This window comes from Eleutherodactylus coqui, chromosome 3, assembly GCF_035609145.1.
Source record: "Eleutherodactylus coqui strain aEleCoq1 chromosome 3, aEleCoq1.hap1, whole genome shotgun sequence".
NCBI lineage: Eukaryota > Metazoa > Chordata > Amphibia > Anura > Eleutherodactylidae > Eleutherodactylus > Eleutherodactylus coqui.
Genome location: NC_089839.1, coordinates 42,781,093 through 42,925,271, shown reverse-complemented (window position 1 = coordinate 42,925,271; position 144,179 = coordinate 42,781,093). Strand labels below are relative to the sequence as shown.

Here is a 144,179-nt window from a genome sequence, read left to right as displayed (position 1 = left end):
ATGGTGGACTGGCACTCGTCCAATGCGTAGAATCACTGCCGTAGCAGCAGCTGAAAGATGGCAGAGAAAGTCTTTTATAATCATAGATATGGCACCAGAAGTTGTAGTGATTAGTGATATTTATGGGGTTGCTGCGATGGAGCGACTTGAAGCTTTGTAGAATAGTGGGAAGACCATATACCAAAGAGGCTTAAATGGGGTGCCTCACCACATACACCCCAGCCTAAGGCCACAGTAACATCTTCAGGTATATCTAAGTAAGGATTTGAACACATCTACGTTGGAAGGCTGCATATTTCATCAAAAATACTGACAAAATAGCACTGCATACCGCTCTGCTTTGCCTGGTAGATTGACAAAAACTAGAAAGACCCAAGTAAAGTCAATGGGGTCCGTCAGGTGCTGTTGATGTACATCATGTGATGGATCCAACAATTCGGTCACTTTTGTTGTACTGCTTCTGACAAAGCAGAAGAATGGAATTGATTTGTACAGATATGAACAAAGCTTAAAAATGCTATGAAAAACTAAGTGTCCTTGTTTCAACTACGGGGAGGTAAGCATGTCCAATGTCATGGGGCCTCTCCAGGTTTACATCAATACTAGCTGTTAGAAGTAAGGGACAGTTCTTCAGAAGAAACCAATTCACTAACCTTCCTCTCTTCAGAAATAGTTTTAACAGGGACAGCACTTAACCGCTTCCTGACGGTATTATATAAATTTATGCGTCATGCGGTTGCAAAGAGTGTATTGAGCAAGTTCAAGAGCGGAGTCCACTCCATACCAGCTGCTTTCAATGGAAGTTGAAGGGGCTATTGTTGAAGTGACTGAGCATTCGTCAATAGGTGTTTAATCTGCATAGCCAGGTTTAGAGTATGATTCTTATGATGCCCCTTGAAGGAAGTACATGCCCCTTGAAGGGGGTTGTCCACTTCTGAACTACTGATGACCGATTCTCAATAGTTCATCAGTGGGAATAGTGCCTGCAGTGCTAACTCGGGCTGCTGCCAAATGCATGGAACTGTCTGCTTCCAGCTCTGTACACACTGCCAGCGGCCACGTGAATAACTGATCATACTAATCAACTATTGATGACTTCCTGAGGATAGATCTGTAAGGTGGTAGCATTACCATGCGCCTCCTTACACATAGCAGCAGCACTGCCATTGTGACAGGCAGCTGATGGCTGCTGCATTTAGCCCCACCCCTTCCGGTCTGATACCTGGACAGGAAGGGCAGCAGGGAGTAAGGAGAAGGCCCTCTATAGGGACATTGAATAGTATAGGGCTGAGGCCCTGCCCATTGACATTAGGATGCTGCTTAGCAGAGCTTACAGTGGGCCGTAGCCAGCAATATGTGGTGTTCAAGCTGTACCCTTGCTGGGGAAGCAGCAAGGGTAAGACAAGCACCAAACAACGATAGGGTCCAATATGAAGTACTATAATGAAGATGAGTAGTGAGCGAAATACGAAGTGACTTTTCTCACCGAGGTGAACCCCTGTTATGGCAATGTATATGGTGGTGAGGGACGCCGAGTGATGAAAGGTGTATTTTGGGTCGCAGTAGATAAATGGGTTACTTTCACTTTAAGACAATTAATGCTGACAATTAAAGTATGGTGCACTCCTATGGATAAAACGTCATCAGAGACAACCCCTTTCCAAATGTGTTTTCTCTCGAAATCCCTATCAATCAGCTTACGAGGGGTGCTGATAAGTATTGCGCCTTACCAGAAATAATTGAGCTAGGAAGCTGAAACTGCCACACTATTCTACATATTACCCGGGTGAATATAGTGGATGGGGCTTCAGTTGAAAGCCTAAGGAGGTCATTTTTGCAATCCAGGCACCTGCAGTGTGTGACAGGGCATTGTCATGAGAGAGCTTTCCTCAATGGTTTTCCTTAATATTTTGCCTCAGGTTTGTCAATAACGAACAGTAATATGTTGCATTGATGGTTGACCCCTTTGGGAGGTAGTCCACGAACAGAATGTAGTATTATATGGTGGTCATTCAGGTGATTGGCTGTCCATGCAATGCAAAGACGGTTCGAGTCCTCCAGCAGCTCTCTTTTTTTGACTCCTTGAGGTTTTGCAGAATGTCTAGTGAGAAAAAAAAGAATAAAACTAAAGATTTATTAAAGCCCTATATCAAACAAATGACATTGACAGGCACACTTGAAGAAGCTGTTTTTGTTTTGTCTTTTTTTCAATTGAATGGCAAACCTGAAAAATCACCTAAAACTGCTCCTTGTTTACAGCAGGAATCTTTTCAGCAGTGATCTTGTATAAAAAATCACGAAAGATGGAAAAATGAAGGTGTCTTTGGAAAATTATAACTTTTTTTGACATTCAATAAAAAACTTGTCCAAAAGGAACATTTCAAAACGATTCTCTCTAAAGATGAGCGAGTAGTGCCTTAGCCGAGTATCTCCCCGCTCGTCTCTAAAGATTCGGCGGGGGGGCGGGGAGCGGCGGGGGAGAGCGGGGAGGAACGTAGGGAAGATCTCTCTCTCCCTCTTCCCCCCTCCCGCTCCCCACCACAACTAACCTGTCACTCGCGCCGGCCCCCGAATCTTTAGAGACGAGCGGGGAGATACTCGGCTAAGGCACTACTCGCTTCAATTCTCTCCCATAACATTTCTGATCAAAAAAATGGAAAAATACCATTTATCACCTGTTTTTCTTGGTGTTTTGAAAAATGCCTACTCAAAACTATCATTTAGGTACATAATATTCTCTCAATTTAAAAAAACTTTAATCATGCATATTCCTCAGTGGTTGAGTTCTATGTGCAATTTAACGAGCACTGATCGAAACGCATGTCGATCGTCGCTCATTTCATCTTCCTTAGGGCTCTTTCACACGGGCGTATATCGGCCTTCTTTTCATAGCCGTCTGATATACACCACCCATCTGATGCATTGGTTTCCAATGCATGTGTTCAGATGGGCAATTTTCCGCTGCGTAAAAGCGCCAGGACAGCCAAGATAGAACATACGATGCATATTCCGGTCAGCCACTTTTACGTCGGCCAGAAAAGATAGTTCTGGAACTATCTTTTCCGTCCGGAATAGGGCTGCTGCCATAGGCTCCTATGGGAGCCTATGACCCCTGCCAGAGAAGGGAGGTAGGAGGGAGTTTAGCAGAATGACTGCTAAACTCCCTCCCTCTCTCCACTCCTTGCCAGTTGTCTGCAATGGGAGGGAGCGGGACGGGGCGGGAGTTAGTGTACTAAAGTCCTGCCCCCTCCCCCTTGCTGGCAGCTCCCATAGGCTGGAGCGGAGAGATGGGAGAGACTAGCTCTGCTATGCTCCCACCCCCTCCCCTTGTCGAAAGCAAAACTCCCATCCCCCCAGCCGACTTTATATGCGCCGCAGCCTCGGACGTCTGAATGGACGTTTAAATGGGAGTTGCCTCTCGCTCACGCGATTTTCGCCCGTGCTGTGGCCGCGACATGGCCAGCCGAAAATCTTCACGCCCGTGTGAAGGAGCCCTTACCACCAGTCGAAAATCAGCTTACGGGGACGAATGATTGTAGTTACGATCATTCGTCCTCATAGGCTGGTTTTACATGTCCCTGTTCTCCCGAGGAGATGTATAACAGACCCATGTAAGCGGACCATAAGGGGCTTTTAACACCGAGCCATTCACTCCAGTAGAGGAGTGCTAGTTAACATAATCAGCATTTTATTACCAGGCCTTTACACAGGCTAATCCAAACTCTATGGGCATAAATATTCATAATTCTGATTATGATCATTTGTGTAATTGTCTGTACCCATAGAGCTGTCATTGGTTGGCTGCACATCACCCTGTTTACACACTTCAATGCTTGCATATATGAACCGAACAGCCAACGAATTAGTGTTTGCTCATTTATTCGCTAATCGTCTGTACTTTTGCATGGCCCCATGATTGAGCAATCTAAGTGGTCCTTAAAACTGGCCATAAACATAAGATGGCTAGCAACCCGATTCCACCATAAACATGCATATTTGACTTAACAGTAGGGAGCGAGGTGTTAGCCACTGCCTTAGATGCAACATGCACAATCCTCACTTTTCCCCATGGGAGAGAGTCAGGAGGGTCCTTTACATATTAGGTCATTGTCCAATTCCTGTGATATTCGTAGGATTGGCCAACTTTTCTCCCTTGTGTATGGGACCTTAAACATTAGATAAAAATCAGACAGATGACTAATCAATTGGAAAAATATCTAAGGAAACAAGTAACTCATAATAAAGTCATTCCTGTACAAATCCTGTTCCACAAACTCTACTCAAAAAGTTTCAAGATCAACTTGTTTTTATCTATCTGTGTAGCTGACTGCAGAGGAGGTCAGGAATTTAGAAGCCCTGCATTGCCTAACAGAACATATAGAAAGGGGTTGACTAAAGGCAATAACCCATATCATTGCTAGCCAAGTTATGTAATGTTGTTTCTGGCCTCTGGATCAAAGCTTGTCCCCATGACAGCACCTCTACTCTTGGCAGGTCAATGTTAGTATGGGGACACTGGGCTTCATAGCAACTAATCAGATGTATTCCTCTATCCTCTCACTGGTGCCACCTATGCCATAAATATTCCACCTGGACTGATTGCTCTGAGGCTAGTTTCACACGAGGGTTTTTCTTGCAGCGATTTTGCTGCGATGACACGCCGGCTGAAAATCGCGACCATCTGAAGCATTAGATTGCATTGCATTTGTTCAAATGGGCGATTTACTAGTGCGTAAAATCGTCTGGCTGGCAAAGTTAGTGCAAATGATAGGACTTGTCCTATTTTTTGCGGGAATATGCCGGCCGTTCCCATAGACTCCTATTGGAGCCTATGAGAGTCGTCAGGAAGGGGGAGGGAGTTTAGCAGTGGCACTGCTAAGCTCCCGCCCCGTCCTGCCATGCCTCCTCCCCTTGCCGGCAGCCGGCAAAGAGTGGAGAGAGGAAGTGAGGTTAGCACACTAGCTCTGCTAAGTTCCCGCCCCCTCCCTTTGCCCGCAAGGGGCAGAGAGGGCGAGGGAAGGGAGTGTAGCAGAGCTGAGCTCTCTCCCCCCCAGCCGACGGTATTCGGGCTGCGGCATGTATACGCTGCACCCGACCATCTAAATGGGTGAGAATACAAGAGATGCAACTGCGACTTGTTCACAGTTTTCGATCACGATGCAGGCAGCTTAAGATCGCAGCACCCGTGTAAAAGAGCCCTGGGACCCATTGTCTGTCTGAGGTTTTAACATGTAGTTTACCTGCCACTGGACCCTCTAGGCCGAATGCACACGGCCAGAACGGATTCCGCATTCGGGATGCCGCAACGGAATCTGACTCGGTACCCAGCCGGTGAGCCCTGCACACCTGTCCGGATTCTTGTATTCTGTGCTGCAGATGTGACGCCAGGCGATGACGTGGATCCTGCGGCCTTTCCGCAATGATGATTGTGGAAGGTCCGCGGGTTGGATGGCTTCCATTGACTTCAATTGAAGACGCCTGTGCGGAATCTGTCTCAAAATAGAGCATGCTGCATTTTGTCCTCCCACAAGCAGAAAATCGCAATTGATTTTCCGCTCGTGAGCATAAAAACCTGCTTATACATTGCATGCTTTTGGCAGGTATTTGCTTCCACATCCGGATGCGGACGCCCGCTCCGGATTCCGCAATACAAATCAGGCTGCGTGCAGGCGGCGTAAAATAGATCACCGCAGCCTAGAGTTTTTCAAAAACAGAACAGATGGTTTGGTATGAACATTTGGTTATACCAGAAAATATCACAGGGCTGCTATAAGTGTAGGATGAAGTTGAATCCCATGTGGACTGGATTAGTTCTGTTATAATTGAAGCTTTTATAATGAACTTAAGCTGTAATTGGAGTCCATAAACCTTTTATTATCAGAAAACAGGTTATAAATCTTATTTGCGGCCCGTAAGAAGTCTCAGTAGTTCCCGAGAATGAGCAACTCAGTATTCGGCAGGTGATGATACATTAGATGTCATGTCCGCACAAGGCGGCATCATTTCACCTACTATTCATAAGGGTGTGTCCACACTAACCTGCTCTTGACAATTAGCAACTGGAGTTAAGGTAATTAGCATAGTTTGTAAGACAGTGCAAAACAGAAGCCTTACTAGAATCCAGGCGTAAAGCCAACAAATGTTGCTCTTCTGTGCATGTGAGGGCGCATATCTGCTTAAATGCCAATGTGCCAGCTTAGCAATACTAAGGCTTTGTGTCAACACTTGTAGTCAAACCAGCTGGTGAGTGGATGAAAATGCCCTTTAATGCCCTGAGTCCTTTAATTGTATCCTGCATTGATGAGATACAACTTTAATGCAGGGGTGGCTAAAAGTTTTGATTCTGTTCTAAGACTCAGGTGTCCCAAATCTAATATATATGTGTATATATATATATATATATATATATATATATATATATATATATATATATATATATATATATATATATATCTTTTTTTAATGCCTTAGCGTGTCCTGAGTCAGTTTGCAACCAAAATACTGCAGCCATGTGGTTGGATGACCTTATGATGCACTGAGGCATTTATATTTTTGGGCCAATAGAGGGCGACTTGAGACTTAATTGTTTATACTGTAGAGGACCCTGTGGCCCGCACTCATTCACTGATGTGCGGAGGTTGAGGAAGAACGATGCTACACTTACCTGCATGTTTTGCTCAGCTGCTTCTGCTTCACCAACCTGTGGCCAACATATATATAGATTGCAGTAGTCTTGGGACAAGAACTCTGCCCTTAAGTCAATGCATTTTCTATTAGAGTCACCGTCCTGGGACGGGCCATCTACTAGTATATTACATAAGTCTATTTCATTACTCCATAGTGATCCTGAAATACTTCTGTAATCTTTATTGGAGGCAAGACGGGATGTGTAGTAAAAAGTTGAACTTATCTCTTTCTGCCTATGGGGCATTAAAGTGTTAAATCCTTTAAATTATTGAAGGGACATTCCACTTTGTATAAGTGACAACTACTTGTGTAGATATGTCTAACATCAGATACTTGGCACACCGTTTAATAATACTCTTTATTTATATAGCAACAACATATTGCAGAGCACTTTACAAATTATAGGGTACATGTACAGACAGAATCAGACTAGATTTTACATACAGTAGTAAACGAATAAACAATTCGAACAATGGGGGTGAGGGCCCTTCTCACAAGAGCTTATAATCTGTAAGGACATAAGAATGACACAAGAGATAAAAGTTCTTGTTCTCGTATAGTCCAATCATGTTTAGAATAAATAGAGTACATAAAACTGCATGAGCCAGTATCTGTGTATATACATTGACCCCTATAGTGGCTTTAGTAGTAATAGTGCCCCTGTTAGTTGCCCCAGAAGTAATAATGACCCAACCCACAGTGGTAATAGTGGTCCCAGTAGTAAAAATGCCCCAGTAGTGGCCCCAGTGATAATAGTGCCCCTGTTAGTGGCCTCAGTAGTAGTAGTAGCCCCCATAGTGGTCCCAGTCATAATACTGACCCCATAGTGGCCCCAGTAGTAATGGTAATCCGCACATTGGCCCCAATAGTAATAGTGTCCCCCTTAGTGGACCGCTGGCTGGGCAGTAACTTGACATTATCAAGTATTACAGCAGCAATGTTACCGGCCAGGCACTACAGATGAAATTAATTAAATGCTCTGAGGTCCTGCAGACTGCCGCCTGAGGCAAAAAGCTAAGGTTGCCTCATAGAAGGGGCACCAGTGGTGCTATGCTTCTTTAAAAATATGTATTTAGGATATTCTTAAAACTGTGGATATTGGTAATTAACCTGGTAGTCTGGAGTAGCACATTCCAGAGAACTGGTGTAGCTTGGGGGAAGTCTTTGCAACGGGAGTGGGAGGTTTGGATTATGGAGGATCTTAGTCTAAGATCATTAGTAAATGGCAGGGTGGTAGACAGAGATGAGGCAGGAGATATAAAGCGAAGCAGCAGTGGGGAGAGCTTCATGGAAGTTTACATTGTATTCTATAGTGACAGGTAACCAGCGCAGTGACTAAAGTGGGGTTTGTCCTGAGACAGAAGGAGGGGAGTAATATTACCTTCTGCTCCCCCTTTGTGGTGTTATGCTGTGGATTCACTGGTTATTGGACCGCTCCTCAGTCTTCCAAGATGTCTTTTGACTACCAATCCACAGTATGCATCAGGTAGTCCCGTAGACTACTGATGTACTACATCCAAACTCTGATTGGCCAGTACAACTAATGTGAGCAGTGCTAACAAATCCAAAAGCAGTGTGAACTGTCTCAGACTACTGATGCACTACATGCAAACTCTGATTGGCCAGTACCGCTAATGTGAGCAGTGCTAACCAATCCAAAAGCAGTGTGAACTGTCTCAGACTACTGATGCACATGGTATATCACCAAGAGGAGAGGTGCCACATCTTGGAAGGCTGAAGAGGGGCCTGATAATTATTTTTCCCTGCAGTCCGAGGACAATTTTTCTCCTCCGGACCAGAAAGTCATTTTCATAACTAGTTTTCTCTGTGAATTAAGGCATTTTGCTCAGTATGATTGAACAATGAGGAATTCTTGACAGTTTTCTACCACTGTCTTCACTAAGAAGTCAGGTTGCCCTTTCTTATGTTTCCAGTAGATCACAGTGGTCCACGTCTTTCGTCTAGGATTCACTACAGCAGAAATAAAGGGTAATGATGTGAATTTTGAAGAAAAAGACGATGACAGGTCTAGAAGAAGGGAACAAATAGTGCTATGGGAAGAGCTGATACAGGATAATGGCTGACCGATATGCAATAGCTGAAGCCATACATAAAAATGAATGTTGCACAGAAAGCAATCACGTTCTGAGGAATGAAAGGAAAATAGAACAATTTAGCAGCTGCCGACTTGAAGGATTAATTCCCTTTAACATGTCATAAAATGTTCTGCTGGAATACAGGAACACAATATGTTGTAGACATTGCAATATATTTGTTTTTATCATTTAATAATGCAATTCGGAAGAGGCAGGTGTTAACATATTGATAGGCATTTTTATTATTTTTAAGGCAGTAGTTATTGAGCAAAACCAAAATCACCTAGGCAACCCAGATACAGAAAACAGCTCAAGCTCAATGGCGAAAGCATCTGAAGTCACCTTATATCATGAATTGAATGGGAGGCGGGAGGGCAGACAATCCGACCTTCAGCAAAAAATCCCCAGGAACCTAAAAAAGCATGGTACTTATTACGATATACAAAAAAAGCAAGAACAGGATCCGGCGTGCATAAAATCACGGCTTTATTAAGGCATGTTAAAAGCCCAACAGGAAGGATACACAATGGGGCAACAATTTGTTTTCCCTCCCCCCTTTCGTCCAATAGTTGCAGGCATTAGTTCTTCCAATGGGTAGACAGTCTCTTATGACCTCCTCTCCCCAATATTCCTGGTTACATTTAAGATTCTACAGATCTTTTGAGACAACTAGAGTGTTTTTCCTGACAGCCCAGCTATATGTGGCTAACGGTTGATGTGAATGCTCTATACACGGTTATTCCTCATTATTTGGTTACACTGGCGTTGGAGTGGTTTTTAGAGGTATTGTTACGTCCATTCGGTGCCACGCCTTCGTACGGACGCAAGGTTGTGTCCTATTAAAACCGCAAATACTCACACAGCATTTGCACTCACAAATTGCACCTCCCCAGGCAATGACGGAAGGACCCCTGTCCCTCACTAATCAGGGAAAGTGGGGCACCCATGCCTAAAAGCAGGGTAATCGTCCTGATAAGGTCAGCCCCACTGTCTTCATCTGGGACCTAGCTATCCCTGATCAGGAACCTGGAGAAGTGAACAAAACACACAAGGACACAACAAAACAGTGTTCACACACACTAAACATAGAGCAGGGCTGCACATAAAGCCACCTGCACAGACATACAAAACACGTCAGTGTTCACACCAACACACAATGTTATGCAAAGCACATAGAACAGGACTCCACATAGAGCACATGTCTGGTCACTTGCACAGACATATCACACACGTCAGTATTTACACCAACATACATGGTTGTGCATACAACATTTAGCAGGAAATCCACCCAGAGCTCATATGCATACAGATAGTAAACCATAGCCAGTCTAAGTGTCCTCACGCCAGGGGAAAAGAGAGTCAGCCATTGTGCTGACATAGGGAACAGTGTCAGGCATCACCCATCTGACACACACATAGGACATCAGATGTCTGGAGGTCACACCTGCCCAGGGGAAAAGGACGGGCCGCGGATCAGACGGCGTCCATTGACTTCAATGGACGCCATCCGTGCGGGAACTGCAGCAAAATGGAGCATGCTGTGATTTTTTTTTATCCGTGAGCGGGAACCGCAATTGGTTTCTGCTTGTGGACATGAAGGATTGTTTTACCATAGCTTGCTATGGAGGCTTATTGCTGCAGAATCCGAAGCGGAACGCCTGCTGCAGGTTCCACAGCAAAAATCCGCCCGTGGACATTGGGCCTTATCTAGATTTACAGTTGAGCACTGACTTTGATCATCAACAGGTAAATACACTGACATATGGAAAAAAATCCTGCTGGCGACATGGTATTGCACGCTTCATCGTGTCACCCTTCTCACATTATCAATAGTGTTCCAGTGGGGAAGTTGCTTTTCGTAAAACGTAATTGTTCTATCACTGAGCAGTTAAATAGTCAGAGTGAAAAAACTATTCAACGTTTGAAAGATCGCAAATACCCATCATGGATCTTAAACAGAGCCAAATCCATTGCAAACAATTGGGATCGATCTGATCTCTTACATACGCTTCAATCTGTAAAAATATCTCGGCATCCCGCGGTAGTATTTTCCACCGCATTTAGTTGTGAGTTTCAAGAAATATGGCAGATAGAAAATATCAACCTGTTTTGTATATTGATCCTATTTTTGCTTCTATTCTCCGCCGTGGTCACAGCAATGTAACAAAGAAAGCCCCAACTGTGGGTCAACTATTATCGCCTGATCTGTGTTCTGACCATATTGCTCCATCTGACACCAGGGTCATTTATATGTGGGCGTTCCAAATGGGAGTTATGCATATCTCAAAAACATTTATTTCATGTGTCACTGGCAATTCATTCGATATTAAACAATATGTGACTTGTAACAACCCTTATGTAGTTTATTTGATGATTTGTGTCTCATGTCAACTTCAGTGTGTTGGCTGCAAACCAGCACCCCCCTACCCCCAGCTTTAAACAAGAGATCTGATTTTGCACTGCTAAGGTTGGGTTCACATGGGGCAGAATTGTCGCGGACTTTCCGTGCAAACTTTCCACATGGAAATTCTGCCTGCAAGCCTGAGACTAAGCAGCAAAGTGGATGAGATTTGCAAAAATCTCGTCCACACGCTGCGGACAGTCCGCTGCGGCCAAGCCATGCTGAAACTGACATACCGCGCGAAATTGAAATCTGCAGCATGTCAATTGTATCGCTGTTTCCACTCTCTTCTCTCTATGGGGAGAGATGGCTGCAGCTGAATACAGGTGGGCAAGCCGCTTCAAACCCGCGTCAAACAGCGCTGGTTTTGAAGCTGCCTTTCTGCTACGGAAATCTCACAGAATTTCAGTGCGGTCCCATCGCGGACATTCCGCATGATTTCCACAGGATTTCCGCCTCGTGTGAACCCAGCCTAGGGCTGGGTTCACACGGGGGCCTGATTCCTGGCGGAAATCTCACGGTTTGGCCGCAGGGAAAAACCATGAGATTTCCGCCGGGAGAAGCGCTGCTTCAAAACTTGCGGCACTTAGCCACGGCTTTTGAAGCGTCCTGGCCGCTTGCTCTTCCACTGCGGCCGGTGCTCCCATAGAGGAGAGTGCGGCCGCTGCAGAAGAGGTAAAAAACTGAACATGCTGCGGCCGGAAAATCCGCGCCACAGTGTCGACTTCTGCCGGCTTTGACGCGGCTGGCAGTAGGCGGGGAAGCGGTTTCACGCTATCTTCCGCTGTGCTACAGCGGAAGATAGCGTGACGGACGGCTTCCATTGACTGCAATGGAAGCCGTCCACGCGTACTCTCACGGCAAATAGAGCATGCCGCGGGTGAGGACGGGTGATTTCACGGTGCGGAATTCCGCGGTGGAATACCGCACCATAAGCATTGTGCTATTAGGTTCAATAGGGAAGGAGCCCCTTACTGTCTTCTGCAATTGATTCCAGTCAAGTCAGTGCATCCTGCCGGTGAGCCGCTTCATTTACTCTGCATGATAGAAGAATAAATGACAATGTAATATTATAAGTAGTGATGATAATAGAAGTATATTGCATGTCAATTAACATTTTTCATTCACATCTCAGTAAATAACATTTACATTCTGATGTCACAACCTAACTATTACGGAGATAAGCTGCACTATATAGACTCTGCTTATCTCTACCTGCAGAAGCCTTCTGCCACAGATTGCTTTTGCAGAAAGTTTCTTCTCCTGTACCAATAACCGACTTACTGATATACAGTCTTCGGGCTCTTTTACATTTTTCCATCCTAGCCCCACAAACGTCTCTTGATGCTGAGATTTTTTTCCTGCTTACTTTCTTTATGCTATACTAACATTGCCATGATTTATCAGTACATCATCACATAACCAGCTGGAGCCAGTACCATCTCTGCCTGCTTGGAGGGCCCTGCAATTATCTTCTCTTTTCACCTAAATAAGCTACAGACTATTAGTATATAGACAAGAGGATAAGTTGTACACTCCAACCCTCAAACAAACAAATCCTAAGTGTCCTTATAATTGTTGGCATGACATCTTCCTTTCATACAGGGAGATGTGCTGCAGAGTACGATTATTCTTTTTGGCTGCAGAAAAGATGCAATAAGCTAATGAAGAAGCTCATTTGTCAGCTGGTCAAGTGCAGTTTGACACCGATCAGCAAAACATTTGCGCTAGATTGTTGGCCCCTGTAAAAGGGCCTCTAGCACCAATGGATGGGGATAAATCCATATTTCAAAATACTATTCAGCAGCAGAAATCCACAAGTCAGCCTCTCTTGGACTCTAGTGGATGACATGTGAACGAGACCTTAGGGTGAGGTCAGCTTTTGTGGATATGTTGCAGATATTCAATGCAGATTCCACAAGGAGAATCCTGGGCAATTAACAGTATAGTGTATATGGATGGATTTTCAATATCACATCCACACTGTGACACTTTAGGGGAGGTCAGCTCACAGAGGTTGCCAACTCAGGGTTAAAATGGTTGGCACACGAAGAAATGTACTCTTAGGCTGGGTTCACACGTGGCGGATTTGCCACGGAATTTCCGTGCCGAAATTCACTGCAGCAGATCCGCCTGCGGCCGCTAATCCCGTTGGCCAGCCATGTGGACAAGATTTGTCAAAAATCTCATCCACACGGGCGGCGAATCCGTTGCGGCAAAGCCGGCGCTGCAGCGTGGATTCTCAGGACAAAGCGTGTCCAGTCTTTTGTTTTTTCTGCTGCGGCTGCGCTCTCCTCTATGAGAGAGCCGGCTGCAACAGAAAAGCATTCGGCGAAGCCGCTCCAAAACCCGTGGCTAAGTGCCGCAAGTTTTGAAGCTGCACTTTCCAGGCAGAAATCTCGCGGTTTTTCGCTGCAGCAAAACTGCAAGATTTCCGCCGAGAATACAACCCGTGTGACCCCGGCATAAGACTCATGTCATAAGACTCATGCCAGCTTTATTATGCTTCACGGCAAACACAGCACTTTACAAGACAACATAGAATGAACTCTGGCCGTCTGGCCACTCACTAATACATTTATTGTCCCCCTCTGTCAGGCCTACTACCCAGAACTTTAACCCTTTCCAATCCATTGTCTGACGTCTGAAGACATACTGATTGAAGGCTGTACAGCCTCTCCAGCATGTCCCATACCGCAGTATTGGCTCTAGCCAGCAGATGGCGCCATTGTATAATGTCAGAATGAGAAAGCCCCCTAGGAAAAACCCTGAATCCAAAACTGGATTGCAAAGGGTTAAAAATGATAGTATTGCTCAGGGTGCATCTCTTACCCTGTTGTGCACCACGGCCACTGCTGTATGCTTCCATTTTTGTATCAGAGTTATTATAGAGTATTTTTTTCACATAAAATTCAATGTTGAAAACCACATTAAAAGAACAAATAATGCAGGATGCAGGAAGCTTTAACCCCTTGTATGCTTCACTAATACAAGTCTGCTTGCGATTCTATAATAACGAGGGGTTAGGAAGTCAATATTAGTAGGGACCTGCGCATCCCACTTGATTATATTTTCTACCGGTATTATACTCTTGAAGACCTTTCAGTTAGATTGTATGTAACCTGCATTTTATTTATCTGACTCTTAGGGCTCTTTCACACGTGCGCTTAAACGGGGACGACGTTTTCATGCCTACCCCGTATAAGCGCCTGAATGGTCGTTTGTTTAGCGATCACAGCCAGCGTTTTCTCGTTCACTGGAATAACCGCGAGCGTCGTTTTTGGTTTTAAAAAAATATGTCGCACCCTGGAAATCCCTCGCTCTGCCAAAATCCTCGGGATGCCTTCCAATGTCTATGTAGAAGCACCTGTAAGATTTTCGCAGCATTGGATGCTGCAAAAATGCCTCCCCTCCCTTCTCTTTCCCAGCTCCTATAAGAACCGCCGGTGTATATTGGCCAAAAGATAGTTCCAGAACTATCTTTTGGCTGAGCGTATATGCGCCGGCCGCGTATATGTTCTAATTTTCACGCTGCGGCCGTATTTACGCACCGTGTATTCGCCCGTATGAACAGATGCATTGAAAATCAATGCCTCTCATGGGCGCGTATATACGCCCGGGTGTAAAAAACACGCAATATATGCGCTTGTGTGAAAGAGCCCTTAATAAAATAGGATTGTTAAAAAAACCACACATAATGCATGATAATGAAGCCGCTACATGGTAATTATACATCTATTTAAAATAGTGTAGGATGTAGTGTATACGGTATTAGCAAAAAGAAAAAAAAAAGCACCAAAAGCCATAAAAACCCCAAAATGTCAGGCATTTCTAATCTACATTGACCTTTAGGTTCCTCTACAGAACAAAAACTCTGAATGTGTGGCCTAAAGGATCATGTCAGCAGTCAGAATTTTGACTTAACTGGTACATTACTATCAGCAATGGCCATAAAATATATGACTAAACATAGTAGCAGCCATAGTTCCCATCTAATTATAGCACTGTAGTAATGAAATAGTAGGACTTATCTCCCTCCCTGCATAAGGCTGTTATCACTAAAAACTAGGACACTGACCAGACGCTGAAGAGCAGATGCAGTTCTCTATCAAACCAGCCCAGTAAGGAATCAGCCTGAGCTCTACAAAAACCGTAGGCGCATCCATTTTATTCTAAGCACCACAAAACTTCCGCTAGTTTTACAAACTTTGCATGAAATTACAGACTGTTGACCATTCTGTAATCGTGATTTAAACAGGAGACTGGTTTTGTTAAGGGGGTATTCCCCTATTGTAACGTGACGGCATATAACTGGGATATGCCATCACTCATATGATCAGTGGGGGTCTCACCTTTGGGACCCCTACAATCCTTACAATGATTGCATCGCTGATGTAGTGTTGCTTCGCCTTCACAGTTTTTTCCTCACAGTGGTGCCCAGCCACATTAATGGGGCCCCAGCTGCAGTTCTCTGCACAGACAGGTGGCTGAGAGCTCCGCTGAAATTGAAATCCAGCAATAAACCAGTGCTGTAGACTCTTCGTCCTAAGGATTATTGGGGTCCCGTAGGTTGGTTCCAAGGCCAGCTCCATGTTTACATGGGTTCTTGAGCAACAAAGTCACAGTGGGTCCCCTTAGAAACTTATAGGCCCTGCTCTGCCCATTAGTAATTTATAGGCCCTACTGTGCCCCATTAGTAATTTATAGTCCCCCTAAGTCATTTATAGGCCCCATTGTCTCCTCTGAACCATTATTAGGGCGCCACTGTGCCCTGAGTCATTTATAGGCTCTAGTGTGTTCCCTGAGTAATTAATAAGGATCCGGTGTGTCCTCCGAGTCATTTATAGGTTCACCTGAACCCCCTGAGCAATTTTAAGGCCCTGGTGTGCCCCCTGAGTTATTTATAGGACCCACTGTGCTCTGGAAATAAAATAGTAAGCTCGCCTTCATCACGTTCCCACGATGTCCTCCATCCTCTGCCTTGGCATCTTGTGGCCAGGGTTGTGTAGAAATATGCAGGCGGCTTGATGACATCCTTGTCCTACGTGCCTGACAGAGAAGGTGTTGGGCAGTGGAACAGGAACACTCAGCTTCTTGATGTCATAGTCAATTGTATCCTTGTCTTAAAGATGTGGATGCAACTGATTTCAAAGGAGGAGGAGCGGATCGATGCCATCGCTGAGTGGTTTCCCCTCAGACTCAGGGGGTCCCGGGGTTTGACGTGTCCTGACGTTGGCCCAGGTTGGATCCCCATTGATCATAAACGGATCTTAGTGATATGTAATCACATTATAAGATGAGAATAGCCCAAACAAGTCAGTTGCAGCGATATGTCATCACTTTATAAGAGGGGAACACCCCTTTCATTCTCCACTGTTGGTTTGAGATATGGCACAGAATAGTATTATGGGAAAGGCAGATAACTTTTTTAGTGCTTACAGTATTTTTCTCCGGTAATCCAGATGTGGAGCTCCTCCTTCCTGGCGGATATGGCATGATTGTCTAGTCATGGATGGGCACACTATGGCAATACTAAATTGGCAAAAGCGAGAGCTGCTGCTTCCTCCCTCTGCAATGTTCACATGGGAAGGGGTTGTCCACATGAGACAAACTATTTCTGAACTTTTTAAGTTTTTCAGAAGTTTCCGGCACTGAGGAGAAGTGACCATGTTGTTCCAGGGAGTGCTAAACCAGAAGTGCTGGTAGTGTATGAGTCTGTGCCACCGTTAATGTGGGTGACGCATGAATATCTCCACTAGGTTGTGTGTCACCTGCACACAACATCCTGCATGCCAAGGCCTAGCAATAAATATTTATTATGATGTCTAATTAATTCCCTAGATCAAGAGAACGCATTGTTGTTGCCATTACTAGGTCATGGTAGCACATAGCACAGCAGAACCACGCTAAGGGTACATTCAAAAACCATTAGTGCGGATTTGGACTATGTTTCGGTATAGGCATGTTCATTTGCAAGCAGCAAACAAAGAGGCATTAATTGCACATTGATTAGTCTTAATGAGTTTCAGATGTGTTCTTTCTCCAGAGGAATTACGCACCGTCTCATGCATCTCCCTGATTTGTTCAGCCACCATTGACTTCTTTCGGGACCTTTTATGCGCAAATACGCAAAAAATATAGCATGTTTTGGGGTTTTTTTCGTAACCGAAATGCGTGTGAAAAATACGGAAATGTGAACGAACCCATTGAAATCAATAGGTTCTATTCTCTGCATATTGCTGGCGCAAAATTTGCGCATGCAAATACGCCCATGTGAAGCTGGCCTTAGAGTACATTCCAACGTAACAGCTACCAGCTTGTAGCAAGCTCATTGGCAATCGCGGCTTGGTGGGATCGCAGCCGGTACCTGTTACGTGAGAATGTACCCTTATTGTAATGAAGCCCATCCTACACACATCGCGTATTTTGTCTATTCCGTGCGTATTCTTTACGCAGGGCTAATATCCCACATTGGGCCATTCAGAGCCACATTTTTCATATGAGTGTTCTACGTACATGCATGAAAAAATACAGCATCTCCTAATTTGGTGCATATCGTGAGTGTCGCATACTGCGTATTAGGGCTCCTGCAGATTACCGTATGCGCAAATTGCGCACACTTCAACGCAACGTATTTGTGCCCCGCCTATAGACTTCTATGGTCCCTTTAGTATGCAACATGCACACAAAATAGAGCATGTTGTATTTTTTTGCACACATGCGCAAAAAAAGGAACTGTGAATGAACCCATTGAAATCAATAGGTACTATTCTCTGCGTATTGCGCACGCACATATCTCATTAACCCTTTTAGTTTTGGAAGCGAAAACTACATATAGCAAGCCTTCAGGATGATGTACTGTATATCTTGTAAGTCTGTGTACATGTAAAAATGTATGGTATCATACTCTTCATTTTACATTATTTTATTACTTTTTTGCTTCTGACACTGAAAGCGTTGCTTGGTTTGAATCGTTTTGTATCAGCCTTGCTCACATATTCCCTGGAATGAGAGAAGAGTTTATAAACTGTGTCAAGCGTCTTTATTTCACAAATTAATACATCAGAAAAGTTGGAATGAAATATCTGTAATACAAGTGCTGCCCTCTAGTGGACACAAAGGGTACATCACAGTAGCCAATATTTGTACAGTTTCCGCTGTGATCTGAATGTACTTCGCTCCAACCAGGAAATATGAATGGTAGGAAAACGAAATTGAAACTACAGGAAATAAAGGAACAACCCATTCTATTTTTTGGCGCACACTAATAAACTCCTCCATGTGCGCCATGGATAGCGTGAATAAAACCCTGTCCATACGCAATGTTGTATCATAAATGGAGGCTTGCAAATCTAGGAAATGATTCAATGTAGTTGTGAATACACCATCGTTCACGTAACCCAAGAGGAAAGAATCCAAAGGAGTAACATAAATTGGTCTGCTGCATCCAATGCTGGCTTCACACGGGGAACATTTGTGTTTGCAATATGCAGTGAATAGAACCCATTGATTTTAATGGGTTCGTTCACATACAAAAAGTTTACCTGCGCCTTTTAGTTGCGCCAAAAAACCCCCAAAACGACAGCAGCTCTATTTTCCTGCACATTTGCGCAGCAAACGTCTCCATAGATGTCAATGAGGGTATGCAAATGCACAAAAAATGGGCTTAGAAATGCGTGAAACACTGCGCAGCAAAAAGAACACATCTGGAACTCGTTAGACTAATTAGAAATGGGTCCCCAAATGCTGCATTAACAACGCAGTCACAGTCAACATATTTTGGCGGCAGACAGAGTGCTGCAGTGCTGAACTCTAAAGGCTCTTTTAGACTTTTTGCCATCTTTCGAGCGATAATCGTTGTGCGTGAATGTGCGCCCATCGTGCACTTACCTGTGCACTTTTCGTCCATCGCTGACTTCAAGTCCGCATGAAATCCTCGTCCCTCAGGACGATAAGATAAGACGGACCGCACGCTGAGTTCTCCGCGGGCAGCGCTGATGACAGCTGATAACATTCTTTAACAGCTGCTGTCCAATTTTGGATTCAAGGTTTCCTGGGGAACTTTCTCTTTCTGCTATTATACAATGGCGCCATCTGCTGGTTAGCCGGTACTGCGGTATGTGACATGCTGGAGAGGCCTCTGATAACAGAGCGGCCAGTAATTTACAGTAAGAATACCCTGCCGGACATCTTCTGACATCAGAGCTGTACAGCCTTCAATTAGAATCTCTTTAGACGTCAGACAGTGGATTGGAAAGGGTTAAATATTATCCCCATACAGGGATATTATATCACCATTATACAGGGATTGAATATATTACCCCCATGCAGTGATTAAATATTACGTAAATTCTGCAGCAACTCTGCGATATGTGAACCCTCCCTAGGGGCTCTCGACACGATTGTATGCATTTTTACATTCGGCCAAACGTGCCATTAATTCGCATGAATGAAGAATTGTCGTGATCGAGTTCCAATCTTTAGCTGCGTATTTTCTGCCATTCATACAGGCGGCTGCTGCGTATTGGCAAAAAAATATGCAGTAGTGCGGAGATCCATCGCTCGGCAGAAATCCTCGGAATGAAAGCTAATGCTTAAATAGAGCCAGCTGTGTTCTTATCCCAGCGTTGAACGCAGGGTAACACCCTCCCCCTCCTTTTTTCCCCCCGCTTCCACAGAAGTCTATGGGAGCTTCATGCGTATGTTGGCAAGACCTATCTTTTCACGTGATATATAAAATTGCTTCTTTTCCCCGCAGCGTGTAGAAAAAAAATATATATATATATTTTTTTATTATTGGAGGAGGAATTTGTATATTTTAAGCCCCCCTATTCAGCTACTCCATGGAGTCATGATGCTGTGGCATTACTACACCAACCGCCTTACCATTCAGCCGCTGTCAGCACAGCCAACAAACTTCGTGTTTAAGCCTGCCCCCTCCGTTCAGAGAAGCGCCAGTCTGTCAGCGCTGTAGCACTGTATCACCAGCCCCCTCCACCAGCCAGATCCATGCAATTAGAGGAGTATGGCGCAATGTTCCTCCCCGCATTGCCAGACACCGCAGCGGCGGTGCAGAAAAACAAGCACAGGGACAAAAGTTCTTAGGTCTGAAAGCTGCGCAGACGTAGAAAGCATCTGCAGTGGTATCGTACAAGCGTAAGTGTACTGCTACCCCAGGACTGCATAAGGTTAAACCCCTGCCGAGGGTGGGGGACTGTAATAATGGCACCATAGTTCATAGTCAAGCAAGGCTTTGAAGGCAAGTTAGTGAGTTTATGTGTAATATAGGTATTCATAAAGTGTTCATGCAGATGTGTGATGCATATGATGACGCAGTATATGGAATGGCGCAGGGTGGCACATAAAATAAAATAAATCTTGTTATTTGTATAGCGCCAACTTATTCCGCAGCACTTTCAGGTAATTTATTTATTACCCCCCACCAAGCTGGGTACTCATTTTACCGACCTCTGAAGGATGGATGGTTGAGTCAACCTTCAGCCGGCTATCTGAACCATGCAAAGATTGAACTCGCAACCTTCAGGTCGTGAGTGAGAGCTTAGGACTGCATTTCTGCTACCTTAGAGTGTTTCGGCAGGAGAAATGCAGTGCTAAGCTCTCGCTCATGACCTGAAGGTTGTGGGTTCAATCCCTGTGTGGTTCAGGTAGCCGGCTCAAGGTTGACTCAGCCTTCCATCCTTTCAAAGTCGGTACAATGAGTACCATGTACTATTGATTCCAATGCAGTAAAGTAATGCTACATGGAGTTAAACCTGCATTACTAACGTGACGACCTCTAGAGAAGTAAATGACGCCTATGACGCTGCTCCTACGGGCATTTGAGGCCAGAGCCTACGGCCATAAAGTGTGGTGATTCATGTCATAGTTATGCTGCAGTAAATAGAAGTTGCATAAGACTTTGATAGTGATGTTGGACAAACATGGAGCAACGTGTGTAGAGATGAGCAAGCATGCTCGTCCGAGATTGATGCTCGATCGAGCATTAGCATTTTTGAAAGTACTCGTCACTCGAGCGAGCACCACGCGGTGCTCGGGGAAATTTCAGGAGAGAGAGAAAGAGTTTAAGAGAGAGAGAGAACCATCCCCTATGCTGAGCATGGGGCACCTTGAAAAATGCTCGAGTCTCTCATTGACTTCAATGGGGTTCGTTACTCGAACCAAGCTCTCGAGCATTACAAAAAACTTGGCTCGAGTAACGAGCACCGGAGCATTTTGGTGCTCGCTCATCTCTAGTCGTGTGCCTTACTGCTGCCGAGGAGGACGGAGCTGTTACTGAGATGTATATGTCGGCGGGGGATAAAAAAAGAGGGTTTATTTCAATTAATGAGTTATTGTGAATTATTGCCCATTAATAGCAACCAGCTGAACATTATTGCTCACTTGTCAAGTTACAAAATCTGCAGTGAACCAACAAAATACTTTACCTTCTCCGTGCCCCTATCATCAGTCAATACAGGCCTCTTAATCATCATCAGGCAGAGAAATGGCTCCTGACCGCTACAGCTCTGCTGCTTCTCATCCATTTCAATGCTGCACAACAGTCTGTGAAGGATGAGTTGGATCAGAGCTATTGCTAGTGCCGCTATATTGGTCTTCTGCTTTCAACCCTGCTTTTTGATGGCTAGTACATACCGAGTATGCTCTGAAGAGTGTGCTCCAGTAATGATGAACAGGCTAAGCATGTCTTCTGCACTCTAAGCATGCTAAGAGTGCAATGATGAATATGTCTTAAATAATCATGACTCCGAGAACGAGCTTGATACTTACTTGACTGGCCCATTTTTGCGGTTTCTGCTTCCATTTCTATTCTGAACAACTGTCCGTCCATGATAAACTGGATTAGAGCTTTTGCACTCGGGGCCGCCATACTGGTGCTCCGCTTGCAACCCTGCTTTTGGAGTACAGCACAACTAGCACACTCCAAGTATGCTTTGTGAAGTGTGCTCCAGAAATGTTCCTGGAAAGATGAACAGCCAGTGCAGTTGTTCTACACTCCAAGCATGCTCAGAGTGCAATGATGAAAACACCTCAGAGCAGTTTAAGCAGTGAAAGCTGAGCTCTGATTGGTTGATATGGGCAATGAAGACAAAGTTTTACAATGACTAAGCTTTATTTATATAAAACAGGATTGTATGTTGATTTAAAGGGATATTCAGGAGAAGGGGGAACATTTTTAAAAATTCCCTAAAGTTTCTATTTATTGCCATTATTCCAAACATCCATCTAAATGATCAAACTGAACTTCAGTACATTTTCTTGATGGCCCGCACCACCGCTGCTTTCCCGCCAGCTTCAGATTTCTACATTGTTATTTAAAATGACCGCAAAATCTACATTTGCCACAATGCCCCACTGCCAGTTACTAACAAGTGGGCATTTACATCTGTACAAACTGTGTCGCCATTACAGAATATGAAGGCACTGAGCATGCCTGACCAGTAAAACAGCAGAGGGTACAGGACTAGAGATGAGTGAACGTACTCGTTTAGGGCGATTTCGAAATCGAGCACCGCTATTTTTGAGTAACTGACTACTCGGGCGAAAAGATTCCGGGGGGCGGCGTGGTGGAGCGGGGGGTAGCAGTGGGGAACAGGGGGGAGCTCTCTCTCTCTCTCCCCCCCCCCACTCCTGCTCACCCCCGATGCCCCCCAAATCTTTTCGCCCGAGTAGTCAGTTACTCGAAAAAAGCGGTGCTTGATTGCGAAATCGCCCTAAACGAGTACGTTCGCTCATCTCTATACAGGACATAACAATTGGATACCAATGGAGAACTGAGGAGGATGGAGGAGGGAGGAGGGTGGAAGGAGGAGGGGGAGAAGGGAAGAATGGGGGAGGAAGGAGGGAGGGGGGAAAGTGGATGTATCACTGGTAAAGCAATATCTCTGCAGCTTTGTGAAGTTATAACATTATATTGCAAAATTACGAGTTATCGCCTTATGAAGCATATTACTTTTACTTTGAATCGCCGAAAGTCCAGTTGTGTAGAACTGCAGGAGGTCCGGCCATCAAGGCCGTATTACAGAGGCCAGCATACGCTTGTATTAGACAAGTTTCACACAAGTGCATGCGTATTTGTGCCACATTGGAGGTTGCATTTTTGCGCACATTACTGAGTTTTTACTATACATTTTGCACGTGCGAATTGTGCACATTTGTGTTCGCAAAGAACTCCGCAACCCCAATCCGGTACATTAAAATGCCTAATTAGTTTCATATGTTCTATTTCCAGGCAGAAATACACAGGAAAATAGAACATGCTGCATATTATTTGCGTGACAGAATTGCACATGCAAAATAGGTGCTAGTGAACGAACCCATTGAAATCAATGGGTTCTACTCAGTGCGTATTGCACGCGCAAATATGGTTGCGTGAATCTGGCCTTATGGCCATGTGAAAGGTGCTGGATCCACACGGGCTCCGAGATATTCCTCTATGTAGGAGACCTAATGATTCCCAGACAATGATACACTGTAGATTCTTTGTGCTCAATAAATGCAGATTATTGATTTTTCAGCAAATGACAACCTAACCCAAGTTTTTAGCTTTACCCTCTAAACAGCAGATTTATCTCCCCGCTGTACACGCACATGTACTAGTTATCCTGCCAAGAACAAGAAGATAAAGTCATCTCAGATCATCCTAATAAAACTAAGAATTGGGAGAAAATTAGGAAGAAAATAACATCATAACTAGAGATGAGCGAGCGTACTCGGTTCGGGTGTTTTTAAACTCGTGCACCGCTTTTTCCGAGTAACTCACTACTCGGACGAAAAGATTCGGGGGGCGCCGGGGGGGGGGGGGGGCGGCTTGGTGGAGCGGGGGGTAGCAGTGGGGAACAGGGGGGAGCTCTCTCTCCCCCCCCCCCCCCCCCCACACTCCCCTCTGCAACCCCCCGCTCACCCCCGGCGACCCCCGAATCTTTTCGTCCGAGTAGTGAGTTACTCGGAAAAAGCGGTGCTCGAGTTCAAAAACACCCGAACCGAGTACGCTCGCTCATCTCTAATCATAACCTGAAAACCAAACCTTCACTTGGAGGAAAAGAGGTTTTCTCAGCACAGACCTTGGTAGCGTGTCTATAGAATTTGAATAAAGCCTAGGGGCATGTTCATACACTGAAATTACCATGGAAAAATCCCACAGGAATTCTGCCTCTAAAGTCCATGTCAAAATCTGTGAATTTTTCTGAAGTTTGTGTTGCAGATACTAAAAACGGAATTACATCTAAAATTGCCACAGAAGAACACATCATATAACAGTTACTCAGATCGCAGACTGCAAAGAGACTTCAGAGGCTTCATCACCCCCAAAACAAAACAGAGGACGCCAGAGGTTGTAAGTGAGGATGAACCTCTATAAAAACTGAGTGTGCATACACAAGCAACTGGTGTTTGATAGCAAGCAGGGCTATTAAGGCTCATTTAAACACAATGATTATCGCTCAAAATTTGCTCAAAAGCCTTCTTTTGAGCGATAACTGTTGTGTCTAAATGCCTGTCCATGGTGCACTTTTTATGCACTGTTCGTTCATCATGATTCTTATCAGCGGCGCAGGCTGATATCTCACCTGTCCCTTACTAATCAGGGGAAGTAGGGGCACCCCTGCCTAAAAGCGGGGTAGGCACTCTAATAAGGACGGCCCCACTGTCTTCATCTCAGACCTGGCTATCCCTGATTAGGAACCTGGAGAGACACACCAAACACAGGACACATAACTGTACACACCTATACACAGAACAGGCCTGTTCATACACCACGTGTCTGGCCACCTGCACAGACCAAATGCACATGTGGCTGCTCACACCAACACGCCAGGTATTGCATACCACACAGAACAGGAACCCTACTCAGAACTCACATGCATACAGCTAGTAAACAATAGCTAGTCCAAATGTACTCACACCAGGGGAAAAGAGAGTCAGACACCATGCTGACATAAAGGGAACTGTGTCAGGAACCACCCATCTGACCATACGTGACATCAGATGCCTGGAGGCCGCATCTGTAAAAGAGGAAGGGAGAAGGTGCCTGCATAACATGCAGACAGGGACTACAGGTGTCCAGGCCATGTTCAGGGAAGGTGGGAGAAACGCTACATACTAACATGCATAACACGCAGTGGGGAGTGGGAATAACATAAAATGAGTAAAATGACCAGCAACTTCCGATCAGAGGGACTGTTATTTATGTGCAGCAGACCAGAGGGCATTGTCTGGCTGGAAAAACTCCACACCCAGCCTGCTCAATTATCCCACAGCCAAGAAGGTTTGCTCCTGGAACCTCATAGAATAACAGATCCCAGCCACACAGCCTGACACTCTCCCGTTAAAGTCACATAATATCTTCTATAGAGATGAGCGAGCACCAAAATGCTCAGGTGCTCGTTACTCGGGACGAATTTATCGCGATGCTCGAGGGTTCGTTTCGAGTAACGAACCCCATTGAAGTCAATGGGCGACCGGAGCATTTTTGTATTTCGCCGATGCTCGCTAAGGTTTTCATGTGTGAAAATCTAGGCAATTCAAGAAAGTGATGGGAACGACACAGAAACGGATAGAGCAGGCGAGGGGCTACATGTTGGGCTGCATCTCAAGTTCACAGGTCCCACTATTAAGCCACAATACCGGCAAGAGTGGGCCCCCCCCCCTCTCAACAACTTTTACTTCTGAAAAGCCCTCATTAGCAATGTGTTACCATACAGTGCGGCATGGGGGCATGGGGTCCCGCGGTCGGCGCGCGTCGCTCCGGCGTCGGCTCCAGCAGCCTGGAGCCCTGTGTCGAGGTCATCCCAGCAGCTTGGGTTGGCCAGTGGGCGGCGGCGTGGGCGTGCCCGCCCGTAGGGTGCCGCCCGCACTCCTCTGTGCTTCTTATACAGCAGTGGGTGGAGTTGCCTCCTCCCACTCTCCGCCCCTGGGCGGAACCTTGTGGTTAAAAGACTGGCAGTGAACTGAGCTCATGGCCAGTTATTGGTTCTGCATGCACCTAGCCAGTCTGTCTGCGGTTCTCCTCAGCCAGTCCCTAGTTGTCGGTCAGCTCCCTCTGGTCCCCTATTACTCTGTCTGTTTTTGTTGGTTCTGTTTGCCTCTAATCTAGTCTGGCCCAGTCAGCACTAGTTGCTATCCAGCACCCTGCCAGTTTGCCTGTGAGTTCCTTCTCCAGCCTTGTCAGTTTTGCTGGTCTGATTCATCTGCCTCCTCTGTCGGCACTCTGTTCCCCCCATTAGGTAGTTTCCTGCTTGTCAGCCGCCAGGTCCCTAGCCAGTGCAGGGACCGCCGTCCAGTTGTCCGCCTGGGGTTAGCCAGGGCCGAGGCAAGTAGGCAGGGACAGTGGGGTGCGGGAAGATCAGCGCATCCCACTTGGCGCTCGGGGGGGCAGAGTGCCGTAACACAATGGATACCTTAGCTAAGCACCACACTACCTCCAACAAAGCACAATCACTGCCTGCATGACACTCCGCTGCCACTTCTCCTGGGTTACATGCTGCCCAACCCCCCTCCCCCCTGCACGACACAGTGTCCACAGCGCACACCAAACTGTCCCTGCGCAGCCTTCAGCTGCCCTCATGCCACACCACCCTCATGTCTATTTATAAGTGCGTCTGCCATGAGGAGGAACTGCAGGCACACACTGCAGAGGGTTGGCACGGTTAGGCAGCGACCCTCTTTAAAAGTGGTGGGGCGATAGCCCACAATGCTGTACAGAAGCAATGAGAAATCCAATCCTGTGCCACCGCCATCAGGAGCTGCACACGTGGGCATAGCAATGGGGAACCTATGTGCCACACACTATTCATTCTGTCAAGGTGTCTGTATGCCCCAGTCAGACTGGTAATATGTACCTTAACAGTAACCGCGTTGGTGGTAATGTGGTGGTGACTGCGGACCTAGTAGCACGGTTGTATTTTGTTGGTTTTCGGAATGTGGCCAGGATTAAGTGGGCCGTGGCGGGGGGATGGTGGGGGGGCTCTCTTGTTGTGTCGGTAAAGGTGAAATTCTTGGACTGCCACCAGACGAACCAATGCAAAGGCATTTGCCAAGAATGTTTTCATTGTTGGAGGAGGAGGGATATGTTTTTGAGGCACTACGTGTCCTCTCCACGTGTCCGTGGTTATATGCACCTTAACAGTAACCGCGTTGGTGGGAAATGGCCTCGCCGCCATCATGTCTTTGGGAAGCCTCTGTTTCCACACCCCAGAGACATACCATTAGCAGCGGTATAGGCAGAGCCCAGAATTTGTAACATTTCAGCCGTAGCATTAGGACAGGCCCCACTAACATATCACTAGCAGCATTATAGGGGGAGCACAGTATTAGTTCCATTTCAGTAATAGTAGCACTCAAGACAGGCCCCAGTAACAATTCCGAAGCAGCAGTATAGTGGGAGCGCAGTCTTAGTTCCATTTCAGTAGCTGCAGTATAGCCAAGGCCCAAGTTACATTTATGTAGCTAAAGTGTAGGCCAACCCCACACACCTTTCTGTACCATGAGTGCAGGCGAAGAACATAGAAATTGCTATGATTACACTGTAGGTGAGGGCCCAAAAAAATTGGTGTACCAACAGTACTAATGTACCTCAGTAAAAATTGGCCATGCCCAACCAAGATGGCAGGTGAAACCCATTAATCGCTTTGGTTAATGTGGCTTAAGTGGTAACTAGGCCTGGAGGCAGCCCAGTTTAACGAAAAATTGGTTCAAGTTAAAGTTCCAACACTTTTAAGAGCATTGAAACGTATAAAAATTTTTTAGAAAAATTATATGAGTGAGCCTTGTGGCCCTAAGAAAAATTGCCCGTTCAGCGTGATTACGTGAGGTTTCAGGAGGAGGAGCAGGAGGAGGAGGAGGAATATTAGACACAGATTGATGAAGCAGAAATGTCCCCGTTTTGGATGGTGAGAGAGAACGTAGCTTCCATCCGCGGGTGCAGCCTACGTATTGCTTAGGTATCGCTGCTGTCCGCTGGTGGAGAAGAGAAGTCTGGGGAAATCCAGGCTTTGTTCATCTTGATGAGTGTTAGCCTGTCGGCACTGTCGGTTGACAGGCGGGTACGCTTATCTGTGATGATTCCCCCAGCCGCACTAAACACCCTCTCCGACAAGACGCTAGCCGCAGGACAAGCAAGCACCTCCAGGGCATACAGCGCTAGTTCAGGCCACGTGTCCAGCTTCGACACCCAGTAGTTGTAGGTGGCAGAGGCGTCACGGAGGACGGTCGTGCGATCGGCTGCGTACTCCCTCACCATCCTTTTACAGTGCTCCCGCCAACTCAGCCTTGACTGGGGAGCGGTGACACAGTCTTGCTGGGGAGCCATAAAGCTGTCCAGGCCCTTAAAGACTGTTGCACTGCCTGGGCTGTACATGCTGCTCAATCTCCGCACCTCCCCTGCTACCTGGCCCTCGGAACTGCGCCTTCTGCCACTAGCGCTGTCGGATGGGAATTTTACCATCAGCTTGTCCGCCAGGGTCCTGTGGTATAGCAACACTCTCGAACCCCTTTCCTCTTCGGGAATGAGAGTGGGAAGGTTCTCCTTATAGCGTGGGTCGAGCAGTGTGTACACCCAGTAATCCGTAGTGGCCAGAATGCGTGTAACGCGAGGGTCACGAGAAAGGCATCCTAACATGAAGTCAGCCATGTGTGCCAGGGTACCTGTACGCAACACATGGCTGTCCGCACTAGGAAGATCACTTTCAGGATCCTCCTCCTCCTCCTCCTCAGGCCATACGCGCTGAAATGATGACATGCAAGCAGCATGGGTACCGTCAGCAGTGGGCCAAGCTGTCTCTTCCCCCTCCTCCTCCTCCTCCTCCTCATGCTCCTCCTCCTCCTCCTCCTGAACGCGCTGAGATATAGACAGGAGGGTGCTCTGACTATCCAGTGACATACTGTCTTCCCCCGGATCTGTTTCCGAGCGCAAAGCAGCTGCCTTTATGGTTTGCAGGGAACTTCTCAAGATGCATAGCAGAGGAATGGTGACGCTAATGATTGCAGCATCGCCGCTCACCACCTGGGTAGACTGCTCAAAGTTTCGAAGGACCTGGCAGATGTCTGCCAACCAGGCCCACTCTTCTGAAAAGAATTGAGGAGGCTGACTCCCACTGCGCCGCCCATGTTGGAGTTGGTATTCCACTATAGCTCTACGCTGCTCATAGAGCCTGGCCAACATGTGGAGCGTAGAGTTCCACCGTGTGGGCACGTCGCACAGCAGTCGGTGCACTGGCAGATTAAACCGATGTTGCAGGGTGCGCAGGGTGGCAGCGTCCGTGTGGGACTTGCGGAAATGTGCGCAGAGCCGGCGCACCTTTACGAGCAGGTCTGACAAGCGTGGGTAGCTTTTCAGAAAGCGCTGAACCACCAAATTAAAGACGTGGGCCAGGCATGGCACGTGCGTGAGGCTGCCGAGCTGCAGAGCCGCCACCAGGTTACGGCCGTTGTCACACACGACCATGCCCGGTTGGAGGCTCAGCGGCGCAAGCCAACGGTCGGTCTGCTCTGTCAGACCCTGCAGCAGTTCGTGGGCCGTGTGCCTCCTATCTCCTAAGCTGAGTAGTTTCAGCACGGCCTGCTGACGCTTGCCCACCGCTGTGCTGCCACGCCGCGCGACACCGACTGCTGGCGACGTCCTGCTGCTGCTGACACATCTAGATTGCGAGACAGAGGTTGAGGAGGAGGAGGGTGCTTTAGTGGAGGAAGCATACACCGCCGAACATACCACCACCGAGCTGGGGCCCGCAATTCTGGGGGTGGGTAGGACGTGAGCGGTCCCAGGCTCTGACTCTGTCCCAGCCTCCACTAAATTCACCCAATGTGCCGTCAGGGAGATGTAGTGGCCCTGCCCGCCTGTGCTTGTCCACGTGTCCGTTGTTAAGTGGACCTTGCCACTAACCGCATTGGTGAGGGCGCATACAATGTTGCGGGAGACGTGGTCGTGCAGGGCTGGGACGGCACATCGGGAAAAGTAGTGGCGACTGGGAACTGAGTAGCGCGGGGCCGCCGCCGCCATCATAGCTTTGAAAGCCTCCGTTTCCACAACCTTATACGGCAGCATCTCAAGGCTGATAAATTTGGCTATGTGGACAGTTAACGATTGAGCATGCGGGTGCGTGGCGGCGTACTTGCGCTTGCGCTCCAACACTTGCGCTCCAACACTTGCGCTAGCGACGGCTGGACTGTGCGGTGCGAGACATTGGTGGATGGGGCCGAGGACAGCGGAGGTGAGGGTGTGGGTGCAGGCCAGGAGACGGTAGTGCCTGTGTCCTGAGAGGGAGGTTGGATCTCAGTGGCAGGTTGGGGCACAGGGGGAGAGGCAGCGGTGCAAACCGGAGGCGGTGAACGGCCTTCGTCCCACCTTGTGGGGTGCTTGGCCATCATATGTCTGCACATGCTGGTGGTGGTGAGGCTGTTGGTGGTGGCTCCCCGGCTGATCTTGGCGCGACAAAGGTTGCACACCACTGTTCGTCGGTCGTCAGGCGTCTCTGTGAAAAACTGCCAGACCTTAGAGCACCTCGGCCTCTGCAGGGTGGCATGGCGCGAGGGTGCGCTTTGGGAAACAGTTGGTGGATTATTCGGTCTGGCCCTGCCTCCACCCCTGGCCACCGCACTGCCTCTTGCAACCTGCCCTGCTGCTGCCCTTGCCTGCCCCTCTGAAGACCTGTCCTGAGTAGGCGTTGCACACCAGGTGGGGTCAGTCACCTTATCGTCCTGCTGCTCTTCCTCCGAATCCTCTGTGCGCTCCTCCCTCGGACTTACTGCCCTTACTACTACCTCACTGCAAGACAACTGTGTCTCATCGTCATCGTCCTCCTCACCCACTGAAAGGTCTTGAGACCGTTGCCGGAAGTCCCCAGCCTCATCCCCCGGACCCCGGGAACTTTCCAATGGTTGTGCATCAGTGACGATAAACTCCTCTGGTGGGAGAGGAACCACTGCTGCCCAATCTGAGCAGGGGCCCGAGAACAGTTCCTGGGAGTCTTCCCGCTCCTGAGCATGTGTCATTGTAGTGGAGTGAGGAGGCTGGGAGGAAGGAGGAGCAGCAGACAGAGGATTCGGATTTGCAGCACTGGACGGCGCAGAACTGTGGGTGGATGATAGCTTGCTCGAAGCACTTTCTGCCATCCACGACAGGACCTGCTCACACTGCTCATTTTCTAATAACCGTCTCCCGCGTGGACCCATTAATTGGGCGATGAATGTGGGGACGCCAGAAACGTGCCTCTCTCCTAATCGCGCAGCAGTCGGCTGCGACACACCTGGATCAGGAGCTCGGCCTGTGCCCACACCCTCACTTGGGCCTACGCGTCCTCGGCTGCGTCCATGTCCTCTAGGCCTACCCCTACCCCTCAGCATGCTGTATTACCAGTGATTTCCAAGCCAGGAAAGAAATTGGCGCAAGCCTGCAGCCAAAATAGAATTTTTTCCCTTGTTTTTCAAAGGACAAGCCACACTGCGTGTATTCAATGAATACTACTAAGTTTAATAACTGTGTTGTGGCCCTGCAAATGTGTCAGAGAACTGCAGTGATGCAAAGTTATTCGCTACAGCAGATCAGGGATTTCCCATGCAGGAAAAAAATTGGCGCAAGCCTGCAGCCAAAATAGAATTTTTTCCCTTGTTTTTCAAAGGACAAGCCACACTGCGTGTATTCAATGAATACTACTAAGTTTAATAACTGTGTTGTGGCCCTGCAAATGTGTCAGAGAACTGCAGTGATGCAAAGTTATTCGCTACAGCAGATCAGGGATTTCCCATGCAGGAAAAAAATTGGCGCAAGCCTGCAGTAAAACGTAGCTGGCTGCGTCTGATTTTTTTTAACGTTCTGCATGCAGCACACACGTACCCAGAGCCCTGAGGACTGTCAGAGGCAGGCAAAATAGAATTTTTTCCCTTGTTTTTCAAAGGAAAAGCCACACTGCGTCTATTCAATGAATAATGTATGTCTTCTGGCCCTGCCTACACAATTCTATCCCTGTAGTATTAATGCCGGGTGCAATGGTCTGCACAGCCGGTTTTGAGAAAAAAAAAAAAATATGCAACACTGCTAACAGCAGCCTGGACAGTACTGCACACGGATAGATGTGGCCCTAGAAAGGACCGTTGGGGTTCTTAAAGGCTACACTCACTGCTAACACTCTCCCTGCCTAACCCCCACTTCTGTCCCTATTGCAGGGCGCAATGCTCTGCAGATCCAATTTTGAAAAAAAAAAAAAAATACTGTGCTAACACAGTACTACACACTATTAGATGTGGCCCTGAGAAGGACCGTTGGGGTTCTTGAAGCCTACACTGACTACTAACACTCTCCCTACAGCAGCTCCAGCACGATAGCACTTTCCCTCAGCTAACTCACAAGGCATCTGAGCTGAGCCGCGGGAGGGGCCGATTTTTATACTCGGGTGACATCAGATCTCCCCAGCCACTCACAGCAGGGGGGTGGTATAGGGCTTGAACGTCACAGGGGGAAGTTGTAATGCTTTCCCTGTCTTTCAATTGGCCAGAAAAGCGCGCTAACGTCTCAGAGATGAAAGTGAAAGTAACCAGAACATCGCGTGGTACTCGTTACGAGTAACGAGCATCCCGAACACCCTAATATTCGCACGAATATCAAGCTCGGACGAGTACGTTCGCTCATCTCTAATCTTCTACTGTTCCTTTTCTGTACCTGCATAACCAATTTATGTTTTTGCAAATCTGGTGTCTGCATTGTACTCTGTTTTTTGTATTGCCAGCTCTTAGCATGACAAAAGCACTATTAGGGTCTCTGCTTAGCCTTTCCTAAAGGCCATATGGCCAACCTATTACACTGGCCAACAAAATTGAAAGAATTTTTTGGTGCCGGGAATGTTACAACTGATTCAGTGTATATTTGGCCAATAATTTACAAATATGCAAACAGTTTCTCTCCATCAGTTATAGTTTCGGCGCATGTGCATGGCCCTCCATGTCGCATCACATCACCAATCTTATTCGTACATTTAGTTTGTCCCGACCGGTAGTCAGGAACGGTTGTGTACATTTGTTACCCGAGGTGTTGTGGGGTGTTGTAGCTATACAATCATTGTGTTCAGGGGCGTACCTAAAGGCTCAGGGGCCTGGGTGCAAAAGTTCAGCTTGGGCCACCCCCTCCTTCCTAAATCGTGCTGTATACAGCTGCAAAACAATTTCTATACATGATCTGCCCCTTGGTGCAATCTTTCCAAATATGATGCATTTCCTGCGCTACATGAAAATTTGTTTGTAGCCCCTTAGGCCACTCTCACACACATACTAGAGTACTAGGGTACTATGTGATCGCTGATCCACCCACACTGTTGACATCATCACAGGTCCTGGAAACTGCTGTCGGCTCTGCCAGTGGGGGTCTATGTGAGACAGCTGTGAGGTGAGTGATAGCAGTGGCTGTCCTCTCCTCTCCAGGATGACTGGGGTGATCTTCTGCCGGCATCCCTTCCTCCTCTCCCGCAGCAGCTACACACTGCTGGTGATCAGCCACCCAAGCACTCAGGGTGCAATCTCTATATCGTGGGGGACGCTGGGCCCCCTGACCGCAAGGGCCGGGTAGGAATCGTCATCCCTGCTCCCCCTAGCAGTACGCCTGTGCTTGTGTTGTTTGAACGTTTATACACAGGATGGCCTCCTCCAGTCGGAGAAGTTGTTTAAATCACCCAAATGTATTTTGCTACATCTGTGGAGAATATACCCTACAAGAAAATACAAAACCTATATCAGACTTCGTGAAACAGCTCTACCATGCATACTTTGACGTAAAGCTTAGTGATCAAGACAAACGTTGGGCTCCACATGTTGTATGCAAACTGTGTGTTGAACACTTAAGACAGTGGAGTAATGGGAAAAGAAGAAGCTTAAAATTCGGTGTGCCGATGATGTGGAGGGAACAAGCAAACCACATTGATGTCTGGTATTTTTGTAATGTGAGTATTTCTGGATTGAATCGAAGGAATCGTAGCAAGTGGACATATCCTGATTTACCTTCTGCAAGACGTTCTCTCCCACACTCACATGACGTACCAATTCCTGCTTTTCATGAGTTACCAGATCTTTCAGAGGATGAGCTGACTACTTCAGATCTTCATTAGGATACAGAACATGGCAGTGACAGTGACTATGTCGAACTTTCGGCGTGTCCCCAACGTTTTAATCAAAGTGAGTTGAGTGACTTAATCAGAGACCTTAGCCTTTCGAAAGAAGCTGCTGAATTACTTGCTTCTCAATGGAACGACAAGAATGTACTTCAACGGGGAACAAAAATAACATTCTACCGTACGAGGGGAAAAGATTTGCTACCATTTTTCTGCAAAGAAAACAATCTAATATTTTGTAAAGATATTAAAAGACTCGTGATAAACATGAGACATCCTCAATATGTTCCTGACGATCGGCGTCCATTTATTGACAGTTCAAAGCGCAGTTTGAAATATGTTCTTTTGAACACTAGAAACTAGAGATGAGCGAGCGTACTCGGAAAAGCACTACTCACTCGAGTAATTTGCTTTATCCGAGTATCGCTGTGCTCGGGTCTGAAGATTCGGGTGCCGCTGCGGCTGACAGGTGAATCGCAGCGGGGAGCAGGGGAGAGCGGGCGGGAGAGAGGGAGAGAAAGATCTCCCCTCCGTTCCTCCCCGCTCTCCCCTGCAGCTCCCCGCTCCGTGCCGGCACCCGAATCTTCAGACCCGAGCACAGCGATACTCGGATAAGGCAAATTACTCGAGCGAGTAGTGCTTTTCCAAGTACGCTCGCTCATCTCTACTAGAAACATATATGGGTCAATACCAATTGCCCACACCACCAAAATGAAAGAAGAATATGAAACCATAGCTTTGGTCTTGGAGAAGATACACTATCATGAACATCACTGGGATGTATGTGTTGATATAAAAATGGTCAATTTCCTATTAGGCCAACAAAGCGGGTACACAAAATATCTGTGTTTTATGTGCCTCTGGGACTCTAGCGCCAAACAAGACCACTGGGTAAAACAACAGTGACCTGTGGAGGAGGACATGGTTGTCGGTGAAAAGGATTTGATTCGAGAACCATTGGTTGGTGGAGACATAATAATCCTGCCCCCACTTCACATAAAGCTAGGCCTGATGAAGCAGTTTGTGAAGGCTCTTGATTATGATGGATGATGCTGTCAATATATATGTAGGAAAATGCCTGGCTTCAGCACAGAAAAATTAAAAGCTGACATTTTCGATGGCCCACAAGTCAGACAATTTATAAATGATAGTGGCTTCGTTGACTCCATGAGTAATGTTGAGCACAGTGATTGCATGTCATTCGTTCAGTTTGTTAAAAACTTTTTGGGCAACCACAAAGCACCAAGTTATGCTGAGCTAGTAAACAATATGCTTAATGATTACAGAGATGTTGGATGTAATATGAGCATTAAAGGGGTTCTGTCACTAAAAAAGAAAAATGCTCTACTTATCTATTCCTCCCCCATCAGCCTACTTACCAGATCTTCACCTCCCTTATCTTCTCTTGTCTCCTGCAGTCCATGTTGTCACTTCTGCTCCCCATGCCTGATTCTGCTCCTTCCTGTGAGGTTATGTACATTAGGTTGGCAATCTGCCAATGTATGTTATATCACAGCTCACAGGCCAGCAGGAGGACTGCCTATCTTCTTCAGAGATTGCTCATGCGAGCTGTCTCTGATATAGATTACAATTCCTTCTTAGTAAGTGAAGCTGCAGCACGGGGATGTGACCTTCACTGACCCAGCAGGAAGGAGTTTGTGATAAGCAGCCTTCATAACAAGCTGGGCCCAGCCTGCAGTGAGCTGATCTGGGGCACTGGAGAAGCTCAACCAGGAGAAGATGTGATAAGGAGAGAGACAGGGAAGGAATAGGTAAGTTTAGATAATTTTTTTTTAACGACAAAACCCCTTTAAGGTTCACGACCCTCACAGCCACTTGGACCGTTGTCCAGATAATTTGGGTGATTTCAGCGAATAACAAGGTGAAAGATTTCACCAAGACATTAGGACCATGGAAGATCGTTATCAGGGACGATGGGATAAACATATAATGGCTGATTACTGCTGGAATTTGCAAAGAGACTCTCCTACCAAAGTTCATTCACGAATGTCCCAGAAAAGAAGTTTCCTAAATTAATGTCTGTTTCATTTATGGTTTAATTCTCATTATTTGGAATGAAAAATTGTTACATAGTCTACTTTGTTTTGTTTCTTGAATCACAATATTGTAGAAAATAACACTAATTTGTACAGTATTTGTTCAATTCTATCGATTACATGTGTAATATGGAATAGGGTAAGGCCCCCTGTCCACGGCAGTGAATCATTGCATTTCTCTGCTTGTGCAGGCAATTCACAGCATGCTGCGAATTGCCCCGATTCTCCGCGGTCAGTCTATCTATTAGATAGGGCTGACCGGCGGAGATTCGGCGGCGGCTCCTGCTCCCGGGTGGCGGCTCCCGCGGCGGAGCTTCACCGCGGGATACCGCATCGCCTGTGGACAGCCGGCCTAATAAACTTCAGTCGGTGCCCATATCAAAGAAACTTGCCTTGTTTAAAGGGGTAACTCCTGGCCCCAATGCAAAATCTGTATCAGAGCCCCCACCTACCATGTGCCATTTATAATACTGGTGTCTTCTCATCTAGCAGAAGGGTCTCCCATAGGCACCAGGGTCTGGTGCGACTGGTATCTCTGCACTCTCTACTGTATATCTACACTACTAATTTTGGCATTACTTTAAAAATATATAAGGGACGACCAGGATAGAATATTATTTTCATCAGGGAATTATGTGCGGAATTTCTCATTGAAGTGCTGAAGAGTGCTAGCAAGAATTGCACAAAGATTGTGGTACTACCAACACTGCGGTAACACCTAGCTGCGAGCACAGCTGAAGTATCGTGGGAATCCGCATCACCGCCCAGTGCCAGTGCGTCATGCGCTGCACTGCGCATGCATGCCGGTCGAGACACTCGCGACAAATCCGGAGAGGTGAGTATAGGGTCTCTGGGGGTGCGATATTTTGCTAGTGGAATCCGACCCAACCGTGGGCATGAGCCCTTATTGAAGATTTGGTCTTGTTTTCGACTCCCTGTCAATCTTACGCCTCTTTCACATAGGGGACAGCAATATTGCAGCTGTATTCTGTTCGATATTGTTTTCTCATGGTCATATCAAATTTTGTGCCGCTACGAAGTCATGCGGCTTTGTGGCGCTCTTTTGCCGGAATTTTCATGGAGGCTTGAAATATAAGCCCTGGCTACATTTAAAAAAAGCAATATGCCGCACTTCTCCTCCAGAATTGGTTCATCGACCTCTGCAGTGATTGGCTGAGCCGCACTGCTCGAGAACCAATCAGAGCCAACGCTTCCTGGAGGCGGGATTTTTGAACCCCCTAACCAGGAAGCGCTGGCTAAAGACTATAAACAGGTGCGGCGGAACTGCCGGAGGAGAAGTGTGGCAGAGCGGACAGAGCCTGTTAGCTAATGTATTCTTTTTTTTTTTTTAATACAGCTAGGGCTTATTTTAGGGACAAACAGTAGGTCTTCCTACAGTAAAAGTTGCATCGCACCGCACAAGAACTACGATTTTGTGTGATGCGATGCAACAGAAAGGAAGGCTCCATAGGGAAACATGGGCTACAAAACATAGTGATTTGCGGCTGTATAGAGTACGCCGTAATCTTGTTTTCTCACAATATAGCACGGGCTTCACAAACATGCGAATTGTAGCACTGTCGCATCGTGAGAAAATCGTGCGATTTTGTCGCCCATGTGAAAGCAGCCACTCACAACGATTCGCTCAAAATTGGTTCAAATTGACAAAAGTGAGCGGTAATCGTTACGTGTAAACGCGGGCGGTCGTGCACTATTCATTCATTTGTCGTTAGCCGCGGGTTTTTAGCCGGCATAAAAACCATCATTGAGCTGCTCAAAAGATGTTCAATTTTAATGGAAGTCCTACAGTCTTTTGAGCAGCTGCAGGATGGTTTTTGCTTGCCTTGCATACTGTTACCATGCAGCGGCTGCCAGGGCCGCGGGTGGTTGGTTGGTCGGCGAGGTGCGTGGGCGTCTGTGAGTGCAGCTCTATGTACGAGTCCCTGTTCATGTGATTCTGCTGGGAGGTGTCGCCTCCCCCTCTCCGCCCCTGGGCGGAGGCTTCTGTTTATAAGGCTGGCAGTGAGGTCCATTCACTGCCAGTTATTGGTTTCTGTTCAGTGTGCTAGTTTCCTGCCTCTGTCAGTCTCCTGTGTTCAGCTTGTGTGCTTTATCTGCCAGGTTATCCATCTGCCTCGGTCTGCTTATATTTTCTGTTGGTTTATTCATCTGCTCTTCCTGTTGGTATTCTACCCTGTTCCATCTTGGTACGCCAGCGTCCCTCCTCGGTCCCTAGCAAGTGTAGGGACCGCCGCCCAGTTGCCTGCCTGGGGTTAGCCAGGAGTGGAGGCAAGTAGGCAGGGCAGGGGTCAGTTGCAGGAGCTAGTGGGCGTCATCCAAGACCTGTCCGGTCGTATGGTGGCCCAGGAGCAGCAGATGTTGGCGCAGGTTCCTGCCGCCCCATCTACTCCTGAGCCCAAGTTTCCTCTCCCTGAGGTGTTTTCTGGGGAGAGAAGCAAGTTTTTTGTTTTTCAGCAGGCATGTAGACTATATTTCTGGATGCGGCCCGGATCCTCCGGCTCTGAGTCCCAGAAGGTGGGATTGATTCTGTCCTTGCTGTGGGGTCCCCCCCAGACATGGGCCTACTCCTTACCCGAGAGTTCTGCTTGCCTGCAGTCTGTTGATTCATTTTTTCAGGAACTAGGAGGTATTTTTGATGAGCCGAACCGGGTGGGGTTAGCCGTATCTCACCTCATGGCTTTGCGTCACGGGCAGCAATGTGCTGAAGACTATTGCTCTAGGTTTCGACAGTATGCCGGTGAGACCTCCTGGAACGATGGCGCCCTCAAAGATGTTTTTTTGTTGGGTCTTTCTGATGCTGTCAAGGATCTAATTATTTCCTATCCTGCTCCCATAACACTTAATGAGGCAATGGTATTGGCAGTAAAGGCTGACAGGAGACTGAGATCTAGAGAAAAGGAATGTCAGGCCTGTAAAACTAGGGAGTCCTGTAGATCCGTTCCCATTTCTCTCATGCCAGCTTCTGGGGTCGAGTCTATGGAAGTGGACCAGCTAAGTCCCAGGGAACGGCAATGGTTCCGGATGACTCACCATCTTTGCCTCTACTGTGGGGAAGCCGGACATCGACTAGCAACCTATCCACAGAAGCAACGGCCACATCAGTCTGAAGCGGCGGAAAAACTACCGATCCTAGGCGATTCTCGTAGGGGTCGCCTAGGATCACAGGTACTCCCTAGGTTGTTGGTGCCTTGTCAGGTTGGCTTCCGGAATTTTATTCGGGCCGGTCAAACCTATATTGATTCGGGTGCAGCCGTCAATCTGATTAATTTAAATTTTGTCAGACCCCTGATAACCGAATTTTCCATGCTGAACCCCCCCCGGCGCTTCATTGGTATCGATTCGACCCCTCTCTCCGCAGGTGTTGTTAAATGGAGGACTCCCATTCTGCAGTTCACTGTGGGTGTTCTCCATTCTGAGAATCTGTCTTTCCTGGTTATGGAAAAGATGTCTGTTGATGTGGTGCTTGGTATGCCCTGGTTGGCACTGCACAATCCCCAATTTGATTGGTCCACCCGGGAATTGACTCATTGGGGGTCATCCTGTCATAATCACTTACCTACTATAGCAATGTGCTCCGCAGATACTGTGCTTGTTCCGGAGTATTTGTCGGATTTTCAGGACGTATTCTACAAAAACTGTCTGAGACTTTGCCCCCCCATAGGGAGTGGGACGGTGGTATTGATCTGATTCCCGACAGTCCTATCCCTAAGGGAGCCATTTTCAATTTGTCAGGGCGTGAGCACGAAGCCCTTAAGTCCTATATCTCGGAGTCTCTGGCCAAACGACACATCCGGCCGTCCAGGTCTCTTCTTTGTTGAGAAGAAGGATGGGACATTGAGGCCTTGTGTGGATTATCGGGCCTTGAATAAAATCACAGTGAAGAACCAGTGCTCCTTGCCCCTTATTCCAGACTTGTTAAATCAGGTGGTAGGGGCCCACTGGTTCTCCAAACTGGACTTAAGGGGGGCTTACAATTTAATTCGCATTCGAGAGATAGATGAATGGAAGACGGCGTTCAACACCCCGTTAGGACATTTTGAATGTCTGGTCATGTCTTTCGGACTCTGTAACGCCCCCGCTGTGTTTCAGGGTTTTATGAACGCGGTCTTCCACGACTTCCTGGGGGTATTTCTGGTCATATATCTTGATGACATTCTGGTGTATTCTCCTGACTGGGATTCACATGTGCGGCACCTGAGGTTGGTTCTCACCCGTTTGCGTGAGTATCAACTTTTTGTCAAGTTGGAGAAATGTACATTTGGTTCTAAACAAGTATCTTTCCTGGGTTATGTGATTTCACCCACGGAGATTCAGATGGAGTCTGATAAAGTAGCAGCAATCTCCCAATGGGTCAGACCAGACAACCTTAAGGCTCTGCAGCGGTTCTTGGGTTTCGCAAATTTTTACCGCAGATTCATTAAGAATTACTCGGTTATTGCTAAACCCTTGACCGATCTGACTAAGAAGGGGGCCGACTTTGTAAAATGGTCGCCTGCAGCCCTAGAGGCCTTTAGTCATCTAAAAAGGGCATTTATGACTGCCCCGGTGCTAATACAGCCGGACGTGCGACTACCCTTTTTCATTGAAGTAGATGCGTCTGAGGTGGGGACAGGAGCTGTATTGTCGCAGGAAGTCAGTGGGAGATCTGGGTATAGCCCATGTGCGTTCTTTTCGCGGATGTTTAGTTCAGCAGAACGCAACTACGGCGTGGGTAACTGTGAGTTACTGGCGATCAAATGGGCTTTAGAAGAGTGGCGACACCATCTTGAGGGTGCTAGACACCCTATTACCGTGTATACCGATCACAAGAATTGGTATATCTCGCCAATGCTAAAAGACTCACAGCTCGTCAGGCCAGGTGGGCGTTATTTTTCGCGAGGTTTAATTTCGTCATGACATATATCCCAGGAAAGAAGAACGTGAAGGCGGACACCGTGTCACGGAGTTTCGGGGCTCCGGAAACTAAAACTATGACTCCTGAGAATATCTTGGCACCTGGCGTGGTGGTGGCAGCTGTAGAATCTAACTTCGGCCCTCAACTACAGAATGCTCAGCAGGACGCTCCTTCAGGGGTGCCGGAGGGCAGATGGTTTGTGCCAGAGACCTTATGTCTCAGAGTCATGGATGAATCTCACTCGTCGGTTCTCGCAGGTCATCCGGGGTTTCAGGGAACCCTGGATCTCTGTTCTAGACACTTCTGGTGGCCAGGCATGTCTCAGGAGATCAGCGACTTTGTTAAGGGATGCTCTGTCTGTGCACACAATAAGAGTCAGCGGCGTCCTCCAGAGGGCCCTCTGAGACCGTTACCGGTACCTTCTAGTCCATGGTCGCAGTTGTCGGTAGATTTTATCACTGATCTACCAGAAGTGCACCACTATCTTAGTGGTTGTCGACCGGTTCTCAAAGATGGCACATTTTGTGGTGTTAAAGAAGCTACCAAATGAATTTGCCAAGATTTTTGTAAAAGAAATCATTCACCTACATGGGGTTCCCCAAAACATTGTATCTGATCGTGGGGTTCAGTTTGTGTCGCAGTTTTGGCGTGCCTTCTGCAGAAACCTGGGAACGTCGCTTTCCTTCTCCTCAGCATTCCACCCGCAAACTAATGGTCAGACTGAGCGGAAGAACCAAGATTTAGTGCAATATTTACGGTTGTTTGCTGGCGAAAAGGCTCAAGAGTGGGCAGAGTTCCTGCCGTTGGCAGAGTTTGCACTAAACAACCGCACTTGTTCTTCCACTGGGGTGTCTCCATTCCTTTGCATACAGTATATGGTCAGCATCCTCACTTCCTTACAGCGATCCCTACTCCATCTGTCTGTCCTGCAGCTGACATCGCCACAGATACGCTGCAGGGAGTATGGAAAGAGGTACAGAAAAACGTGGAAGCAACGGGGGCTCGTATGCAGTTGCGTAATGGGAAGAGTCTTTCTGTATCTGAACCTTACAGGATGGGACAGAAGGTATACCTGTCTTCTAAAAATCTCAAATTAAGGGTCCCATCCTTGAAGCTGGCGCCGAGTTACGTGGGTCACTTTGTCATCACACGTGTGGTGAACCCGCTCGCCTATGAACTGGGTTTGCCAGCTACATGGAGGGTTCACAGGGTGTTCCATAAGTTTTTATTGAAACCTTTTGTCCCTTCGGTGATGCCCACCTCCGGTTCCCCTCCACCCACCCTGGTCAGGGATGAAGTTGAATACGATGTCCAGGAGATCCTGGATTCTCATCTGTGTTGGGGAACCTTACAACATTTGGTGGCCTGGAAGGGCTTTGGACCAGAAGATCATTCCTGGGTGGCCGCACATGATGTTCATGCTCCAGTTTTGGTGCAGCGTTTCCACCGTCTGTTTCCAGATAGGCCTGCATATGATGGCGGTGTCCCGGAGGTCCCCCGTCAGAGGGGGGGGGGTAATGTTACCATGCGGCGGCTGCCGGGGCCGCAGGTGGTTGGTCGGCGCAGTGTGCGCGCGCGGGCGGGCGTCTGTGAGTGCAGCTCTATGCACGAGTCCCTGTTCATGTAATTCTGCTGGGAGGTGTCGCCTCCCCCTCTCCGCCCCTGGGCGGAGGCTTCTGTTTATAAGGCTGGCAGTGAGGTCCATTCACTGCCAGTTATTGGTTTCTGTTCAGTGTGCTAGTTTCCTGCCTCTGTCAGTCTCCTGTGTTCAGCTTGTTTGCTTTATCTGCCAGGTTATCCATCTGCCTCGGTCTACTTATATTTTCTGTTGGTTTATTCATCTGCCCTTCTTATATCCGGTATTATGTCGGTATTATACCCTGTTCCATGTTGGTACGCCAGCGTCCCTCCTCGGTCCCTAGCGAGTGTAGGGACCGCCGCCCAGTTGCCCGCCTGGGGTTAGCCAGGAGTGGAGGCAAGTAGGGAGGGACAGGGGTTGCGGGTAAGTTCTAGGGCAACCGGGCTGGCGTATCATCGGGTAGGATACTGTAATACATACACAATGAGTACACTGTTTACCCATGCTGGGAGAAGACAATGGAATCTGCCAGCAAGATAATCTCTCAGATAAACACACACCCACCTGAGCAAACAGCAGCTACTGAGTTTACTTTAGCTAATGAGGGAAATGAAAAAGGATTAGAAGCCATTATCTGTACATGTTATTTTATGCAAAAAGGTTGTCAGTTCATTCAGTCATGCGGTCGTTTTAGCAATAATCATTGCGCGTAAAAGGGCCTTTACTCCTGCTTCATTTTAAAGATAAGTCTGGCCGTTATTTTACTTATTAGCTGGAATGTTGTAGAATTTGTTCCCTGCCTTAGTGGTTATGTATTTTAGTGTTATCTAACGGCAATGGAAAGCCAAGGTTATCCTAGGTTCCTATATGCAAATGTCCGGCAGCACTCAGAAGCAAATCCCCCAGTAGGGTGAGGTCTATTTATGCACAGCCACCAACAAGTGGGATCATGGACCTCCAATCCCAGATTAATCCATAGCAATAAAAAGATGGCGGCAGCATCAAAGGTGTAAAGTAAAATCGAAGATCCTTTTATTGCTCCATATCATCTATCCTATCTTCCTGACACGGGGTCGCCCTTATCAGGGTGACTACTCAGCTTATAAGTAGGGTATTTCCGTATCTTTGAGGTCAGGGTGATTTTCTCTTTGTTTCCATGTTTGGTTCATAATAAACATATTTTGTGTTTATTATGTTTGCATTCATTCTTTTGGAGTATATCATTTACGCCCATGTAGGCCATACAGGATAAGTCCTGCACAGATGTAATACAGTGTTTAACCCTTTCTAATCCACTGCTTGACATCTAAAGACATTCTGATTGAAGGCTGTACAGCTCTGATGTCGCAAAGACGCCTGGCAGGGTATTCTTGCTGTAGAATACTGGCCGCTCTGTTGTTGGGGGCCTCTCCAGCATATCCCATACCGCAGCACTGGCTCTAGCCAGCAGATGGCGCCATTGTATAATGGGAGAAAGAGAAAGCCCCCCTAGGAAACCCCGAATCCAAAATTGGATTGCAAAGGGTTATTTTTGTTCTACAGGGTTATGTAGGCAATGTCTAGTTTGCCAGTATTAACTTTTTCTTGTACATTGTGTTACACACTGTATACCGGCTAACCGGAGCACATTGACAATGTTTTTAGTAGTACGTGGCTAACTTAATAGCACAAATCAAAGTTATGTCTGAAGCAATATAGAGACAAATTAGTAAGGTTTTGTTAGGGCAGCTTTACACGCAAACGTATTTACACTATGAACTCGTATAGGCTTTTTTTCTGCACCTATCGGCATATTTTACTGTACTTTTTGCGCAAGGGACACAAACACGCCCTAATTTAAATGGCTATTTAGCCAAAGTTCCCAAAAAGATAATAAAAAAATGAATTACTCAAAAACTATAACTGACAAGTATTTTTTTCACTATATCAAATTACTTTTCAACTCGAAGAGATTTCATGTTTACAGATCGCTTTTCCAAAAACAGTTGCACAAACTCTTGCATGGCCACTAGATGGCAGACTTGTAATTGTGTTGCAGTATTTGTGAGCGCGCCACACACTGTTGCATATAGGCCGTTAGTCATGATAATGTTAGTGCAGGGAGTCGCAGGGCAATAAGAACCAGTGATGCGGGGTGTGAGCTTCTGTGTTATGGCCAAAATATCAACTAATCCCTCATGTTTATTATGGCTGCAGGATGCAATCTGGTTGTGCGATGTTGGCGAGCCGCGGGCGTCAGTACCTCGTGTGGCACTCTTAGGGCTCTTCCCCACGAGCGTTAATATGCAGCGCGTTATGTGCGTATTTTTGATGCCCGTAATAATGCAGTGAGTAGAGCTCATTCATTTCAATGGGTTGATTCACAGCTGCGTATATTTTTCACGGACGTATTTGCGTACACAAATTTTGCGTGCAGTAAGGGCGCTTTCACACGGGGATCTAGGCGTGTAAAAATCATGTGACTATTAGAACCAATGGTTTCCTACGGGAACGTTCAGATGAAGGAATCTGTGTCTTTTAAGCGCCTGCTTTTTGTGCGTTCCTAGCCGTGTAAAAGAGCCCTTAAATCCGCGCAAAAGTGCATCATTCGTTGAGCAAAAAATGCTACACTCATGCGTACGCAGATACACATACACTCGTGTGAATCTGGCCATAGGCCGCTTGTCAGAACCTGCAACTCTCGGGGCCGCCGTGCCCGCACCACCGGTCCTGCCACCCGGGCTACAGGAGTGCGGCGGAGGGGAGCCCCGGTTCTTGTGATCTCCCCGGGCCGCTGTAAGACTGGTCGCCGCCGGGTTGCTAGGGAGGCAGCTGGTGCTTCTAGTCACTTGACTACCAGGCTGGCTTCCCTAGTAACGGTCTGTGCTGCAAGACTGGGGGCGTGCCCCCAGCACCTCCCTGATTAGCCCTGCTGCTGTCAGGCTCCCCGCCCCAATCAGCTTCTGGGGCGGGAGCACTGACAGCATTTAAATATGTGTGTTTTCCTGTCAGGCCTTGCCAGTGTTAGTTTGGTTCTCCAGCTGCACCCGCGTTTATCCTGACTACTCTTGTGACCTCGGCTTTTCTGACACCTGCTTTTGGACTTGACTACGTTTTTGCCTGACCCCTCCGTACTGCGTACCCTCTTGTTGCCAACCCGGATTGTCTGACCATTCTACCGTTGTTTTGTCTCAGTGTCTGTTTGTCTTCCCGTGTCCCGCTTCCCTAGTGAGGGTAGGGACCGCCGCCCAGTTGTCGCCCTGGGGGTTAGCCCAGGGGGGCAAGTAGGCAGGGACAGGGGTTGCGGGATATCTCAGGGACCCCCATCTCCCGGACACTGTCCTGACACCGCTTGTAGACAAGTGAATTTTTCTTCAATCTTTGGTCCATGTTTTGCGCACCGTAATGCGGAGTTCATGTGAATTGGTTTATCTGGATGCGGCTGAACTGCCTCCCTTTCTTTGCAGCTCCCATAGGAGTCTATGGGAGCCGCCTGCGTATATCGCACAGACGATAGAGCAGGACCTATCTTTTCCAGCAGCGTATAAATTCGGTTGCGCATGTCCTAATTTTTCTGGTGCAACGTTTTTACGCGGCTAAAAATGGGTCATCTGAACGAATACATGGGAAACCAAGGCTTCAGATGGCTGCGCTTTTCGTCCAACGTATAAATACGGCTAAATGGCCGCGTAAAAACGGTTGTGTGAATAAGACCTAATACTCAGCAACCCCCAATGTAGGGCAGGAGTGCGAGCGGCTCTGTAATCTCCACCATATGGGGTTCTGTCTTTAGGGCCTCTGTCACACGGCGAGCCACGTGCGCAAAAATCACCAATGGTTTCCTATGGGAACGTTCCGATGAAGGAATCTAAGTGTTACTATAGGGAACCATTGCTTCTAATAGCAGCGTGTTTTTTAAGCGTGTGATTTTTGTGCTGAGATCCCCTAATGCATGCCGCCCTTGTACAAGTATAAGCCCACCTGCACACATCTCGTAAACGCCGCTGAATATTTTGCGCATCAATTCCACAGCATCACAGTAAAAGCACGCGAACAAAATCTTTAAAATCTCGTCAACTTGGATCAAGAATTTTCCACACAGGATCCGCAATTTACATGAAATAGGGCAAAAACACGCGAGCGCATGCGCTAATATACAATGTGGCGCACGAGTGCATGAACCGCCAGTTGTGGGAAGATAAGTCCTGCCCACGCAAAAACACTACGGTCGTGCTTGCGCAAATACGCAAGTGCTCGTGTGAAGGGGGCCTAAGTGATCTGTGCGAAACTTGCTGCATCTTGGGGCTTATTCACATTATCATATTTTTGTCACGTAAAAAAAAAACGCACCTAAACCGCGACCATTCAAAGCATTGGATTCCAATCGCTCATTTAGTCGAACCTTTTTTTTTTTTTTATGCATAAAACACATGCACATGAAAAAATAGGACATATGCGATCACTTTTGGTCGAGGTCTTGCCCTATCTTTCGCGTGATACGCAGCAAGCTCCCATAGACTTCTATGGCAGCAGGAAAAAAAGGGAGGGGGAAGGAGCTACCCGACGTACAACACTGGGAAAGGGAGACGGCTCGCCCTAATTAGAGACTTTATTGCCATTGCGAGGATTTCTGCAGATCGTTGCTTGCCATCGCTTCTGCATATTTGTGAACATCCACGCAGCAGCGCCCCGTGTGAGCAGCTTTAAATACGCTAATTAATATCAGGACTCGTTTGTGTTCGGATCCATTAAACGGAAGAAATAATGAATAGAAAGACTTTCCGATGACGACAATAATGTGGATAATTTCCATCAAGTTTCCAGTAATTTGGATGAAAAAAATAGCACCGCAGATTGCGCTATTATTTCCTTAAGGCGCCATTCGCACGGGGCAGTTCGGTTGCAATAAAAAAACGTGCGTTGGTGAAGCCATGTGTGTTTTTACAATGTTTGTAGTAAAATGTGGCAAAAAACACAAAGTTTTGCAAATGCACTTTTTGGTGCGTTTTTTATCGCAACCGAACTGCCCCGTGCGAATGGCGCCTCGATAAAGAGGAATCTTGACAGAACTGACAAGAACAGAGACAAACTGAGTCCTAAAAACCCACTTGAAATGAAATAGGAACATTTATTTCCTTTTTTCTATCCCTATGACAGAACAGATATGCACTGGAAGCCGTCCGTGTGGGATCCGCCGAAAAATGAAGCATGCTTTAACCCTTTCCAATCCAATTTTGGATTCAGGGTTTCCTAAAAGGCTTTTTTCTTTTTGCTGTTATACAACGGTGCCATCTGCTGGCTAAAGCCAGTGTGTGCGCACCAGAGAGGCTGACAGTGGAGTAGCTGGCAATAGACGGTAAGAATACCCTATCGGACGTCTTCTGACATTGGAGATGTACAAGCTTCAATCACAATGTTGGAAGACGTCAAACAGTGAATTGGAAAGGGTTAATGTATTTGTGGACACCCATGCTTCCCTACGGGCGCCTGATTTACAGATCTTCCCCGCGGGTGACCTGCACGGATTTTGCAAATCAGATCTGCCTGTGGACATGAGGCCTTACTGGTATTTTTTTTTCTTGCAGGTAAGGCCGAATGCATATGGGAGGGATTTGTATTGCGGAATCTGGAGTGGGCGATCACCTCTGGATTCCGCAGCAAATACTGCCCTTAACCCTTTCCAACCCAATTTGTATCCTGGTATTCCTAGGGGGCTTACTCTTTTTCTGCCGTTATACAACGGTGCTAACTGCTGGCTAAAGCCAGTACTGCATGAGGTGACACATTGGATAGGCTCTGACAGCAGAGAGGCTGGCAATATACAGTAAGAGAACCCTGACGGACGTCTTCCAACATCGGAGCTGTACAGCCTTAAATCGTAATATCTTAAGACGTCAGACAGTGGATTGGAAAGGGTTAAGTGATTACTGCAAAAGTGATTCTTCATGCACATGAGTCAAAACCAATTGCGGTTTCCGCTTGCGGATAAAAACAAAATCGCAGCATGCTCCATTTTTCCCATGGTGTCCGCACAGACCGCTTCCATTGAAGTCAATGGAAGCCGTCCGACCCGCGACCCATCTGTAATTGACATTGTGGATGGGTCCGTGGGAAAAGCAGGAATTAGAAAGAAAATCTGTACTGCGCATGTCCGATGATGAGCCGTACCGACCACCTGCAGTACAGAAAAACAAAAAAGAGAGCAGGTATGCACGGACGCTGCTGCTAGGGCTGGATTCCGCTGCGGGATCCGACCCGGCCGTGTGCAGGCGGCCTTACACTGCAGTTCACTGCTCAGCTTGTATGAGTCCTTACAATGATAGGAATACAGGACTGCACACGTTCTGCTTTGTACTATTTGCTTGGTATATACTAATCCGACCCTACCCTAGTAATCAATCTACGTAATGAAGATATTTTAAATAAATGGCTCCACCTGGTGGTTATATCTGGTATTGCAACTCTCTTTATTGTCTTTTTATCCGTTTTTTTCCTTTACTTCGTATGTAATGAACCAAATAAAATACATGCAGATGTCAAGAAGAACTAAGCACTCATTTACACCACAGGTGTAAACGTATCTCGGTTGCATTAATACGCTTATTACAACTGCACGCGTAATACGCTGCGCAAATGCTTTTGTGTGAACGCCCTCCTACAGCCGCAGATACAAAGTACATCTACCAGACTTGTCCATTTCCTTTCGCCGCCGTTACGTGGGAATTATCCTATACATAAACACAAGATAAAACCCCGAATTCTGCATCTTGTTTCCATGGATACGCCCTACTTATAGCACATTAAACTGATTCATGTCTTTTTTTCGTCCCTCCGTTAATAAATTATTACGTCTGATGGGGATTAAGCCAGCTGGAACGGATGCACAGTATAGATAATTGATTTGTCGCGTCATTCTCCCAAAAAAAAAAAAAAAAAAAAACCTTTTTCCATTTTGCTTTACGCGCTGCAGACAGACGCTGGTAATATAATCAATCGTTGTCATAGAGAATGTTGTATTGTTATTACGATTATTAATATTCAGCAGCCAGAGAAAATTAGACAGAAGCAAAGGGATTAGGGGGGGCGTTCCGGGGGGCGCCGACAAGAGCTCGTATCCTGTCAGGAATTCGCAGATTAAGTGATTGTTTAAAGAAGATGAGTGGCGATGATTAGGAAAAGCGGGGAAAGTGGAAAATGAGGTATTCGCTGACACAATGGCGGTTACAGAAGAGTGGCAGCCCGGGCGATCAACATAAGAGGCCGCCGTCCTATTTAGCATCACAAAGGGGTTTTTGTCACGTAATGAAGAGGTATTTGAAATCCCGCTCCGTTTTTTCTTCATATTAGGTTTGCAATTGAAATTGATTTTTTGCGCTCTCGCCGGCCGCCTCTTGAAAGCACTTGACCTCTTACGAGTGTATTGTAAATTGGTTTACGGATAGAAGGCAGCGCAGCGCCGGCGTAGTGTAAACGCTTATGGCATTTGCAGAACAGAATATTGGATGTACAGGGGTTCTTGGGATAGCGGATATTTTTAGTTCAAGGTCACGCAAGGTGATGCCAGAATCATCCGGCTTTTCGCCGAGTGTCTGTAATGTGACTCTTCCAGCGGCACTTATATTACAGGACAGACTCCGAGGGTTTTCCGTAAATCACGGTAGATAAGGTCAAAATCCGGTATTCCTTGTGCATCCGGGTGTATGCGCAAAACACTGGCAATAGCGCGATTTTTGCGCTTAGAAGGTCGTGCTATCAAGTGCATTTTAGAGCATTCTACTGTACTTTTTGCGCTGACGTGGAACATTCACATCGCGATGCAGTCTTATTAGTCCCTGGTGTTTTTGACTCCCCTGCAAAATTGCGCAGTTCATTGCACAGTTCTGCACGGATTAGTTGTGCATTTGCGAAACCGCATAGAATCCAATGGTGCCTTGGGTGCGCAAATGCGTGCAAAAATCCAGCTTGTCCCTATTTTTTTTTTGCATGCGCAAAAGCGTGAATGAACCCAATGGGTTCTATTCTCTGCGCAATACACACACAAACTCGCTCATGTGAAGTTATACTTATTGCAGATGACATTAGGGGAGAATTATCAGAATTCACACGGCGTATTCGCGCACACAAAATTCGCACGTAGGGTACGCAGAGAATAGAACCTATTCATTTCAATAGCTCTGTTCACACGCACTTACTTTACCGGCATATTTGCAGCCCAAACGTTCCCATAGACGTCAATGGGAAAGAGCAAATGCAAGCACAGTAAGCTAGGAGATGCGTGAAACGTTGCTTTTTTGTGCGCACAGTTTACCGTAATTTTTCAGCACACAAGATGTGCGCGCCAAAAAAAAGCACTGATGCTCTCAGGCAATGAAATGGCTTATTAGTCTAATGAGTTCAAGATGTGTTCTGTTTCCAGGAAAATGGAGCATGCTGTCCATCAGCTTGGCTTCCCCCCCCCCCCCCCCCCCCATTCCATATTACCAGCATACCATGACTGGATAACATTGCCATACTGCGACCGTTTATCACCTGCACACGAAATAATACCACCGTACTCGGACTAGATAATGCCATCAAGCCGTGACTCAATAACCTTGCCAGAACATGACCGGATAACGTCACTGTGCCGTTACTACATGATACCACCATACATAGCTGAGCGGTTGTACCCGACTATTTTAGTCAGCTCCATTGGAGTAGCATTGCGCATTCCTTACGGCTGCTCCATTCATTCGGCATGTCACTGTGGGGCTGTGGTGAAGAGAACAACCAATCACTATGTATGGGTGATAAAAGTCAAATTTGGGATAACCCTTTCAACGTTTGAATTCCAAACTTGGATCACCATAGAACCCCAGATGACATAAGTTGAGTTTACTAGAACCACCCAGTCCAGTGATTGTTACAGACATTGGGTCAAGAGGGGTGTCGTTTCTCCTTAAGGAGAGCGCCCAAAAAGTGTTTGGAGACACCTACGGGGTGAGTGGGTCAGGAGGGGCATTGTCTCTCCCCAAGGAGAACACCTAGAAGGGGTGTGAGAAGACACCTAGGAAGTGAGTGAGGAGACTTATATGGCCATGCATGCTCCTCTGGGTAATTTATGCAAATAAGGAAAATGGAACAATACCTCTGTTACAGACCTTAAAATGTAGCTGCATTAAACTAACCTAATTCTGCTTATTTGTGCAGCCCGTTGAACAAATATTGGAATTCTAATCTAATAATGTCCACATGTCAGTTTCCTGTATAGTGTGGACACGTGGAGCTGGTCGTTGGCATTACAATACATGAGTTGCAAGTGGTTAGTGACCAGCTTGTCCCTCCGGCCGTATGACACTACATGGGTAATTAGCATCACTCTGTGCCATCTGCCTCTAACGACTGTGTTTTTTTTTTCCAGGGTCAAAATGTTCTGTACAGTTGCACTGATGCCACATTCACGTCCTGAGACACAGCTGCACATCTCCTATTCATAGAGGAAGAAATACACAAAACTGTGTCCCCCTAATGGTAATTAACCATCTGCCAAGCCAAGCCACTCCTGCCTACACAACTAATGAAAGAAGGTGAATAGATAATTGTCTTACTGACTGATGGAAGAATGCTCAGCTCAAGGAAAAGGGAAGCCCCAGTTGTCTGTCCGGTACTAACAAGGCAACAAATATATATATATATATATATATATATATATATATATATATATATATATATATATATGCATATATATATACACATATACTTAAATGAGCTCCGTATTACGGGACGCAAAAAACGGACCAAATGCAGAGTTAAAATATGCTTATCTGAAGGCGACCTTATAAGAAGTGCCAGTTATTTGTAAAGACAGTAAGGATGGTTTCACATCTGCATTGGGGGTTCTGTTTTCCTTCCCGGTTTGGGGAGAAGGAAAGTGGAATCCCCAGGGCTGAACGGCTCTGTCTTAGGACAAAAACATGTAGCGCCAAATAGACCTCATTGACTATAATGGGGTCCATTCGCTTTTCACCCAGCTTTGAGCCAGAAGGAAGAGCACTGCATGTAGCGCTTTTTCTTCCGGCATTCTGTGCCGGATCTGTGACAGAACCTCCTACGCAGATTTGCAACCACCCTAATGCTTAGAGTTCAATGAAGAAGAAGAGGGCAACCAAAAAGAAGATGGAAGGACACTATCTAAGAAATCAAGAACAGAACATTAAGAGGCATGAACGCCTGTATAGAAGATAAGGCATACTTCCTAACGATCATAAATTGGTATCTACGGCCCCTCCAGGTCTGAAAGATAGTTCTCTTAGGGCTCCTGCACACTTGCGTTTTTCTTGCACGTTTTTTTCATGCAATATCGTTGCGTTCTTTTCATGTGATTGTCAATGGGACTCTCTAATGTTAAAAATTTCAAAGCACCAACTTGTGATGCGTTTTTAACATTCGAAAGTCCCATTGACAATCGCGTGAAAAAAACGCAGCGATATTGCGTGAAACAAACGCGCAAGAAAAACGCAAGTGTGCAGGAGCCCTTATTGAGAGTTTGAAATTTTATATAATATTATATATATATATATAATAGTAGAACTGCAGTATATAGAATGGCCTGTAGAAGCTGCTAGAAGGCATTCTAGCTGCAGAGAGCAGAGGGTTACCACATGGGTGTGGCAGGAAGCAATATAAAAGTCTTGGTTCCTGTCACACTCGGGAGAAAAGACAGCTTAGTAGCGTACCCGTCGCGCGTTGCTGCGAAGACAGACATACATACATACTTCGTTTTTATATATCTAGATGACGGCAGCAGCGACCACTGAGGTTTTGTAGGCCGCTGCTTCCCCCTTCCAGGCTGAATAAAATAGCCGTTGTGTGAGAATCGCTGGGGGGGGAGACATTCTTACTGCTGGGAGAATTGCTGGGGGGGGGGGGGGGAGACATTCTTACTGCTGGGAGAATTGCTGGGGGGGGCGGAGACATTCTTACTGCTGGGAGAATTGCTGGGGGGGGGATGGGAGACATTCTGACTGCTGGGATAATCGCTGGGGGGGATGGGAGACATTCTGACTGCTGGGAGAATCGCTGGGGGGGGCGGAGACATTCTTACTGCTGGGAGAATTGCTGGGGGGGGGATGGGAGACATTCTGACTGCTGGGATAATCGCTGGGGGGGATGGGAGACATTCTGACTGCTGGGAGAATCGCTGGGGGGGGATCGGAGACATTCTGACTGCTGGGAGAATCGCTGGGGGGGGATGGGAGACATTCTGACTGCTGGGAGAATCGCTGGCGGGGGAGCGGAGGCATGACTGCTGGGAGAATCGTTGGGGGGAGGGGGGCATGGTGACTGCCAAGAAAATCTCTGTGGGGGAAGGGGGGCATGATGACTGCCAGGAGAACCGCTGGGGGGGAGCCATTATGACTGCTGGGGGAACCACTTGGGGGGAGGGGGGCATTATTATTGCTGGCGGACAGCTGGGGGTGGCATTGTGACTGCTGGTGGACCACTGGGGGGGGGGTATTATGACTGCTGGGGGAACCGCTGGGGGGGGGGAGCGGGCATTATTACTGCTGGGGGACCGCTGGGGGGGGGGGAGCGGGCATTATTACTGCTGGGGGACCGCTGGGGTATGTCACTCTTATTACTAATGGGGGGAGTGTCACTATTATTACTGCTGTGGGATGTCACTATTATCGCTGGGGTGAAGGTGTCACTATTACCGCTGGGGTATGTGTACATGTGGCAGAAATGGGCAGGGCTCTTTCAGAATAGACCGGGTGCAGATTTTGACTGCTTTTTAGATGCGGAAATGCTGCAGAATTTTCCACAGAAATCTCCGCTGAGGACATTCTGCAGTATTTCCGCGTCCAAAAAGCAGTCAGAATCTGCACCCGGTCTATTCTGAAACAGCCTTGTCCTTTTTAGAACGACGGGGGTAAAATCATACGTTGTGATAAGCCCCGCCCCCTGACGTGTTGGCACTTTGCGATACATAAGTGGGTTTTGGGTTGTAGTTTGGGCACTCGGTCCCTAAAAGGTTCGCCATCACTGGCCGAGTACATGTTTGCCCACTTCCAACTCCAATGGAGACTGACTGTAAATGGCTGGCGTGCTCTAGTATTTATGGTTCCAAGCTGTACGTGTCATTGCATACAGTCTATCTATCTATCTATCTATCTATCTATCTATCTATCTATCTATCTATCTATCTATCTGCTATCTATCTGCTATCTATCTATCTATCTATCTATCTATCTATCTATCTATCTGTCAGGGTTATTGCATACAGTCTATCTATCTATCTATGACATCAGGAAATCAGAGAATTAGATTTTGTAGGCCGCTGCTTCCCCCTTGCGGGCTGAATAAAATAGCCGTTGGGTGGAACATACAATTTATCCGGCTGCTGTGGCTTCTTAGGAAGATATCCTAGTACTTGTTTACCCACTTCCAACTCCAATGGTAATTGGCTGGCGTGCTCTAGTGGTTCCAAGCTGTACGTGTCATAATAGAGCCTTAATGACATCACAATGCAGCTTTATAGAACATGTTGGGGCATGTTCAAGGGCGTCCGATGTTGATGACATCAGTGATGACATCACAATAGCAGGTGGCTTACTTATTCGATCTACGTGGGGGGGGGCGTAACTTTCGACGACGCTCGCGCGCCATTTATCGTAGGATATTTGTACTATGCCTATAATCTTCCCAGGAGTGTACTTAACAACTTCCCAAAGTTTCATGGCGATCGGATGAATGGTGTAGTAGCGCATAAAGGACAAACAGACACGCAGACACGCAGACACGCAGACACGCAGACACGCACGCAGACAGACATACATTCAATTTTATATATATAGATGGGGGGAGTGTCACTATTATTACTGCTGTGGGATGTCACTATTATCGCTGGGGTGAAGGTGTCACTATTACCGCTGGGGTATGTGTACATGTGGCAGAAATGGGCAGGGCTCTTTCAGAATAGACCGGGTGCAGATTTTGACTGCTTTTTAGATGCGGAAATGCTGCAGAATTTTCCACAGAAATCTCCGCTGAGGACATTCTGCAGTATTTCCGCGTCCAAAAAGCAGTCAGAATCTGCACCCGGTCTATTCTGAAACAGCCTTGTCCTTTTTAGAACGACGGGGGTAAAATCATACGTTGTGATAAGCCCCGCCCCCTGACGTGTTGGCACTTTGCGATACATAAGTGGGTTTTGGGTTGTAGTTTGGGCACTCGGTCCCTAAAAGGTTCGCCATCACTGGCCGAGTACATGTTTGCCCACTTCCAACTCCAATGGAGACTGACTGTAAATGGCTGGCGTGCTCTAGTATTTATGGTTCCAAGCTGTACGTGTCATTGCATACAGTCTATCTATCTATCTATCTATCTATCTATCTATCTATCTATCTATCTATCTATCTATCTGCTATCTATCTGCTATCTATCTATCTATCTATCTATCTATCTATCTATCTATCTGTCAGGGTTATTGCATACAGTCTATCTATCTATCTATGACATCAGGAAATCAGAGAATTAGATTTTGTAGGCCGCTGCTTCCCCCTTGCGGGCTGAATAAAATAGCCGTTGGGTGGAACATACAATTTATCCGGCTGCTGTGGCTTCTTAGGAAGATATCCTAGTACTTGTTTACCCACTTCCAACTCCAATGGTAATTGGCTGGCGTGCTCTAGTGGTTCCAAGCTGTACGTGTCATAATAGAGCCTTAATGACATCACAATGCAGCTTTATAGAACATGTTGGGGCATGTTCAAGGGCGTCCGATGTTGATGACATCAGTGATGACATCACAATAGCAGGTGGCTTACTTATTCGATCTACGTGGGGGGGGGCGTAACTTTCGACGACGCTCGCGCGCCATTTATCGTAGGATATTTGTACTATGCCTATAATCTTCCCAGGAGTGTACTTAACAACTTCCCAAAGTTTCATGGCGATCGGATGAATGGTGTAGTAGCGCATAAAGGACAAACAGACACGCAGACACGCAGACACGCAGACACGCAGACACGCACGCAGACAGACATACATTCAATTTTATATATATAGATGGGGGGAGTGTCACTATTATTACTGCTGTGGGATGTCACTATTATCGCTGGGGTGAAGGTGTCACTATTACCGCTGGGGTATGTGTACATGTGGCAGAAATGGGCAGGGCTCTTTCAGAATAGACCGGGTGCAGATTTTGACTGCTTTTTAGATGCGGAAATGCTGCAGAATTTTCCACAGAAATCTCCGCTGAGGACATTCTGCAGTATTTCCGCGTCCAAAAAGCAGTCAGAATCTGCACCCGGTCTATTCTGAAACAGCCTTGTCCTTTTTAGAACGACGGGGGTAAAATCATACGTTGTGATAAGCCCCGCCCCCTGACGTGTTGGCACTTTGCGATACATAAGTGGGTTTTGGGTTGTAGTTTGGGCACTCGGTCCCTAAAAGGTTCGCCATCACTGGCCGAGTACATGTTTGCCCACTTCCAACTCCAATGGAGACTGACTGTAAATGGCTGGCGTGCTCTAGTATTTATGGTTCCAAGCTGTACGTGTCATTGCATACAGTCTATCTATCTATCTATCTATCTATCTATCTATCTATCTATCTATCTATCTATCTATCTATCTGCTATCTATCTATCTATCTATCTATCTATCTATCTATCTGTCAGGGTTATTGCATACAGTCTATCTATCTATCTATCTATCTATGACATCAGGAAATCAGAGAATTAGATTTTGTAGGCCGCTGCTTCCCCCTTGCGGGCTGAATAAAATAGCCGTTGGGTGGAACATACAATTTATCCGGCTGCTGTGGCTTCTTAGGAAGATATCCTAGTACTTGTTTACCCACTTCCAACTCCAATGGTAATTGGCTGGCGTGCTCTAGTGGTTCCAAGCTGTACGTGTCATAATAGAGCCTTAATGACATCACAATGCAGCTTTATAGAACATGTTGGGGCATGTTCAAGGGCGTCCGATGTTGATGACATCAGTGATGACATCACAATAGCAGGTGGCTTACTTATTCGATCTACGTGGGGGGGGGGCGTAACTTTCGACGACGCTCGCGCGCCATTTATCGTAGGATATTTGTACTATGCCTATAATCTTCCCAGGAGTGTACTTAACAACTTCCCAAAGTTTCATGGCGATCGGATGAATGGTGTAGTAGCGCATAAAGGACAAACAGACACGCAGACACGCAGACACGCAGACACGCACGCAGACAGACATACATTCAATTTTATATATATAGATGGGGGGAGTGTCACTATTATTACTGCTGTGGGATGTCACTATTATCGCTGGGGTGAAGGTGTCACTATTACCGCTGGGGTATGTGTACATGTGGCAGAAATGGGCAGGGCTCTTTCAGAATAGACCGGGTGCAGATTTTGACTGCTTTTTAGATGCGGAAATGCTGCAGAATTTTCCACAGAAATCTCCGCTGAGGACATTCTGCAGTATTTCCGCGTCCAAAAAGCAGTCAGAATCTGCACCCGGTCTATTCTGAAACAGCCTTGTCCTTTTTAGAACGACGGGGGTAAAATCATACGTTGTGATAAGCCCCGCCCCCTGACGTGTTGGCACTTTGCGATACATAAGTGGGTTTTGGGTTGTAGTTTGGGCACTCGGTCCCTAAAAGGTTCGCCATCACTGGCCGAGTACATGTTTGCCCACTTCCAACTCCAATGGAGACTGACTGTAAATGGCTGGCGTGCTCTAGTATTTATGGTTCCAAGCTGTACGTGTCATTGCATACAGTCTATCTATCTATCTATCTATCTATCTATCTATCTATCTATCTATCTATCTATCTATCTGCTATCTATCTATCTATCTATCTATCTATCTATCTATCTGTCAGGGTTATTGCATACAGTCTATCTATCTATCTATCTATCTATCTATGACATCAGGAAATCAGAGAATTAGATTTTGTAGGCCGCTGCTTCCCCCTTGCGGGCTGAATAAAATAGCCGTTGGGTGGAACATACAATTTATCCGGCTGCTGTGGCTTCTTAGGAAGATATCCTAGTACTTGTTTACCCACTTCCAACTCCAATGGTAATTGGCTGGCGTGCTCTAGTGGTTCCAAGCTGTACGTGTCATAATAGAGCCTTAATGACATCACAATGCAGCTTTATAGAACATGTTGGGGCATGTTCAAGGGCGTCCGATGTTGATGACATCAGTGATGACATCACAATAGCAGGTGGCTTACTTATTCGATCTACGTGGGGGGGGGGCGTAACTTTCGACGACGCTCGCGCGCCATTTATCGTAGGATATTTGTACTATGCCTATAATCTTCCCAGGAGTGTACTTAACAACTTCCCAAAGTTTCATGGCGATCGGATGAATGGTGTAGTAGCGCATAAAGGACAAACAGACACGCAGACACGCAGACACGCAGACACGCAGACACGCACGCAGACAGACATACATTCAATTTTATATATATAGATATATATATATATAATAGTAGAACTGCAGTATATAGAATGGCCTGTAGAAGCTGCTAGAAGGCATTCTAGCTGCAGAGAGCAGAGGGTTACCACATGGGTGTGGCAGGAAGCAATATAAAAGTCTTGGTTCCTGTCACACTCGGGAGAAAAGACAGCTTAGTAGAGCTGGACAGGCTGCAGGCTGCAGGCCTGAGGTCCAGTGTGAACCAGAGAGAGACGCTATGTCAGGAATTAGGAGCCTCAAGTCCGGTGTGGCTGAGTTTGGGACCTTCTGGGTTGCTGAACCCTAAATTATTATGAATTTGATGCTGTGTTTGCTGTACGTGTGCCGTGTTTGCTGTGAATAAATGCTGGCAGGTGCCAGTTTTACAGAAAGTAAAGTCTGGAACTTTTTTTTTTTTAAACTCGTTTTATTGACAGGTTAACAGCATGTCAAACACAGAAAAAACAAACATTGTGCAGTACATAATCTTGTATGTGGAGTAAAAGCCAGTCGGGCTTGCACTTTACGGTTTACATCGTATCTGGCGCATTTCTTTGGCCAGGAATAAAAGGGGAATAGAATAAGAGTGAAGTAAAGTACAATAACATAGGGGCGGTGGGTAGGTGGGGAAGAGTATAAGTAATGGGGGGGTCTATAGAAGAAAGTGTAACAGTGCTGAGGCATATTTTAGAGCATATGTCTGTTATAGGAGTTATCATAAGCAGACGTGTATAGCTTTACATCAAAATATGGTTATTGACCGGGTATGTTGCGGTACGGAGTCGGGGCCATCAAGGTGTTTTATTTTAGGGGAGGGAGGAAGTATATAATTGCCCTCCGGGTGGTCAAACGAGCACGGGGCTGAGTCTCCCGATCCTATCACGGCCACCCGGGGATTTTACTGTCGTCTTTGTAACGCTAATATGGCTGATGAGAGCGGATGCGGAGGGAACAAGGTCAGCAAAGTCACACCATTGGCCCAACACCTTTTGGAATTTGTCCGGACAGTTGCGGGCTTTATATACTATGTTGTTGTAGGGTATAACTGAATTTGTAGTTTTCTTCGACATTGCCACAGTTGGGCCTCTCTGGTCCATCCATCTCATCGCGATAACCTTTCTGGCTATAAACAGGACTTTCCATAGGAATATTCTATGGTAATGTTGCCACTGCTCCTCATCAAGAAGGCTGAAGAGGCAGATTTCTGGGGTGGCAGGGACTGGAATATCGAGGACTGCAGAGAGCAGATTTATGACTTCGTCCCAGTATGATCGGATCCGCGGGCAGTCCCAGATCATATGCCCGAAATCGGCGTATGTGCAGGTGCATCTGATGCAGTGCGTGGTTGGGATCCTGCCCATCTTATGTAGTCTCGCCGGGGTGAGATAGCATTGGTGAACTATGTATAGTTGGGTCATTTTGTTATTTTGCTGAGGGGGAGACAGATAGGGGTGATTCTAATACCTATTGGAAAGTCTCTTACGTCAGCGTTGGAATCAGAGACTTCCATTTAGTTAGAGCGGGAGGGATTTCCCTGGCGGCTTTTGAAGTTGTTAGAATATAGTGTCGAGATGAGTCCCCGGGGCCCTTGTGATCTTAGTATTCCGATTAATGGGTAGTGGCATATAATGCTACTCGTGGGTGGGAATTGCGTCTAAAGCGCATGTCGGATCTGTAGGTATTTATAGAAGTGGGATCGAGGTATTTGGTATTGGGCCTGGAGTTGCTCGAAGGATAACAGGATATTAGAGTTATATAGGTCTCCTAGATGAGCTATCCCATATTGTTCCCATACCTCTAGGTCGGTTAGTAACCACAGCTCCCCCAGCCCAGGGTTCCTCCACAGCGGCATGTCAGCAGCGATGTCAGAGAACCCGTTCACCTCTCTAGCCTGGCGCCAGACTCGCATAGCCAGCCTATGAATGGGTAGTATTTTGCCCTTTACAGTGGCGGGGAGCTGCAGCAGTGGCCAAAGGCTGGAGGTGTTTAGAGCCTGAGCCAGATGAGCCTCTGAATTGGGCAGTGGGCCGTCGTTCAGCCAGCATTTTTTAAATATATCAATTGACCAGCTAGGTAGTATAGGAATAGATCTGGGAGTGCCGACCCGGCATCGTCCTTGGGTCTCTGAAGCGTGGAAAGCTTAAGTTTTGGGCAGGAACTACCCCATATGAAGGAGGCCATGAGGGAGTTCATAGTTCGGAAAAATCTCATCGGGACTGGTACAGAGATATGTTGCAAGGTATAGAGGCACTTTGGTAGGACTATCTTTTTAATCAGGTTAATACGGCCTGCAACCGATAGGGGTAATGATCCCCATACTTTGAATTTAGATCTATAGAGATCTATTAGTGGGTAAACGTTCAGATCCAGGGTTCGGGAAATTGTGTTGGTGATCTGGACTCCCAGATATTTAAAGTCTTTAGAGACTGGTAAGCCACACAGTGAGTCCGTGAGCTGTAGGGGGTTCTGTGCAGAAACTGACATTAGAGCGGATTTTGACCAGTTGATATGCAGGCCTGTGAAGGATCCAAATTTATTAATGATGTCTATGGCGCGGGGCAGGGAGGTTGTTGGGTCCGACATGAAGAGCATGGGATAGTCAGCGTATAACGCCACACGATCCTCCCGACTTCCTATTTTAATCCCATGGTACGAAGGGCATGTCCGTAGCATAATGGCCAGTGGTTCCATGGCCAGGGCGAAGAGAAGCGGGGAAGGAGGGCATCCCTGTCTAGTACCTCTGCACAGGGGAAAGTACGAAGAGCAGGTGCCATTCACGGAGATTGCTGCCAATGGTGTTTTGTAAATTAGAGAGATCCATTGAATAAAACGGTCTCCAAACCCGAACCTCTTCAGCACCTGGAACAGGAAGGGCCACTCTATGGAATCAAAGGCTTTGGCTGCGTCTAGTGAGGCCAGGGCCCAGTCCGTTTTGTCTGCTGATCCAATTTGTGTTATTACTTGACCCTTCGCAGGTTTTCTCTTGTGGATTTGCCCGGCATGAATCTGGTTTGGTCTGGGTGTATCAGGTCTAAAATGACACTATTAAGACGTCGGACCAGCATTTTTGTCAGAAGTTTATAGTCCGAATTGAGGAGGGAGATGGGTCTATATGAGCCACAGTCTAAAGCGTCTTTTCCCGGTTTTAGGATAAGTACGATTGTGGCCTCATAGAAGGATGGGGGCAGTGACTTGTTGCTGTAAGCAGCGTTGTAAGTCTCAAGTAATGTGGGTAAGAGTATCTCTTGATATTTTGCAAATACCTCTATTGGTAGGCCGTCTGGGCCTGGGACTTTACCGTTGGACATCTCCTGGAGAGCTTCTGAGAGTTCAGTCAATGTGAATGGGGCATCTATTAGGATCTGTTGGTCCTGGGAGAGTGTAGGGAAATTAACATTAGATAGGAACCTTGTTAGCTCTTGTTGTGTGGCATGAAATCCAGTGGCATAGAAGCGTTGAAATCTTAATCTCCTATTAAGTTCTTTTCATGGAGAATTTCTCCTGTTTCCGATGCGATACGAAGTATCGACGGCGATGCCGAATTTTAAAGCACCAGAGTGGCCAATAGGCTACTGGATTGATTGCCAAGTTCATAAAATCGCTGTTTTACAAAGAAGGAGGCTCTACGGGCCTTCTCTTGTAAGTGGGTTAGGTATTGCCTTCCCTGTCTTAGCCACTGTTCCCTACGTTCGTCGGTTGGGTCTGCGACATAGCTTGCCTCCAGGCGTTCATACTGAGACGCCATCTCATGCTCCAACTTAGAGGAATCCCTTTTGATATATGAGATAGATGATTTTAAGGCGCCTCGTAAGAAGGCCTTTAATGTCTCCCATAGCACTACCGGGTCGGCATCTGGCTGATTAAGTTCTAGGAAAATAGAGAGTTGGTTGGGAATTCTATCATTTGTACCGAATAGATTTAGCCAGAATGGATGTACACGCCAATTATGCCTATGGGCATGTGTATCAGGTGTGAAGACTTCTACAAGTATGGGCGAGTGGTCTGATATGCCTCTAGGGAGATAATTAATATCAGTTATTGCAGTGCATAGTCTGGCGTTCCCGAGGCAATAATTATAATCTATTCGGGAAAGAGTATTCCTTCTAGCAGAGTGGCACGAGTACTCGCGAGTCGCCGGTCGCCTAACTCTCCAAACGGCTCTGGAACTTTTTTATACACATGTGGTGCCCATTTCCGGACCAAGAGGTTGGAGATCCAGAGGCAAGAACCCCCCCCCCCCCTTGCCATTATAAATACACACACATACATATGTTGTTGTTATTAGCCGTTTAATCGTTCACAACCCTCGGTGAACCTAAAGGCGAGCTCCCTCCATGTTTTTCAGTTTTGCACTGCTTCTTCCAGTTGTGTGATATCCATGCCAGTATCAGCTCTGACAGTATCGGCCATCGTGTTCTTTGGCGGCTGGATCTTCTTTTGCCACTGATCTGTCCAAGCATTATAGATTTTTCTAGCGACTCTGCTCAGATTACATGGCCAAAATCCGTGAGCGTACGTCCGGTCATCTTGTCATCCAGTGATATATTGGGTCTTATGCGATTCAGGACTTCTCTGGTTGTTACTCTCGCTGTCCAGAGTATATGCAGCAGCTTTCGCCAGCACCTTAGCTCCAAGGCATCAATCCTCCTCCTATTCGCTTTGTTTGCAGTCCAGCTTTCACATCCATCCATGGCTATGGGAAAAACGATGGTTTGCACTATCCTGCGTTTAGTTGCTATACCGATATCCCTACTTTTCCAGATTTTGTCCATGTTTAGGATTGTGGAAGGGGAAATAAAAAATTAAAAACAATCACAGAAAATGGCCGTTACTTACTGAGTGAGGAGTGCATATAGATGCATCCTCTCACCATGCTGGTAGCTGACTACCAAATGGAGGAGCCAATAACACCTGTGCAGGACACCGATGAGACACCCACTCACACTGCCTTTTGATAATGAGGGGGGTGGATGCTTGGCATATACTCCCACACATAGTGGGTACAGGGTGCCAGACCATTCTGATATATGTAGTTCACCATGTAGACTAGCAACCTATTAATGACGCCATGATAATTCGGCGGGTTGCCCTGCATTTTCAACAGTGAACCACATTGGTACTGCCACCCTGGGCTCCCCCTGGAGTCTTAAAGCCACACTGCATGTGAATGATAGATAATGCAAGGCGTTGTTGGCTCCTCCATTTGGTAGTCAACCACCTGCATGGTGAGGGGATGCATCTATATGCACTCCTCAGTCAGTAAGTAATGGCCATTTTCTGTGAATGTTTAGGATTGTGCTTCGCCCCAATGCTATCCTATGGTTTATTTCTGGCATAGATTCTCCATCCTGGTTTTTGAACCAAGGAAGATGAAATCTCGCATGCACTCTATGACTTCATTGTCTTTTTTTTTTTAATTTGGCCATTTATTGTAGTTGTTTTAATTTTTGTTTTCTTTAAATTCAGGTAGAGGCCTTTTTTTCCACTTTCCATTTTAATCTTATATATCAGCTGCTTCAGATCGGCTTCTGTTTCTGCAAGCAGAGTTGTGTAATCTGCATAACGGAGATTGTTGATATTTCTGCCACCTATTTTCAACCCGATTTCCAATTCGTCTAGGCCCATTTTCTGCAGATCACTTCCGCATATAGGTTGAACAAGAAGGTTGAGAGGATGCAGCCCTCTTGGATGCTTTTGCCGATCCCAAGCTAGTCTGTGTCGCCATACTGTGTTCTCACAGTGGCTTCTTGATTGATATAAAGGGATTTTTCTAGCTTAACTAGATGTGCCAATACGCTCGGCTCTTGTAGGGCCTTCCATAGCTTGTCGTGGTCAACGCAGTCAAAGGCCTTGATGTAGTCTATGAAGGACATGTAGATATTCTTTTGGTATTCTCAAGCTTTTTCCATGGTCCTTCACAGATTTACAATATTGCCGTGGTTGCCGCATCCTCGACGGAATCCTGCCTGCGTATCAGGGAGCGCCGCTTCGATCATTGTTCTCAGTCTTTCCTGTATAACTTTGAGAAGGATCTTGCTTCCATGCGGAATGAGGGCTATTGTTCGGTAGTTGGAGCAATTCTGGGAGTCGCCTTTTTTGGTAGAGGGATGAAGACAGATCTTTTCCAGTCCTGTGGCCATTGTGTGGATGCCCATACTGCCGGGCACAGCGACGTGATGGTTTTCACTGGTACTGGCAGCAATAGCTCTGCCAGTATGTTATCTATGCCTGGTCCTTTATGTTTGGCTAATTGCTTTATTGCCATAACCACTTCTGACTCCATAATGGGGGGCTCCAAGTCCCCAGGCTCCACCTCATGCGATGGTCCAGGTATGTGGTTGCAGGCATATAGTTCCTCTGTGTCCCTCCACCTATCCTTGATACTCTGATGGTCATTCAATTCCTTCCCATTTTTTGCCTTTAATAGTGCCATTGCGTGCCATGAAAGGTTTTCAGGCCAACTTGACTTTCATGGCTTTTCATGGCTTCTGCTTCAAGTTGTTTGCAAAGCTCATTCCATTCATTCCAACATTCATTCCAGTCCATTTCCTTGTCTTTGAGAGTTTGAAATATATATATTTCAAACTCTCACATAGCTGTATTGTTCACAGTTGTTTTTTAAAAACGTAGCATGACCTATTATTTCCTTTTTTGCCTCCATATTGGTATTATTTTCTATTCGGCAAAGATGGATTAGGCCGCCTGCACACGAGCAATCCTATGCAGACAGCCGCGAGAAATATCGCGCGGCAAACAAATCGCTGCATGCTCTATTTCTGTGCGGGGCTCGCAGAGACCCACACAGAAATGTCACTCACCCGCCGCCGGCTCCGGTCTGCGCATGCGACGGCTGCGCGGCAAGCCGGCACATCAAACAGCCGGAGCCGGCGGTCGCGGGTGAGAACACGCTGGTCCCTGCAGGTGCTCGGGTCGCGTCCTGCGGCGAGAATCCTCGCCGCCGGACCCGACCCGCCCATCTGCAGGCGGCCTTAGTATTGTTAAGTCCATGTAGGATGTGTTGGTACTATACTATATGGATGAATGTATCCAAACACAAACTATATAAATGAACACTAACAGGTACATGGAAAACTGACCTTAGACCATGGGATAGGGTATAACGGTCTGATAGGTGGGGGTCCAACTGTGGAGACAACTAAAGATCATCAAAATGGGGGTCCTGTGTTCTCTTGTGTGACTGGCAATAAGTGGATTGGCAGAGCATAAGGTCAGCCATCGCTCTAGTCATTTTAGGGGGACTGCTAGAGATCGCTGAATGCTTGAAATCGTCTATCTCTACAATCCCATTAAAAAGAATGAAGAGTTAGCTGAGCATTGGTGCTACTGCCTTAATTGCCAGTCACACACAGAGGTGAGATCCTCATTCTGGCGATTGGTGGGGGTCCCAGAGGTCAGACCCCTACCATTTAGATAGTTCTCCCCTATGTTGTAGATGGGGAGTATCTTGATATAACTGGAATATTCCTTTAGCCCATTTAGAGGTTGCTAGTACTTGCAAATATCAAGCTGTTGATTATTCTATTTCCCCTTTTCCTCTCCCCCATACTTAAAGGGGTTGTCCTGCGCCGAAACGGGTTTTTTTTTTTTTTCAACCCCCCCCCCCCCCCGTTCGGCGCGAGACAACCCCGATGCAGGGGTTAAAAAAGAACACCGGACAGCGCTTACCTTAATCCCTGCGCTCCGGTGACTTCTTACTTACCCGGTGAAGATGGCCGCCGGCATCTTCTCCCTCCGTGGACCGCAGGGCTTCTGTGCGGTCCATTGCCGATTCCAGCCTCCTGATTGGCTGGAATCGGCACGTGACGGGGCGGAGCTACACGGAGCCCCATTGAGAAGATAAGAAGACCCGGACTGCGCAAGCGCGTCTAATTTGGCCATTAGACGGCGAAAATTAGACGGCAACCATGGAGACGAGGACGCCAGCAACGGAGCAGGTAAGTGAAAAACTTTTTATAACTTCTGTATGGCTCATAATTAATGCACAATGTACATTACAAAGTGCATTAATATGGCCATACAGAAGTGTATAGACCCACTTGCTGCCGCGGGACAACCCCTTTAAGGCTAATTGTCCACAGGCGAGCTGTCATTGCGAGATCCGCGGCGATAAATCGCACGTGGAGCTCGCATGACACGCTTTCCATTGGAGAACTATGGGAAGCGCAGCCTGACGTCCATGAGTGGAGAGTCATACCGATTTTCCGCTCGCGTGATTAAAATCATGGCATGCTGCCATTTGCCGCGATTCTCTGTGGTGAGCCTATCATTAATATAGGCTCATTGTGGAGACCTTGTAATGCTCCCCCGCAGCGGAATATCGCTAGCGGGAGACAGGCGGCCCTATACTGAAACGTGAATAAAATATGTATCTTAAATAGAACTAAGGCCTAACGTACATAATATGTATCATATATAGCAAAGATCCTTACAGTATCTAACTGGAAGCAAAACTGGCACGCCACCCACTAGGTTAATCATTAGCATTTCTCTGTTAACCTGCTATTTAGGATGCCACAATTACAAGTACAAATAGTTTGACATGTGTTAACCTGTCTGATTTTCCCCTCTGATTACTACTCTCTAAGCAAATTATAATCTTTAAAAATGTGAAATAATGTGTTACAAATTGCTTCAGTGGTTGGAACTTCGAGGTACATTCGTAACGTCTATTATATTTTGAGACCTGCTCACGCACAGGCTAGCGAGATACTGTATATACACCCATTGTCAAAAAAAGTCAAGCACCTAGACGGAGTTGTCGGAATGAAACTTTCTCTGTGTGATTGTAACATTGATATAAGGAAGTGATGACAATATCAGAGCAGAAGGATAATTTTTTTCGGAAAACTAATCCCTTAAGAGGAGGCTCTAGTACCCTCTTGTACTGCCTCTAACTTGGATGAAAGATGTGAGACAGGTGGGCATGGAGGCTCTAGTACCCTGTTGTACCGCCTCTAGCTTGGATGGAAGATGTGAGAAGGGCGGGCATGGAGGCTCTAGTACCCTGTTGTACCGCCTCTAGCTTGGATGGATGATGTGAGACGGGCGGGTATGGAGGCTCTAGTACCTGTTGGGCCACCTCTAGCTTTGATGAAAGATGTGAGACGGGGGGCATGGAGGCTCTAGTACCCTGTTGTACTGTCTCTAACTTGGATAAAAGATTTGAGACAGGTGGGCATGGAGGCTCTAGTACCATGTTGTACCGCCTCTAGCTTGTATACAAGATGTGATGCGGAAAGACGTGGAGGCTCTAGTACCCTGTTGTACCGCCTTTAGCTTGTATACAAGATGTGATACGGATGGGCATGGAGGCTCTAGTACCCTGTTGTACCGCCTTTAGCTTGTATACAAGATGTGATACGGGTAGGCATGGAGGCTCTAGTACCCTGTTGTACTGCATCTAGCTTGTATACAAAATGTGATACAGGTGGGTATCGAAGCTCTAATACCCTGCTGTATCACCTCTAGTTTGGATGGAAGATGTGAGATGGGCAGGCATGGACGCTCTAGTACCGTGTTGTACCGCCTCTAGCTTGTATACAACATGTATGACGGGCGGGCATAGAGACTCTAGTACCCTGTTGTACCGCCTCTAGCTTCTATACAAGATGTGATATAGACAGGCATGGAGGCTCTAGTACCCTGTTTTACCGCCTCTAGCTTGGATACAAGATGTGATATAGGCGGGCATGGAGACTCTAGTACCCTGTTGTACCACCTCTAACTTGGATACAAGATATGATATGGGCGGGCATAAAGGCTTTGGTACCCTGTTGAACCGCCTTTAGCTTGTATACAAGATGTGATATGGACAGGCATGGAGGCTCTAGTACCCTGTTATACCGCCTCTAGCTTGTATACAAGATGTAATACGGACAGGCATGTAGGCTCAAGTACCCTGTTGGGCCGCATCTAGCTTGTATACAAGATGTGGTACAGACAGGCATGGAGGCTCTAGTACCCTGTTGTACCGCCTCTAGCTTGAATAAAAGATGTGATATGAGTGGGCATGGAAGCTCTAGTACCCTATTATACTGCCTCTAGCTTAGATATAAGATGTAATACAGACAGGCATGGAGGCTCTAGTACCCTGTTGTACCACCTCTAGCTTGAATACAAGATGTGACATGGGCAGGCATGGAAGCTCTAGTACTCCATTGTACCGCTTCTAGCTTGAATACAAGATGTAATACAGATCTGCATGGAGGTTCTAGTACCCTGTTGTACCACCTCTAGCTTGAATACAAGATCTGAAACGGACGGAAATGGAGGCATACAGGTTCTGTGATACATCTTTAACACTCACGAATCTGATCAAATTACATTGGCCCATCTACCAACGTCCAGGTGACCAAGAGGTGGGTACCCAACTTTCCCAGGTTGAGATTCACCTGGTATTAGCATTAGGACCCATCTGAAAGCTTGTTCACCTGGACGTTGGTAGATGGGCCAATGTAATTTGATAAAAGAACCTTGCATTATTTAATGTGGTTAGAGTATTGATTATAGGCATGTATACCTCTGATAGTAAATTTATTTTGCATGCTGATGCCATTTTTGGTTTCTGCTTCTCTTGTATGTTGCAGCCATGGTTTAACGTGCACCTATAGATTTCTATTGAGATATATTTGCATTGGGTAGTGCTGACGTATTTTATTCTCTTTTGAACTTCTTCTTTATCTGGACAGCTGGGTGCATGTGCATCGCTTACCTGGGAAAAGATAGAATAGGAAGTATAGGAAGAAGACAAGCCGGTAGTGGCAGTATGATGCACTGGGCAATGTTCTGTTGGGAAATCTTGGGTCCTGAAATTCATGTGGATGTTAATTGGAAATGTACCTCCTACCTAAGCCTTGTACATACCAAGAACCGCCCATCATGGCAGCAGTATTCCCTAATGACAGCAGCCTCATTCAGCAGAACAATGCTTCCTGCCACATTGCAAAAATTGTTCAAGAACAGACTGAGGAATATGACAACAATCAAGGTGATGACTTGGCCTCTAAATTCCCAAGATCTCAACCCAATCCAACATCTGTGGGATGTGCAGGAAAAACAAGTCCAATCCATTAAAGGGGTTGTCCCGCGCCGAAACGGTTTTTTTTTTTTTTCAATAGCCCCCCCCGTTCGGCGCGAGACAAACCCGATGCAGGGGTTAAAAGAGAAAACCGGATAGTGCTTACCTGAATCCCCGCGCTCCGGTGACTTCTTACTTACCTGGTGAAGATGGCCGCCGGGAGCTTCTCCCTCGATGGACCGCAGGTCTTCTGTGCGGTCCATTGCCGATTCCAGCCTCCTGATTGGCTGGAATCGGCACGTGACGGGGCGGAGCTACGAGGAGCCGCTCTCCGGCACGAGCGGCCCCATTCAGAAAAGAAGAAGACCGGACTGCGCAAGCGCGTCTAATCCGGCAATTAGACGCTGAAAATTAGACGGCACCATGGAGACGAGGACGCTAGCAACGGAACAGGTAAGTGAATAACTTCTGTATGGCTCATAATTAATGCACAATGTACATTACAAAGTGCATTAATATGGCCATACAGAAGTGTATACCCCCACTTGCTTTCGCGGGACAACCCCTTTAAGGCCTCACTTCACAATTTACAGGACCTAAAGGATTTACTGGTAATGTTTTGGTGCCCCGACTGCCAGGTAGAGAATGGTGTCTGCCATAATGAAGTAGTAGATCATAGATTCTTATGGTGGAGTTTTGTAATAGATGAGAAGGGACTCTGTGTTCCTCTGAAAGAGTTTTTCATTAAATTGATAGGAATTTCCAATTAATCTGCAAATGAAAACATGATCGAAATTATTTCTATTCTGTAAAATAACTATAAAAACGTCACTATGATATTCTACAGTCATTTTATATCTACAGACAACGTTAATTTTTATGGAAGCTTTAAATGAAACCCTAATTATGAGCTCTTGAGAGGCATGACATAACTATAGATTAAATAAATAAGTTGATAAATGTGGTAATTGGTTAAAGGGGTTTCCAGGGAAATACTATTGATGAACTATCATCAGGATAGGTCATCAATAGTTGATCGGTCAGACCCCGGCTACCTGCCTACTCCCTTGTACTGTAACAGATACCAACCCGCTATGGACCCTTGGCTTTCCTTGACCACGCTATCTGTACTCTTGGGTTGCAACATAAGGCTCCGAACCCGCTCCAGACCGTAACAGAATCATCTTGCCTGAATATGGAGTCCATTGTTACCATCTTGCGGACGCAGGTTTCTGAGCTACTGGAATTTTGTGCTACCTACTAGGGAAAGGTTGTGGACCTGCAAAGAGAAATAGCTGGGTTACAGGGACAGCTTCTGGAGTTGCGCAATTGCGGTTCTGATGTTCACATGCCACTGCCAGCAAAGTACAGTGGGGATTGTCACCTGTACCAGGGGTTCCTTAACCAGTGCTGTACCTACTTCCAGATGCAACCTACTCTGTTTACCAGCGACAGGAAGGCTGCATTCACACAGGGCGGATTTGCCGCGGAATTTCGCCGCGACAGATCCGCCTGCGGCCGCTAATCTCGGGATTAGGCAGCCATGTGGACGAGATTTCTCAGAAATCTCGTCCACACGGGACGGTCAATCTGCTGCGGCAGGTCTGGCTGGAACCGCGGCTGCCGCAGCCGCGGCCTCAGAATATGCAGCATGTCTATTTTTTTTTCATTTCCGCCGCGGCCATGCTCTCCTCTATGGGAGCGCCGGCCGCAGTGGAAGAGCGAGCGGCCGGGCCGCTTCAAAGCCGCCGCGGGTCTTTCTGTGGCGGTTCTCCCGACGGAAATCTCGCGTTTTTTGCTGCGGCCAAACCGCGGGATTTCTGACGGGAATCCGCCTAGTGTGACCCCAGCCGAAGAAGGTCTTATTTATCATCCATCTTTTGAGAGATGAGGTGCTTGCATGGGCCTCACCGTATGCCGCAACCAGAAAAAATCTGACCAACAACCCCCTTATTGGTCATATGATTGTCCAATAGAATTACTCCCTTGAACAACCATAATTTTCGGGCGAATTTACAGTCTTTCTGAGCCAGAATTAACGGTACTCAAAAAATACCTGGATGAAAATTTAAAGAAGGGTTTCATTTGATCTTTTTGATCCCCAGCTGGGGCACCTATTGTTTTTCGGAGAAAAGAGACTCAATCTTGCGGCCATGCATTGATTATAGGGAACTAAATAAAATTACTGTCAAAAATCGCTACCCACTCCTCTTAATGCCAGAATTGCTGGAAAGACTCTGTTCTGCCAAGATCTTTACCAAACTCGATCTGAGAGAGGCCCTTTAATCTTATACGGATCCACACAAGGGATGAGTGAAAGACCGCCTTTAGGATGAGATATGGGCATTTCGAATACCTGGTTATGTCTTTTGGCCTGTGCAATGCTCCTGCCACCTTTTAGCATTTTATTAATGACCTATTTCGAGATTTCCTTGGATCAATTTGTTGTTGCTTACCTCGACGACATTCTTATATTTTCTAACAGCTTGGAGGAAGATCGGAGGCATGTCCGTCTAGTCTTGGAACATCTCCAAAAGGAATCATCTTTATATCAAACTCGAAAAATGCGAGTTTGAACAAACTAGGATTCAATTTCTTGGATACATCATCTCCTCAGCTGGTCTAAGTATGGACCCTAGCAAAATTAAAGCTATGGTTGATTGGCTCACTCCAAAAAACCTGTCTCAATGAGTTGGAGACAGAATGTAACTGCACCGATGTGCATTTTTGTCTCATATCATGTCACCTGCTGAAAGAAACTATGACATTGGAAATAAAAAACTTTTAGCCATTAAAGTTGCTTTTTCTGAATGGAGACATCTTTTGGAAGGTGCCAATCATCCTGTAATAGTCCTTACTGACCGGAAAAATTTACAATTTTCCACATTTGATTTTACCATCTTTTATCAGCCTAGTTCAAGAAATGGCAAGGCTGATGCCTTATGCTGGATCCTGGCTGAGCCGGAGGAGGGGTCTAATATAGACTGTAAGATTTGGCTCCCCAAAACTTCCTGGAAATACTTGACTCAAAGGAATTTTTTACAAAATTCAAAGATGGATACCAAAATGACACTTTTCTCAGTCATCCTTCTAAAGACGTGGATCCCTCTTTTAAGGAGGGGTTTTGGATGCAGGAAAACAAACTGTATGTTCCTGATTCTATTCGATTTGAAGTTCTGAAACTTGTCCATGATTCTAAACTGGCAGGCCATCTTGGAGTCACGAAGACTCTTGAACTATTGCTTTGTTCATTCTGGTGACCTAATTGTAAGAACGATGTGAAAAAATATATTGCCTCCTGTGTAACGTGTGCACGAGACAAGACACCATGATCTCTTCCGTTAGGACTTCTTCAACCACTTCCAGTCCCATCTAGACCTAAGGGATCAATATTAATAGATTTTGTTGTGGGTCTCCCTCCTTTGAAAGAAATAACTACCATCCTTGTTGTGGTGGACAAACTCACAAAAATTGACCATTTTATTCCCACCAAAGAGATTCCTACTGCTCAACAAACTGCAGAATTGATGACTGAGGAGATATTTAGGCAGCACGGCATTCATGATAATGTAGTTTCTAATAGAGTGGTGCAGTTTACCTCAGGATTTTGGAAAGGCTTCTTTACTGCTTTAGGGATTACTATCAATTTATCTTCTATCCCCAGTCCAATGGGCCAGACTGAAAGGACCAACCAGACTGTTGAACAATACCTTCACTATTTCATTTCCTACCTCCAGGATGATTGGCTGGACTGTTTATCAAAAGCAGAATTTGCCTATAAACATCTAAGCATAGTTCTACATCTCAGTCCCTTTTTTGCCAACTCTGGTCTACATCCGGTGTTCATTTCTGATCTTCCGGTGAATACTACCACTCCTACGGTTGCTTACAGGCTAACAATGTTACAAGAAACCCAGGAGAAGCTAAAGGAGATGCTGCATGAAGCCCAGGAACATTATAAAGAAGCAGCGGATAGTCACTGCAAAGCTCCTCCAAACTTCCAGGTTGGTGATCAGGTTTGGCTATCCACCAGAAACCTGAGTATGCATTTCCCCTCTCCCAAACTGGACCAAAAGTTTATCAGGCCTTTTCAGGTAGCTACAAAAGTTGGTCAGGTCAGCTTCCGTTTGGAGCTCCCTAGCGGGCTGAAGATACATCTCATGTTTCACGTGGCGCTGCTAAAGCCATTCGCTGATAACACCTTCCCAGGACGAAACCAGCCACCTCCTCTACCGGTGAGGGTACAAGGAGAAGAAGAGTTTATAGTGGAAATAATCTTGGATTCAAGAATGCACAGAGGTAGATTGCAATATCTCGTAAAGTGGAAGGGTTATGGACCAGAAGGGGGCCAGAATTCTTGGGAGCCGGTCCAGAATGTGCAAGCTCTGAGGCTCACAGGGGAGTTCCACAGAAGGTATACAGGAAAACCAGCCCCTGGGATGTCCGAAGGATATCCTATAAGGAGCTCCTGTGCTCCAGGTGGCAGCTCTGCCTGCTGAGCTATCCTGCCTTCTAGACAGATCCCCTGCTGGACCTTAGTTTGTTTCCTGTACCCTGATCCAGTTCCCTGTCTTGGCTCCGTCCTGGTCCTGATTGGACTGCTTATAAAACCTGGCTCTTCTACTGCACCATTGCAAGATTATTCAAGTCCAAAAAGAATCCTCGCGCTCCTTATGTCAAGGAATGAAGGTCACCACTAATATTCCATAATATACATTTATTCGATCCAAGACAATTCATGCAACGCGTTTCAACCCATAAACGGGCCTTTTTCAAGCATAAAATTCTAAGTACATCATAAGTGTATATATATATATGTACAATTAATCATACATTACCAGAGTTAGGTCCGCCGTCAGCTCCTGCAGCATAATGGCGTCATTTGATGACGCACTGTGCCCGTCACATGTCACATGACTGCTGCGCTAAATGTGGAATGCAAAACGTGTGTTTCATTGTAAGACGGGATGATGTCATTACACACGTTGTTAATAAGACATTTCTAACAACTTTATCAATACAATCACAACAGAACATATAGCGGTTGAGCATATTGCCGCCGTTTAAAATGATTAGCTGATGATAGTTATTTCATAAGTAGGATATCACAATAGATAAATGGTTTCTTAACATTAGTGTAAAAAAGAGCAAATTTAGAAAATCCTAATATGAATATTTAGTAAATATCTATTACGTAATCCTTAGACCATAAATATAACATTGCGATTTTATAAACTTCAGTATACAAGTTAAACATGCTCGTTCCCAATGGATTGAGTGAAGTACTAGAAAAAATGTATAAAAACTATAAATAAGTTAATAAAGTTGCATGAATTGTCTTGGATCGAATGGAATACTAGTGGTGACCTCCATTCCCCGACATAAGGAGTGCGGAGATTCTTTTTTTCTTTTTTGACTTGGATTGCTGGTAATGCCCACTATTATAGTGGAGATATAACTCCTAGCGACTCTCCTGGAACCACAGGATACAGACAGGTTTGGAGGAGCATCATTGATTTATTATAAAGGCGAACCAGGACTTCAAAGTGCAGGTGGGGGACTATTTATAGGACCCCACCGGGCACCGAGTAAGTCCTTTCATATTATTCCTGAATATTCAAAGGTTAACAACATTGTGAGGCGCTGTCCAAACTATTTTTTCTATTTCCCATTGCGAGATTATTGTGCTCTATGCCTTTAGTCACTACCTACAGCTCCTTCTAACATAATAGCTGTTATCTGTTACCGACTTCTGGCTAAATCCTGACTATGCTACCTGCCTGCTCCCTTGTACTGCAACAAATACCAACCCGTTACCGACCTCTGGCTAAATCCTGACTACACAACCTGCCTGCTTCCTTGTACTGTAACAGATACCAACCCATTGCCAACCCACCTGTTTTTAATTCCCAAAGCTTTGTGAGGCTCCCGAGGGCAGGTGTGCTCTCTCTTGAAGTCCCACTATGGTTCTGGCAACCCCTCCACTTTACTCTTTCCCGTCTACAATGGCATTCCCACCAAGCAGCTATTATAAGGGGCTTTGGTGCTCTGGCAAGCACCACATCCCCTTTATTTTTTATTAGGCACACCTCTGTACTTTCAGTAGGGGCTTTGCCCGATATTACTTCTCAGTCCCATTTCCTTGAATGGGGTGAAGTTATAGTGAATTATAGTACCAGGCACAGCAGGTGCTAAAGGTACAGAGGTGTGCCTGGTAAACAATGAACTGGGTGGTGACACAGCTCACAAAACTCCACTGATGTCATCTAGTAAAGTGTCAAAATACAACTTAAGGTGGAATTTACCATTATCCATATATTCATATCTGCCAACGTAATTATTCTAAGTGGATGGAAAGAATGTGGGATCTGTTTGCATCAATTGAAACACTCAAGTGTCAAGAACGTGTATACAACAGAAAGAGCATATTGCATGTGGATATGCAAATGAAGTTCAAGGATCCAAAAAGTGATCATACGGGATGGCAGACAGATGACGGTGCATTGTGCCCATATTTTCCATTGACATGATCCATATCTGCATTGCGTACTGACTACATTGTTACATGGAATTGTTGTGTATTGTACATTTGAACTCTGCTCTGTGCTGGAATAATAATGATAGTAACACCCAGGTGTGCTCTGCTACATAATTACAGACTCCGGGTTAATGTAATTAAAGGTGTTTAACCGGTTGCTACGATATACATATGTGAAATTGTGCTCCGAGCGCGATGAAGCTGTTTTGCTGCTATATTTTTAATTCTCCGATGAGTCTCATGGTAAATGAATATGGAGTCAAGGGAGAATAATTTCATTAGTCACGCAGAAGATAATATTGCAGATCTGCTGCTTCTGTTGATAACGTACATATTGTTTAAATAAAACAAGTAGGAACCAATTAGTCTTTGATCTACGAGTAATGCATGTAAATTGAGTTAGTTAATATGGGACCATAGTAATGTAATTGTAGTAAAATAGATCAGCTTGTATAGAAGAGGTCACAAATCAGGCGCATAACCGACTTCGGAGAATCAGAACTGCCAGTGTTGTAATATAAGAATGTCACGTTGAAGGCTTCATTCATGAATTTGGCCTGATGAGCCGCAATACTGACATGTCCATCTGAGTGCAGCTAATATTTATGGCTCCTAACAAAATATAGAACTTTATTACAGAGCAGTTTTTTTGCAACATTTTAGGGATGTCTTTTCATTGGGGTAAACCCATTCTAACCTGATGAAGGGGTATGCGTATGCAAAACGTTGCAAAAAAACCGTGATGTAATTTTTGGATACTATTGAAGCATAAGATATATTTGGTGTGCTGCTCTGCCCTGTGCCGGTCACTGCACTGGCTGCCCGTCAAATACAGAATTCAATTTAAACTCCCTACCTTCCCGGACGCCTGCTGGAGATGCCAGGGTGGAAAGGGGGATCTCACCCACATCTGGTGGTCCTAAACCCTGGTTGGGCCCCTGTGGCAGGAAATCACAAATCTCTATAACGCAATCTACAAAGACAACGTTGCCTTGACGCCAGAGGCGGCCCTGCTGTCCATGGTCTGGGGACCTATTTCCAAATCAAAGAAAAGCATCTTTAGAATCTTCCTTATAGCCATGAGACAGATCATACCAAGACTCTGAAAGACGACTTTGCCTCCCACAAGGACTTCTTGGCTGGAAACCATGGATAACATATGCCACATGGAGGACCTGGGTGCCGCAGACAAAGGAAACTCTCCAAAGTACTTCGCCGCTTGGACGGCCTGGATCCTGTTCAGGAACTCTCCTGAAGGTCTGGCTCCAAACAGGTACACTACCCTCTTAACTTAAAATAGTTTTACCATTGCCACGCAACTTCCGGAATCCGATACAGAGCGCAGGCCGCTGACAGCCGTTCCCCCCTCCCTTCCTGTCATATCTCCACTGTCTCTACCTTCCGCGCTCGCTCCCTCACCCCTCCACCTTATATACTTGTTATTTGTTACTAGTATTGTTATCATAATGTTGCAATACCAACTTCACTCGGCAGTTGAACTATAATTCCGTCTTAAAGTACCCTAAGGAATCAACCCAAATTGTCTCTCCTATGTAGGGTTGTGTCCCTGTATCTCCGTCCTTTTCTAGGGTCAGGAACGTCACTCTACCACCACTCCCTTCGATCTTTGACGCAGACCAGATGCCTCTCCGGATTGGGGATGTAGCACGATGTAATTACACCTACCTGGGGCTGCTTCCTGGATCCTTAGAACTGCAAACAGATGGGCAATCACGGTATGGTTAGCAGCACAGATCAACTGCATCAATACTCAGACAAGGAATGACTGAAGTCCCAAGAACCCAGAAGCACACAAGAAAGTCCCAGTGACAAGGCGCAACCTCCGCAGAGGCAAAGAATGGTGCAAAAATAATGAACTACAAGCAGCCTTACATTAAAGGGGTTCTATCATTAGAAAAAAAAATTCTATACCTCAACTCCACCCGCCCGATTTTTCTCCCTCCAGTGATGAAGCATCCATTCTTGGCAGTCTCCTTCCTGCGGGTCAATGTATGCTTCGTCACAAGTGATGTAGCTTTCATAGCCTAGCAGGGAATGCCAAGCTATTGCCGATACTGCGCATGTGTGCTGTCTCTCTGCAATAGTATATGAATACTCGCGTCGAGAACGCGCGCATGCGCAGTCTCGGCAATAGCTCAGCATTCTCTGCTAGGCAGTGAACCCTATGTCATTAGTAACAGGGTACACCGACCTGCTGGAAGGAGGCTGACGGGAATGGACGCTCCAAGACAAGTAGAGGATCCGGCTGGCTGGAGGTGACGAGACCCGGGGGGACTAGAGAAGATCAGTGAGGACAAGATACAGTAAGAAGACTGACAGGGGAGGGATAGGTGATAGGTAAGTATTTTTCTAATGACAGAACCCCTTTAAGTACAGTATGCGCCACAGTCTCTCTGGCAGTCTCCAATAGCAGCAGTCTCTTAGCTCTCAATCCCACTGTCCTCTTTCAGAAGCTACTCTCTCTAATCTCTGGTGGCTCCTCCACAATCTCTGCAGTCACCAACAGCTCCTGTAACTCTCAGTTGGTCCCTGTACTCTCTCCTGATGGCACATCAGAAATTGTCTTTTTTTATTTGGGGAGACTCAACCAATCAAAAAGTGTCCCTCAGGCATGCTCTATTCAGCTGGAAAACCCCTTTAAATTGTTGACAATTTTGGTGCACGCAATAATTTGGTGCAGTATTTGCCGCAACTTATGGTCCATCATCATGGCAACAATTTAGAGGGTTTTCCAAAACTAACACAAAAAAAGGCACAAGGGTTTAAAAAGAATAAAAATTGAATATTCAGCTATCCCTGCCGCTCATCATCCAGCGCTGCAGCCCCGAGGCCCGCCACACAGAACCCGGAAGAAGCAGTGGGTGGTCACGTGCCGTACATTATACACGTTACCACTCAGCCACTCACAGGCTGAATCCCTGCTGAAGACTGTGAGTGGTCACATGCATGATAGATGGCGCAAGACCATCTGTCAGGTTCCGTACGGTGGGCACCAGGGCCGCAGCATTGGACAGGGAGCCGTCGGGATAGGTAAATATTTAATTCTTATTCATTTTAAACCATTTAAACTCCCCCAAAAAACCTTTAACCTTTAGGGCAGCCCCTAAGAAGGACCAATTAAAAGCTGACAGGACACTTTACCAGAAGTCATTATTATTGACGATCCTCTATGCACAGACTTTTATAATACTTCATTTTACTAGGAACTCTAGGAACACGCTGGGCATTTGCCCTATGCAGAACGTATGCCTATGTGGATGGATAAGTTAAACACGGTTCATATTGTCCCTCTTTTATTGCCGCAAAGAGTCATCAGTCTGGGAGAGAATAGACTTGGAGACAAATAGGATGTGTCATTTAATAGAGTGCTTGGCGGAGTAGTGTAGTGTTTCATGGAGGTGGCTCCCTGTCTTGCCAGCCTGTTATCTTACCGCTGGCAGTGTGCAGAAGCTGTAAAATCAGCCTCTTCATTTTCTGCTTGAAAAGATCATTGTTAAGAAAAATGTCACGGAGAAGAGGTCACGCTGATTTATTGGTAATTAACCCAACGAGATTTCTGTGCGTGCTGCAAAATGGAAGCTCCCTGAGTATTCTGCCTTGGCCACATAATGTCAAACCTGAACAAGAACATGAACAGCCGTGTCAATCGGGCATTGTCATGTGCAGTCGTGTTACATCGTGGTCCCAAGAGACTTCCAACACAGCTGCGTGACCCCATCTTCAGTTCTAAAGTGGGAAATGGCTTGATATATCTTCATCCACTCATAGGGTTTTGAGAAGACAAACTCAAGAGTTACCAAGTCACTCCACCATAATTACAAATGGTGGCAAAGTTTAAAGCAGGGTGTCCAACGTGTGGCTCAAGAATGGCTAAGGATGTGGCACAATGCAAAGGCTGAATCTAGAGAAGGTGAGACCGTAGGCGGTATTTGGCAGCAGCAGGCTGTCAGCTTCTGCTCATAGACAGGCTCATCCAGATGATGGGGCAGTGGGAAGCACTTGCAGCTCTATGACTGTTTGGCTCACTCCGGGTCCAGCATGTCACATGGGTGGTGGTGGGATAGAGGCCCAGAATGGCACGGCAATGACACATGGAGGTGAAGATGGCACAATTTTTGAAAAAAATATAACTTTTATTGAAGTTTGTAGGAGTGCAGTATACAGGATGGCCTGCAGAGGGCTACAGAAAGGCATCCTGGAACCTGAGAGAGGGTAACACCTGTGGGTGTGGCAGAAACTAAAGATAAAAGTGTCAGATCCTGCCACACTTGGGGGGAAGTTATAGCTCAGTGGTGCTGAAAGGGTTGCAAGCCTGAGATGCAGGGTGGACCAGCAGAGGCCTCGAGTCGGACAAGGGTGACAATCCTCGACTCATATCCCGTAGTGAAGGTCCTGAGTCGGACAGGGACAACAACCCAGGAGGGGGGGGGGGGGGAGAATATGAACTTTATGTTGTATGCCATGGACATATGCTTGCTGTAGTTACATAGAATAAAGCTGGCAGGCACCGTATTTAAAAGAAATCGAAGTGTCTGGAATGTTTTCCACACGTGTGGTGCCCATTTCCTGATGGAGAGGTTGGCGATCCATAGTCGAGTGACCCCAGCTTGCCACAAAACATATATCACTCCACAAGAGGGTTTTGTACTTTAAACTTTATGTAATAACTGGCATTAAACTTTTTATTAGAGCGATAAAACTTTTAAAGCAACTGTACTCAGTATGTGCTCTGCGCACTAAATCTACTTCCCATCGCTCTTTTGCTGCTAGCATCTCCTGCCGCAATAAACATTTCAGCGTAAACATCCCCATCGGGGCTTATGCACACAAATGCATTTTGCACACAAATTATGTATGCAAAATTTGCGCACGCAATACGCAGTGAATAGAAGCCATTGATTTCAATGGGTTCATTCACATGAGCATATTTGACATTTCGTTCACGCTAAAAAATACGCAGCATGTTCTATTTTCCTGTGTATTGCGCACGAAAATAGCACATATTAAACTAATTATACTTAAATGCCCAATAAAATTAATGGGAGCGTGCTTGCATGGGGTTTTTTTGCACACATATGCAACGAATGCGTACGCAAATATAGTAAAATACGCACACACGCACTCACAAAAACCTGTCATTATCATTTATCATGCAGCACTGTCATTCAGAGTTGCACAATCCAGCGAGAATCTGAACGCTAATCTTTCTGTGTAAAAGGGCCCTTGGGGACGTGGTGGATCCACATCCACTGCTTTTGACACTATCTTTCTAGCTTGCTCTGAGATACGGCTACCAGAAATCTCTAAAGCCCCTTTTCTTGGGGTAACATAGGATCCCTGAGTTAAAGGGATTAGCGTATCCATAGTATACGCTATCAGTAGCAGATCAGCAGGGTTCCATTGTCTGGTGGCTAATGTGCTCATGCTTCGAATTGATTTCTGCAGGAAGCATACAGCTCTGTTCCCACTGCAGTGGTCAGGCTTGGTATTACAGGCCATTTACTTCAAAGGAAACTTTGCCTGTAATACCAAGCCGGACCGCTGCAGTGGGAACGGAGCTGTCTGTTTCCTACAGAAATCAGCTCAGCGCATATGTGCTGTGTTGGCCCAGTAAATAGCTGATCAGCAGGGGTTCCAAGTGCAAGACCACTTGCTAATCTACTATGGATGGCCTATACTGCAGTAAAGCCTTCAATAGTTTAAAGCTGGACAACTCCCTTAAAAATCAACCTCTCCAAATCCAGAGAAAAGTTTGGAGACAGTCGGCCCACCCTTACAAACATCCAAAGGTAACTTGCTGGCAGATCGCCTCAAGAGTGATGAAATGTCTAATGTCTTTCGCCAACTTTAGTTCTTCCTATATCAGATTACTGCTAGGCAAGCTGGAAAATTTCAGCTCTGCAGTATTTTGAATGCAGCTCTGAACATCCAGTCTATAACTATAAGGATCAGTAAGATAAGAAATGCGATAAATGTAATGTATTCACAAAATGACAACTTTTTTATGTAGAATGTCTATAGTTATACGCAGGATTTCCACAGCCTGCAGTATTACGGTGTACAGCAAGTAAGATTAACTTCGTGATGGAGATCCTGATGAATTGTACATAAATGTTAAACTGATAATTGCATTTGGAGTAAAGTGTATCTGTGTTTATTTTAGAGAGATAATGGGATTACGCTGATATTTTAACGCCTTATGGAAAGTGACAATTTGGAATAATGAATATTTCCAAAACAACAATTAGGCAGAGTGTCATCGGAATTAAGGGAATGTAATGCTTCATTGAATTCATTTGTGGAGTCCCTAGAGAAATGCACCACTTGATTCTGTGCCTTTGATGTGGCTTAGAGTCAGCTCTGATTTATGGGTATTAGTAACTAATACCCAAAATGTTCCTTATATGATAAGCCTCAGCCGGGGGCGTACATAGAGATTAGAGAGTCTCTTTTGGTGTTGGTTTACACCACCGCACCCCTAACCACCTGAGACGGTTTGGTTAACTTCCTCCCTTATTTAGCTACTGCTGTGTTCTCTCTAGAGAAGGTTTCCCTATATGAGTTCTTGCCACTTAAAAAAATAATGGATACACCTAGGGGTATTTTTACAAGGGTTGACAGTCACCCGAGTAGTCGCACAAAAAAGCAATTACGGGCAACTGTTGTGTAAACATGAGACTCAACAGGGAAAATGAGTAAGAATTGTTCACTTGTCCGAGTCGCTTGGTCTTTAGCTGGCCCGTGTAAACAGGCAGTCGTTCATCTATAAACTCAAAATGGACGCGATCGGCCGGAAGAGATCTCTGGCATTCTCCACCTCCATTCAGTGAGCAAATTATCACCCCTGTGTAAAAGCGTGGGAGCGTGTTACGTCTATCCTTCCTTCCACACTCAAAACACGAACCCCTCATACCCGCACGCATAACCAGATGGAATTGCTATAATAAGTATGAGGTATTAGTTCGTGGATTGGCCAAGTCACTTAAGCCCGCAGGCCCACTTCAAGGGTCCTCATTGTCTTGCGAGTCCCTACTCTAATGAGACAACTTCCCTTAAGGAAACCTGCCTGCAAGCAGGGAGATCGTCCTGATAAGGACGGCCCTGCACTGGAACCTAAGGACCTAACTCGCCCAGAGATGGTAAACAATCCACCGCAGAACAGGACACAGTTTACACCAACACACCAGAAATTGCATGCAAAGCAGGAAAGGACAGTTCACACCAACTCTCTGCCTGAGGACGTAGTGATGGCAAAATCCTTAGAGGAGTTTAAAAGGGGACTTGATGTCTTTCTGGAGAGGAAGGATATTATAGGATATAAATCTTAGGTTATTTGTTAATCCGGGTATACAGGCAGGTAGGAACTATTAGGGGTTGATCCAGGGAACAGTCTGACTGCCATTAGGGAGTCGGGAAGGAATTTTTTCCCAAAAGGGCTAATTGGCTTCTGCTCTTGGGGTTTTTTGCCTTCCTCTGGATCAACAAAACAGGAGGCTAGACAGGCTGGACTAGATGGACATTGTCTTCATTCAGCCTTACGAACTATGTTACTAGGTTACTATGTAGATGTCTGGCCACCTGCACAGACACAGAACACGTCGCTGTTCACACCACAGACCCGGACTTTAATCAGAACTCTCATGCAAACAGATATCAAACCAAAGCTAGCCCAAGTGTCCTCACACTAAGGGGAAAGAGAGGTAGGAAGATCTGATGACATTTTTTTTTTCATGGCACCAAAACTAAGCTTTTTAAAAAGAATAAACAGAACAACATATTTCTAAACCTTCCAATGCTGGTGGCATAAAAAATGAAGAATGTATCTCAACGGCCAATGTAAACTGAGCCTAACTGTTATTCCATACACCCCATGTGCACCAAGGGAGAATTACAAAAGCAATACTGCCACTTTTTCTAGTTCCAGAATTTTTTTTATAGTTACACACCTGCTATGTGAGGATCAGGTAATCCTCCTTAGGGTGACTACCCACTACATTTTTTTTTCACTGCGAAATTCGCAGCGTTTTTTTTTTCTGCAGGGGTCTATGGGACTTGTAATGTTAAAATCGCGATCGCGCAAAATCACGCAAATCTCAACAGAGACCGGGTGAATCGTGGGGCTGCGATGAGGACAGGTAAGTTCTTGTTAGGTTTTGCTGCTGGAGTGTGTTGTTCTATAGGGTTTCAGGAGCACACCTGCACAGGTGAAGGTTAATTCAGCTGGCTGGGTGTGGTTGTTCAGGTCAGCCAATCCCCTGTGTCTGGGTGTAGATATATACACCAGCCCCTCTGCAATGAGAAAGCTGTATTTCCTCATTTTTGTCTGGTGTGTGAGTAGTGTCTGGTTGGCTTGCAGCTTGCTGTGTGAGTAGTGTCTGGTCAGCTTGCAGCTTGCTGTGTGAGTAGCGTTTGGTCAGCTTACTGTGTGAGTAGTGTCTGGTCAGCTTGCTGTGTGAGTAGTGTCTGGTCAGCTTGCTGTGTGAGTAGTGTCTGGTCAGCTTGCACCTTGCTGTGTGTGTAGTGTTTTGTGCTGCCTATTTAGTGTCTTGCTAGAGTAGGGACTGCAAGACACGAGGAGCCTTGTTGGGGCCTTGCAGCTTAAGTTCATCGGCCAATGTACTAATCCCGCGCTTTTATATTCAGCTTTAGCATCTGCTTTAGTGTGCAAGGTTGTGTGGTGAGTTTGTGAATTCAATGTGTCAGTTCCGCTTGGTTGCGAGTGTCACCCTTTCAGGGAGAGCAGGGCCGAGGTTCCATTGTGGGACCGCCCTTATTGAGGCGATCGCTCTACTTGTAGGTAGGGCCAAGTCCTCTTCCCTGCAGCACAGGGTCAGTGTCCCCTAACCTGTGTTTTTAGGTCACGTTCGTGTGGACCCGGTGCTTAGTTGCCCACACGAACGTAACAGTTCTGTTTGTTTTGTTGTTTTAACCCATTTGGCTCTATATTTAGGAAAAGTTTATTTTAACCGGACAACCTCTTTAAGGGATTATAATCCGCCACACATATGCAGCATCTGAGGGTGTCATTAATGGTGTTTCAGTAGGTCGGACACAAACTTTTCTCCACATCACAAATGCTTAGATTATCCTTCAGACGTCTGGTATTTTTGTATCCTCTATGTAAATTCTAGGGTTAGGAAATTGTAGAAGCAATCGATGTGATTCCTCCATAATATTCACCTGATATTTCCTCCCTTTCTGGATGAGATATCCTGTATACTCCTCCTCTTTTGCTTTACTGCAGGCTGATATGCATGTTATGAAATAATCTAGGACACTGTTCTTTTGACAGATCTTGAAGGGCACCGTGTTCACGAGCTAATCCTAGCCACAACATCTGGATGTGCAATCAGAATTAGATGCTGAAACTCATTTTCTTGAGGATTTTCTCGTCTTTACTTGATTTTCAGTAACCTTCGTGATGCTATTAGACAAGCGTTAGCAGCCGCAGTTAACGCTTGCATTTACCGCGAAGTGCCGAGCTGCACCTACACTTGTAAATTGCAAATGTTCTCCATGAATATCTAAAGGCCCATTTAGACCCAACGATTCCCGCTCAAAAATCACTCAAAGTCGTCTTTTGAGCGAGAATTGTTGCATCTAAATGCATGGACATCGTGAAGTTTTCGTGCACGAGTCGTTCATCGTTCAATTCTAGTTTTCTTGAATTGAGTGATGTACTCTTATCAGCGGTGCAGGCTGTTATCACAGTCGGCAGCGCTGATAAGATTCTTACAGCCCGTGTCCCGCTGGTAGTTCACAGCGGGATGCTGGCTGTAATCGCAGAGAATAATCCAGCTGTTTGCTTATGCAGAACAGCTGTATTGTTCGCCGAGTGATAACAACGGTGTCCCACTCCGCCTGCATAGCTCTTTAGTAGCTACTTAGCTACTATAGACTATGCAAAGATGATCGCTCAAAACTGTCACTCAAACTGTGCGACTTTTGAGCGATCATTTGTCAGTGTAAATGGGGTCTAACTCAGGTCCTCCTCCTGTTTTATTGCCAACGTGTTAGTCTTCCAGGTTATGTAAGGCCTACCGCGTATTACGCTCGTGGGTTTTGCCTGCGTAGTACGCTTTACCAATCTGCCATAGGCTCCCATGTTGCCGCTCACACATATTGTGCGAAATACATGGGAAAAAAAGATTGCAGCATGTTCTATATTGGCACGTAATACACACGCATTCACGCCAAGATGCATGGCGACTGGCAGCACGCAGCAGTGTGTACTTGCAAATTTATTGCATACTTGCTGCCTCGGGCGCGGCATGCAGTGAGTTATGGACATGTATGCCCGGCCTTACTATACCTCTCCTAGGTATACCTACCAGGTGTCAAGGACTATGCAGCGCCAAATTAACCCGAGCCTGCTAGGGGAACATAGGGTGCTCTTAATCATGTCTAATCTTGAGCTCCCCAAGTTCGTTGCTCTTAAAGGTGTTTGTCGTTAAAACAAAACCCCGTCCCCCGAGCTGGACCCTGCCTAAAATAACAAATGAGAGTATACTTACTTCGCCTGGGGCCCCGGGACACAGATGACAGCCGGCGGGTGCTGGCATCGGCGTTGACTTCCGGATAGATGGGCCGGGAGAAAGCATGTGACTGGTGTTGCCAATCGGAGGCCACAGTAACAGTATCGGCGCTTCTGGCATCAGCGGTGATATCATGGCTACCATGATGCCAGGAGTTTGGGGACATGACACTCTGCCGGCTGTCAACTGCGTCCCGGGACCCCAGGAGGGGTGAGAATACCCTAGTTTGTTAATTTAGGCAAGGCCCAGCTGGAGGACGGGGTTTGGTTTTAATGACAAAACCCCTTTAAAGAAAGCTTTAGGTCGGCTGCAGACGGCCGGATTTGCATTGCGGAAGCCTTTACAGATATCTCCTTGTCTTGGTTCAGATATCGGCAACCTCGACCCCCTTCCAGTACCTCTTATTTAATAATAAACTTTATTTGTATAGCGCCAACATATTCCGCAGTGCTTACATAGACAGGCGGAATACAGAAAGACAAAATACAAACATTACAGAACCACAGTTACATAGTAATCAGCTGCTGGAAACAATAGGGGTGCGGGTCCTGCTCCACAGAGCTTACATACTACAAGTAATGGGGTGATACAGAAGGTAAAGGGCTGGAGATGTGCACGGTATGGCGAGGTGGAGAGTGAGGGATGCTATACACATAGACAATGGTCGGACATTTGGCCGTGTGACAGCAAAAACAGTATGACTGCAGGAGCGGTTTATGATGGCTGGCAGGGATTGCAGTCAGTAGGTCAGGGAGCATGTTATCAGGCAGAGTACACAGGGGTTTGTTTAGGGAATGTGGTATGCCTCCCTGAAGAGGTGCGTTTTTAGAGCATGCCTGAAGTTTTGTGAGTCCTAGATTGCTCGGGTAGCCTTTGGTAGTGCGTTCCAGAGGAGCGGTGCTGCTCTGCAGAAGTGTTGAAGGCGGGAATGAGAAGTTTGAATTAAAGGGGCGCTCAGTCTGGTTTTGTTAGCAGAGCGGAGGGCACGGGCTGAGTGATGGATTAAGATGAGGGAGGCGATATAGGGGGGCGCTGTGCTGTGGAGGGCTTTGTGGATGAAGGTAGCGAGTTTAAATTGAATTCTGTATTTAACGGGCAGCCAGTGCAGTGACCGGCACAGGGCAGAGGTGTCCGAGTAGCAGCTGGTCAGGAAGATGAGCCTGGCTGCCACATTCAGGATGGATTGGAGAGGGTAGAGTCTGGTGCAGGGGAGGCCGATCAGCAACGAGTTGGAATAATCGAGCCGGGAGTGGATGAGGGCAACAGTAAGCGTTTTTAGTGTGTCTGCAGTGAGAAAAGAGCAGATTCTTGCGATGTTCTTGAGGTGCAGCTGTCCGAAACGCTCTTTTCTCCTTAGGGAGAGCAACTATATACTATAAACTAAGTGAGGAGACTCAAATGGCCACGCACGCTCCTCTGGGTAATATGCAAATAAGGGAGATGGAATAAATCCTCCACAGTGCCACCTATTGAAAGGCAGCATTCCTTCGAGTCAAAGTGGGACTTTTTATACAAGTCTTGCTACAATGACTGGGAATCAAAAGCAAAGCCAGACCCCATGTACATACATCCCTAAGGAGAAAAGAGCGTTTCTGACCCCTGTCCCAGGCCTCTCACTAGCAAAAGCCAGACTCCTACTGTACACTGATGATGGGCAATAACCCGGAAACAGCTGTATGTACATGGGGTCTGGCTTTGCTTTTGATTCCCAGTCATTGTAGCAAGACTTGTATAAAAAGTCCCACTTTGACTCGAAGGAATGCTGCCTTTCAATAGGTGGCACTGTGGAGGATTTATTCCATCTCCCTTATTTGCATATTACCCAGAGGAGCGTGCGTGGCCATTTGAGTCTCCTCACTTAGTTTATAGTATATAGTTGCTCTCCCTAAGGAGAAAAGAGCGTTTCTGACCCCTGTCCCAGGCCTCTCACTAGCAAAAGCCAGACTCCTACTGTACACTGATGATGGGCAATAACCCGGAAACAGCTGTATGTACATGGGGTCTGGCTTTGCTTTTGATTCCTAGTCATTGTAGCAAGACTTGTATAAAAAGTCCCACTTTGACTCGAAGGAATGCTGCCTTTCAATAGGTGGCACTGTGGAGGATTTATTCCATCTCCCTTATTTGAGGTGCAGCTGACATGTTTGGGCCAGAGATTGGATGTAGGGGTAAAAGAGAGATCAGAGTCGATTATGACCCTAAGGCAGCGGGCATGTTGTCTAGGAGTTATGGTGGCGCCACACACCGAGATAGAGATGTCAGGATGAGGTCGGTTAGTGGAGGGTGGAAACACCAGTAAGTCAGTTTTAGAGAGGTTTTAGGTAGAGAGAGTACATAGTGTTAGAGACAGCGGACAGACAGTCGGGGATGTGTTGGAGGAAAGGTGCAGAGATGTCACAGGAAGAGGTGTATAGCTGGGTGTCGTCATTTCTCTGAGACACTCACAGACTTTGAGACTCTGGGGGGTCCGCAGCCCTCGCTCATACATTGTCACGTATCTATAATCTCCTGCCAACAAGTGTCACCACAGGAAGACCCCGTTACCTCCCATCCTGGGAAAAGAAGATTCCAGTGGCCATCATGGATACAGAGTTGGGTAGATCTTTCTTTATATCTCACAAACTTCCTCTGCCATGTGTGGCACAAGAGAAAAATTACAAGTGGCTCTCGGCGTATCGTGGTGTAACGCTGACTGTGGTACTATGTAAGGCCTCATGTCCACGGGCGGATCGGATTCCGCATGCTGAGCCCACAGAGGATTCCGGCCCGAAGACACTGCGGGTCTTCTACTTACGTCCGGGTCTTCTCTTTTCTTCACTGCGGATGTGTGTGGGAGCGCCGTCTGGTGCGCTGCCGTACATGCGCAGTGAAGTTTTTTGTTTTTTTTAAACTCTGAAATTCCCATAGAATTTTCAGTCTGTCCGCAATTCAATTGCGGACGGGCTGCGGACAGGATGGCTTCCATTGACTTAAATGGAAGCTGTCTGTGTGGGATCCGCAGTGACATGGAGCATGTTGCAATTTTTGTTTTCCCAGACCAAAAGGTCCTCAAATCAAATCCGCATGCTTTCTTTCACTTGCGAATGCCCATGTATCCCTATGGGCGGCTTGATTTGCGGATCTTCCGTGCGGATTCAGGAAATCAGATCAGCCCGTGGACATTGGGCCTTACATGTCCGGTGAGACTGGCCTTAGCTTAAACCCTTTTGGAACACGGCTTCCAAGTATACAGACGGGTCTCTAGTTGCCAGATACTACTCTTGCCAGCTTTCTGGGGTGTAATAAATAAAATTATCTGAAAGCGCTGCTAATAAGTTGGCACCATACAAATAACAAGTCCCTTACCCCCCCCCCCCTTAACCCCTTAATGACATGGCCTATATTGCCCATAAGGACACAACAATTTGGAGATGATTTTCGAAAGCCATAGCTTTATTTTCCAGTTTTTAGTAGTACCATTTGTGGGCACATGTAACGTATTGTAAAACTTTTATACATTTTTTTGGAGGGCAAGGAGAGAAAACGCCTCAATTCTGCAGTATAAATGACATATTTTTTTCTGCGGGCCGGTACGATTACAATGACGCCAAAATTATTATTTTACTTTGGCACAATAAAACCCCTTTTTGGAATTTTTTTTTTTTACATTATTGCATTCAAAGTCCCAAAACTTTCTTTATTTTTCCGTGGACGGCGCTCTGCGAGGGCGTTTGTTTTTTTGCGTGACGAGCTGTAGTTTTTATTGGCACCATTTTGGGGTACATACGGCTTTTGTTGATCACTTTTATTCGAGAGGCAAAATGAAAAAAATAAGTATTTGGCCTCTGATTTTTTTTTAAAGTTTTTACCATGCAGGATAAATAACGCGTTCTATTTATTGTACCGGTCGTTCCAGATACGATGATACAAAATATGGGTTTTTTTAAGTTAATTTTTTCATACAAACGGGAAAGTGCGCAATAAAGGGTTGTTTTCACGTCCCTGTGGGGCACTAGAACCACAGAAGCTCTGATTGCTATGATAATGCATTGCAGTACTTCTGTACTGCAATGCATTATCGCTCACAACAGCAATCAAGGGCCACGGCAGGCCCAGACACTAGTGTATGGCGTTCGGTTGCCATAGCAACCCATCAGCCGCCCGTCATTACATCGTGGAGGGCCGATCACGTTACACATGGAGCGTACTACATCTATGAGCCCTTTACGCACTGCGATGTGCATTGATTACAGCACGTAGGGGTATAACAGCGAGGATCGCTGTTTTCATCGGTCCCCGCTGTTGCAGCCGGAGATCAGCTACCGGTAACAGCCGCCTCCCACTACGCCATCCAAAGCACGTAGGTTTTACGTCCCGTTGCATTAACTACCACCCTGCCAGGATGTTAACTTAAGTCTTGTGACTTTAAGGAGTTAAAAATTAACTTTTATCAGATACCCGTAAAAGGCAATAATCGAATGCTGAGCCGTTATTGGCTGCAGCCCGCGACTACGGCCCGGAGCGGTGAATATCTGCGGGTTTGTTGTGTTATTGTACCGAGATATTACAAGTTGGACTGTCGCTTTAAGACATTTTCAGTTCCTCCTCAAAATCACTGAGGCATGGATATTTAGGCGTGGGATTTCGTGTTGTGGCCAAATTCCACACATTCGAAAGGTTCCTTATTGCAATTTTTGAAAGCTTCAGTAGCAAGACTATTTTTCTAGCTTCCCAGCTGAAGTAGGACTACAAGTCCCAGAACAGCATGGCTACCCTACCCTCAGCCGCCCCTTTGGCCAGATGCAAATCCAGCTCAGCAAGACACGTGACCACCAAGACACGTGACCAGCTGCCGCGCACTCTACATTCCTCCTCAGCGCCAGGCGCAGGCGCACACCGCGCGGGATCTGTCTCCATGGAAACGCATCGCCTGACTGCAGAAGATTTCCCGCGTCACAATTTTTTTTTTCTTTGGCTCCGCCCAATGAACGGGTTAATACACGTCATCGGGTACAAAACCATGTCACATGGCGGACGAGACTACTACTTGCGTCAGCGGCGTATAGCCCCGCCCATATTTTGCACAAAGGAGGGAAAACCAAAAAAAAACAGCGTCGAAAGCCGGGAGACGCGATGCTAATAACGTGTAATAACCTGCCGTACATTACAGCTGCGCGTCACGTACAGTAAAACCTACAGGCTGAGCTAAACCAAAAGCGCTTATCCCCCCGGGTGGGAGGGGTTTACAGGGCAGTGGGTGTGGTTACCTATTGGAATAGAGGGCGTGGGCGTGGCTATCCAGGGGCGTATCTGTAGACGTGCGAGTTTAGCGCGCGGTGGGTGGGGTTCTACAAGTGGTAGGAGGTTCTATTGGGCGCCTCGTTGCCATGGCGACTCGGTGGGGGATTTGGTGGCGTTGCTCGTATGGAGGGAGCAGCTGCTGATCTCTGACACATCCTCCCCCCGCAGCCCCAGCGCCGCACTGCCATATTGTACCGGGACACGGTTCATGCCGGTGAGTAGCAGCTTCCCGCGCTGTGCCCTTCGTCTTGTCCTGTGTGTAGGCCGGAGGTGACCGGCGGGCCGGGCTCCCCATGTGCTGCTGGGGGTGGGAGTCCCGGAGACATTGCAGTGCATGCAGTCGCCTTTTGCCCCATGTGGGTATATGTAACGCCTGGGGGCAAAATGCAACTGCATGCACTGCAATGTATATATATATATATATATATATCTATAGGTGGTGCAGGGGGCACAGCCTGGCACGGTGCAGTAGGCTGGGCACACAGGAGGGTGGTGCTGCTGATATGGCAGCACAGTAGCAGCAGGCTTTGTTTCCACTTAACCCCTCAGCTGCTGGCTGGCTCTGCCACGTCTTGTCTTCTCACTTCCTTGCGTTTCCTCCCCCCCCCCCCCCCCCCCCCCTTCGCTTCCTTGTTGTGGCACCCATTTCCTGTTTTTTTCGGATGCCAGGGTCACTTCTGCCATGTGATGCCCTTCGCCCCGCTTGACTCTCGTGCAACTTTTCAGATAGAAGGTGCCGTGTGACTTTTTTTTTTTTTCGCTTTGGGTTACAAAGTCGCGACGATCTGTGTGTTTTGGGGTCGGCTTGCTAAATCGGGACTACTTGCTGCGGATACTTTTTTTTAATGTCGTGACTGCGCTAAATTTCAACTTTTTAAAAAATTTTGGACTTCTGCTTAAGGCCGCCTGCACACAGCAGAGCGTCTGCGCGGTCCTGCATTTCTGTATCTTAATCCGTACTGCGGATGTTCCGCGTGTCTCGCCGTCAAATGCGCGCAGTACAGATTTAAAAAAAAAAAAGTATTAATTTTTTTTTTTTTAACTCCTTCCTTTCCGTGTCATCACCTAGCGATGACGTGGAATCCATAACCTTTCCAAGCCTCGGATTGGCCGGCTTCCATTGACTTCAACGGAAGCCATGTGCTTGGATTCCACGCAAAAATGGGTCACGCTGCGTTTTTTTCTTTTCCATCCGCTTGTGTGCAGGAAGAGTCCCTATTGCACAGCATGCCACGGGCGGTATTTGCTGCGGAATCTGGAAGCTGTCACCTCCTCCGGATTCTGCAATGGAGATCCGCCCGTGTGCGTTCACCCAAGACAAACGCTAGCCTCGAGCCGAGTAAAGCCGGTTTCAGTTTGCGTTCCAGTGCCGATCTGGCCCAAAAGAACAGGAAAAGCGGGGTTTTTTTCCCCCCCATCCAGGAGCCGGGCAGATATTATGAAGGCGGCCGGATTCCATTATAGTCAATAGGGTCTGTCCGGCGCTGTTCGCGTCCGTCCAGAGACGGAGCCGTTGCGCCACAGGGATCTTTTTCCTGCTCCCCAGCACTGATGTAACACACCACAGCGCAGCCCGGTATTGCGCTTGCCAATGTGTGGTTTTAAATTTTTATTTTTTTTTTGCATGGCGATTTAAAGTGTTCACAACGCTCTTCAGGTCGCGCTCACATCTACGCTGAGGCGTTCTGGTTTCTCCCTCCGTCATGGCGGCCAGTACTGGACAAACCGATCCGGTTTATGACAGGAGCGAACAGAATTCCACCGCTGAAGTGTTTCTCCCATCCTGTAATGTAACAGAACTCGGCGCTGGAGGTTCTGAACAGAACCTGCGGTGTTGATGCCAACGGCCGTCCGTCAAGCGGATACGTAATAATACAGAAAAACGTATTGCTTGGCGCAGCCATTAGATTGTTCAACTACAAAACTTTATTTGGAAGAGACTTGACAGTGAAAGTAAAAAAAAACGGACACAAACTTATATCTATATGTTTAGCATATAAGTTAGAAGTACGCGTATGTTCAGGATTGAACACCAGCGGATTCGAATCGCATATTCAACGAGCGGAAAAAAAATCCCTGCATGCTCTATTTTACGGCGGATTCCGTTCGGTCGACCTCTATTACTTCCGTAAAGAAAATTGCGTGCGCATTGATGCGTTTTTCTTGCAAAACATTACACTGAAATAAAAAATTGCTGGCGTGGTAGTGCAAGATTGATCCAAGTTTCTCGGACTGCTATCGTGCTCGCCCGTTGCGTGCAATCTTAGGCCGCTTTCACGCGGCCAAGATGATCTCACACGAATATGAACCGCATTGTTTTGGATGGGGTCGTGCACGTTTTTTTTTTTCCGACAGCGCGTGAAAGAAATCGCAGCATGTCCTATCGTTGGGCGTTCCCTCAGAACACCTCGTATGGGAACCTCCTAATCTGCTGCCCGGTGGCAGAATACTGCGGAGTTACTCAGCAGTAGAAAAATCTGATGGAGTTTCCGCACCGTGAATGTGCCCGTATACAGGCCGTTACCCCTGGACGCCGTAAAGTTTTTTTTTGTTTTTTTTTCTTTTTCTCTAATTTTAATTTTTTTCAAGATGTGAAAAAAAAGATTATCTATGTGGATATATATATATAATATTTTTTTATTTTCTTTCCCTCCCCAAAAAAACTATATATAACGAGTAGATTTTGTTGGGGAGAAGAAGAAAAAAAACCCTCCCCTGTATCCTGTGGTTTGTGTAGCGCCTCATGTCCCCGTCTGCGCAGATGAAGCGTCTTCCCCTTCAGTACAGATGTGGCCAGTAGGAATGATGATTAACGTCTATTGTCTCCAGTCACAACAGCGGTGCCAGGCGGTTTAATGAAGTGCCGCCTGTGTGTAAGTGGCACGGGGGGTTTGGTTTGCTCTTTGTCCCTGGCAGCCTGGACTCTGGCGGTCTTCTAGCCCCCCCATCCGTAAACCGTATTCAGGTTGTCATTATTCTGGCAGCTCCTGCATTGAGGCTCCTTGCGGTGGCGGTGGCGCTGCCGGTTGTGAGGACTCCCATTGTGCTGTGGGATGTGACAGGCACGTGGTGGAGAACGCTGAGCCAGCAGAAGCTCGCAGGCCGGGACTACTCCACCCACCGGATCTCTTCCTCTCTCCACGTTCTGATGTGACGCGTTCGTCCCTCGCGGTTTCCTTTCTGTCTAGATGTCAGATATTTTCTGCCCGGTAACAATGTTTTTTTTATTGTATTAGTCACTTCGCTTTGTGTACGGCGGATGACTCTGTAGGGTTAAGGCGGAGGTAGATGGAAAGTTTTTCATATGTACACTCCGCTACCAAAAGTATCGGGACAGCTGAGCAAAACCTGTGATGTAGCGGAATAACTCGTAGAGCCGATAGCGTGCGGTTTCCGTCATGCAGTGCTGACGCTAGTTTTCCAATCGCTTGCAGATTCTCAGAACCCTTTACATGGCGCAATTATTGCGCAAACTAAAAAAATCGCAAGTCGCAGCGATGTTTTTGCAAGAAAAAGCACTGAAGCACAAAAATTACGGGAAAAAAGTTGCGATGATTTATTATTATTTTTTTTCCCACGCGGTGATATTGCGATTAGCTGTCTGAAGGAGCTCTAAGTGATGCGGCTCTAAATTTTAAGTGCTTTTTCCCCAGACAACCCTCTATTAAAGGCGGCCGTACACTTTTGAGGTTAAAGTCCGTTGATGGTTAAACAACTATTGAATGAACGATCGTTGTGGAAGTGTTCAAAATGGCCGCACGTGTCCAGTTGCACCGCGGGACGGACTAACAATCGTTTTGTGAACATTCTTAGAAAGAAACAATCTTTCGCTGTTGAGGTGGCCGTACGTAGGCATTGGATGATGGTTGGTCAACTGTTGGATGAACCACCATCTGGCGGACAGACGTAGGCGTTTAAACTGGCCGTACGCGTTCAATGGCATCGGGGGATGGATGGAAAGGTTTCAGGGAATGTTCTATCAAAGAAAGGTCTTCTTCAACAAGGGATATTTTATCTATCAAGTTTAAGATACTTTTTCCGCGGGTGATGATCACCTGAATTCTAACTGGAAATGGCAAAAATAGTCGTGTGAAATGTGGCCACCAACATGGCACTGAGCGAAAAATCGCTCATCTGTCGGAGTCGCTTGGTTCTTAGCAAACCTAAAAACCAAACAACTATCAACTGTGTGAACAAGAGCCGCTCAATGTTTTAACGACTCTAGTTTACCGTAAGTGGAGGCGGGTGGTTAGAACCATCCCAGGCCGCTTCACCTCTACTTACTTGAACGACTATCGCTCCTGTCGGGCGCTTATGCCAAAAGCATTTAAGCTTGGTTAGCGTCTTTGCCTGCCTGTCAGTAACTGGCTGAAGCGATTGTTAAATTTCACCCAACGAATAATCATTTTGCTTAAATTCGTCCATTTTCAGAAACTCTAGTCTGTCTGTCAGATCTTTAAATTTCTACATGCACTAACAAATAGACATCGTATTCACTTCTCCCCGCTGTGTTTGGGTCTCCCCTCTGACATCACATTTACAGGGTGCTGCCCCCAGCCTGTTCACGGGACCTCACAGGTGATGCAGCCAATGACAGCTCAGCGCTGGATTGCTGCGCTCTGTTATTGGTTGCAGCACCTGTGATGGACTTTAAATAGGCGGGACTGTAGCCTGTAAACAAACACAGGAGCGGAGGACCGAGCAGTGATGCGGGAGAAGTGAGTATGATGTTGGTTGGATTATTAAGTTGGTGTATGTAGAGGGGGAGGGCGGGGGGGGTGTCATGCAAGCTACAACTCAGACAACCCCTTAAAAGGGTGTCTTCACACAGGCCAAAAACAACTTTCTTTCAAAGAGGGGAATGTGGCACAGCCTTCAGACATAAAGAACTTTGGTTGAAAAGATCTTAGTTTATTAATAAAAATCGGCTTGTAATCACGTTTCGAGGTATGTGAGCCTCTTCCTCCGTACTTGCTGGGGATACAAGTCTGGATCGCTGACAGTGTATCTCGCAGAAAGTTCTTTCAGCACTTCAGTGGTGCAAAATATTAGTGTTGGGGTCCATGAGGGGGTGTAGAGAAGGGTCAAAAGTTATCATCCACATCTTACAACACTATTGATAAGTCTTCGTTGCTACGACTAATTACTTCCCATGATGCCACAATAAACGCTACCTTGGAAGGGAGAGCGCTTTACTTGTGGATGACAGCAGCTGCTGCTGCCGCCAGCTGTGCCTGTCGAGCCAACTGCTGCCCGCCAGCCGGAACAATAAGGCTCAGTCCACACTGGGCTGATTTAACAGTGGAATGTCCGCAGCGGGCGTTCCAACGCAGATCAGCCGTGGAAAGTCTGCGTGTTTTATCACGAATTCCTATGCAGAATTCACCCCCTCGTTGGGAACAGGTGAATTCCACAGCGGAAATGGCCATAAAATTGGCATGCTGCGGAATTGGAAAAAGTCATTTTCCGCATGGGTTTTAATGCGGATTATTTCCGCAGCTTGTGGATGAGATTTTCAAAATCTCATCCGCTTTGCTGCTACTGTAAATGGCGCAGAAATTCCATGCTGAAATGCCGTAACAAATCCGTCCCACCTAAGGAGATTTAACGCCACTCTAACACAGGTTTCTGGCGCCGCTTCCTCATCTTAACCCTTCCTTCTTCCCAGTAGTTGACCTGATCATCGGTGACTGGGTGGTTGTTGGACTTGGGTTCTACCAGGACAGGTGCGGAGACTCGTGGACAAAGCTGGGGCGCTCCGATGTCTTCCACTCTCTTCTGAGTTCTGATCAGTAAGAAGGCATCATAGCGGCTTCCTACATGGACCTGGCCGGTTCTGACACCTGAGCCCTATATTCTAGAATGTTGTTTGTTTGTTTTTTTTGACAGTCTAACATGGTGGCGGTTCTTTTTATTTACCACCATGATTCCCTCTAAACAAAATAAGCAATTTTTTTTCACTATTTAAAGAGATTTATGAATTTCTTTTTGAAAACTTTTTTTTTCAGAGTGCCCCTTTAACAAACAAGTCTCCAATCAGTCAATTTACTGTAAACTTCAGTCCATTACTGAGCCATAAACATGTTACCGCTATGAAGCCACTCGTACCGCGTCGCTGCTTGTTGTCGTTGTCATTCAATAGAGATGCGGAAATCCATTACTGATAAACCTAATCCTACCCGCTTGTTGCCGCTCTCCATGTTGTATAATGTCTCTGATAATACATATTTACTCGCCGAGCTTGTGTAAACTCTGGATATGTGTAATACAATTATGATACCATCAAGTGAAGACGCAGAAAATAGAAAGCGGATCGTGATGTTTGTCGATAACCGGGTGCTTCAGAATTGCTGAGCTCGGAGTTTTCAATCTGTTTTATAGATCCTCATTTATGGTTGCTTGTGGGAACTTAAGTGAACTTTTTAGAGGTGCGCCGGCATCCCTCTCTTGGTTTCTATCTTTGCTTGTATAATATTAACCCTTTCCAATCCAATTTGTATCCTGGTTTTCCCAGGGTGCTTACTCTTTTTCTGCCATTATACAACGGCGCTATACGCTGGCTAAAGCCAGTACTGCATGAGGTGACACGTTCAATAGGCTCCGACAGCTGAGAGGCTGGCAATATACAGTAAGAGAACCCCGACGGACGTCTTTCAACATCAGAGCTGTACAGCCTTAAATTATAATGTCTTAAGACGTCAGTGGATTGTAAAGGGTTAAGCTATAGACCATTTAAAAGGGGGTTTACCGAGACCCCAATATTGCTGAGCTAGCCTTAGGATAGGCTATCAATATGTGATGGGTGGGGATTAAAAGAGAAACTGGGTCTTATTTTCAGGGAATGGCTTATTGTACTTGCCTAGCAGCTGCGGTCCGGGGTCCCTCCTGCTGGTCTCCGGTGTTTCCGTAGCTCTGCCGCCCGTCATGCTCTCCTTGGCCGCCGACAGAACATAACTTGCTGGTCATGGGATTCATAAATCCCGCCTCCAGGAATCAATGGCTCTGATTATTTCAGCGCGCTCTGCATTGACTGGCTGAGAGCAGCGCTCGCTAAATCAATCAGAGCCATCGCTTCCTGGAGGCGGGACTTATGAACCTCGCAACAAGCAAGTGATGTTCTGTCGGCGGCCGAGGAGTGCAGGATGCGTGGCAGGGCTCCGGGACTTCGGAGAGCACCCAGACTGTGGCTGCTAGGTAATGTATTCATATTTTTTGTCGTTTAGCTAGGCTTTATTTTCAGGGTAGGGCTTATATTTCAAGCTTCCCCGAAATTAGCCAAAAATCGGGGTAGTGAAATCTGGGTAGGAGTATTTTCAGGGAAACAAGGTAGCACTGTCCCTCTGGCTTCATGCTAATCGTCTTGTGAAGTCTTCTGGGATAGTGACTTTCTCCTACAAGCTGCTCTCTCCTTGATGAGCGGCTAATGACCTTGTCTGGCCTCCGTGCCTTAAGGCCCTTTGATAAAGTGAGCACTCATCCATTAACCTATGTACATAGTGTCTGCGCTCTAAGAGGCATTTATGGATATGAGCGGCTCCAGCTCTGCACATCAGTCTTGTAATGAGTTTAATTCCTGTTCCTTTAAACCTTTCTCTTTTCTTAATGGTTTATTTCCGGCGTTCGCAACAGAAGGAAGAAACATTGTGACATCCAAGAAGTTTGCACAATAAGAAGGCCGGATGTCTGCACGCAGGCAGTGAGCAATGGGATTGCATAGGGCTGTGGGCCACCCATCGCCATGTACTATCGTGCATACTGCGCGCCAAGATAGAACATACTGTGCTTCATTTTTGCGCGTGAATTCGTATGCAATTCGTGTGAGCAGTAACACGGGCAGCTATGCAATATTGGTGCGGCATATTACTTGCCCAAAACCCACGTGCTTAATATGCCGTTGCCATACGCTCGGGTGAGACAGCCCTAATTGAAAAAAAAAAAAAAAAAAAAAATATATATATATATATTCTAAATCTGACTGCGATTTAGGCGAGCGGAGAAAAAAAACCCGCAGCGTGTTCTATTTTAGTGTAGATTCCACATGGATGACTTAAATTAAAGTCAATGGAAGCCGTCTGACCCGCGGCCCTTCCACAATTGACATTGCGGAAAGGTTGCGGATTCCGCGTCGTCGCCTAGCGACGGTGTGGGGAGGGGGATTTGGAAAAAATTCTGGGCCGCGCATGTCCGATGATGAGCGTGGACGCCGGCCGGGAGCAGGGCGCATGCGGAATCCAACTTGTTCGTGTGCAGGCGGTTTAAGGCTGCTCTCACATCCGAGATGGGGAATCCGCTTTCCTGTTCTGTTTGGCCGAACCAGCATGTCTCTTCTGTTAAAGCGATCAATTGGTGGTTGGCTGCGTTTATCGCTCATTTTAGCGCCTTTAAACGATTTTTTTGAATGGTAATCGCTGGCTGTGACAGCCGGTTCTGCTGCTCACACGATGGAATGAAGTGGGCGCCGGCCAGAGGATTCCCCACCCCCACCCCCTCCCCCCTACAAATAGCCGCAGCGCTGCTTTCTCATGACTTGTTCTTGACTTTTCAAATTTGTTCCATATAATTCATTGTGGCTAAAAATAATAAACAAAATCTGTTTATTGTTTATTTCAATGTGTTAATATTATGTGACTTTACTTCATTAACCCCTTAGTGACGGCTAATAACGCTTTTTACTGACCTCACCAATGGGCTTTAAACCAACACAGACATCTATTTTTTATTTTTTTTTTCAAGGCAGAGTGTTGTCTGACTACGGACAGCCAGGCTCCTGCTCTAACTGCTAGGATAGGAGAAACCTCAGATTCTGTCAGTTTAACCCCTTACATGCCACAATCACTAGAAAATGCAGCATGTAAGCAGATGACAGGGAAGGGGGCTCTTTCCGTCACTCCGCAATGCAGTCGTAAGATACCAATGGGTAGCCAGAAACCTGACAAAGGGGTGTCCGTGGTTACTTATTCTGCTTCCATCAGGGTCTAATCGGCTGCTGTCGTAGGCTTAGTAGACTGCGCTACATAAGTAATGCAGTGTACTAGTAATCGAACAATCGCAGCTTGAGGGACTAAAAAAAAAAAATATATAGAGTTAAAAAAAAGATCATTTTTTTAAACTCTATATAAGAAAAAAAAAATGCAGCTTGAAGAAAGTAAGAAATCCCCCCCCCCCCCCAAAAAAAAACACATTTTAGGGCTAATGTCCGCAGCCAGCTTTCTGCCGCGTTTTACGTGGCGTTTCTCCGCAGCTATTAGGTTCTGTTGTACCTAATAGCTCAATGTTCACGCCGCGGAAAGGTTCGGGTGTCGGCGCGGGTGACAGGTGAGTAGCGGCAGTCAGCAGGAGGGAGAGAGGGATCTCCCCTCCGTTCCTCCTCGCTCTCCCCCGCCGCTCCCTGCCCGCCGCCGGCACCCGAACCTTTTGTCTCGAGCGGGCAGGTACTCGCTAAGGGCAATGCTCGCTTGAGCAATTGCCCTTAGCGTTTATACTCGCTTATCTCTACTCATGAGTTGTTTGAGCGCCAGCGGTGCTTTTCCCTGACAAATAATCTCGCATCGCTGCCGCTTGTGACTTTCTCACGCAATAGATAATGAGTTTGTAATGTTAACCCTTTGCAATCCAATTTTGGATTCAGGGTTTTCTAGGGGGTTTTCTCTTTCTGCCATTATACAATAGTGCCATCTGCTGGCTAGAGCCAGTACTGCAGTATGGGACATGCTGGAGAGGCTCCCGACAACAGAGCGGCCAGTAATATACAGTAAGAATACCCTGCCGGATGTCTTCTGACATCGGAGCTGTACAGCCTTCAATCAGAATGTCTTCAGACGTCAGACAGTGGATTTGGAAAGGGTTAAAAACGCATTGCTCGAAAAACCAAAGTTGGTGTGTTGTAATATAATGAAGGCTCTATAGGGAAACATGGTGATTTAAAAAAATAAATAAAATGCGAAACGCAGAAAAAGGGAGCGGGCAGGGACGTCTAAATCTCACAACACATGAGAAAAAACCTCGCAGATGGGAATGAACCCATTGAAAAGCATGGGTTTCATAATTCTGCATTTTTTTTTTCCCACTCGCATTGCACAATTTTATCGCTCGTGTGGTAATGGCCTAACTGAGAGCAATGACCTATTCTGCTAGCTAAAGGCCCGTGTAAACCTAACGATTCTCACTCAAAAAACGCTCAAAGCTGTCTTTTGACTGAGAATCGTTAACGAGTCGTCAGCAAGCTGAAAGAGAACTATGAGTCTTATCAGTGCTGCCCACTGAACTCTCAGCGGAATACCGTTGATACTATTGTTTCAGCTGCTATCCTGCTCGGAGAACACAGCCGGGGTATGAAGAAGACAGCGCTCCAGCTGTGTTCTGCATACCCCGCTCTGAGCGCTCAGCTGTATACCAGCTGTGCGCTCCGTGAACACAGCAGGAGTATGCAGAAGACAGCGCTCCAGCTGTGTTCTGCATACCTCGCTCTGAGCGCTCAGCTGTGCGCTCCGTGAACACAGCAGGAGTATGCAGAAGACAGCGCTGCAGCTGTCTTCTGCATAACCCGCTCTGAGCGCTCAGCTGTATACCAGCTGAGCGCTCCAAAAGGAGAACAGCTGTATGCAGAAGATAGCGGTCCCGATTTGTCTTCTGCATACAGCGTGAGCCTTCATTTACACACTTATGCAAAGTGAGCGCTCAAAACTGTCACTAAACTACCGTTTTGAGCATTTATCTTGCCGTGTAAATGTACACAACGATTATCACTCAAAAGATGTCTTTTGAGCGATAATCGTTGTGTCTAAATGGGCCTTAACATAGTACCAAATGTTAAAAGGTTGTTCCCATCCCTGGCTTTCCATGACCAAAATTGGAAAACCCGCCCCTCTTGCTTCCGACCACGTGTTGGGAACAGCCAACTGTGTCGGGGGCGCTGCACTGTTTCTGTGTTTCCCATTCACTTTCATGAGCGCTACAGGAAACGGTGCTGGTCTGAAGCGCTTGGTCCGCTCTGTAGGCTTTCAACTGTAATAAGCTGGAATATTCCTTTTCTTCTTCCTACAGTCCAACTTCTGATCTCCCCGTGTAGAAGTATTTCCAGGATGTTGTCCGGATACGGTGTAATTTCCCCTTCCTATAAGCTGTGTACACACTTGCGGAGGGGCACCTTTCCATTAGTAAGCGTTTGCTTCCTCCGCTGTATACTCCGCCTCTGTCCCTTATTCACAAGAGGCAGAGAAGAGACTGCGGATGAGACGGCTGTGAAATGCGCAGCCTGTCACATCATTTACGTCCTGCCCATGAGCGCTCAACATAATCCATAAATATAGCACAAACTCCACAGAAACAGCCGATTACACCGTTTAGTATTGAACACTTTTTATTTCTCTCGCCGTGCCTCCAGATTTGGAATCCTCGGTGTGGGAATGCTGGCGGCGTCCGCCGTCCCACCGCTGCAGGATCCTACATGATGATGCCCATCCAAGTGCTCCAGCGTTATCTCCTAGCTTCCTGTTCAACTAGTTGCTAGGCAATGGCTCAAATATTTTGACGTTGTCATGGGAACAGACAATATTTCTATTATTTTCATCTTTTTTATATTTTTCATTTTACTGCTAGCCGAGTGCCTTTACGTATCTGTAGCTTAGTCTGGAACTGCCTGCGCTCCCGAAAACCACGGCCTTACTAAAGGAGTAACTATTGTCCAAACGGTACGAAAAGTAGTAGGAGCGTTGATTGATGTGACACACCGCCATCATCCTCTGCAAAAAAGACGCGTCTACGGTATCTGAGTTGTGCATTCCGTTCTGCAGCAGCCGTGTCTAATACACACTGCAGCTGCTGAGGAACCTCTTTGCGCTAAATTGCAATTGACAGAGCGGAAGGAACTTCCTGCAAAAGTGATGCGCGACAAACTGGTTCTGCGGGACGAGATGAGTTGTCTGTGAGGCGCCGCTTATCTTTGGACAATTGCCAGCTTCATCAGAACGTAATGCTTATCCAAATAATATTTACCGACATGTCGATGGAAAATTTCCACCGTGTCGTATGGCGGCCGTAAGTAGGAAATAGTCCTCTCCAGGCGGTGCGGCCCCAGCAGCCTGCAGAACTGGTCGTGTGCGTCCTTTATGTCTAACACAATGGGGGCAGTGTAGTGCGTTCAGGCTTTGATTCTCCTGAAGTAATGTTCTTGTGTCCGGTGACCTCCACACATAGTTAATGGACCACTTACATAGCCGGAGGAATGATCGGCAGGACTTCTCATAATACCCCATTGGGGAGACTTTGCTTCGGCCCGGCGCTCCCAGCTATTCACATTCAAATTGCGCAAGATTTGCATAACAGTCGCATACTGGAGAAGGATGAAAGAGCCGTCTTTGTTATCCGCTCTTCTCCTTTCCAAATGGGCACCTCTTGCCACGGGCTGGTCAAAGTAGTATCCGCTCTGTAAAACAAAGGACTTTTCAGAGGGGCGAGGGACTGGTGGATGGGACGTTGTTGTTCTCGTTGAACTCTGGCGAGGAATTCTTTTCACGTGGGATCTCCACATTATTGTCTTTTGACTAGTTTCTGTTCATTGTAGAATTTCTGGGGTTATTTTACTCCTTTTTTTTTTTTTGCTGACTATGGTATCTGGCAGACGAGGCTGTGGGGTCGGAGTCAAAATCCAAGTTTGGACCTGGACTCCAACTCCACAGCACTTATTTACAAAGTATGTATGTGTCTATTCACATACCTACGCACACTTTGTAAAATAAGTGCCGTGGAGTTGGAGTCCAGGTCCAAACTTGGACTTTGACTCCAACTCCACAGTCCCATCTGCAGATACCATAGTCAGCAAAGTTCTTATATGTTCTTAATATATATATTTTATAGGCCAGCACCCTTGGGTTATAAGAGGCTCTCAGAGGCTACTTGCGTGTAGTGACCTCTCTCTCCGCTTGTGTAGCTTTTTGACCGCTAGGCGCCTCTATGACGCAATCAAAGTTAAGAGTTTAAAAAGGGGCGTGTTATTGGAATGCGAGAAGCTGGACGGTCATACGGATGAATTGGTCGCCGCCTGGGCCGCCCTGACCAGACTGTTAGGCTGGGCTCATACGACATATGTAATTGCGTATGTACTGCGGGATACTAGCTGAAGGAATGCTATCAGTGTTGCCCGCTAAGAAAATCAGCGTGCGGCGCTGATAAGATTCCTTGCTCATTTCTAGTGTATTTGAGCAATAATCGTTGTCTAAATAGGCCTTAAGAGAGAGAGAAAATTTTTTTATACGCACACGTGACTGGATCAATGAAAATCGATGTATTTTCATTGACCCCGTTCACCGCGTATTATGCGCACGTTATACGTAATGAGACAGAATGGAGGGCTGCTCTGCCCGATTGAAAGCTATACGGCAGGGAATACATCTAGCCAGATCGTCCGTCCTTCGTCATACTGCGGTTAGGAGTCAACAGCCAACTATTGAAAAGTCCACATGGCAGTTTTTCCCCATGAGCTTTTCCATAGGACTTAAAGAAAAACCAAAATACTTTTCTGGGATTTTTCAAAATTTTTTTTTAAAGTGTTACAAAATGAAAAGAAATGCCCCCAAAAAAGCAGTGTGCCGGTGCCCCACAGCGTAACATACAGCATATGTCAGATGCATCTCGCGCCTGTGATTACAGCGGTAATTGTCTCTTCTCCATCCCCTACTGTGAGAATGATTTCCGCATGAGTTCAGTCTCCTCAGTTGTCTCAGCGCTGGGGTATACACGCTCTCTAAAGACTGATTTCCAGGGTCCTTGTAGTCCGGGATAAGGTAGACCCTGAGAGGAGGTGACTTCCATGTCCTTCTAGAAACAAAACCACCAAAACCTGAGCCGTGTGGCGGTGGTGATGGAGGTGTATGGGGGGAGTCTACTACCAGGTCTCCTCCTCGGCTTCATTCTCCCCCGGTGACGGACATGGACATGACTCGTCCCCGCGAATCCCGTGCCACATGATTGTTTTACTTGAAAATAACAAGATCTGCAGAAAAATCCATACGTAGTTTACTGGAGAGCCGCTGATTACGGTGTTTCTTAGGCCGGTTTCACATCGGTGTCGGAACCTTCGGCCGGACGTTGCATACAGTACTTTGTCTTTCATCCAAAAGCCAGGCAGCTGAGCGGAAAGCGGGTGAAACCCATTATAGTCCGTCTGGTGCTGTTCGGTTGACGTCCGCGGTGCAGAAAAACGGAATCCTTGCCACAGATGTGAAAATCACGGAGGTGTGAGAAAAAACAAAGGCATTCACTGAAGAAGCCAAGAATACCATACCTGATAGACTGCAAAGCGGGCACAGCTGCCATAAACCCTAATAGAATGCAGTCAGCCCGACTATGATATGGAGGAGCTGCTTGTTCAATGCCGACTAATGTGCCGTCACCCACTTAACCCAGCCCAGATCGGGGAGGAGCGACTGTAAACCAACATAGCCATACATGTGAACGAGACCAAGGATGTGGAATAGTGCTACAGCGGACGACGCACAGCAGGTGTGTGTTTATTTTTCCTCTTCTTTTGGGCAAATGCCCACGGATGGATTTCTGCTGCGTTTCCCGCAGCGGAATTCCACAGCTATTAGGTTCTATTGAGCCTAATACTAGGTCTTATTTTCAGGGAAACAGTAGCTTTCTTGCTGCCGATGCTCACATGCGGAATTCTGCTGCGGATTTCCTCAGGCATGTTCTATTTTACCGCGAATTTCCGCAGCGGGAGGTCTCCATTAATGGAGATAAGGGAAATCCGCCATCACTCGTGTTTTTTAAGGCCGGCTGTCCACGGGCAATACGGTATCCCGCGGCGAAGCTCCGCCATGGGAGCCGCTGCCGAATCTCCGCCGGTCAGCCCTATCTAATAGGCTGACCGCGGAGAATCGGGGCAATTCGCAACATTTGGAAGCGGTTTACCGCCGGCGAATAAACTGCCGTGGACAGGGGGCCTTAACGCGATACTCCGGCAGCAGAAATCGGCAGTAGAATTCCGCGGCGCTCATGGGCATGAGCACCTCGTCTAGTGGGTGTTTAAAGGCGAGATGTAGGTGCAGACGTAGTAGCGCATTAATATGTAATAACCCGCTGTCATCGCTGGACGCTCCGGAATTCATTTTGATGAGTCCAAGAAGAGGCATGAAAAGCTAGAACTCTAATACACGTCTGTAAGGCCGGCTGCACACCACCAGATTTCAATTGCGAAATCCGCGGACGATCCGTCGTATTCCGTACACATTGAAAAAAATAGAACATTCGAACGACCGCTGAGATGAGCGGTCAGTAGTTACGATTTCCGTAAGCGGATTTAAAATCGCACCATGTTCTATTTTTGTGTGGAACCCGCGCTGACTGCTTCCATTAAAGTCATTGGACGTCTGTGGGTACCCGCATCATCGCCTAGCAGCGGCACGGGATGAAACGAAGATAAAAAAAAACAAACATAATGCGCATGACCAATGGCGTACGTCTGCGGTCATCCGCAATACAGAAAAGAGAAGGTCTGCGGGATTGCCAGCTGCTGCGGGCTTCCATATTGGCAGATCACCGCTGACTATCATGGGCTTCTCGCTCAGTGCGTCACATTCTATGTAAAGTGCTGAGCGGGGAGCGTTTATACACAGCGAGAAGTGAGCGACAAACTTAGTAAATGATATTTTGCAGTACTCCACTGTGGTATTCTGCTGGCGGAGTCCGGCGCGGCCGTAGTCATGAGGCCTTTGTCGTAATGATAATCGCACATTTTCATTCGTTTAAACAAATTTTACGCAATAATCGTCCTGCGTAAATGGCCCTTTAATCCTAATTCATGTATTAATTGTCTGATGTTATCGATGGTCTGGTCTGATAATTACATTATAACATCCCAGAGTCTGCAAAGACCGCCCTGCATGGATGATCCTAATTCTCTATTAGGACGCGTTCACACGTCGCTGATTTGCTGCAGATTTTGTATTAAATTGAAAGGATGAAATCTGCGGCAGATCTGCATCAAATTGGCGACTCGCCTTTTAGAGACTTGCACGGCTGGGCTCACACAGGAGCGGATATCTATTGCGGAATCCGCGGTCGGCGTCCGCACGGAGGATCCGCAGAAAATGGCATGAATTCAATGGTATGTAAAATCACTTTTTCCTTCACACTCGCGGAAACGTGTTGCGTATTCTGCGATCGGAGGAAAGATTGCACTACGCACTATTCTGCTGCAGACTCCGCGCAGACTGCCTCCATTAAAGCCAATGGAAGCCATCCGACCCGCGGCCCATCCGCAATTGACACTACGGATGGACTGCGGGATCCGCGTCATTGCCAAGCGGCGAAATCAGTACAGTGCATGTGCGCCGGCCGGGCCATCCGCATTACAGATTAGAAGACTTTGGACAGGTACGCTGGGGTCGCCGGTTGGGCACTGGGTCGGATTCCGCTACAGGATCTCCTGCAGGAGGAATCCGACCCATCCTTGTGCAGGCGGCCTTACAACGGGTTTTGTTGTGTAAAGGTCGTCCGCACTCGTGCAGAGCATTTAGACATTGCTGGCTTCTCGCTTGACGTTTCACACCTTCCAAGTGAGGTGCTGAGGGGGGAGTGTTTACATGCAACGAAAAGCCAGACCCCCCCCCCCCCCCCCCCCCCCCCCCCATCCCCATTCGTATTTTGGACACAGCCTTGCGTCATTCATAACCCGTGACACAAGTGCATCTTCATAATAAAAGCTTAGATCACATCCCAGATCTCCTTTAAAGTTAGAGATTGATTTGCAATTTATTACATTAATTTTCAGTATTGTCGTTCACGGTTTTTCTTCGAAGGTTGAAACTAACCATTAACCCTTTCCAATCCAATTTGCATCCTGATTTTTCTAGGGGGCTTACTCTTTTTCTGCCGTTATACAACGGCGCTATATGCTGGTTAAAGCCAGTACTGCATGAGGTGACACGTTGGATAGGCTCTGACAGCAGAGAGGGTTTTAAAATACAGTAAGAGAACCCTGATGGATGTCTTCCAACATCGGAGCTGCCTTAAATCATGTCTTCACAGGTCAGACAGTGGATTGGAAAGGGTTAAAAAAAAGTAATGGACTGCTTGTAATTGTTCTCATGTATTAAAGGGGTTGTTCCACAATGGACATACTGTAAATGTCTCAGCGTTGGGGGGCCCCACTACTGGGAACCCCACTGGTCGCTACAACAGGGGTATCGAGCCTTCCATTCTTCTTCACTGCACAACCACTCCATCCAAACTCTTACTTACTGCGACTGTGCAAAAAGGAAGATCGGGAGACAGCTACGGACCCCTGTTCTAGTGATCGACAGGGTTCTGAGCAGTTTGGCCCCCAGTGATCAGACCTTTATTGCCTATCCTGTGAGTACATGCCCCTTGTGGCACTTGTTGGCTGTCCCTGAACCATGGTTAAAAGAGTGTATCAAGACTAGACTGGATGAACCATGGACAGACCTCTGACCTAAAACGACACCAGACCAAGTGTGCTTGATCTTAGATGTGACCATCGGGGGGCACTACTGGTGTCTGAGCAACAATGTGCCACAGTGGGCAAACTGACCCAGCAGTACGAAAAACTTCCACAAGGACCATGTGGCATACCTTCCGTCAACTGGGGTTCGATAGCCAAAGACCAACAAGGGTGCTGCTATTAACACCACATCATCGCCAACAATACTGCATGTGGGATCAGAAAATCAGAAGGTTGTCTGGAGTAACAAGTTCCGTTTTCTGCTGAACCATACACAGGTCCACATCTGCTACAAACGGCGGTAATCCGTATCCCATGAGTTCAGCAGGCTGGTGGTGGTGTTGAGATGGTCTCGGGAGCATGTTTCTGGCATGGCCTAGGACCGTTGGACATCGTACCACAATCCTTGAATGTTAAATGGTACAACTTGTTGGCTGACCATCTGCACCCATATTTTTAGGAAGTCTTCCCAGACCACAATGCCATCATTCAGCGGCACAATGGATCACTAGGGAGAAACTGGAGGAACATTATAATGAATTCTCCACACTGCTTTGGCCCCCAGACTCACCGGACTGTAACCCCATTGAACATGCTTGGGATATGCTGTAAATTGTTGTGAGATCTGCTCCCACTTATCTGCAAAATACACGCTAGATGGTGGACCCACTGCAGCGGGCGTGGGTTGAGATGAGTATGGAGGATGTTCGCCACCTTGCGGAATCTGTTCCCTGATCTCTGTAACCTGTGATCGTCCAAAAATATGGACCAACGCGCTATTGAGTAGTTGTTCCTCTTGCAGTGATCATTCATCGTATAGCCTCTTAATGTATGTAGGTGATATTACTAGAGATGAGCGAACGTATTCGGAAAAGCACTACTCGCTCAAGTAATTTGCTTTATCCGAGTATCGCTGTGCTCGTCCCTGAAGATTCGGGTGCCGGCACGGAGCGGGGAGCTGCAGGGGAGAGCGGGGAGGAACGGAAGTAAGATCTTTCTCTCCCTCTCTCCCGCCCGCTCTCCCCTGCTCCCCGCTGCGACTCACCTGTCAGCCGCAGCGGCACCCGAATCTTCAGGGACGAGCACAGCGATACTCGGATAAAGCAAATTACTCGCGCGAGTAGTGCTTATCCGAGTACGCTCGCTCATCTCTAGATATTACCACTTGACATTACAAACCCAAAGCCTGAGCTTGCGCTACTGAGCAATTTCCTTTTGCGGATGCAGAAAGCGATGGGTGCAGTTGCTTGAGCCTCCTGCAACCGGCTGCAATGGGCATATGAATACATATGAAGACAGTGCACATTGAAATAAGTGGGCCGTCCATGTAAAGCGTGTATGAGCTGCTTCATATCAGCCTTTAGTATGACCGTAGACGTCGTGGATGATTGAAGCAGCCGCAGGTCCAGGTGCAGCTTGGCAATTAGTGGTAGCCCGTATATGATTGTTGCAGATTATCTGCAGTGCGTGTAAGCGTTTTTTAATGCGTTACAAGACGTACCTGTTGGTAGGGTTTTTTTTGTTTGTGTTTTTTTTTTTTTTTTTAAGCACTTGCAATAAATAGCCCAAAAAAAATCCCACATTTGGAGTTTTCACTAACCCAGACAAAAACATTGGTATGTAATAGCCTAAGTGGGTCAGCCGCTCTTTGCTACACTGGGGCGTATGTATGGGAACCAGTTTAACGTGTAGACTCCACACACGTATGTAATAATTAATGACACTAACAATAAGTTCCAGCGAACTCTACTAGTAACTGTGATGGCAGCCCATTGCTTTAGTAGCTAAGTATAACCTTTACTAAACAGTTGGCAAGCCAACGTTTATAGTCATTTCTTGGCTTCTAGGTCATCACTTCGTTACGATGGTGAACATGTGTCAACGTTTTGTATATTTCTTAAACCATTCTTTCCAGTGCAAATAAGGGAGATGAAACAATACCTATGCAGCGCCACCTATTGGAAGGCAGCATTCCTGCAAGTCAATGTTAGACTCTTTATACAAGCCTTGTAACAGTGACTGGGAATTGAAAGATTCTGGCTTGGCTTTCAATTCCCAGTCGTTGTTACAAGGCTTGTATAAAGAGTTTTTAGCATTGACTTACAGGAATGCTACCTTTCAATAGGCGGCGCTGCAGAGGTATTGTTCGATCTCCCTTATTTGCATATTAGCGAGAGGAGCATGAATGGCCTTATAAGTCTCCTCACTTGCTCACCATCTAGCTGGAGAAAAGTTAGCATTTCTCATCTTCTCTGTAGTGTAACCTTCTTTATTAATGACCGACATGGACTCGCCGCTCATATCTGCACCGATCCGTTTCAAAGCAAGGCCGCTGTCACTGCAGTCAGCGCTGGAAGCTGGGAGTGCTGACCGTAACACAGTGGCCTGGGTTGGTATTGCAGCCGCAGCTCGTTGAATTCAATCTACTGATCATTTGTCGGTCATCAACAGAAAAAAATAAAGGTCTAGGAATACTCCTTTTTAAATTGATTACTAACTGGATGAGATCGGGCAGGAAGACCCTGAACTAACCAAACCCTGCAGTAAAGTGAAGTTCCAAATCAAATCCAAAACCAGATAGTTTTTCAACTTTATCAGAAATTTGGTCAAGACCTTTTTGGAGAGTCACGCAAAGCATATGGATACAACGTAGACCTACACATGGATTCAAATCAGTCTGTCTTTTATGGACCAAAATTGGACCATCTCATCTGAATAAGCCCCTTAGTGTCTTCTATACTTGCTTCAGACATGGATATTGCAATCCTTGTAGCATTTGGTCTACATTGTTTGCCAGTTGGCCATATTGATGATCCTTTCGGAGTCTGCAATTCTTTATCTTTTGTTGTTCGTTGGATATATAAATTGTTTTGGGGTTCCCCTCCCCCTTTTCTGTTGACTCAACATTTGAGAACTTGCACTTTCAGAGTTGGTTAGAGACTCTCAAGCTTGCTGGTAACCAGATGACCGCATGGAAACGTAGACCGATGTCCTTAGACCTTCACCATTTAGGGCCTTTTCACGCCTGCGTCTTGCTTTCCATTTTGCCATAGAAATACTCCCGTCTTCATTCAGTTTTGGAAACCGAATACAAATGGATCCTTTTTTTTTTTAATGCCTTATGTTCAAAGCGAGGCGGAAGGAACTTGAAGACCATCTGTTTTCATCTCTGGTGGTTCAATGAATGTGGCTCGGTGGTTAGCACTTTTGCCTTGCAATGCTGGAGTCCTAGGTTCAAATCTCATCAAGAGTAACCTCAACTTGGAGAAACTCCATATAGCCATCATCCTTGATCAGACTTGAACCTACAACTCCAGCTCTGCAAGGCAGCAGTGCTAATAACTGAGCCACCACACTTGTTCCTTCATTGCTAGAGAAATAGAAGAGCAAGAAGAAAGACAACATAAAAAGTCAGCTGTGAACATAGAACCCCAATGTTACATGGTGTGGTGGCTTAGTTGTTATTGCCGCTGCCTTGCAGTGCTGTAGGTTCAAATCTGACCTTGGGTGATGTCTGTAGTGGCTACTTATATTCTCTGTTTTTATTCTCCTTGCTTTTCTAATTCTCTATGAATGAAAGAACAAGCTCGGTGGCTCAGTTGTTATCTCCGCTGCCCTGCAGTGCTGGAGTTGTAGATTGAAGTTTGACCAAGGGTGTGTTGAGTTTTTCAAAGTTGACTTTGCCCTTGATGGGATTTGAAACTAGAACCGCTGCATTGTAAGACAAGAGTGCTAACCACTGAGTTGCGTTCATTAAAGAATCGTCACCACCGACTATTTACGGTATTTTACTTTTATTTTATTTTATTTTTTTATTTATTTTTGGTATTAAATACAGGAATTACAAAATAATTCAGTAGAATGTAACGTATAAGTTGCACATAGAGATAAAGGCTAATAGTGTAAATTTTCTGTCTAAATGTTAAGTACATAAGACCAGATCTGTTTTCCCTTCTGTCACGCTTTGATAAAGACCGGCAGCTGCACTCGTGGCCTGAAGCTTTCTACTACGGCGGGGCGCGAGCAGAGAAAGACACTAATGCCTCAGTTGTCCTGGATACTGACATCATGCTGCATTGTAATCAAATCTCCGCTCTTTTTGTAGGGTGTTTTGGGATTCAAATCTGACCTCCAATCTTAGCAGCTGCTCCAGAGTAATGGACAATACCCGGCTGTAGGGGAAATAGACACAAAGGGGTCGCCGCTTCACCGCAGCTTCAGTTGAGCAGTCTAGATCTAAAGGGGTTTTCTAGGATTTCGTAAATGGTAACAAAAAAATTAAGTAGATGTGCTACATAATATGCAATCAAATAAAAGGATGGTAAAGGGTTTTTCCAGCGCTTGGGGTATTGCTGACCTATCCTTGGAGTGTGATCCCCGGCACCTCCGCCGATTAGCTGTTTGTAGGGTTTGTGGCACATGGAAGAGCGTTGTGGCCTCTTGCTTAGCCTTTGACATCGCATTCATTGGTCACGTGGCTTTTGTGCCGTTCAGTCCCATTCAGGTGAATGGGATTCGACTGCAATACCAAGCGCTGCTGTGCTTGCCTAAACTCCATGGTGTTTTCAACCAACTGATTGGCAGGATGCCAACTGTCAGGTTATCTATATCCTATTGGTGGGGGCTAAGCCCTGGTAAATACCTTTTTATAATGGTAATCTAGGGATGTTGAAGGTGATGTACAGGATGATGGGGTTGTGTTATATAGGTTTTCCCATTTAGCTTGAATCGTTGGGAATGATATTTGCTACAGGATGTCCTGAACATATCTCTGAGTTGTCATTGTCCCTCGTACCACTACTAGGGGTGACCGACTGTCATGTGCCATGGCTCCTCCAGACTATCGCACCCCTAGGTCTCCAGGCACATATATGGCCATCATCCATGCCCAAACTGAACCTGGATTCGTTGCTGAAGGCAACCTGGTTCCACTCTGTAGCGGTCCAGTTTCATCGTTCATGAAACCACTCCAAACAGAGGTGATAGTGGGTATCAAAAGCTGTACATGTATTGGGTGCCGGGAGACCAAAAGTCTGTAAGCCAAGCTCTTGGAAATGGTTCTGACAGACACAGGGGCCGCTAACGATGGCGTCACCTGTAACTGGATGGTGGACAATGAAACAGTTGTTTGCTTGTTGGACGATCAGACAGTCCTCTCTACTGGTGGTCTGTCGGGAGGCTCTGAGTCCAGTTGCCTTGTGTGCCTTCATGCATCCACTGGTCCCAACACCTCCTAACAGTCTGGTCAGAACGGCCCTGGTGGCGGCAATTTGTCGATATGGCCATCCAGCTCCTCACATCCCAGCAATGCGCCCCTCTCTGACTCTGGTAACTGGGTGAAATCTCTTCTCGCCATCGTAGAGGCATCTAGTGGTCAAAAAGCTCTACACAAGCGGAAGAAGAGGTCACTACACACAAGGAGCCTCCGAGAGCCTTTCATAGGCCAAGAGTGGGACCACTTATAGGACCTCAGGTGACAAGACCGTTCATCTAATCAAACCACAACTCTCATCATTTGTATATCTGCATACCGAGTTTAATAGCACAACGACAACTCCCTCTAGGTGCACTTTGTGGCTTGCACTTTGAATAGGCAGACAGGACACGTAAATGGGAGACGTACAAAGTTGTTTCCTTACATGTGTCACAAGTTGCAGCGTGTTGTTAATCAGTTCTGTATGAAGTTGTGTTTATTTGCATCTTATTTGACTTTCGTAAGTTTTGTTGATGTGAAACATCTTGGCCGCTGGGTTGTGCCGCGTTCCTACGGCGATACGTAGAACTGTGGGGGCTTGTTTCTTGGTAACCACAAAAAGGCGAGTGCCAGCTCCTACCCGTTTTTTTTGTTTGTTTCATCATTTAGACATAATGGAGATTGGTTTTGTGAGAGCCTGGGGAATTGTGTCCATTTCACATATCCCAACTGTCTGTCGGGGAGGTCGGTGTAGTCACCATATGGCTGTGTGTTTTTGTCAATGAGGGGTGGTGGGGATGCAAATGCTCTGAGCATCGTCTGGTTGGCGAAAGTCTCTGAATCCTGTATTTTTTCCTAGCATGTGAGGGGTGTCTCTTCTTTCCGTCCCTGTTTCCATGGAACCCACATTTTCCCCATTTGCAGCAGCAGTAATCCTTCAGAATAGCCTCGAGTCTATACCAAGAGTGACGGAGCCTCTTGCAGATTCATACCACTAGGAAATTCGTAGAACGTATTTTTGGCATAAAACAATTTTCTTACTGTAATTCGGGCCCTGTTCACATCACGTTTTTAACCCTAGGAAAACCTTCCAAAGTATACCCTAAATGTCTACACGGGATTCCATTAGATAAGTCTATCTCCCCCCCCCCCCCCCCTCCTCATATTTCATTAATGGGAAGCGGACATCAGGAAAATCGTTTTTAAGCTGCTTCCATAGCGGTCACAGATATACTAATTATCCTTTTCTAGTCAAAGAGGCGTTGCCAAGAGGTCTCCGTGTTACTCTTCAAACGTGGTCTCTTCTTCAGCTGGCCATTGCCCCGCTGGTCTGTAAATCTGCATGTCTTCTGATGCATGCGCAGTGTGAATACACCTTGCATTATGGCGCATGTGCGGGAACACGCGGCAGCCGTGACGCAGCATGCATGCGTGGGATTTCAGCACTATCGGCATTGACCTACAGACTTGGGCAGGCAGTAGCCAGCTGGAGAAGAGGCTGTATTTGAAGAGCAACGTGCTGACTTGGAAACTTCTCAGCAATGCCTCTTTGACTTGATGCGAATCGGTAGCCTATTGGCCAGGCATCCGATAAAAGTACTCCTAAACTGACACTTGGAGAAAGTCAAATGAGTAAATGCATTAAAAAAAGTGGGTTGACTCGAATCACTTCATTCATAGTTAAGTGCTCTAAAAATATCCTTTTTTTTGTCTTCCACAGAGAGAGAAGGCTGCATGGGTCCGGTTACGGGAATGACTCCAGACAAAAACGTAGAAACCCCCGGAGCAGAGAAAGTCGCAGGGTTAAGTCAGCTTGACACGATGGGTAGTCTACCTGAAGAAGTTGGCGCAGACAGACCAAAGGCCTCCGCAGTGGACTGTGGTTCTGCAGACGAAGAACTTACAAACTTGAATTGGCTTCATGAGAGTACAAACTTACTAAACAACTTCAGCCTCGGGAGCGAGGGGCTGCCAGCAAATAACCCGCTATATGATATAGAAGGTGACAGTTCTCCAACCGGTTGTCGAAACCCAGAAAAATCCTCTGCCTCCTCGAAACCTCCATATTCGTTCAGCCTATTAATATATATGGCGATCGAGCACTCCCCCAACAAATGTCTGCCGGTGAAAGAAATCTACAGCTGGATCCTTGATAGGTTTCCCTATTTTGCTACTGCCCCGACTGGTTGGAAGAACTCGGTCAGACACAACCTGTCGTTAAATAAATGCTTTCGGAAAGTTGAGCGTAGCCATGGGAAAGTAAGTAGAAAGAAATAATGCACACTAAAGTAATGCCAGATTGGAAAATATGAAAAACACCTGTTGGATGTAATTGTACATAAGCCAGCTATTTTTACTAATGTGGTTTTTCTTTTTGTTTGTCTTTTTGTATGGGATTTGAAAAAAAAAAAAGTATGCTTTATATTTCCATAGACAGTGCCACTGTTGCCCACATATTGTCTAATATTACAGCTTATCCCAATTGAGTGTCATTGTTTTGGGATAACGGTTAACTCCTACAATTACTGCCTATTTTATTTGAAACTGGGCCAGCGTCGGCACCCTGCAAATCCAGGCAAGGGCCGGGACCCACTTGGGGGGGGGGGGGGGCATAGCAGGGCCTATACATGATTGAGGGGGCACAGTGGGGCCTATAAATGACATAAGGTGCAATGAGGCCTATATATAACTAAACGGACACAGTGGGGTCTATAAATGACTCTGGGCACAGCAGGGCCTATAAATGTCTACGGACACACAGATTGGCCAATAAATTATTGGGGGGGGGGGGGTGCAGTGTAACTTTGTTGCTAAAGGACTTGTGTAAACTTGGAGCTGGCCCTGGTTAGCATCTGACCTGTTTTGTCATTGCATTGTTTATATCCATAAGATCCGCTTTTGCTAGATGGTTTTCCTTGATTACATGATTTCCTCTGTACTTTCCACACCGCTGCATGAGAAAACACCACCTTGTTGGCAATGTATGAACTCTTGGCTCTGGCTAGTCTGGCACCGATGACCAAGCCTTGGAAGACACTCAGATCACTTAAATTTTCCCATTGTAATTTGCCACAGAGAACATAATAGAATCATAGAATGGTAGAGTTGGAAGGGACCTCCAGGGTCATCGGGCCCGACCCCCTGCTCAGTGCAGGATCACTAAATCATCCCAAACGGATGTCTGTCCAGCCTTCTTTGAAGACTTCCATTGAAGGAGAACTCGCCACCTCCCATGGTAACCTGTTCCATTTACTGATCACCCTCACTGCCCTCACTGTGAGAAAGCTTTTTTATAATATCCAATCTGTGTCTCCTCCCTTTCAGTTTCATCCCATTGCTTCTAGTCTTTCCTTGTACAGATGAGAATAGGGCTGATCGCTCTGCACTGTGACGGCCCTTCAGATATTTGTAGATGGCTATTGTCTCCTCTCAGCCTTCTCTTTTGCAAGCTAAACATTCCCAGATCCTTTAACCGTTCCTCATAGGACACGATTTGCAGATTGCTCACCATCTTGGTAATTCTTCTCAGACACACTGGAGCAAGTTCAATGTCTTTTATATAGTGGACACCGTACTCCAGATGAGGTCTGACTAAGGAAGAGTAGAGGGGAATAATGACCTCATGTGATCTAGACTCTATGCTTCTCTTAATACATCCCAGAATTGTGTTTGCCTTTTTGGCTGCTGCATCACATTGTTGACTCATGTTCAGTCTATGATCTCTTAGTATACCCAAGTCTTTTTCGCATGTGCTGCTGCTTAGCCCAATTCCTCTCATTCTGTATGTGCTTTTTTTTTTTTTCATTTTTCTTGCCCAGATGTAGGACTTTGCATTTCTCCTTGTTAAATACCATTCAGTTAGGCCCCCTTTCCACGGCCATTGCGGAATATCGCTAGCGATATTCCAACAAGGGGAAGACCTGTCGGGTTTCTGCAGTGAGCCTATCTGACAGATAGGCTCGCTGCGGAGAATCGCAGCATGCTGCGATTTGAATCCTGCAAGCCGAGAATCACTATGATTCTCCGCTAGTGGACAGGGGGCTGCGCTTTCCATAGCAACGCTATGGAAAGCGTGCACTGCATTACCCATGGCCGGATTTTCACAGCGAATAACGCAATGCAAGAACGCCTGTGGACAGGCAGCCTTAGTCGCCATCCACTGTTGAAGCTTTTCTAGATCTTTTTAAATACTCGCTCTCTTCCCTAGTGTTAGCTATCGTAGCTTTGTGTCATCAGCAAATTTGATCAGTTACCCATAAATTCCCTCCTCCAGATCAAAAATGTTGAACAACACTGGGCCTAGGACAGAGCCTTGTGGTACCCCACTTGATACATTCTTCCACTTGGATATGCAGCCATTTATGACCACTGTTTTGAGTACGATCACTCAGCCAGTTGTGAATCCAAATAACAGTTGCCTTGTCAATCCCATATTTAGTCATTTTTTTCAAATAAGTATGGTATGAGATACTTTGTCAAATGCTTTACATTTCCTTGATCAGTCAGTGATTCTGTCATAGAAGGAAATTAGATTTGTCTGGCATGACTTGTTTGTTACAAACTCATGATGGCTTTGGTTAATTACTCCATTTTTTAATCCAAGTACTTGCATACATGCTGTTTAATAATTTGTTCAAAGATCTTTACCCGTATAGCAGTCAGGCTCACAGGCCTGTAGCTTCCTGCAACCACCGTCTTCCCTTTTTTGAAGTTGGGGACAACATTTGCCCTTTTCCAATCTTCTAGGACTTCTCCTGTTCTCCAGGGATTTTGAAAGATTATGGCGAGTGGTTCAGCAATTCCCTCCGCTGCTTCCTTTAGTATCCTAGGATGTAATTCATCTGGACCTTGAGACTTTAATTCATTTAAGTTAGCTAAGTGTTCCCTCCCCATCTCTCGGCTTATAGATAGCCTGCATCCTTTTATTCCCCCAATAGCACAGGGAAGATCAGTTGATGTTTTATCTACTTTCTGAGAGAAAACAGATACAAAATAGGAATTTAAAAGTTCGATCTTCTCAACATCATTCTTAACCAGTTCACCATTTTCATCTTGTAAGCATCTTTGACTTTTCTTTTGCTTTTGACCCACCCCCAAAATACTAATAACGTAGTATGTAATGCTGAAAATGGGCATGAATTCATCAAGTTCAGTCTATTCCACCCCCCACCCCTTCACCCAGTGTTGATCCAGATAAAAGCAAAAAACCCAATGAGGTAGAACCAAATTTCCCCCCATTTTTAAAGGAAAAAATTCCTTCCCGACTCCAATCCGGCAATTAGAATAATCATCGACCCTTCTGAGAAAATTAGTGACTATAATACGTAATATAGTATCACTCAAAAAAGGCGTCCAGGCGCTTCTTGAACTCTTATTGAGTTCTCTCTCACCACATCCTCACGCAGACTGTTCTGTAGTCTCGCTGCTCTTACAGTAAAGAACCCCCTGCTATGTTGATGTAGAAACCTTCTAGACGTAGAGGGCGCCCTCTTGTTACAGATACAACTTGTACCTTGATTTTTATGTTGTACTCTGGGGTCACGGGTCTAATTTCCATACAGAGAGTTTCGAACCATGAAAGGGCCGGGGTCTCTAATAAAGTGGCCATTCGATATTTATTTCCACTAGCAACCACTTTTTCATTCTCTCAATGTATGTGTCATCAAAAACAAGTGTGGGGGGTGTAGAACGGGCGCTGACACTATAGGTAAGTCTATATTTAGTCTTGTTTCCCACCAGCTGCACATAAACAGTCACTGTACATTTGCACGTCTCGCTGTGGTCTCAAATAACAGTCTGCTTTGTGTTGTCATGGCAGCACTTCCTTCTCCTGGCTCCGCTCTCCAGCTCTTAGTAATGTGAGACCGTACTCTGTTCTCGATAAACTAAAGCTGCGTGCTCATTTATCAAAGATTAGAAAAAAAGAGACAATCTCTGATCTCTCACATGCCGAAAACGTGTATTACGGTGCATGGGGTCACCTTGAAGAAGTAGCAATGTATCAATCGCAGTCCCTTTAACGTAATCTTCTCCGAATTGCCCCTGATTAATTATATATAGGATTGCAGAAAATTTTAATTTTCCTACCAGACCACAAACCGGGACATCAAAGTAAATTGGGCTCTGCTTTGTAACGGCCCAGTCATCCGTTTTAATGTATAGAGTTCAGATGTGTGTCCTGGTTTGACCATTGGTTTCTGGACCCAAACTCGAGGTATCGTACATGACTGTGATGCTCTAAGCTAGGGTCCGGAAACCGGCGGTTAAGCCGGGACACACTTCTGCACTCCGTATGTTAAAAAGGGTTTGCCAGTGAAATTCTATCATCAGGATAGGTCATCAATAGTTGATCGGCTGGGGTCCATTGCTGAGCAGGAGCATGCCGCAGCGCTGCAATCAGAGAGGTCGGTGCGGAAGCCTCCGTGCCTGCAGTTACAAGTGCCGGTCACTACATTGGAGGTCGGCTCAGAGGCTTCCGCACCGACCTCCCATGTAGTGACCGGCGCTTGTAACGGCAGGCATGGCTCTCATTGAAATCAACACAAGCGGTGGCTGCAGTTGCAAGTGCCAGTCATTACGTGGGAGGTCGACTCAGAGACTTCTGCTCCAAATACATAGGGGCCTCCACGCCGACCTTATAGTGGCCGGAGCTTGTAACTGCAAGCCCGACTCCCGTTGATTTAAATGAGAGCCGTGCCTGCAGTTACAAGCACCCGCCACTGCACAGTGGTCGGCGCAGAGGCTTCCGCTCCGACCTCTGTTATTGCGGCTCTGACAGCATGCGCCCTCTCAGCTGATCGATCGGGGTCCCGACCGACAGACCCTGGCCGATCAACTATTGATGACCTACCCGGATGATGGGTTATCAATATATCTCACTGGAAAACCCCTTTAAACGAATGGCGCAAAAGACTGTGGGAACAGACCATAGGTGATTAGTTGAGGTAGCAAAATTTTATGCTTTGAAAAACAGCCTCTTGCTTATTTCTTTACGAGACTGAGCAGTGATGTAGGGATGGCGACCAGGTTTCTAAGCCGAAGAAGGACCTTTTTCCCACGTTGACATAGATGCCAGTGCTGGGCCACCACCCTGAATCTTCAACTTGCAGTGGAGAAGAACTTTATCATTGATGTCAAGCATGACCTGATGTGCACAATCTGACTTCGCTCCCTGTCTCCAGCTCTCTGGCTCTTTACATCAAGAACAAGGGGGAAAGGTGAAAAGTTCTCGATTCCCCCTTCCTGAAATGTATGCAAAACTTTGTTTGTTGCAATAAACTGCCCTTTTATTGGCTTATCTGCCAATTTTCAGGATAATGGCTGATTTTTTTCTTTTCCGCATCACTAAATGAAGCATGGCAGAGAAAAATGGAAAATTCTCCAGCATTCAACTGCGAAGGCATCATGAGGTCCCTGTTCACACAGAATAACGCACCAGAGGAAATTCATGAGTGCTTGATGACCAGTGGCCGTCATACTCAACTGTGAAGAACTCGCGTGCCAACCATTCAACTGGGTGAGTTTTCCACCCAAGATGCTGCAAGATCTGGAAGACCCATCACAGTGTCAACACCTGAAATTGTTGACCCTGTTCATGACATGGTTTTAGAAGATAGACGGATCTCACTGAAAACAATTGCTAAGACCCTGCGGGTATCCAAGCAACATGTTTGGCATCTAATTCATGAATAATTGAATAATCGCAAGATTTCAACCAAGTGGGTGCCGAAATGTTTCAACGCTGACCAGAAGTGCCCTTCCAAGGTGAATTTTTTTTTTTGAAGAATTTTGTGGAATCTAGTACTAATTTTTTTAAATGACTTGCACCAATATGATTGTGAACTCCAGCAGTTCTCAAAGTGGCCACAGTCTGGATCCCCGCAGCCAAAGAAATTCAAGAGACGGAAGTCAGCAGGAAATGTTATGGCCACTTTTTTCAGAAGGGCCACGGCATCAATGCAGAATACTACGGTCACTCTTAAAGAAAAAAGACTCTGAAAACATCCCAAAGTTTGGGGGGGGGGGGGGTTTGCTTCTTTTTCAGGACAGTGCTCCTTCACACAAGGTTGCCAAGACAAAGTATGTTTTGAATGATTTTGGGATTCGTTGTGTAGACCATCCTACCCCACGTCCTAGATCTTGCACCATCGGACTACTAACTATTTCCAAACCTAAAAAAAAGCAAAAACTTGAAGAGACACAAACTTTTGAATGATTCACAGATGATGGCAACAACAGAGCAGCCTTTCAGTGGCCAAACGTTCAAGTTCTTTTTCGGGAAGGTTAAAGGGCTTCTGACATGAATAAGGTTTTTATGCTTTAACAGCCATTGTTTCCTGGTCTGCCTAATTTACACAGGGAACCCACGATTTTTGTCTGTTAAAGCATAAAAACATAGTACTTCCCTTGTCTTCTGTTGTTGTCATCAGGGGGGGGGGGGGGGTCATCTCCCGGCAGGCAGTCTTCTTCCTCTCCTTCCTCCGACGAGCCGCCCAGCTCCGAGATTGCGCGCATGCGCATTGGAGAGGTGCCCTCTGATAGGAGTCAGGACGGGCCGCGTCTCCACTGCGCACGCGCGGAATCTCGGAATTCAGCTAGGACGGACGGGCCGCCCACAGCAAGCACTGCTTGTGAAGTGCTTGTTGTGGGCGGCCGATCCGTTAACCTCAGAAGTGGCTGACGGACGGAGCAGAGCAGGAAGCGGTCATTTTGACCGCTCCTGCTCTGCTTCTACAAGCCACAGAAGAAGATGCGGGCTGGAGGGGACATGCCTGGCGATCGGGCCAGGCAAGGTAAGTAAAAAAAAAATTTATTTTTTTTTATGTTAGAACCCCTTTAAAGAAACTTCAGAAATGAATGTAACAAGTATGTTGAACTTTTGGCAGATATATTGAATGGCATTCCAGTTTCATGTACCTAACTCCTTCGTTGGTTGGGTACTTTCCAGCCCCCCTGGTACAGTACTGAGGGTGGGGGTGGGGTTGGACTGCACATCAGCGAGTCAGAAGCTTTCTCTTTGACGTAACCTCTGCCTAGTTGGTGTTAATTTGAATTATTGCATCCTCCTCCTTGGCTAAAAATGCTCCTTAAAACTGATGGAAGGGGATTTATACTCTTCTGGAAAACATGTAGTCCTCTGACCATTACTATTGTTATCCGGATTCGCTCTTTTTATGTCACCTGGTCACACATCTGATCATGGCCGCCTCCTCTTCTCAGATTTTTCTGGCAGTCAAACGCATTAAAAGCACATCCATCTCACTCTACAGATTCATGGATGGTTGAATGTAGTAGTAACCCCTTCAAGACCAGAGGTGCTTGTTTTTTTCCCATCTTTCGTCTGTTTTTTAAGAGCCGTAGCCTTCTTTTTTTTTTTTTTCCCCCAGCGACTTAGCTGTATGATGGTTTGTTTTTTCCAGGGTGAGTTATTTTTTTAACCCCTTCCAATCCACTGTCTAACGTCTGAAGACATTCTGATTGAAGGCTGTACAGCTCCGGTGTCGGAAGACATCCGGAAGGGTATTCTTACTGTATTACTGGCCGCTCTGTTTTCGGGGGCCTCTCCAGCATGTCCCATATTGCAGTACTGGCTCTAACCAACAGATGGCGCCATTGTAAAATGGCAGAAAGAGAAAGCCCCCTTGGAAACCCTGAATCCAAAATTGGATTGCAAAGGGTTAATGGTACTAATTAATGTACTGAAAAGGGAGAAAACAAAAGTGTGGTTGTACCATTTTTGGATACGTTTTTAGGGTGTTTCTGATGCAGTAAAAATGAAACATGAACTTTGTTCTGTGGGTCAGTACAATTGTGGTGATGGCAAATTTTATATCGTGTTATGTTTTACTACTTTTACTGAAGTAAAAAAACTGTTTTTAAAAAAAAAAAAAAAAATTGCTGTATTCTGAAACCCAGACTTTATTTCTTTGTCAATTGGGCTGTGTGAGGGTTTTTTTTTTTTTTTTTTTTGCGTGGTGAGCTGTCATTTTTATTAGTACTAGAGATGAGCGAACCTACTCGGGCCACGCCCCTTTTTCGCCCGAGCGCCGTGATTTTCGAGTACTTCCGTACTCGGGCGAAAAGATTCGGGGGGCGCCGTGGGTGAGTGGGGGGTTGCAGCGGGGAGTGGGGGGGAGAGGGAGAGAGAGAGGGCACCCCCCTGTTCCCCACTGCTACCCCCCGCTCCGCCATGCCTCCCCCCGGCACCCCCCCCCCCCCCCCCGAATCTTTTCACCTGAGTACGGAAGTACTCGAAAATCGCGGTGCTCAATCGAGTAATTACTCGAAACGAGTAGGTTCGCTCATCTCTAATTATTACCATTTTGGGCGAAATATGTCTTTTTCATCACTTTTTCACAACATTTTTTTGTGAAGCCAGGAAAACAAATTGCAATTTTAATTTTGATATTCTGTACATTCCTTTTTTCTTTTAACTGTCGTTGCTGTGCGGGACAAATATTGTGGTGGTTTAATATTTCTGACTTTTATGAACACTATTATACCAAATGTGTGTGGGGTTTTTTTTTTTGGTTTTTTTTTGTTGTTTTTTTTTTTCCACTTTGGCTTTTTATGGGAAAAACCATTTTATTTTTTTATAACTTTTTTACGGTCTCAAATACTATAAGCCGTTTTGTACGTGTTTTATTTAGGAGACGTGAACTTGCAATCATTTGATCACTTGTACTATGTACTGAAATAGTTCAGTATTGCAGTGTATAGACAGGGCTTCATAGGCATTGATGCATAGCAGCCCTAGGAGCCTTCATTAGCCTCTGGTCTATCATGCTAGCCCCTTTAGTATCCTGTTTAGATACATGGTCAGCTTTGAACCTAGGACCCCAAGGTAATAGTGCTAACCACTGAGCCACCGTGCACAAGGTACCTATAGTAAATCGGCAAGGTCTCTCTCAGGCAAAGACTCCAAAGTAAACTAGGATTTTAAGATGTGCAGTTCAAGCTGTTTCCAAGATGCCCAAAGAAACGCCCAATGTTGAGGACCGTAAACGCAATTGTCGGGCAAGTAGATCAGATGAAAGACACAGTCTGTCTAAAGAGACAGAAGGATTAGAAAATGTCTACATCCACAGAAGATCTGTGATCGGTTCTCCAAAATGTTTGGAATAACCTCCATGCCCGGTTCCTTCAAAAACTGTGTGCAAGTGTACCAAGAAGAACTGATGCTGTTTTGAAAGCAAAGGGTGGTCACACCAAATACATTTTTCTTTTGTTCATTCACCGTGCATTTTGGTAATTTTAACAAAAGTAAACTAACCCTTCTATTTTTAAAAGTTTTCTTACTTTACAGCACTTTTTCCGCACTTGTCTAAAACTTTTGCACAGTACTGCATATCAAACCGCAACATAAAAAGTGCAGTTGCTTCACATTCTGTAATGAAGCTCACCCAGATTTTGAGCTTACGGGTCTGCTTGGTCATAAAATGATCTTTCCTTGGTCTGTACTCTCTTGTCCCGTGAGGCCCTAAAAGTGGTTTCATACTAGAACCTCCATGCCCGCCCGTATCACATCTTGTACCGCCTCTAGCTTGGATATAAGATGTAATACAGGTGGGCATGGAGGTTCTAGTACCCTGTTGGGCCTCCTCTAGCTTAGATACAAGATGTGATACAGGCGGGCATGGAGGCTCTAGTACCTTATTGTACCGCCTCTAGCTTGGAGTGTAATATAGATAAAGTTCTTAGACTCCTATTTGACATTTTATATTGAACACGAATTCTGGTTTTTTTTTTTAGGTAAATGGTAAAGGCTCCCTATGGTGTGTTGATCCGGAATATAAACCTAATCTTGTACAAGCAATGAAGAAGCAGCCGTTTTCTGCCGCACTGGCGTTGTACAGCCCTCCCGCCTCACCTACAAGGTAAGCTAACCCGGCTCTTAGTCAGAAGTGAAATACTTCCATTTCCCGGTCTTCGGTTCGGCACCTTTTTAAAGCCGTGTTTTATTGAAGCTGAAAAGTTCAACTTTTTAATCTTCTAGGTAAATCCGGTTTACTTCTTCCTCCTCCTCATCTGTAGTGACAACTTAACACTTTCTAATCCAATTTTGGATTCGGGGTATTCTAAAAGGCTTTCTCTTTTGCTGTTATACAGCGGTGCCAGTTGCTGGCTAAAGCCAGTGTGTGCGCCAGAGAGGCTCTGACCGCGGAGTGGCTGGAATTAGACGGTAAGAATACCCTGTCGGACGTCTTCTGACATTGGAGCTGTACAAGCTTCAATCAGCATGTAGGAAGACGTCAGACAGTGGATTGGAAAGGGTTAAGTTGCTCTTCTCTTTGAAGTAGCCGCACTTTGTGAGCTCTTGGGCTTCTTAAAGGCTTGAGAGACACAGCACTAGTATACAGTATGAAACCTTTCCCCCGACCATAGGCGTCTTGTGAATGAATCTCCCATTATCACTGAAAATAGTTGTGATGAAGTGATTATTGGACTGCATGGGTGAAGCTGGGCGGACCCCACTGTAGTCATGGGGAGCGGGCGGCAGTTCCATCCACGACAACGGGGCCGAGCAACAGAAAGCAACAACCCTGGTGTGACCCCAGCCTTAAATGATTGCATGTCTGAGCTCGGTCTATAATTTACGGTAATTTAGGGCTTTGTTTAGATCTGCTTTTGGGTTTTAAGTTTTTTGAAACGGATGGCAAACTGAGACAAAATAACTTTGAAGGGAACCTTTCATCACCTTTGAGGCCCATAGACTGACCCTGTTTCTGAGCGGTGTCCCCGTGAAGTTGGTGCGCACACAGCCGGACTCTTTTTAGCTGGGTTTTTGCACACGCTCTCCCATGTAGAGGAATAGAGATGCGCATGCGCAGACCCTGCTGAAAGAGTCAGATTGTGCGCGCGCCAACTGTACACCCGGTGAGCATGAAACGCAGCTCCCTGGATTTCCTGTTCCCTTACCTTTTGAGCCCAATAAAATAGTTTATGGGGTTCAAAGGTGGTGTGACCGTTTCCCTTCTGGGGTTTGTGTGTGATACTTTTTTTTATTTGGACAAAGAAAATAGGGCAGAAGGTTGTGCTAGGTGAGGCGAACTAAGAGTCCTAAAAACCCAGTGGAAATGAATGGGAAATTAAATCGAAACCTACTGCGTGACTTCTGCCTCTTAAAAAAAATAAAAAATAAAAAAAAAGCGCCAAAAGCTGTGTCTTTCTAACGCAGTTTCTGCCATGGATTTAGGCCTGTGTATGGGCAAAATTGACATGTGGAATTCCGACACGGAAAATCACGTTTCCGCATTAAGAAGTGACTCGTTTTTGCCCAAAATCTGAGTGCAGATCTGCGCATAAAACCGTGTCATGGATTTTGCCACTATTTTTGGAGGCAGAATGCATGGGGAAAATGTTAGTGATTTCTGCCGTCTGAACATCCTAAAGACTAAAGTCCACCGGCCTCGAATAATGTGTAGGACGGTCTTTATACCACATTGACTTGTTTGTTTTGTTTTTCCTCTTCCAGCTCATCACCTCTCTGTCTATCATCTGCGCTGAAGCAGACCCAAGAGCATTCTGTGAAAGGTATGTCCACGTACATTTTATAGAATTTTTTTTTTTTAAGCGTCAGTGATGCGTTTTGGGTTTTTTTTTCCGTGAATAATCTCACATTGTTGCCGCCCACAATAAAAGCGCAAAATGTTTTTAATTGCGAAAGTCAACGGGAGCTTCTTAAGCTAAAATCGCATCGCAACACTCGTTAGATGCGATATAAGGGGGCCTTCATAGGGAAACATGGGAGATAAAAAATTGCACACTGCAGAATGATGGACCATGCTTCGATTTTCGTTTTTTTTTGTTTTTTTTTCCTCTCAACATCGCATCAGTGTAAACATCGCTAATGGGAAGAAAACCCTTGTGCATCATTGGCTTCCTAATCTGAATTCCTTCTACTTTGAATAATACGCACTAAGATAGGACGTGCCGCATGTTTTTTCAGGCGATGTGCGATCACTTGAAATCAATGGGTTCTATTCACTGCGTATTACCAGCACAAAAATTGCGCATGTCATACACAGCGTGTTTGTGCTCGTGTGAATGTGCTCTTGTTGAATGCAGCGCTGCTTCTCCCTGCTGCTCAGTGTCTATGGGACTACAGCGGTGACCACTTTTGGACGATGCCGTATATTGCTGGTCTCCTTAAAGAAAGGGCAGCAGAGAGACAGCAGTGGAGTCAACAGGTAAGTAATTTCACTTACCGTCTCTTATTTCATTATATCACACTATATCCCCTGACTTTTGCCTCAATTTTAGATATTTATAGTAAAAAATGAGGAGCGGGGGCGAATGGAGCAAACCCAAACTACGATAGGGGCCCAAGCCCCAGGCGTTTGCCCAGAATGGAGGTTCTGTGGCGAATAGGCAGATTAGTCTGGGGAGGTGCTGCCAACCAGTTGAACGATGCACTAGATGAGCATAAACGGGCAGAATTAATATGCGAACAGAAAGAATGGTCTCACGGTGAAAACCTCCTAGAACAAGTCAGAGACCAGTGGTTATTGGATCCAACTTCTCCGTTATTTAATAATTAAACCCAGCAATAAAACAAATTTCAGCGGTCCGCTTCTCTGCCCGAGCGGAGTAGAGATGGGCTTCCTCACCTATTGACGCGTGTGCTATTGTATATTCGGTTACACTTACCCTACTCTCCCATCTCCTCCATAACCAACCCCAGCATTACTGATGAAGGGGTTCACACCAAATTACGTTTTTTCTGCTGGTTTTAATTATTAAATAAAAGAGAAGTTTGAGTCTAAGTTCACTTGTCTCCACCTTGTTCTTGACGGTTTGCACTGTGAGACCGGTCTTTCTTTCCACATACTAATTTTGCATCATCTGTCTGATTTTGGACAGCCCCTTTAACTTAGCGTTCTTACACTCAATAAACGTCCCCAGGACTGGAAAAGCAAGCCTCTTGGGTAAGTTGAGTGGAACCATGTGGCTCCATGTAGAACATCTTAAAGGGCTTTTATTACTATTGGTGACTTATTCTTTAACAGCGGGTGCAGCTCCCATTGATTTTAATGAGAGCTGCACCTGCATTTAGAAGTGCTGGCTGGTTCATGGGTAAGAGCAGTAGCTTCCACTACATACCCCTGTATGTAGCAGCACTGATGGTGGATGCCCAATCAACTTATCTGCCGGAGTCCTGAGCAGGGAACCCCAGCCGATAAACTATTGATGACCTATCCTGAGAAGGTCATCAGTAGTATTTCCCTGGAAAACCTCTTCTAGTACAAAGATCCTGCAGATGCTCAATTAGCATGGAAGGTTCGCTTAAAATGTTACCCGTGAGCATAAGTGGTGTAGTTCTGCCCCAGATAATGAGCACTCTTGGCCAGTCAGCATGAAAAGTCCTGTTCTGTAACTCCTCCCCTCCTCGCTGTGTACTTTTCTTCCAGCCTCCAGATCACATGACCAGCACTCTGGCTCTGCTTTGCATCCTGCAGTTAATGGGCAGCTTAATGTCAACTCCCGTAAAGAAAAACTGCCTTTTCCGCACAAAGCAACCAATCGCAGCTCTGCATTCATTCTGAAGAGTAGAGTACGAAATGGAAGCTGTTTTGTGATTGGTTACTGTTTGCAAGAAAGGCGTTTTTTTCTTTATGGCAGTTGACCTTAAGCAGCCCCATTAACTGCAGGACACAGCAGAGTCAGAGTACTGGTCATGTGAAGAGGCTGGAAGAAAAGTGCAGAATACACAGCGAAGGGGGCGGGGTTGAGCTGCAAATCTGGATTCTTTATAGTAGAAGTCACGGGTACTGTGATCAGAGTTGCCAACCTGTGTTTTTTTTTTTGTTTTTGTTTTCTGGTAACCTACCCAAAAGTCACAGATAACCAACTTTTTTTTTTTATGGATACATCAGAAAACCATACTAAGTGATAAAAATAAGTGATACATGTTTATAGGTCAGCTACTGATATGGATTTATTATATGCTATAAAATGATAATTGCAGTCCTAATGATCTGCACAAGTACCTCCAACCGAAAAATGAATGAATAAAATAAATTGCAGACTCATCAATTCCTCCACCCCCCACCCCCCACCCAACACACACACCCAACCTGCAAACTCTGGGGGAAAACTGCACCCTATTTTCATAGACTGTCCAGGAATTTGGCAACCGACCGTGATGAATTTCTCGAATAAGTGAAACCCCCAAGTGCTTCTTTAATCCGATTGTCGAGGAATGGACTTCTTGACTTAGAGCTTTTCTTTGTGTTTGCAGATTCTGACATTGACGCCGCCGCTGCAATGATGCTCTTAAACAGCTCTATCAAGCAGGAAGCTTTGGACTGTAAGAATAACCTTTGGTTGTTCAATTCAAGTGTCATGTTATTTTTGTATCCGTACTATTTATAAGGACCTTGTCACAATGGAAATGAGTGGGGAAAAAGACACGGGGGCGCGGTGCTACCTTCTAAGGGTACTTTTTTACATGGTCCGACGGTCTCCTCAGTGATCGTTTAAAAGAGCAATTACGGTCAACTGCCGTCCCATGTTAAGTACAGGAAATAGTAGGGCAAGTGACCAACAACTGCTTACTTGTCAAAGTTGCTTGGTTTTCAGCTCCCCTAAAAACTAAGCACCAGTCGGCCCATGTAAACAGGCAGTCGTTGATCTATGAACAACTGCCTGTTTACTTAGAATCGAGGCGGGCGGAAGAGATCTCCAGCATTCTCCGCCTTCATTCAGTGAGCGATTATTGTGTGATCGCACAGGAGCTATAATTGTTGGGACAGACGTGCAAAAGTACCTTTTAAGGCTACTTGCACACGGATTGAAAAAAGTTGCACATGAGGTTCTCGGGCACAACTCTAATTGGACAGGATACGGATATGTTGTCCATGTGCTGGCCGAGGTACAGGGCCCCATGTGCTATTGTCCAAAAATAGGACATGGTGCCAAATTATTAATTTTTTTTTTTAATACTCTGCCTTTCTAGACCCGTGCCTCTTCCTCAGAGGTGTCGGATGGTGCACAACTATGGCTGCGATACAAAGACTTAGATGTGCCTACTTGGAGAAGCAGATTTTCTGCGAAGGGCATAACTAAGCCTTTGTGCTACAGGTGTAACCATTTGTGCTCCATTTTACACCTAGAAGGTTTCCCCGTACCCTGGGTTTTTTTCTTCTTCACTCATTTCCATATTGAACATCTCGCCCGCATCTAGTTGTGGCGCTCCTCTGGGCTGGCAGCACCGATTTTATTGCTGAAAAATTACTATTTTCTGATACGCATTTAGCCATTCACTGAACTACTGTGGACCGCACAAAACGACCGGTCTAAGGGAGCTCCGCCCCCTTGTCACTCACAAGACTCTCTAAAGAAGAGCATCCATTGCATTCCCTGAGGGAGGACCTGGTGGGTGCTGTTTGCACCCTCTAGATTAACACTTAGAGAGACATTATCATCACCTTTTGAGTCCTGTAAACTACGTGAGTGAGGGGACTGCGGTTCGTACTCACTGGGTGCCCTGTTCAGTGCAAAGTTGGTGCGCCACAGCATCTTGACTGCACGTAGATTTCCCATTCATCTCCTTTGGGAAGTGCGCACGCAGAAGAAACCAAGCTGCTGGTGCGCATCAACTTTTCAGAGACTCTGCTCTGGAACGGGGCACCCGGTGAGTCTGAACCGCAGCTCCCCGGACTCCCCATGTTTATCAGCTTTTGAGCCCCATAACAGGCCTTGTAACATGACTGGGAATATAATTCATAGTCAATCAGGGATGTGGGTCAGGAAGGGTAGAGCTTCTGCTTAGTAGATGCTCCTCCTCTAGTTACATGGACAAGTGCGATATATATATAGGTCCGGAATAATCTGATGTATATCGGAATTGTTTAGCCTGTGTTTTTTGGGTTTTTTTTGACCCCCAAGACTTCTAAATGCGTTTCCGCGTTCAAAATGTGCAATTCGCATTGCAGTAAGTGCAATGTGGCTTTTCTTTTTTTTAAGAATAGATTATTCTCCAAGCAGTATGCCCCAAAAAAGTTATACTGCGCTTTTTTTTAATTTAAATCAATTGCGCAGTATTGGTGCAAACGAAAAATCACTCATGTAAATGAACCCATTGAAATTAACAGGTGCGTGTTCCGTGTGATCACTCTTGCAATTGCACAGAACTCATATGCATATGGCCCATGTAAATACAGCCAAGGGAGAAACTTTGCCCCACCCCAACTCCTGTGGATAGGTGATCAATGTCCATTGTAGGACGATCCCCTTAATGTCTTGTCTTGCAACATTATTAAAATAATCTGAGTATCTTTGGGTTTTCCTCGCCCCCTTGCAGTTCTGCCCCTCCTGTTTTTTTTTGCCATATGTCCAGTTTTAGGAAGCCCGGATGTTCAGTTGTTGCTCCTCATCCAAGCTGTAGCTGTAATCCGTGGAAGGACTGGGTCTGCCGAGCAGGAGATGCTCTCCGGTGGTGGTTGGCCCTTTCCATATGCTCTTTGAGACAAACCCTATTAGCAGGATTCTAGTGCAGCTTTTGGCAATTTTTTATTTCCCGAAATCGTGCCCCTCTTGTCTAAGGGCGATATCTGACAACCCTTTAATATATGGTTCGTTGTAAATGTTACTGTAAGGGAATGTTGGGCACACATAGGTGGAGTGACTTGTTTTATACGGTCTTTGAAATGGTTAGAGTAACTGCGCTTTTGTTCAAACTTTTGAGATGTCTGAACGACCTATCAAAAGTTTTGTTTAGTGGGGGTCCCACTGTTGAGACCTCCTGCTGATCGCTGAAAGGAGAGGCCTGCTACGCTCACCGAAGCACTGTGCCCCTTCGGCTATCTTCTTCGTTTGCCAGCTGCTCTCGGCAGCTGAAGACTGACTCGTCGAGATCTATAGACATCTATGCATCCATCTTCAGAGAAACCAACAGACAGCCGAAGGGGTAGAGCACTTGGGTGAGCATTTCAGTTCCCTCGTTCTAGTGATCAGTGGGGGCTTCAGCAGTTAGACCCCCAACTGATCAAAACTTTGAAAGTTTGAAAGAAATAAAGTGCAGTTACTGTTTAAAGGGAATGTGCTGGGTCCTATGATCGCCTTTTAAAGTAAGTTTTTGTTTGGACTCTTGGGATGGGCTGTTGAGTTGTGTGCCAACCCATTCCCTCATTGTTTGCCCTTGAAGCTGTGCCGGTATGTGCATTGGACTCCTCTTCTTCTTTCCGTGCGGGTGCATACATAGAAAACATTGGGTATACGAAGGGTTGCTAATAAGTCTTTGGCTTTGTGTTCTTTTTTTTGTTTCTATGGTAACGAATGTTACATCACATGAAAGCCTTATGTGTTTTTTTTTGTTTTGTTTTTTTTTTCCAAAATTTTGTGTTTGTAGCTTATGGCAACAGTGATCTAGGCACGCGGGAAAACAAAATGGCGGAGTCTAAGGCGATATTCACAGCAAATGAGAGCAGAGGAGTGATAAAATTCTTGTTTCTGCAAGGAAAGTCCGCGAAGGATATTCATGGTGAATTGTCGCAGACATTGGGGGATCAATGCCCTTCATATTCTACAGTTAAGAACTGGGTTGCCAAATTTAATACGGGCCACTCCAGCGCCAATGATGAGGAACGTCCTCGTACATGCACAGAATTAACAGATGAGTCTAATGCACGGACTAAGCGTCTGATTACTAGGCAGATGGCAAGGGAACGGGGAGGCATGCAAGTATGAAAAAGCACCCCTGAACTTGACGTCCCCACTCCTTAGTAACTTTATGGTGCGCAGAGGACCTGATGGGTTCCCTTTAATTTCAGTAACGTGTATTTCCCATATATTGACCTTTTTTAACATTTTTGATTTTATTTTAGACCAGAAGCCTCAGCCTCTCAAGGTGGTGGTACCTAAGAAACGCAATTATACCAGCGCGTTCAAGCATTGCACCTCTCTAACTCTGCAAGCAAACGATTCCACAGTCATCAACATCGATCCCAAGGAGGATCACAACTACAGTGCGAGCGGCACCGACTCTCAGCGATGTGAATCCCGATCCAGCGTGTCTTCCTTGTCGTCGGTGGATGAGGTCTACGAATTCATCCCAAAGAACAGTCGGGCGGGAAGCGACGGTAGCGAAGGGTTTCACAGCGAGGACGAGACTGATATTGACTATGAAGAGGATGCGCTTGGCGATAGTGGCTATGCTTCCCAACCCTGCGTCAATTCCTCGGGCAAAGATTTGCACGGCAAGAAGCTCCGAAAAGAAGCTTGCCAAGATATCGACGACGAGCTGAAAGAGGCGGCCGGCTCTCTGCTCCATCTGGCTGGGATTCGCACTTGTCTTGATTCACTTTTAAAAACTGCAAAAGCCCAATCACAAAAGCATAGAAAATAGTGTCTGCCAGTCTCATTTTTCTTTTGCTTTACCCGATTATATCTTTTTGGGTTTCCTTCTTTTCTTTTGTCCTGCCTTCATCCACTCAAAGTGTGGCAATATTCTTCAGCTTTTATTTCTTCTTTAGGAGATCAAAGCCATAAAAGACGTGCGGCTTTTCTTTTTTTTTTTTTTTTTTTGTTTTGGCTCGTTTTAAATTTTTGCAAGTTTGACTTTTTTTTTTTTCCTTTTTCTTTTTTTCTCCCCAATTTTTTTTCTTCCTTTTCCCTAAGATTACTGCCTTAGATGATTGATTTACCAGAAACGCATGACATGCAAACTCCCTGGAAGAAAAATAAGCTATAACATTTTTTTTTTTTCTCCCCCCCCCCCCCCCCCAATTTGTGAATGCAGAAAATTCCTCGAATTGCAACATAAACTTGACCGAAAGGCTGCTGGCGCAACACTGACTGCTGTATATGCTTTTTATATTGGCCTCTGTGCAACGAAGTGATAAAATATTTCAGTATTAGTGATACTTTTTGCCAACTATTTATACGTAGAGCTGGTTAAAAAAAAATGCATAATGCACACAAGAGAAATTATTTGTAAAGCAAAAGCTTTCTCTTCCTTGTGGGGGGGTTGAAGACAAGACGTCTTTAACGTTCTTGACCCGATGAGAATGTTCTCTGCTGTAATAAAATGGTCCCTTTTAAAGTTATACTACCAATAACCATCCTCCTGTATACCCATTCTAGCCATGCTGGTCTATGTGCACGTATGTGTTCATCCCATGCATTCGCTTTACGAAAGCTCCTTAAAGCCTAACTCCACTGCCGAAACAGCATAACATAAGGTTATTAGCACCTCTCCATTTTTCTTCTTGTTACTGTTTTCCACAGGCAGCTCTTCGTCAGGATAATCTTCCTGTCTGGGTTACCGCCAGTTCATTACAAGCTGCTACGTTTCACAGAAGTGGTCACAGGAAGTTTGCTCTGCTAGGGGGGGAGTTTGCTCTGCTAGGGGGGGAGTTTGCTCTGCTAGGGGGGGAGTTTGCTCTGCTAGGGGGGGAGTTTGCTCTGCTAGGGGGGGAGTTTGCTCTGCTAGGGGGGGAGTTTGCTCTGCTAGGGGGGAGTTTGCTCTGCTAGGGGGGAGTTTGCTCTGCTAGGGCAATGCATTACAGCTTAAAGGATAAGATAATGATGGAAAAATGGTGCAAGTTCAAGAAGAAAAGGAGAAGGGAGAAAAAGGTACAGGGGCAGAATATCTGCAATATGTTTGGAAGTGAGAAGTGAAGATAGGCTTTAATCCTGCCGCCTTGTGATACCAGTCATTGTATATGTAGCAGAGATCCATCACCTTGCATGAATCTTAAGATACACATCGTATAGTAGTGTGTGCCATATAGGCACTGGTGAACTATTGCTTTGCAGCATTAACCATAAACTAACACATTTGTGTAGAGTTCAAGGCTTTGGTATAAGTTTATGTACACAGTTTTGTAAGGATCATTTGTAGTGGCTTTATTTTTGTAAGTTCTGTATATATGGGTACACGTTGTTTTTCACGATCGTAGTATTTTGTTACTAGTTCTCACCATTACGTATGAGAGCCACGGTGCAGGTTCACTTTGAGAAAGCACCAAAAATAAATGCTTTCGTCTCAGAAGTTGAAGGAATGGGTCAACTGAAACTTGCAAATTCTACATGCTACATGCGATTGTACCGTCTCGCTATCCATAGGAGCAATACCTGACTCTGCATCCCACCAGATTGTGTATACACACAAGGGCTCATTCACAGCAGCGGTTTTTGTTTTAGGTTTTTGAACGGAAGCAAAACGGAAGCCATAGTTGGTGGTTGGATCCATAAAAAAAAAAAAACGGACAGTTTTGATCAATTTGTTTCCTTTTGCGACCGTTTTACATGCGCGGTTAACAAATTAGTTTAATAGTCTTTTTGTTTTTCTATATTTATGCGCATTCTCGTTTAAAAACAGATCTGTTAAATGGTCATCAAAAACAGGAACCCAACGAAACATTTTCTGTTCGGTTCCGTCACCCATTGACTGTAATGCTGTAAAAAATATTAAGTGACCTTTTTTTTTTTTTTTTTTGTGTCGTGGAGGCGATAGGAGTCAAACTGAACTCAAGCACTGCCATTCCCATGGAAATCAATAGGATCTTTAAAGAAAAGGAACCGTTGTTTTCTGTTCAGCTGCTCCGCTCTGGCGGAACAGCTAAAGGGCCAAGTAAAAGCGCAGATGTGAATGAGCCCCAATACTAATCCAGTACAAGCTTAAGGTTCTTTTATACAGGACAATTGCGCCCCATAGTTGTTCAGCGTTAATCACTCTTGTGGTTTTATACATGAGCAATGATTGCTCAGTGAATGGAGACGGAGCGTGCCGGAGATCTCTGCCGGCCGCCACCTCCATTCACAGTCAGCAGGCAGTTGTTCATAGATGAATGATTGGCTGTGTTCGCTTCCCAATTGTCGCTCCGTTTTTGTAAACCAAAAGGCGAATGAATTAACCTTTTGCAATCCAATTTTGGATTCAAGGTTTCCTAGGGGTCTTTCTCTTTCTGCCATTATACAATGGCGCCATCTTCTGGCTAGAGCCAGTACTGCGGTATGGGACATGCTGGAGAGGCCCCCGACAACAGAGCGGCCAGTAATATACAGTAAGAATACACTGATGGACGTCTTCCGACATCGGAGCTGTACAGGCTTCAATCAGAATGTCTTCAGATGTCAGACGGTGGATTGGAAAGGGTTAACATTCGTTCTTCAGTGACTGCAAGCATTTACACCGAACCATAATCTTTCAGATTCCCGCGATCCAACGAGTATGAAAGGGCCTTCAGACTTGACCATCTTTAAACGCGCCACATCTATGACAGTAACTCTGGCGTATCTTTAGACCGTGTAGTGTAATGTTACACTATCTAAGCCAACCAATCGGTGGTATATCATTAGGCCACTCCCCTTTATCGGACACGTCGTAAAAAGTGTCTAAAAACACACAATAAATATGGCGTAAACCATGGAAGACAGTTTTTCGCCACAGAAAACTGAATTTTCAATGGTAAATCTGCCCCAGTTTGGTGGATTTTAATGGACGCCCATCACCAGGGCGAGACCCCTTACAGATGCCCAGGAATCGTAACCACTAGACAGTCTTCCACTTTCGAAATTGTGCCAATTGGGAAATTGTTGAAATAATTCCACCCCCCTCGGTCACTTATGAAAGAGGGTTGACCCTACCATATTTTATACAGCCAGGTGACCATACCCGATTCATTTAGTTGTTGGTGGCCCTCTAAAATACGAAGTACAAGATGCTTCCGAACGTCTCCTTCACATATTATTTAGCTTTTTGGTTTTTTTCCCCGTTCTCGTTTAGCTACGAGGAGTTCACCGCTCAATGCATTTGTCCTGTTTTTAAGGTGGAATTGTCGTCTGCATGCACGGTGCCATGTTGGTGTTTAACGTGATACTTTTACTATAGACTGTGTTCTAGCTTAAGCAGCATATAGAATAACATTGTACATTCATCACCCTGATAATCATCATATTAGTGGCTGCAATTTATAAATGTTCTGTTTTGGGTGCTTCCTTAAAAAAACACATGTATACATGTAAATATTAAGTGAAGAATACGTTCTTTGCATTTAGTCTGTACGCCTCTTTTTTTTCACTGCCCATTATTGTAAATAGTTGTTTGTTTTTCCCCTTTTAAACAGCAGATTTGCAAAAAAAACCCTGACAGTTATTAAAACAGCAGAAGGGTCACCACTAGTGGGCGCTCGCCACACTGTTTTGAGTTCTACATGTAGACAGGATAGGGGATAACTTGACGATCGCTGGGGGTCTGACCGCTGGAACTTCCTGAGAACTCTGGTCTGGAGCTTCTCTCAAACCTGCAGCATGTCATTGTGTTATGGACATACAAAGGATATTCATAACAGATTTCTGCAAAGGGTTAAACACAACAGAATCCACTTTTAACACGCTGTGGATTTCCTGCAGATTCTCAGCAAATCTACGTTGTAAATTATCCTCCACATCTGGACTCTGCCTTAGGGTGGTTTCACATCTGCACATCTGCTCCATTCAGGAAAGGGGAAAACCTGTGGCTGAACGGTTCCATATCTGGACGGAACCGAACAGTGCCGGGCTAACCCCATTGGCTATAATGAGGTCCGCCCACTTTCCGCTCAGCTGCCTGGCTTTTGGACGGAAGCAAAAGCGCTGCATGCACGCTTTAACTTCTGGTACTTTCAGCCAATTTGCGGAGGAACCTCCGGCTGGAGATTCCGATGCAGACGTGAAACCAGCCTTAAAATCTTGACTTTCATCAAATCAAAAGGTTTTTTATTTTCCATTCCTTTTCCCTCAGATGGGTGTTATGAATGTAAGCAAGCAAAGAAGCTGGGCAGAGAACCACTAGGGCAACAAATGTGATAAACCACAATTGTGCAATGTTCCCAGCTATATGAAGAAAGCACCTAACTTGCACGGTCTTTCGGCCTAGTACTCTGGTCAACCATAGGTCAAGTTGGCGTAGTGGTAGAATGTAGGGTGATGGAGAATTAAGGCACTGGCACAACCTATTGGCAGGGGATTGCTTGAAAGAGTGAAGTCGATGATGTAAAATACAATTTATTAAGAACCAGCAGGTAACCTGTTTCGAGGTACATGGACCTCTTCATCAGACAGCTGGATTAGTTATGAAAGTACATCATTTTCTTAAGGGCAGTAATCACCTTTTCTCATGGAGATTTACTGCCCTCTGCTGCTTATGCTTCACCGCTGGCCTTCCAAGGCCATGACTGGTTTACACATCGGGCTATGAGAAAATGATGTATTGTCATATGTAATCTAGCTGGCTGATGAAGAGGTCTGCGTACCTCAAAACGTGTTGCCTGCTGATTCCTATTTTTAACTTGTACCATTGGCTTCTCTCTATTTTAGGCAATCTCCACCACCAAGTCATGCCGATGCCTTAGTTCCTCTCCAGCACCCTTCACTCTCACATGGGTTTTGTTATATTTTTGGCATGCCTCATCTTTTTGTGTTATGGGCTCCTGATATTAGTTCTAAAATCTCTGTTCTAATTCGGCCATTTTCAGTTGTCTGATGGCCTCTCCTTTCCCCCTTGCCTTCTGTTTGGTGAAAGTACATACACCCTCAAATATTTGACGGGATTAGAACCGTTATCCTTGAGGAGACTCCTTCGCATTCCTGCAAATATTGCTGGGCAATGATGTGGAGTCAAGCTCAAGAACAGGCAGTCTGATAAATATCAATTTCCAATGGTCAGTAGCCATCAGAATTGTGCTTGGGTGTCGTTCGGGGGACAACAGTAGAGTCTGTGAGGACCATAACGACCACTAATGACCTAAAAATGTTGAAACTGGAAGCCATTGATGTAACAAACGTCTGTAGCTTGAAACCAATCACTTTAGCCCCATCGACTTATGATTATTGCTTACTACTGTTTGGACTGCTCTAAGACCAGCTTAGAAGTACCGGAATATCTTGATTTGATCAATTAGATAATCTTCCAATTATCATCACTACACGGCGTAGAAGGCAGCTGATTCTTATCGTCTCGTTAACATCACAGCTGTTAGAAAGTAACCGAGTCGGAGGAATAAACCCTTTCTGCATTCGGCATATCTGTACAAATGACTTCATGCTCCTGTATATAGTGTATCTATGGTGATAATATTGATCATGTGTGAGGGGATTGTTCCGCACTCATATTTTGGTTACTTCTTTATCTTGTTAGTTATATCTTCATTTTGTGATAAAACTTTTTTTTTTTAGGAAGGAATTGGATCTGCAGGGACTTTTACAAGTTGCATATTTGCTCGAGTTGCACGATAATTGCAACGTAACGTAACCATATTGTAAAGGAATAGAATTGGCTGATGCACATAACGGGCCTCCTGTATCCGAACGATCTCGAAGAGGGAAAAATGGGCACGTCCTTAGCGTTCAATCAGAGTTGATTTTGATTTAGGGGCCTTTTACACGGCAAGATGCATTAGAACGAGCACGCAACCAACGATGACTGTGACCGTGATTGTATATTGTTTGCTTGGCAGGCATCCTCATTGAACAATATTTGGGTAGTTTTGATGGTTCTCACCGCGCCTCTACTCAACCTTCTGCAACTGCTTCCTATTTTGCAAATTGCTACAAATCTGTTCGTGTGAACGGCGTCTTCAAAAAACAATTACTTTTTCGGTCTGCATAAAAGATCCAATCGGCGATAGTCTAATGATTTATCACTGATCGTTCAATCGCAGCACACGTTTACACCTAGCAATTATCATGCCAATCACTCGATAGGACGGGTAATTGTACGATAACCGTGCCGTGTAAAAGAGATCAAACTGAACTGGAAAAGTAAAGCTTGGCTATTGTGATAGTATCGATTTTAAAAGTGTCCATTTTTCCGCTCGGACTGTTTTGATTCACGGGGGTCACTTATGTGACAAAGCCAAAAATCCTTTCTTTAATAACTGCCAGTGCCATTATTTTGTTTTATGACCTTATTTTGATGGAATAAAGTGCTTACATTACGAGTATTATGTTGCCATCCTTTAGTGATCGATGAGAAAACACAATTTACATTTTGTGATTGCCAAGTCATTGTATCTATTATTTATTTAAAGAAATGTATCAAATACGTTGATCAATGTGAAATATTTGTTTAAATTAATCTTACACTTATTTTTGGTTAGTTGGAAAAAGTGTATAGGTTTGTATAGATTAAACTGCCAGTAGGAAACCAATGGACCCCCTCCCTTCATTTTTTTTTTTCTTTTTGCCCTCCCCTCCCCCCACCCAGATTAATTTCCCTCAGCCTAAAATAGTTTACAGAAGTTTAGTTTTTGTATGCTAACCTCTGTTAATGGAAATGTTTATAAAGTTTATTTTTACCAAAGATATGCAATTCATTCTGATAAAAGTATTGCAAAATAAACTTTTGTTTTATAACATTTACGAGTTGTGTTTTATTCCGTTTTTGTTTTCTTTTTAATTTCTCTCAAAACCTCCCACTTGGCATTTCTTGGTTCCCGTTTTTAGAACCCTCCCCCCACTCCTAATAGATGTTAACCCCTTAGTGACCAAGCCAGTTTGCGCCTTAATGGGCAAAACAAATTTTGGAAATCTGACGTGTAGAAATCTAACAGAGTAACTCCGTAAAGGTTTTGCATATCCAAGTGATTCTGACATTAGTTTTTCGCCACATGTTGTACTTCATTTAGGTGGTACAAATAGACGGATTAGAATTTATTTAGAGGAGAAGAAAAATAATGTCATATTTTTGCAAATATATCATTGTAAAGACCGTGTTTTTTTTTTGTTTTTGTTTTTTTTCTATAGTGCACATGAAAATGAGGATTTGCACACCGAAATGGATACCCCTGTTTGTGGCCTAATATTATGTCTGTATGCACAACGGGGCCCAAACAGAAAGGAGCAGCTGGCTTCCAGAACAGAAATTTTGCTTGAAGGCAGTTTAAGCCCCATAGCCCACTTGTAGAACCCTTGAGCGGTGAAAACCACAGAGAACCCCCACAAATGACCCCATTTTGATAACTTGACCCCTTAACGCATTCATCTAGGGGTCTACTGCGTATTTCAACCCCACAGTTTTTAAATGAATCTAAGCAAAGCAGAGAAAATTATGATTTTCATTTTTTTTTGACAATTGTTTCATATCAAAAGAGTTTTTTTTTTTTTTTTTTTGTACAGCGCACATATGAATGAAGACTTTAACTCCAAAATAGATCCCCCTGTTTGTCCCGTGTTCAGAGACATACGCATTGTAACCCTAATATTATATCCATATGCACAACAGGGCCCAAACTGAAGGGAGCATTAAATGTCAGCTGTCTTTTATCCATTGGATAACCTCGATCATGTGACCGGAGACCACTCACCACGGCGCTTGGTTACTGCTCCAGGCTCTTGGCTACCTTTTAGTAGCCAGGAGCAAGGAGATTTTTAGTTTCTCAGGCCCTCCCTAGATTCTTTGATTCTATCCGCCATTTTGGCAGCGGACGCATGCGCCAAAGCCGGTGAAGGTCCCCGGATAAAGAGCCTGGCGGGGGACATTGCCGGTGTCCTTAGTACGTTATTTCACCTCCCCACACGTATCGTACACACACATGCACACGTTCCTAGTGCCAGCTCCCTGCTCCTGGCCTTGGGCACGTGACGTATGATGTCTGGTGGGCTAGACGCTGGTGTCAGGTCCTGGAAGACTTCAACGCCCCGAGACATCGGAGGATTGGGGCGAGTGCTTTGAGCTCCCCTCATGGATCTGATCTGGGAGGGAAGCTGAAACTTTTAACTTTTTTTAAACTTTATATTTGCTTTAATGCGATCACAGTTATCGATTGGATATCGGCGATTGTATGCTCCAGGTTCGCTCCAGGTTCTCGGCTATCACGTTCACAGCCCGCAGGGCTTTAGGCCCCAGCCAGCCAA

General features: G+C 46.0%; 1 protein-coding gene across 2 annotated transcripts; it reads left to right on the top strand.

Moving 5' to 3' along the window:
• Nucleotides 1-92,770: 92,770 nt before the first annotated feature.
• Nucleotides 92,771-136,387, top strand: FOXN2 (forkhead box N2). Of its 2 annotated transcripts, XM_066594484.1 has the most exons (6): nt 92,771-92,896; nt 117,061-117,599; nt 127,092-127,216; nt 128,815-128,873; nt 131,581-131,649; nt 135,167-136,387. In XM_066594484.1, the coding sequence occupies exons 2-6, from the start codon at nt 117,075-117,077 to the stop codon at nt 135,685-135,687; spliced, it is 1,299 nt and encodes a 432-aa protein (XP_066450581.1). In that variant the 5' UTR covers nt 92,771-92,896; nt 117,061-117,074; the 3' UTR covers nt 135,688-136,387. The 2 variants fall into 2 exon arrangements, with proteins under 2 accessions (XP_066450581.1, XP_066450582.1); XM_066594485.1 differs by lacking the exon at nt 131,581-131,649.
• Nucleotides 136,388-144,179: the final 7,792 nt, after the last annotated feature.

Excerpts from the sequence above, each read along its gene's own strand:
- FOXN2 (XM_066594484.1), top strand. The coding sequence starts at position 117,075 with ATGGGTCCGGTTACGGGAATGACTCCAGACAAAAACGTAGAAACCCCC. Across the intron at positions 127,217-128,814 it reads CCTCCCGCCTCACCTACAAG|CTCATCACCTCTCTGTCTAT; the intron begins GTAAGCTAACCC and ends TTCCTCTTCCAG. Across the intron at positions 128,874-131,580 it reads CCAAGAGCATTCTGTGAAAG|ATTCTGACATTGACGCCGCC; the intron begins GTATGTCCACGT and ends TTGTGTTTGCAG.